The sequence below is a fragment of the Canis lupus genome, chromosome 24, assembly GCF_011100685.1.
Source record: "Canis lupus familiaris isolate Mischka breed German Shepherd chromosome 24, alternate assembly UU_Cfam_GSD_1.0, whole genome shotgun sequence".
NCBI classification, from domain to species: domain Eukaryota; kingdom Metazoa; phylum Chordata; class Mammalia; order Carnivora; family Canidae; genus Canis; species Canis lupus.
In genome coordinates this window covers 10,594,075-10,738,252 of record NC_049245.1, presented here as the reverse complement: position 1 = coordinate 10,738,252, position 144,178 = coordinate 10,594,075, and the positions used below count along the sequence as shown (strand labels likewise).

Here is a 144,178-nt window from a genome sequence, read left to right as displayed (position 1 = left end):
GTATCTGCTTCACCCACTGCCACACCTTGTCACGTGATCTTTGGAGAGTAATGACTTCTGTTTCACTTCCTTCTTCCATGTCCCATGCAAGTTCTTCCTTTGGTCATTTCTAACTGGGATCAAACTGAGGAGGGATTCTTGGACACATAGTTCCCGGAGTTAGCCAAATTGACAAATGTAGTCCAGCACTCTGACTATACAATAGATCCTTTTCCTCAAGCTATCTGGCATTTTTTTTTTTATTTCAATAAACACTTGCTCAGCACTCATTACTATTCTAAACATTAACATACCACAGAAAAATGGCTCCTTTTCTAACCTTTAAGGGAGATTATATTCTAGTTAACAGAGAGAGATGTGAATGAAAATAAAAATTCATTGAATTCAATGTGATAAATGCAGTATTCAGATATGAACAAAGTTATTTTAAAATACCAAGGAAGAGATTCTTTCTAAGGGAATCAAAGAAAGCTTTTCTTGGGTATGAAATAGTAGTTAATACAACCCTGTAATTCAGCTCCTATTAGAGAGAAATTAAAACATGTACAAAACCTTATATATACAAGCACCAAAAATAATAATACTAAACTGAAAATAATTCAAAGTCCATCCACTGGTGAATAGACACACACAATTTAATATATACATATAGTGGAATATTATGTAGCAATCAAAAAGAAAGGAACTACTGATAATGTCAATGGTTGAACTTCAAAAACATTTTACTAAGTGATAAATGCCAGAAATACTAAGAGCAGATTTACACTTGCCTGGTGCTTAGGCTGGGACCATGGATTGACGACATATAGGAATGAGAGAATTTGGGGATTGATAGAAGTATTCTACATAACTGTATTTTTACTAAAACCCATAGAACTATACACTTAAAAATGAATGAACTATCTGATTTGTGAGTTAAATCTCAATAAAACTGTTTGAAACATTGCTACTTTCTCATTTGATGGGCCATGGCAGTTAACCATAAGGTGATAAATACTTCCCAACACACTTTTGTATACAAATTCTTTGAAAGTCTGGTTTTATTAGTTGGAGACTCACTATATTAGGTGAGTATATTTATTTATTAACAAATAAATTCCAACATCTCAGCAAGTTGAAAAAAGAAACTTATTTCTTGTTGCTCTAAGTCCATAAAGGACGTTCCCAATTGGCATTCAGCTCTCCTTCAGATGTTTTTTGGGTCCCCATCCTTCCCATCTTGTGTTTTTTCTATTTCCAATGTAGATTCTAAGATGGTGCTGTTCATTGGCATCAAGCTAAGAGAAGATAAAGAGGGCTTGGAGGAACACATGCAGTGGTGGTAGTGGGAGTGGTGGTGGTGGTGGTGGTGGTGGTGGGGCTTATAGGCTAGACCTGGATGGGATAAGCTTTACTTTCACTCACTTTCCAATGGCTATGACCATCATACAGCCATGCCTAAAGGCAAGAAGTTTGGAAAAGCAGTCTAGCTGTGTGCCAGGACAAAGAGGAGGCAGGTTTGATGAAATGCTTGCTGAGTTCAACCACATCAGCCAGCCATGCTTCCCTTCTCATCTCTTTTCATTTTCCCATTTGAGGTTTGCAGCTGATATAGAGAGACATACAGGGCAGGCTCTAGAATGCTATCTCCAGTGACTGACTGATTTGAAACAGGGAGTCCTTCCTAATACTACCGTCCATGATCATGACAATGCTGACCAGACAATACTTTTTTGCTGCATCATTATGCACAGCCCTTATCTGTATCTGGAATTGGCAGCTAAAATTGAGGAGCAAGAGTGCACTGATATCTGAACTGCTCTGTATTATAAAATAGACTGTGGCAGAAATTATGAGCATCACCCCTCTATGACACTTCTTTTCTTTAGGGACTCAGGATTTAGTGCATTAGCCTATAACCCTAACAACAAAGGGAAATGAGTAAGCTTAGCCTTCAAAAGAACCTACTTCCAGTGATGGAGCAGGCTTGATGATGTCAGAACTGAGCAAGTCCTTGTCTGAGCAAAGAGATAGCTGCTATTTAGACAGCAGCTTGCTGCAACCATGTATGTTATCAATATTCCAGCTAATTAGAGTTTTCCACCCAGGGACCACTGGTAGAAGTCATAAAAAAAATGGTGCCCTCTTTGTTTACAGACCCTAACCTATTTCATGCTCAGCTCTACTAATTCTCTACCTCATAAAGAAATTATCTGAGGGTTTATTAAAGCTTTCAAGATCCTCATAAAATAGTCTTTGTATGGCAGGAAGAGGATATTGACGGATTGTCCATTATCAACTATGCGTAGGATCTTGAAAAAGAGCTGGATGCTTGTTGCATCTTCATGATGGAAGAGCAGAGGTGCTTAATTACACCAAAGCACTATTATCCCGGCAGCACTTCTGCTATCACCATAAACACTTGAAATCTTTAGGATGAACTGCTCTGACCTGATAATGGTAATTGAGTGAAAAGGAATATTTAAAACTGGCTCTGCTTGTACATTTGTATTTGTCTTAGGACCTCAAGAGTTCCTGCCTAAAACTTTCTGAGGCTCTCCCTCCACACTTAAAATAACTCACTTCCTCAGTGCTGTGTGATCCAGCTTTACCTACCTCCCCCATCTCACCTTCACTTGCCCCTCATTCACCACATCCCCACTTCCCTGGTTGTTTCTTTCTTTTTTTTTTTTCTTCTAAAAAAGAACACAAAAAACAAGGGGGCTGTGCCCTAGCGCATTCTATACGTGCTGTTCCTTTAACCTGGCATCTCTTACCCAGCAATTCACAAGTCTGGCTTCTCTTTATCTCTTGGCCTTCAGCTGAAATGTGGCCTCCTCAGGAAGGTTGTTCTTCACTATTCAGTATAACATTAGCCAAGCCCCCCACAACGTCATCCTGTCTTATTTCCTCTGTAACAGTTTATCATCACAATGCTTGCTTAATTTCTCTCCTTGCTTATTGTTTGTCTCTTCCAAAGGAATGTTAGTCCCGTAAGGACAGAGATCTCTTCCTGATTTCCTCACTATTATTTCCAGCACCCTAACCAGTGTTGGGTACATAGAAGTATGGGGGGGAAAGACATTTCTTCTCTTCCAAATAAAAATAAGGAAAGACTATTTATTCAGAATTTGTTATAGCGAGGGAGTCAGGCTCCATCATTTGTATTTGGCAGATACTCAAAGCCAAGCAGAAGAGTGGAAAAGCTTTATAATGGAAAAGAAAAGGAAAGCTTCAGGAATGCCCTCGTTGGCATGGGTAGCTGGAGGTGGGCTATTGAGAATCAGGGCATCCTGCTTGGATTGGTTAGCTGGCCATATTTGGCTTTCTCTACTTGGTCCTAAGTTGGAAGTAGGGGCAAAACTTAGAAAAGTTGGTGGTACCTGGGTTGCTCAATGGTTGACCATCTATCTGCTTTTAGCTCAGAGAGTGATCCCTGGGTCCTGGGATCACGAGTCCCACATCGGGCTCCCTGCAAGGAGCCTGCTTCTCCCTCTGCCTGTGTCTCTGCCTCTCTCTGTGCATCCCTCATGAATAGATAAATAAAATCATTAAAAAAATTAGAAAAGCTGTCAGTTATTGATCGTGTCCTGGCTGTTTAGGGCTGATTGCAACAGAGGTTGTGGTTTGGAGCTGGTTGCTCTGGGTTACGGGTCAGAGTTCTATTTTTATGTAAGGTCTAGTCATTGTCCCTTTGTATATTCCATCTCTCAGAAGCAATGTATATTTTTTACTTTGGGGTCTTTCCCAGCATCTTCTGTGGCCTTGGTTTTGCATCTAGCATTCATTTTCTTACTCATTTTCACACCTTCCTTCTTTCCCTCTCTTTTCTTTATTTTTAAAAAGATTTTATTTATTTATTTATTTATTTATTTATTTATTTATTTAGAGTGAGCAGGAGGAGGGTTAAGGAGAGAGGGGGAGAGAGAATATCAAGCACACTCTGCACTGAGTGCGGAGCCTGACACAGTGCTTGATCTCACGACACTGAGGACAGGACTTGAGCCAAAACCAAGAGTCAGATGCTCAACCAACTGAGCCACTCAGGCTCCCCTCCCTTTCTTTTCCAGAAAGGCCTCTACTGTCTCTATAGTCTCATCTCAATGTTAGACTGTTTATCTCAAATGGCTATCTAGTTTGGGTTCCAGCGACCACCCCATATTCACTCTTTCTGCCAGGATCCTCGCATTGTTCTGAGTGGGGAGTGTATCCAGGCACCAGCCTATCCCCAGACTGTATATTCCCAGTCCTTCCTGATCACAAATCTAGGGGTTTCTTTTCGACATCTACCCTCTTGTTTTGCTTTTCCATTTTATACCACCCTCTCTTGCCAAATTCTTACATCCATACTGTACACAGAACTGCTTTACTTTCTTTCTTTGTTGGGACTGCACCCGGCTTTGGGTCTTTTCCATACTATTGAATTTAGTCTCTCCTATAATGCAATCATTTGATTCCATCTCTTGTTTCCATCTTGGCAGATGTGACTGGGAATCTCCGGATCATGAGTAACTCACAGGGCCCATACGTTTCCTTTCCTGGTCCTCTCTTACCACCAAAAATAAAAGTGTCTCATCAGGGATAGAAATGGAAGTCGGCATACTTCCCACTAAATTTCTTTTAATTCTTGAGATTCTATGATTCTCCATCAGATGTTAGCACAGCAAGAGGCCTTTTTGTCACTCATCAAAGACTTCCTGACTCTGAGATCTTCCCTTTCACAGCTGAGTTGAAACAAACCTGAGTAAAAGAATCTCTATACTGTGAGAAGGCAAAAGGTTTAAAAAAGAAAGAGAAGAAAAGGAGAAAGTAAAAAAACAAAACAAAACAAACCCGTGTGAGGAGACTTAGAGTTCCTCACAGTACTGCCTACCTCCCAGGTTTCAATGACTTCTTTGCTGTGGTTGGCCAATTAGCTAGGCTTTACTTAGTCATAATTAGCTTAATGAAAGCGGTATAGATGCTCCCTATTTTCCTCTTTTGAGTCTGAGAACTTGAAGGACAAAAATGAAGTGTGACATCGTTTATTTATGGAGCCAAGTCAGGGCTGGCTCACCATGGGCACTTAAATGCTATTGATAAATAATGCACACAATGGAGCTCTGGTTTGAAATTGAATTAAACTTTGAGTTCAAACACGTTCTCCCTCTGGTTATATCTGCTTTGTATCTAGCAAAATGCATCAGTGAAGTTCGATGTAAGTGACCAGAGGAAAGGGAAACAAGCCCCAGAGAAATAAAATTTGTGCATTCTGACCTATTGAGAGTCTTTGCCCTAGAAACATAAGTTTTCACTTGATACAAGGTCTTTTGGCAGATGCAACATTTGTCTTCTTCCAGATGATTTGGAAATGCAAGGAAGGCTTCATAGAATGGGCTGATTATTGCATTCTAGGCACTATGTATGCAATTTTCTAGCTGGCAATTCAGATGGAGAGATATGTTAGATAGACCCTGAAGAACACATGGTAATCCCCACCCTCAATGAGTTTATAGTTTATTACATGTCCAGTTCCAAGGACCTTAAAAAAAAAAACTCTCATGGATTGCTTTTACTGTCTTATCTCTCACCACTCCCTAGCTTACCATATATGGCTTAACAATATCATCACGTATAAAATACTAATTCTTACCTCCCTGCCTTTGTTTATATTGTCATTTCTACCAGGCCTCTTTCTCTGAGTGACTCCTGCTCAGACTTTAGATTCAGCTTGGGTATAGCAAACCCCAGGAAGACATAGATTAAGTCAGGCACATCTCTTTATGTTTCTGTATCATTCTATGAATGGGACTGATGTGATCCTTAGCTCATTGTGCCGCATGAAAGAATTTCAATCTGAAATGGAACTAGAGAATGTTAAGATGGAAAATCTGATGTATGTGTCTTCAGAAAAACAAAGCTTCAGGACTGAGGGACTGATTTCTCATAAATGTCTGATTTACAGAAAACTGAGAATGTTGGAATTTTCTTCTCTTTTTTCTTAAGATTTTATTTGTTTGAGAGAGAGCACAGGTAGGGGCCAAGTGAGAGGGCGAGAGAAGCAGACTCATCACTGATCAAGGAGACTGATGCAGGTCTCGATGCCAGGACCTGGGATCATGACCTGAGCCAAAGGCAGATGCTTAACCAACTGGGCCATCCAGGCACCCCAATGTTAGAATTTTCTTAAGTGATAGGCAGTTGTTTAGGCATTACTTCATATCAGCCTGGGGAAATTTTCGCATATGGTTTCAAGACATGAGCCAGAAACGATCCAGGTTGGATTGGTTTCATAAAATAAGCTGAATTGAGCTTCATTTGTATGACTGGATGTATTTTATCTGTTTGGGGAGTTTTCAAAGTTGATCATTGATTTTTTTATTTTAAGAACTTTTAACTGAACTCCCCTTCTTTACATTCCCTACCCAGAAATACGGCCTATCCCAAACCTACAATGGACTCTCCTATAGCTGGTTGCAGTTTGCATGCCCCAAATTGCAATTCTGTACTCTTCCCAAATAAACTCATCTTTCTGACAATTTTGAGCTTGTCTTAGTTTATCTTGTTTTTTTTTTTGTTTTTGTTTTTGTTTTTGTTTTTTGAAGGGGTCAACATCCTCTAGCATTATTTGTTGTTTGTCTTCTTTGGTCTGTGAGATTCTCAGGACAGGACTTTGCATTTGTCATCTTTTGCCACCCAAACCTGGTACAGTACCTATAGTCATGGGAGACTTATTAAAACTTTGATGAATAATTGAATGGATTACTGTTTCTACTGGTTGCTTCTATTGGGGTCCACATGCCCACAAGGTATTTTACTTTAATGTCAGAATTATCTGGTCTAAAACTATATTCACTGTCAATTTGGTTACTCGTGGGAGTCCTTAGACATTGGTAGTGTTTGAGAAGACAATCAGAATTTTGCTTTTAGACAATCTTGTGGAATATAAAATCAACCTAGGTGAGGAAAGACTGGAATTGGAAGAATCAATGAGAGATGATAGGATTCTTATGTATTGTTGTGACTATAGGATTATAAAAATAAGAGAGAGTAGAATAAGAAAGTAGGTACATAAAATATATATAACATATGTAATAAATAATGTAAACATAAGTAGAAAATAAAAAGGTTAAATTATACTTTTTATTTTCTTCATCATTTATTTATATGTTCCGCTCATTTTCCTACAGATAGTTTGTTTCTTTCTCTATGTAAAGAATGAGTACTTTCAGTATATTAGGGACACACTCTCTCTCATATGTTTGTGAACATTGCCTAGGTCATCTGCCTTCTAATTTTGTTCCTGATTTTTAAATATACTTTCAGGTGTATAAAGTGGAGCACTTTGTGTTTAATATCCATCTTGCGTGAAACTTTAGGATGAGTTCATCAATGACACATGGTCTGAGTTAAAACTTTTGCTTTAACTCAAAAAAGGAGAAATCAGGATGAGCAAGAAAGGAGAAAGCTTGTAAAATGTCTATGATTGTTGGTTATAAGATAGGTATTTTCCCATATTAGGAAAAGATTGCTCTAGCAATAATTCACAAAAGTTTCCATCCTGAAGGAGGGCTAGATTTTGTTGTATTTTTTTCCCCAGTGTATGTTAAACTGATCATAGTATATATTTTACTTTTCTGAACTATTAATGTATTTTATCAGTAGATTTCCTAATGGCAATCATCCTTGTATCCTTGAGATAAAGTCTTCTTCACAAGGTGGGGGATTTTAAAAATATAACATTGAATTTAATTGCCTACTATTTTATTTGGATATTTTGCATCAATATTCATGGATGAAATGAGTTAATGGGTGTTCCCTAAGCTTGTATTATATGGCAACAATGTTTCTGTGGTCAGGTAAGCATAAGAAATGTATATTTTGTGTTAGAGATTCAAAACAAATAATACTTTAGGCAAGAGTTCTGTTTAATGTTTTTGTAACTTAGAGTTTTTCATTGTTGTTAGAAGATACATACTTTTTTTCCTGTAGGACTTTCCTTCAATCAGCAAGTATTAATAGAGCTAGGGCTACAATGACAGAAAGATAGACAAGGTCCTTGCCCCAAGTAACTTAGAATCAATTGTCTAGGGGACACAGACAAGTAAATAGGCAAATTAAGTCACATTTTGATAAATGCGATATGATAAAAATGATACAAGGAGGGAGACCAGGATGCTGTAGGAGCACAGAATTTCCCAAATACATATGGGGTGTGTGTGTGTGTGTGTGTGTGTGTGTGTCTTCAGGGAGTTAATATAGGATTCTCAAAAACATTGAAGCTAAAACTTATTAATATCCATGGTTCTAGTACAACCAGGAAACACATTTTTGAAATCTGTTGCCTCATAGTGTTGTCTATGTCAGGTTTTGATACAAAAGATGCTTCCACTTATTTATTAAAGAGGAAGGATCTGTGTGGCTTTTGATTTTTTATGCTAATATAAAAATAATTGTCTGTTTCCTTAAAGTATAAATATATTTGACTGGGTTTCTGTTCAATTCTGGCAATTGATATTTCTTTCTAGAAAATTATTAGTTTTCTGAAGACATCTTTTTTTTATTAGCATACTCATTACATAATGCTATCTTGTAATTTTTAGTATCACCCTATCTATTGTTACAATGTTCTTCTTATGCCAAATTCTACTTACTGGCATTTTTTTCTTGTTTATTAAGGATTATAGTAAATAGAATAACCATTATGTATTGACTACTTACAATCTGTTAGGCATAGGGTGGTAAGTGGATTTCACACAATTTATCTTACTATGAAAGAGGTATCATTATTGCCATTTTTGGGATAAAGTATCTGAGGATCAGCAAAGTTAAGAAATTTGTCTGATTCACACAGCTTTTTAAGTGATGGAGCCAGCATTTACACCTAGAAATGTGTGAACTTAGGAATGGTTCTACTGAATCTCAGATTTGTAAGCTTTCTCTATACTTTCCACTTCTGGAGGAGGTCATAGAAAGGACATGACTGCCAATTGACCCATTAGGTGGATCTGGGCAATTGGAGGCTCCTCGCTGTCCCCTCCTCTGTTCTTTTTTTTTTTTTTTTTTTTTAAAGATTTTATTTATTTATTCATGATAGTCACAGAGAGAGAGAGAGAGGCTCAGAGACACAGGCAGAGGGAGAAGCAGGCTCCGTGCACCGGGAGCCCGACGTGGGATTCGATCCCGGGTCTCCAGGATCGCGCCCTGGGCCAAAGGCAGGCGCCAAACCGCTGCGCCACCCAGGGATCCCCCCCTCCTCTGTTCTTGTACTGCATGCCCTGCTCACCATGCCATGGTGGGAGCCATTTTCAAGAACACAACTTTAAAAAAAATTTTTATTTATTTATTCATGAGAGACACACAGAGAGAAGCAGAGACATGGGCAGAGGGAGAAGCAAGCTCCTTGTGGGGAGTTCAATGGAGGACCCCATCCTAGGACCCTGGGATCATGACCTGAGCCAAAGGCAGATGCTCAACCACTTAGCCACCCAGGTACTCTCAAGGACACAGCTTTGAGAGTAGGAAGCTGTTGAGGACATTGAGGCTATAGAGTGACTGAACGCAGGTTAAGACCTCTGTATCACTTTGGGATTTTGGCGGGTGGGTAAGGACATCTACGTGTCCTGTAGCTTCTCAGGACGAGCCCTGAAAGTTAATTCCCTTGCTTTTTAAACTTGTCACCTACCCATTCGGGATCTGCTTCTTTCTTAGGTCTCTCCTTGCCTTCCATGTACTAGGGACAGTATGCAAATGAACACACACACACACACACACACACGCACAAATAACCTAGCTCTAGAATGTATCTATAAAATCTCTATTTCTTTTTCAAATCCATTAATTGCCTTTTTTAGTTCTATTATTTTTCTTTCTTCTTTAACTACTTTCATTTTTTATTAATTATTTCACTTACTTTACTCATCTGCTTTTAACATCAAAACCAAAAAAGAGTTTGGCTGTATAACTGTGCAACTTTGCCATATGCCATATATTTGCATATGAAATAGCCTCATGTTTACTATACCCTAAATGTTTTCTTGAAATGTTTATTTTCTTTGTGATACAATCATTATTTAGAAGCATATAGAGCATTATTAATTTTCAAATGATTGGATTTTTTTTGCCTTTAGCAATTTCTAGTTTTATTGAATAATCTTAAGAGAATGTGGTTTCTACTTTTTCTGTTCTTTTGAATGTGTTGAGCCTGAATTTCTGTTGTTTTTCATTTTTTAATTTAAATATTTGTTTTTTCATTTTTTTATTTAAATATTAGTCTTAGATATAGTCTTGGGTATGGTCAAATTTTTCACTTAAAAAATGTGGCTTTTTTTTTAATGTGGCTTTAATAGGGAAATTTAACATCTTTTTATTACTGATAAAAACCAAATACTTGGCCTAGATTCTTGTTGAACTTTCCCATTTTCTTTTGATTGTCCTTTTTCTTTCTTTCTTTCTTTCTTTCTTCTTTCTTTCTTTCTTTCTTTCTTTCTTTCTTTCTTTCTTTCTTCTTTCTTTCCTTTCTTTTCTTTTCTTTCTTTCTTTCTTTCTTTCTTTCTTTCTTTCTTTCTTTCTTTCTTTCTTTCTTTCTTTCTCTTTCTTTTCTTTCTTTCTTGATTTCATTTATTCATTTGAGGGAGAGAAAGAGAGAGCATGAGCCGATCCAGGGGTGGGGTTTAAGGGGTGGAGGGGTAGAGGGAGAGGGAGAAGCAGGCTCCACACTGAGCAGGGAGGCCAACATGGGGTTCAGTTCCAGGACCCTGAGACCATCACCTGAGCCCAAGGCAGATGCTGAACAAGCTGAGCCACCCAGGTGCCCTGATTGTCCTTTTTTCTATGTATGGACTATATTTTACTTATGCTTACTTTAAGTGGTTATTTCTAAAGTGTACTTGTGGATGACTTTAGGCTTATCATATTTCTTCTCGCCAAAAAGACTGACTCTTCTTTATCTCCATGTGGAGAAAGGAATATGATACCTGTCTCATTTTTCTCCCCTCCACCCAGCATATAGCCTTTGAAAATTGTTAAAGAATATTACTGAGTAATTTACCTTTTTGACTTAAAAAAAGGATTATTGCATTTGTTCTGATGCTCTGTTTTCTGTCCTAGGAGCAAGAATCTATGATTCTTTACTTGAGTCTGTTTTTGCTAAATGTCTTCATTTCTGCCCCCATATTTTTATTTCTATTTATTTTTCTTTTTCATTCTTTTTACCTTGATACATTAAAAGTGCTATTTTTTTTGCCATGACCATATTATTCTTCTTTATTGCTTTTCATTTTGCTTGTGTGAATTTTCTATTTCTGTTTCATTTGTTTTTAAATTTTATTTCAGCCAGTTTTCTTAAATGTTTTTATCTTCCTTTTTGTACTTATTTTCCTAGCCTTGGTTTATTGATACTTGCCTTTTTCTGTGGAAAGAAGTGAAGATATATACACTTTAAATTTTACTGTAAATTATAGAAAATTTGTTTCAGGTGTATACTTTTCTGGAACATTTTGTATCCTATATGTTAAAGGGGAAAAAAGCTTACATTGGTACTTTCAGATGAATTGCTCTTGAATGAAAAGTTCAAGTGTTTATTAATTAAAATGAGACTGTGTTTATGGCCTACCATCCCCCTCCCATAGACTATAGCCAAAGAATTATTTTCCTTCTTCAACTCACTTTTCCCCGCCTCCCCCTCTCAAGCCAACTTGCCTTACTGAAGGTCCTCATATTGACACCCTGCCTGACAAAGCTTATCCTTATGTAAGGAAACATTTCAGGACTCAACCATCTTGAAGCCTCCAGCTTCCCGTGCATTCTCAGTGCATGCTGGGAGCTGTAGTCTCCTAAGGATGCAAATAACCAAGAAGCTGGCAGGGCCAAAGGTGGAGGGAGGACCCTTGGGGTGGCACAAGAACTTATCTCTTAGCTGATAGGACATGGCTGCCTATCTTTCTCAGTGGTGCAGCTCTATCCAGGATATAGTGCAAAGAATAAGAGAAACTTCTATCTTTTTCTTGTTTTGAGTTTGTTCTGAGGACTAAGGAAGAATTATGTAGTCTGAGAATAAAGTCCCAACCTCCTGTCACTGTAGTTAGTAGAAATTCCTCTCCCACTGGCATCTCATCTTGTCTTAACTTTTGTTTGCACTGCTACTGTGGGTTTTTTTTGTCTTGCCCTTTAATTTGTCTGTATCCTTGGATATGCTTTTGAAGATAGAGAGCATGTGTGGTAGTCAGTTACTTTGCTACCACTGAACCTAGAATCATGTGGAGATATATATATATCCTAAGGCCAAACTTCATAGAGACAAAATTTTAGTTAAATGCGAATAGGAGCATTTGGTTGGGCCCCTCCTTGATTACATTTCAGCTATTATTCAGCACTGAGGAAGTCAAACCACTACTCTTTACCACCCTGTCAAAGAGCTATTCTTCCACTCTTCTCTTGTGGGCAGGTGTCATTCTGCTCTTAGTTTACTTATACTCATGAATGTCTGGGGATTTTGGTACCAGTCTTGGTGGACAGAAATAATTTCCTCGGCACTACAGAAAGGCAGTGCAGTGTGATGCTTGGGCAGGTAGATTCCAGAGTCAGTGTGGGTTCACATCCTGGCTTCTTCACATCCTGAATATATTTCTACTGTAGTGTTCTGGTCATTCTGTGTCTTGTTTTCCCAACTGTAAAATGGGGCCAATATATAAAGTACCTCCAATGTATGGCTATTGTGATGATTTAATATATTGTAAGTAATCAGTGTCATTAAATACTGACAGGAGTTAACTATCACATTGCAAGTATTCAATAAATGTTCCTGTTCTCATTAGGAGAACCAGACATTCTCCTTGAGTGTTTGAGAAATTATATACAACTTAAAAACCTTGAAACCTAATTAAATGGGTTTTGTTTGGAATACCTTCTCCAGGTATTGTTCTAATTTCTTTGCATACTTCTAGCAAAGTTGTTGCAAAAGGAACTTTAGGTCTCTCTTACCATTTGATATTTGTAGGGTTACATTTCCCTCAAGCTCAAGTAACAGTGAGGAGCTGTTTGACTTTCCCTTCTTCTTCTCCCTACCATGCTGTGGGAATAATGTTATTGACTATACAGTTTTCATAAAATTGCTCATTGTCATTCCCAAGACACCCACAGCAATGATCAACCCGGCATGAGTGTCGCATTGCCAAATACCCTGATGAGATATATGCAAAACTTTTATTTATTTTTTAAATATTTTATTTATTTATTCATGAGAGACACACAGAGAGAGAGGCAGAGACACAGGCAGAGGGAGAAGCAGGCTTCATGCAGGGAGCCCAACATGGGACTCAATCCCGGGTCTCCAGGATCAGGCCCTGGACTGAAGGCAGCGTTAAACCGCTGAGCCACCTGGGCTGCCCTATGCAAAACTTTTAAAATAACTCCCTTCCTCTTCTTCAACCAATGCTTACATTAGGCAAAGAAGAGCCTAGAGGTTGCTGAGGAGTGAGCAGAAGTTGGAAGCGGCTCTGATATCTTAAAGAGTTCACTGCCCTCTCCTCGAGTTTGTATTTCAAAACATGGCCATCCAACCGTGTGACACTATTATATACACAGCTGCTGGAGGTTGACGGGGGTGATGGGGGTGGTAACTCATTCTAGAGCTCTATGATGCAGGTCAATGAGAATGACTTGCCTGAGGGCCTTGAGAAAGAACAAACTGGTGTCCTGTTCTAGCTGTCATTTGGTGGCAAGCATGTTAGATATTATATTAAATGGACCTGATATTAGTATTTACCACATCACTTGGTTTTATTGGGACTGTTGTGGTTTCAGCACTGAAAATCTCACTCTCTGGGAACCCTCTCAGTTCCAAGAAAACCAGTGCAGTTGGTCACCTTACTTGGACCTAAGCTATAACATTGCATTTAGAATAAGCTATGTGATCTTGGCCAGGTCATATGGCCTCCTAAGCTGGATTCTCTTTTATAAGGTGGAATTAAAAATATCTGCCTTGCAACCTTGCAAGAATCACATGCAGTAGTGTCCACTAACATGTTTGGTATCTTGTGAGATCCTACGCCAATATCAGAAAATTAAGTCATTGAAGATATTGTTTCTTTGAGGCATAGGGTCTACCTGAGAATTCTGAGGTGGTTATACAAAGCTGAAAGCCTATGACCTGAAGACTTCTCCAAAGCAATGGTACACATGACTCCAAAGCCAATTGGAGAGTGTGGGGGGAAAATGAGGACTCACAAAGATCCTTGGCATGGGATCCTGATGAATTGATACTTGGTATTTGCAATGGCTCCACTTTATATTTGAGGTGGCTCTAGGCCTGGGTCCCTACTGAAATCTGTGCACATGGCCTAGACTAGTCTGGCTTTTCTATCAGAACCTGCTATCTTATAGGTAAAATGAAAGATAATTTTATGTGGAATCAATGATTTCTTAACTCCCTTTTGGCTGTAAAGCCACATCACATAACACCAGTGCGCTCCAGACATTAGCCACTGTGGGAGATGGAGGTGGTCTCCTGACCTCAATCACTCTTAGGCCCTTTGCAGTTATATTTTGTACCTCATCACCTATTTCCTTCCTTTTCTTCTGACACTCTCTAATTATCTCCTTTGTCATTTATTTGCTCCTGTTTCCCTCTTTGGAGATTGTAGTTCCTCATGAGGAAACTATTAGGTTCATGAGGTACGTAGAATTTCCCTGTCTTGTTGACTGCCAGCTACTGAAACCAGCATGGCAGATGCCTGGTCAGTATGTGTGAAATGAATGAGTGGACTGGACATCCATGGTTATCTTCTACTGATCACAAGCCACATCAGCTTGATATATTTTGTTATGTTAGCAATATTTTAGTTTCTTTAAAATCAATATTGTTGATAATGAGGAGAGCAAAAGATGTGAACTATACAGTTCTCCACTATCTTTAATGCAAGGGTGTTGCAGACTTGCAGATATGAGGCCCAGGGCTAAGATTCAAGCAAGAGATGGCTTATGGGAAATTTGAGGCAATCTGAAACACTCAGTGAACATTTAATTCATCTGTTACATAGCATACCCCTGAATTCTTTTTTTTTTCCATATCACAGGATGTTAATATAGTCTAAAGTAATTAATTCAGAGTATGAATATGGTGGAGTCTAGTTCTTCAGTGTCAGCAAATTGCCTGCTATGACTCTCCTTTCCTCTCCTCTATCCCAGTTCAGCCATGGGATATTGCCTGGCGTTGAAATGAGAGTAACAGGACAGCCACCGGCAGGGTAAGGCAGGGGAGACAGAGTATGTATAACTCACAGATTAGGCCTGCTCCCTCTTATGATTCACAGCAGATGTTATCTGCTAAACTCAAACAGCTGATCCTTGATTTAAAGATAATTTGTTTATTATTATACTAAGCAGAGCCCGTAAATCTCTATTATAGCCTGATGAGAACCAAGGAAAATACTGTATGCTGAAAGCACCAATAGCTTACATTTTCCTAGCTTCATTCTCCCCTGTAATCTGAACCACTGATAAGGAATATTGACATTTTTAGAGAGAATTATAAGTAAAGCAATAAACTATCCATGTTTTGGTGTGTGTTAAATGTGTCTTGAGTTATGGTTCCAAGTGGCAATCAGGCTCGACTTTGTTAATCTACCAAATGTTGTGTTTTGGTGACAGCTGAGTCTCATCTTGAAGGCCTGTGTTCTTTCAAGTTTCTTGAGAATATCCAAATCCACTGGGTTCACATTCTCAGAGAGGACACTGGTTGCACAAAGAACAGAGGTTGCCTAATGCCCCTATAAGCCCCATTACAGCTATTTGCACAGCTGTAATCATTATAAATAAATTACTTCATAAATTTCAACAAATGAAATCATGTTACTTTGTTTTGTCTGCTCTGTCTCTTCATTGTGCTGCTAAGTCGCCAGTGTGTCATTTATTTTGGCTCATTTTTGTGGAAATGAGATTTAAAGAGGAGCTTGATTGAAGCATCTGAGGACACTCTTCTCTCCTACCCCAAACTTTGTTTCCCGCCCCCCCCCCCATCAGAGGAAAAAAAGGAGCTGAAAATAAGAATAATTAATGGACTAACATAAGAATAAGTATGTGGTAAGTTCCTGGAGCACATTGCCTTACTTCTGGCAGGTATATTGAGGTATAATCTACATGTAGGAAAATTCACATTTTGTAGGAATAGAGTTCTTGTAGTTTCAACAAAGAAGTTGACTCTTGAACATGGATTTGAACTATGTGGTTCCACTTATATGCAGATTTGTTTTCACTAAATATATGTACAGTTCTGTAGATTTATTTATTCTTTCTGAATTTCGGTAACACTTTTCTCTTATTTTATTACAATATAGTTTTGTCTATCCCAGAATGTCATATAAATGGAATCATAGAGTACTTAGCCCTATGAGTTTGGCTTCATTTACTGAGCTTGATATTTTTTGAGATTTATCATTGTTTTAATCCTTCTTACCACTGAGTAGTATCACTGTTTTGCTTCCATTCGCAAGTGAGGGTCATTGGGTTAATTTCAGTTTTGTATTATGAATAAAGCTACTTTAAATATTCTTGTACATATCTTTTTGTGGACATGTTTTCCTAACTCTTGAGTAAATACTTGGGAATGATTGCTAGCTCATATGGCAAGTATATGTTTAACTTTATGAGAAATGCCAAGCTATTTCCAAAGTGTCTGTTCCATGTTCCATTCCCACCAGTGATGGATGAGAAATCCAGTTGCCTTGGCCTATTGTTTAGAACTTGATGTTGTCTGGATTGGAAGAATTAATATTGTGAAAATGTCAATGTTACCCAGGGCAATTTACACATTTAATGCAATCCCTATCAAAATACCATGGACTTTCTTTAGAGAGTTGGAACAAATTATTTTAAGATTTGTGTGGAATCAGAAAAGACCCCGAATAGCCAGGAGAATATTAAAAAAGAAAACCATAGCTGGGAGCATCACAATGCCAGATTTCAGGTTGTACTACAAAGCTGTGGTCATCAAGACAGTGTGGTACTGGCACAAAAACAGACACATAGATCAATGGAACAGAATAGAGAATCCAGAAGTGGACCCTCAACTTTATGGTCAACTAATATTCGACAAAGAAGGAAAGACTATCCACTGGAAAAAAAAGACAGTCTCTTCAATAAATGGTGCTGGGAAAATTGGACAGCCACATGCAGAAGAATGAAACTAGACGACTCTCTTTCACCATACACAAAGATACACTCAAAATGGATGAAAGATGTTAATGTGAGACAAGATTCCATCAAAATCCTAGAGGAGAACACAGGCAACACCCTTTTTGAACTTGGTCACAGTAACTTCTTGCAAGATTCATCCATGAAGGCAAGAGAAACAAAAGCAAAAATGAACTATTGGGACTTCATCAAGAAGCTTTTGCACAGCAAAAGAAACAGTCCACAAAACTAAAAGACAACCTAGAGAATGGGAGAAGATATTTGCAAATGACAGATCAGATAAAGGGCTAGTTTCCAAGATCTAGAAAGAACTTATTAAACTCAACACCAAAGAAACAAACAATCCAACCATGAAATGGGCAAAAGACATGAACAGAAATCTCACAGAGGAAGACCTAGACATGGCCAACAAGCACATGAGGAAATGCTCCGCATCACTGGCCATCAGGGAAATACAAATCAAAACCACAATGAGATCCCACCTCACACTAGTGAGAATGGGGAAAATTAGCAAAGCAGGAAACCGCAAATGTTGGAGAGGATGTGGAGAAAGGGGAACCCTCTTGCACTGTTGGTGGGAATGTGAACTGGTGCAGCCACTCTGGAAAACTGTGTGGAGGTTCCTCAAAGAGTTAAAAATAGACCTGCCCTACGACCCAGCAATTGCACTGCTGGGGATTTACCCCAAAGATTCAGATGCAATGAAACGCCGGGACACCTGCACCCCGATGTTTCTAGCAGCAATGTCCACAATAGCCACACTGTGGAAGGAGCCTCGGTGTCCATCGAAAGATGAATGGATAAAGAAGATGTGGTTTATGTATACAATGGAATATTCCTCAGCCATTAGAAACGACAAATACCCACCATTTGCTTCAACGTGGATGGAACTGGAGGGTATTATGCTGAGTGAAATAAGTCATTAGAAGGACAAACATTATATGGTCTCATTCATTTGGGGAATATAAAAATTAGTGAAAGGGAATAAAGGGGAAAGGAGAAAAAATGAGTGGGAAATATCAGAAAGGGAGACAGAACATGGAAGACTCCTAACTCTGGGAAACGAACTAGGGTTGGTGGAAGTGGAGGTGGGCAGGGGGATGGGGGTGACTGGGTGACAGGCACTGAGGTGGGCACTTGACGGGATGAGCACTGGGTGTTATTCTATATGTTGGCAAATTGAACACCAATAAAAAATAAATTTATAAAAAAAGAAAAAAAGAACTTGATGTTGTCAGGCTTCTTTTCTTAAAACCATTCGAATTAGTATGAAGTGGCACCTCCCTGTGGTTTTAATCTACATTTATGTGCCTATTGGCCATTTGTGTATCTTCTTTGGAGAAATGTCAATTCAGATACTTTGCCCACGTAAATTTAAACACAGAATTGCAATCTGATCTAGCAATTTCATTCCTATGTGTATATTCCAGAAAATTGAAGTCAAGGACTCAAGCAGATAATTGTACACCAATGTTCATAGTAACATTATTCACAATAGCCAAACGGTGGAGACAACCCAAATATCCACTGACGAATGGATAAACAAAATTCAGTATATAAATACAACAGGATATTATTTGGCCTTAGAAAGGAATGCAGTTCTGGTACATGCTACAACATAGATGAACCTTGAAAACATTATGCTAAATGAAACAAGCCAGACATGAGGATTAATATTGTATGATTCTCCTTAGATGAGGTACCTAGAAGAGGCTAACTCACAAAGATGGAAAATATAAGAAGTTATTAGAGATGGGGGAGAGGAGAGAATGAGAAGTTATTGTCTAATGAAAACAGGGTTTCTGTTTGGGGTGATGAAAAATCATGGAAATGGACAGTGGTAGGGATTGTACAACATTATGAATGTACTGATTACCACTGAATTGTTCACTTAAAATGATTAAAATGATAAATTTCATGTTATGTATTTTTTTTACTCTTATAAAAAAGGCATTCTTGGGGCACCTGGATGGCTCAGTGGTTGAGCATCTGCCTTCAGCTTAGGGCATGTTCCTGGGATGGAGTCCCGCATCGGGCTCCCTATGGGGAGTCTGCTTCTCCCTCTGCCTGTCTCTGCCTCTCTCTGTGTGTCTCTTGTGAATAAATAAATAAAATCCTTTTTATAAAGGCATTCTTTGCCCATTTTATAAATCGGCGTTGTCTTTTTTAAATTTTTGAGTTGAAGGAGTTCTTTATATATTCTAGATACCAAATCTTTAGCAGATATGTGATTTGCAAATATTTGCTACCATTCTGCAAGGTTATCTTTTGATGCACAAAAGTTTTTAATGTTGTTGAATTCCAATTTACCGCCTTTTTCCTTGGTTGGCTGTGCTTTGGGTTTCATATCTATAACCATGCCTCATCCAAGGTTATGAAGATTTATACTTAGGTTTTCTTCTAAGGAGTTTCAGTGCTTACATTTAGATTTATGATTCATTTTGAGCTGACTTTTGTTTATAGTGTAAAGTAGAAGTCCAAATTCATGTTTTGCATATGGCTATCCAGTTGTCTTAGCACCATTTGTTGGAAAGGCTATTCTTTTCCTATTGGATTTCCTTAGTACCCTGTTTAACTGTAATTGACCACAAGTGTATGGAATTATTTTTGGTCAAGTCTATTCTGTTGGCCGACTTGCATATCTGTAGACCAATATCACATAATCTTGATTACTGTAGCTTTGTTATAGATTTTGAAATCGAAAAGAGTGAATCCTCCAACTTTTCTTTTTCTATACAGTTTTAGCTGTTCTGGATCCATTGCATTTCCATATGACTGTTTGGAAGAGGTTGCCAATTTCTGTAAAAATGCCAGTTGGAATTTAGATATGAATGGATTGAATCTGTATTGAATATCTATACAGGGAGCATTTTAATCTTAACAGTTTCAGGTCTTCCAACTTCTAAACATGGATATATTTGGAGAACAAATCTTATACCTTACTGTTTAACTTTATTCCTAAGTGTTTTATTCTTTTGATGCTATTTTAAATGGAATTGCTTTCTAAATTTTATTTTTGAAGTGTTCCTTGGTAGTGTATAGAAATACAACTGATTATGAATATAGATCCTGCATCCTACAACTTATTAAATTTATTTATTAGCTATAATTATGTATTTGTTAATCACTTAGGGTTTTCTTTTTATACCTAAAGTCATGCCATCGACAAACAGAAATAATTTTATTTCTTCCCTTCCAATATCAATGCCTTTTGATTCTTTTTCTATTTTGATTGGCCAGGCTAGTACCTCTAGCACAATATGAAAGAAGTGGTGAGATTTTAGGGGAAAGCTTTCAATTCTGTCACCATTAAGTGTGATGTTGGATATAGATTTTTTGTAGATGTCTTTTATCAGGTTGAAAACGTTTCCCTCTATTCCTAGTGTACTGAATGTTTTTTATCATAAAAGTGTGTTGGACTTTGTCAGTCTTTTTCCTGTGTCTATTTTGTGTAGTTTTTAAATTTTTTATATATTTTTTATTTTGTGTAGGTTTTATTCTTTATTCTATTAATATGATTTATTGCATTGATTGTGTTTTTGTAAGTTGAACCAGTCTTACATTCCTGAGAGAAATCCCAGTTGGTCAGGATATATAATTCTTTTCATTTGCTGCTGCATTTTGCTTCTTAGTATTTTGTTGAGGATTTTTATGTCTATTGTTATGAGGAATATTGTTCTATGGTTGCCTTTTTGTGAGAAGTCTTTGTCCATTTTGGTATAAGGGTAATATTGGTTTCATGGAATGAGGTGGTAAGTGCTCCCTTCTATTTTTAGATAAGTTCATGATGGATTGATGTTAATTCTTATTCAAAAATTTGGTAGAATTTACCATTGAAGCAATCCGGTTTTGAGCTTTTTCTTTGTGGATTGTGTTTATTACAATTTCTAATTGTAAAGCAATTTCTTAACTTCTTATGGACCTATTCATATTTTTTATTTATTCTTGAGCCAGTTTTGGAAATTTGTGTCTTTCTAAGAATTTGTTCATTTTAATTGGTTATCTAATTTGTTGGCATACAATTGCCCTTAGTATTCTCTTATAATACTTTTTATTTCCGTAAGCGTGGTAGTAATGTTCCATCCTTCATTCCTGATTTTAGTCACTTGAATCTTTCCTCTTTTGTTCTTTTAAATATTTAACTAGACCTACACAGTCTAGCTAACTGTTGTTAATTTTGTTGACCTTTTAAAAGGACCAACTTTTGGTATCTCATTTTCTCTATTGTCTTTGTAATTTCTATTCCATTTATTTCTACTCATAATCTATATTATTTCCTTCTCTCTGCTTGTTTTAGATTTGGTTACTCTTTTTTTTTCTTCTAGCTTCTTAAGATACAAGGTTAGGTTGTTGATTGGAGATCATTCTTTTTAATGTAAGCATTTAAAATATAAACATTCCTTAGAGCAGTTTTGCGGCATCTCATAAGTTTTGGTATGTGGTGTTTTCATTTTCATCCATCTCAAAATATTTTCTAATTTCCTTTGAGGTTTCTCCTTTGGCACATTGTTTATTTAGGAGTGTGTTCTGTAATTTATGCATAATTGTGAATTTTCCAAATTTCCTTCTGCATTGATTTTAATTTATTTTCACTCTGGATGGATAATTTCAATCCTTTTAAATTTATTGAGACTTGGTCTATAGCCTAACATATGGTTTAGCCTGAAGAGTGTTTCATGTACGTTTCAGAAGAATATTTGTTCTGCTTTGTTCAGTGAAGTACTCTATAGATGTTTGTTAGGGCTAGTTGGTTTATGGTATTGCCCCAATCTCTGTTTCCTTGCTGATCTTCTGCATAGTTTTGATATCCATTATTGAAAGTAGCATATTGAAATATTCAACTATTATTATTGAACTATTATTCCTTCAACTCTGTCAGCTTTTACCTAATGTATTTTGGGACTCTGTTGTTAGATGCCCGTTATTGCTTCAAATATTTTTTTCTGCCTTTTTCTCTTCTTTCTTTCCGAGGCTTTCAGCATGCATGTGTTGATATACTCAACAATTTATACAGGTCTTGAGGCACTGCTCATTTCTCTATCTCTATTTTCCCTTCCTGTTTTTCAGGCTGAATCATCACCTTAGCTTATCTTCAAGTGCACTGATTCCCTTGAATGAATTTTTGAATTTTAATTCTTAGAGTTTTCAACTACATATTTTTTGTTTGGTGTTTCTGTAATTATTATCTCTTTATTAATATTCTTTAGTTAGTGAGCTTTCTCAGACTATATTTTTTTTTAGAAATGATTTCCTTCAACTCTTTCAACATATTCATAAAAACTGGTTTAAAATAACTGTCTAGTAGGCCCAAATTCTGGACTTCCTCAAAGAGTTTGTGTTGATTGCTTATTTTTATTGTGCATGAGCCATACTTTCTTCTTTCTTTACATATCTCATAATTTTTGAAGGGGACACTGGATTTTTAAATAACATGTAATAACTTTGGAAATTATATGAAATTATGCCTCCTTCCCAGTATTGTCATTTATGATTGTTGTAGTTATTCTTAGTTGGTTCAGTGACTTTTCTGAACCAATTCTGTAAAGGTTGTATTTTTTTGTTGTGTATGACCATTGAAAGATCTAAGCTAGCTTAGTGGTTAGCTAAATGTTTCAACATAGATTTCCCTAAATGCCTGGAACAAATAAGTCTCCTAGTCTTTGCTTAGTGGCATGCCTTCAACACCCATCCAGGCAATTAACTCTTTCTTAACTTTTGCTTCCTGCTTGTGCAAAGTCTCCAAATCAATCAGAGTGGGCACATAGCCTTATGTGTGCCTGTGACTTTCTACTTTCATAGAAATATGATGGAGCTTTCTAAATACCCCATAGACTTCTTCATCCTTATATTTTCTTCTGAAGCTTTTTTGTTAGTCTATTCTTTGCCCTAATTGTATCTATCATCTCAGACAGTCACAACTTTATGACTGTAGCTTATTATTGTTTTTAGTAAATGCTCCATAACGATGGCTTCATGCACATTTAGCTCCAACTTAGGTCAAATAAAAACAAACTTTTCTTTTTTCTTTTATTTTTTTTAAACAAGCTTTTCAGGTGGAATCTTCCAGGGACCCAAAGTACAAGCCAAATCATGACAAATTAATGGGAGTGAGGCTTTGAGAGAGCTTCAGCTTTGTTCTGTTCCTTCCACGTGGAATGACTATTATCTTCAAGAGTACTGCTAAGTCGGAGTGGGGAGTCATGAAGCTCATGTTTTTACTGAGATTCAAATATATTACCCAACCAAATACTCCCTATATTGTTGAAAGCCTTGGGTTAATTCCCAGACTTCTATAAAAGTTGATTCTGACAAATTTTGTGAGTTTTTTTCTTTTTTTGTAGTATGTTTTTATTCAAATACTTTTATTCAGGCATAATTGACACACAGGGTTATATGAATTTCAGGTGTACAATTAATGATTCAACAATTCTGTACATTACTCAGTGCCCATCAAGATAAATGTACTCTTAATCCCCTTCACCTGTTTCACCCATTCCCCTCCCATCTCCCTTCTGGTAACCTTCAGTTTAGTCTCAATAGTTAAGAGTCTGGTTTTTTATTTGTTTTTTTCTTTGTTTTGTTAAATTCCACATATGAGTGAAAACATACGGTGTTTGTCTTTCTGTGACTGACTTACTTCATTTAGCATTAAACCGTCTAGATCCATCCATGTTGCACATGGCAAGATTCCATTCTTTTTAAGGCCAAATAATATTCCATTCATTTATCTCTCATATCTTCTTTATACATTCATCCATTCATCTATGGATGGATACTCAGGTTGCTTCCATTTCTTGGATTATTGTAGATAATGCTGCAGTACACAGAGGAGTGCATATATCTTTCTGAGTTAGCTTTTGGATTTTTTTTTTTTTGGTACATTTTTCCAAAGAAGACATACAGATGGCCAACAGACACATCAAAAGATGCTTAACATCTTTTTCCATCATCAGCGAAAAGGAAATAAAAATATCAGTGAGATATCACCTCATACCTGTCAGAATGGCTAAAATAAAAAACACAAGAAATAACAAGTGTTGATGAGGATGTGGAGAAAAAGGAACCGTTGTGCACAGCTGGTGAGAATGCAAACTGGTATGGCCACTGTGGGAAACAGTATGGAGTTTCCTCAAAAAGTCAAAAATACAAATACCATATGATCCAGTAATTTTGGGAAATTTTAATTGCTTTTAAAGAGGGGTAAAATTTTAGTGGTCCTTATTCTGCCATTTTTGCTTACATCTAAAATTTTATATATATGGTGTTATTTTTATATGCTAGTGCCAAACTGTATGTAATGAGTATCCCTTCCTTAACTGTAGTCAAAGTTGGGATTTGCTTTTAATTTGAATACTAGGCAGTATAAATGGAGACACTCTTTTACCCATTAGTCAGGTAGAGAATTGGAAAAGCTATGAGGACAATAATTCATGGTTATTTTGTAGGTCCCTGGCCCCAGTCCTCTTGGAGGACATGAGCCTCCCCAAGTAATTTATGCTTTGTAATAAATACTTCTTTCTTTGATTGCTAGATTAAATTAAATTAGCTGAAGCTTATAGGCCTCGAAAATAAAGCTTCCTAATTCAACTTGATTATGATGCAACCATTTGAATTTAGGTACAAATGCAAAGTTGAGACCTAGGAATGTGATTGGACTTCATCGGTTGATTTTAGAAGATGGGAGGATTACTCTTACCTGGGCGAGGCACTGTACGAATGCCTGACCACTCTCCCTAAGACTGAGAGGTCCTTTGGCTCCTGAAAGAAAGACAGTCCCATGGTCATTTCTTTAGGAAGGACAAGCCTTATAGTCACTATACCTGCTGAGACCCTTTGGCTGAAGTTCCTTTCCACTTCCAAATCCTAAAGAAGAATTCCATTCTCTCCATCTTCTCACTTCTTCTTTAGATCCTTCTCGTTTAGTTCTCCATTCTCTCTACCATTGTGGTGAGAAACTGTAGCCCTTTATTTGACTCTGTGGTGAAGGGCCCTCCTTTTCTTCCATGTGAAGGGTCTAGGCAAGATGGGATGTAGTGTGGAAGCTTGTTTTTAATCATATTGCTAAATATGTATTTTTGTGTAAAGCCCTATCAATTTAGAGAAGGGAAAAAACCTGCTTCTGGCTCCACCTACACAGCTAGGATTTTATTCCTAAGTCAGACTATTTTAGCAAGGATGGGTTATTTAACAATGTTCAGCTAATACGTAAAAATCATGCAAGCATTGGAGGCTCTACTCTAGAGATAACAGGAGCTAAGCATAAAATACATGTGCTAATAGCTCAGCGTCTGACTTGGCCCACATTTATGAAATGATGACTCTTCGTATCTGGTAGGTCAAGTGATGGAGTTTAAACTCTGATTAACCCAGACATGGATAAATTACAATCATCTTGAATCCAGATGGCAAATGTGCTTATGACTTCTGGTACTTGACTGCACCACCATTCTTGTAAAGTTGTATACAGCTGTTAACTGAATATTGTTGTGTTACATCTGTGGGAGAGATGCAAAATATTGGGAATGTGAAGAATTTATTTGGAGTGTAAGGTCTTTGTATGCCGTTGCTCATATCTAGCCACAAAACACTATAACCGTGACATACTTGGTCCAGTAATTGTCCCCAAATTAAAAAAAAAATCATATCAGCGCATAATTTATATGAATTATTATTTCATGGTTGGTAACTTGCATTGCAGAATGCTCTGAATTAAGAGCTAGGTCAAAACATGTTAAAGGTAGTAGACTCAGCTCAGCTGGGCAGAGAACATACCATTCAATCATTTATTTACATACGAATGTTCATTAAAAGCCTACTGTGTGCCAATGACTCTTCCTGGTGCTGCAAGATAGAAGCAAGGATAGTGAACTTTGAAGAAAACAAAGCTCACCTTGACTTTGGATCAGATGCTGTTAGAGGAACCATCAATGCAAATTTGGTAAAAGCAGTTGCTGCCAGACAAAAACTGAACTGCTTTCTTTCGCATCAGAATTTTTATATATCACATAAAGCTGCTTTGCCCAATATGTTGGCCACTGGCCACATGCACTTTAAATTTAAGTGAGCTAAAGTTGAATACATTTTATTTTTATTGTTATTTATCTGTTTATCTATTTATTTTAAGTAGGCTCCATGCCCAGCATGGTACCCAGTGTGGGGCTTGAACTCACAACCCTGAGATCAAGACCTGAGCTGAGATCAAGAGTTGGATTGCTTACCAACTGAGCCACCCAGGCACCTCATAAAATTGAATACATTTTAAATTTCAGTTTCTCAGTCATCCTAACCTCCTTAACCTAAATACTTTTATATTTAAATATTAAAAAGTATTTAATAGTGATTAAAAAGTATTTAATAGTGATGTGTCCAGTGGTTACTGAAATGGACAGCACAAGTGTAAAACATCTCTATCATCACAGAAAATTCTGTTGAGCAGCTCTGATATAGATGTTGGAATGAAAAAAACCTGAGTGACTTCACTTAATGATTACTATCAGGTACAATTTATGAGTTCACACTATTTCCTACAACAGACACATTTATGAGGACAAGAAATTTTCTAAAGCAGGTTTTACAAGCTTTGAAGTTACAAAAAGACAGGCTTGGCAGTTAATTTAAGAGTTGTTACCTCATGTGTTCTCATTTTCTTTATGTTGAATGTTAGAAAAAAAATAGTATGAGCCAATGCAAAACTAATAATAAGGATTATGGCAGGAATTGCTGACTCTTCACCAAAATCCATTCTCCTCTTTTTTTTTTTTTTTTTTTTGCAAAAGTGTAGTGCTACTCTGCTGACCATCTACATTGCAGTGCCCACCCTCACCCCTCACATACATTTTGGTGTAGTGCCTTGGTTCTTACCAACGGAATTTAAAGAGAAGTGACATCACTTCTGAACAGAGCTCTTAAGTGGGCTGATGTACTTCCTTCATACTCTTTTTTTTTTTTACTTTGCTGCAAGCCAGCCTCTGTACTATAGATTACAACATGCAGAAAAGAACACCCCCTTAAGTAGGGCATGATGAAAAACATAAGAAGCAGCCTAAGTCATATATTGTGTAGAGTCAAGTGGCCCAGTAGTCTGAAAGTTCAACTGATATATAAGGATAAAAGGACTTCCATTTTACTTGACCAACTGCATTTTGAAGTCTGTTTGTCATAGCAGCTAGTATTACCCTAGCATACATAAGAGAAGGTATTAATTTTAATTTTGATCATATATATTTTTTCAGCCTTAGCTGCTAGAAACAACCACATTATCATGAAAAAAATTTATAGCACATTCACTGAAACACCTCTTTAATACATGATGAAATTGCTTCCTATCTTTATAAGGCCCTTGTTTTATGTTGGATTCCCTAGAATCAGAGCCTGTGATGGGGATTCTCTTACATTTACTGCATGAGGACTCTCCAGAGAAACATGTAAAGCAATGCAGGGAGCAAAATGAAGAAGGGGAAAAGCCAAGAAAAGATATGGATTCAGCTGGATACTAGCTTCGACTTGATTCTCTGGAAAGCTCTACAGTATAAATCTCACCATGAAGTTGTTTCTGCCTAAGGCACGGCACAGGGTTTGGAACCTCCATATTAGTCAGTCTTTCACTGGTAGACCCTCCCTGCCATTTTCAGGGGGATGGTCTCTTACAGAAGGAGGAAAATCCTGAGCAAGTGGGGAGCTGTGAACTGCTTCTAGTCAACACTCTCATAGTTGGGGCATGAGTGCACCAGCCTGTAAAGGCACCTGTCAGCCACCACTGGTGCTATAACAACTTACCTTTAAATATGTGAATGTATGATATATGGTACCCTGTTAGATGAGGCAGATGGGAAGGTTTTCTTCCCAAAGGGAAACCCGTATTTTTTATAACTCTAAATATGGTCCCTAGTTTGGCAGAGCAAATTTCTACATAGGGAGATGGACAGGCAAAAGTTAAGTTTTGGCATAAGTACAGAAGTTGGGACAGTGGTCTGCATATGAAGTTGTGGGAAAACAAGAGAAGAAAGAAACAACACTACTCAGGGGGGCCACAAAAATCCATCCCTGATGTGAACAGGTATACGACAGCAATAGTGTGTGGTGCTGCAGAAACTGAATTCTAGAGCCAGATGGCTTCTGCTTTAAACAAGTTTCTGTCACTAACATACTGTGTGACACTAAACAAGTAATTTGAGCTGTCTTTGCCTTAGTTTCTTTTTTCTGTAAAATAGGGATAATGATGGATACTAATAACTACAGGCTGTTGAGTGAATTAATACTCAAGTATACAAAGATCTTAGAATGCTGCCTAGAGCACAGTGAGTGGGATGGAAGGGTAGCTCTGTCAGGAAAGCTAGGTCTTGAAATGAGAAGCTAAGTGTGCCAGAGATTCTTCTGAAATACTGAGAGATTCTTCTGGCACAGAATAGGAGAGGTCAGTGGGTAAATAAGCCCTTGGCCTCTGGAAGCAGATATTCTAGGACTGAATCCCTACTCCACTACTGCATGACCTTGGGCAAATTATTTAAATTGTTTATGCCTTGGTTTCTTCATATTTAAATTTGGAATAATGGTAGCACTTTTCTCAGAGAAGTATAGTGAAAATTAAGTGAAATAATAGTTGTAATATTCTTAAACAGTACCTTAATTAAAAGTTGTTGTTCTTATTCTACAAGGAAAAGCAGGGGGACTTGCAGAGTTAATTGCTTGGGGCAGGTTCATTGCTTATATACAGTGGTTTATGAGATGACTGTGATATCATAAAGTCAAGTAAAAACTGAACTGGAGGGCAGCCTGGGTGGCTCAGTGGTTTAGCGCTGCCTTTGGCCCAGGGCATGATCCTAGAGACCTAGGATCGAGTCCCACGTCAGGCTCCCTGCACAGAGCCTGCTTCTCCCTCTGCCTGTGTGTCTGCTTCTCTCTCTCTCTCTGTGTGTCTCTCATGAATAAAATAAGTAAAACATTTAACAAAAAATAAAATAAAATAAATAAAGAAAGAAAGAAACTGAACTGGAAAATCCCACTGTACAAACTGAAGGTGCTTTGACTTGGTCCTGTGGGCACCATAAACCCAAATATGTTTTCTTAAGTTTCTTTCAGGGTAAGGAGGTGATACTAGTTAGCTACTGGTGCATAACAAGTGATCCCATAACTTAGTGTCTCAAGACAACAACTATTCATTTAATTTAGGGTTATATAGGTTGGCAATTTGGACTGGGATCAATTTGGACTGAGAGATTCTTCAGGTCTCAGGTAGATTTTGTGTCTTCAGGTCTCTTTGTGATTCTGTGTTTGTTTTCTGATCAGATAGTCAGCTATGGTTCAAGGGGTTGACCAGGTGTTGGTTTGGGGCACGTTGGTTCTCCTCCACAGGGTCTCTCCCTGACAGACCTTATTTTTATGTCAGAGTCAGGGTTCCAATAAACAGTGCACAATAGCTCTTGAGGCCTATACTCTCAACTGTGCAACATCACTTCTGATGAATTTTCTTGGCTAAAGTGAGTCATAAGGTAGAGCCCAGAGTCTGAGTAGTTGGGCTTACAAAGTTATAGGGAAATAAGCATAGATACAGGAAAGTCATTAATTGGGACCAACAGTGAAAACAATCTAGCATATTCTCCAATTAACACTTTTCTTTAATTCATGAGCATGAGTGAAGGCAGCACCTATAGCACTGCTATCTTTTTCAAAGTAATCGATGTTTGTAAGGTCCTGAGAAGGAATAGCTTTAAACATTCCAAAGAAGTGAGTCACCTTGGCCTTGCCATCTCTCCTTTTGTGCCCTAGCCTCTCTATTCTATACATTTCAAAAGTTGGTAGTTGTTGCTGGGAAGAGATCTGGTTGGGGAGACACCTGCATCATGAAGGGTAGAGGGACCTTACAATTCCACATATGATGTAGAAAGAGGCACATGATATTGAGGCAAAGAGAACCCATTATTGAAAAGAAAGGGACCTTTTAATATATAAAAGCAGAATTTTTTAATAATAAATTTATTTTTTATTGGTGTTCAATTTGCCAACATACAGAATAACACCCACTGCTCATCCCGTCAAGTGCCCCCCCTCAGTGCCCTTCACCCATTCACCCCCACCCCCTGCCCTCTTCCCCTTCCACCACCCCTAGTTCATTTCCCAGAGTTAGGAGTCTCTCATGTTCTGCCTCCCTTTCTGATATTTCCTACCCATTTCTTCTCCCTTCCCTTCTATTCCCTTTCACTATTATTTATATTCCCCAAATGAATGAGAACATACACTGTTTGTCCTTCTCCAATTGGCTTACTTCACTCAGCATAATACCCTCCAGTTCCATCCACGTTGAAGCAAATGGTGGGTATTTGTCATTTTTAATGGCTGAGTAATATTCGATTGTATACATAAACCACATCTTCTTTATCCATTCATCTTTCGATGGACAAGGGGCTCCTTCCACAGTGGCTATTGTGGACATTGTAAAAGCAGGTTTTTTTAAAAAAACATTTAGGCAGGACTTTCTACTCTACCTTTAACTCTTTATTCAGAAAGTTAGAGAATTAATAAAATCTCCCAATTTCCAGAACTAAAGAGATAAAGTAGACAATGTTGACTAAATGTCAGAAAGTACAAAGTTTTTTTTTTTTAAATATTTTTTTAATTTTTTATGATAATCACACAGAGAGAGAGAAAGGCAGAGAGAGAAGCAGGCTCCATGCACCGGGAGCCCGACGTGGGATTCGATCCCGGGTCTCCAGGATCTGCCCTGGGCCAAAGTCAGGTGACAAACCGCTGCGCCACCCAGGGATCCCACAAAGTTATAATATTTGAACTATGTATTAATCCACATATGTTTGATATAATTTATATGCATTGTTAATTTTCATATAACCTCTTGAGTAGATATAGGGCATATATATTTTATTGAGGACCGCTACCCTGTGAGAAAAGAATCATTGAAGATCACAGATTAATAAAAAATGTTAAATGGATATTGAAATGAACCAAAATTAAGTTTTGCACCCAGGTCATCCAAGCCTTGCCTGGGTCCCTTGCTTCACTCAACCCTTTGAATGACAATTTGCACTCTTGTTACATGGAGGTATTTCTATCACTGGATTGCTGCTTTTAGCACATTGCCCAGAGTTTACTATGCCTCCAGCAAGAAGTCATTTTTTCATTATTAAATCTTTAGAAATAATTTAGTTTAATTTTCTCTTTAAATGGAAGGTAAATGTAAAATCCACAGAAAAAAAGGTATATTACTTTTTTCCCAAATATCTAATTTTCATTTGTGCAGTGAATAGACTGGGCTATGTTTTTGTTTGGGTTGCCTAGAAGTTGGCCCTGAGATAGGATTTGAATGTAAGTAGTTTATTTAGGAGGGGAGCCCAGGGAACATTTGTGGGGAAGTGAGGCAGGGAAGGAAAGGCAGCTAATAGGAGGTGTATGATCATGCTGGTTACCATTGTGGGCATCAGGGGCTTCACAGATGTCTCACCTGTGAAGTGAGGGAGCTGGGGCATTTATACACTCACTGCCATCTAGTCTGTGGTTGAGGGCTGCTCCCAGTAGGTATCATTTGCCTGGCATGTCCAGCCAGGTTGTGTGGCAGAGCAGGCTCCTGCCACCAGAGAAGGTCTTCAGGTAAAGATATACAAGTGATGTGCATGGAAATGAGAAGTGCTGAGGGAATATAGATTGGGACTTAAAGTGTCTGTTCCAGAGTAGATCCTGTTTTTCAAACCTTTGTTTTTTTAACTAGCTTCTCAAATCATTTAATGGAATATAAAACAACATATAAAATTAATAAAAAAAGAGCAAGCAAACAAACAACAGAGCTACTTCTGCAGTGGTTAGTAGGTGCTTGGCTCCAGTGTTCTCTTTCCCTATGGCTCTGAAAACCAATCCAGAGCCACCTCTGATTGACATCTTTGCACTGAACTGCCTTCTGTTATTACCTTCTCTGCCTCCTCTCTTCCTTAAGACAAAACCAACACAACAAGATCTTTCCAATTGTACAGTGAGGCGATAATAGCAAAAAAAAAAAAAAAAAAAAAACCTCAAGGATGGAAAACACAACAAAATGTGCAGCTCATTGGATGGCTATTTAAAACCCCCAGAAACTACAGAGAATAGGGTAGCCATAGTAACACACCCAGGCATATCGTCCCCTGGGCATGACTGCAAGCTGGAGAAGGAGGGATGGGGGTGTGGAGCAGGGGCCTGATGGGCAGGGGGCTCTCCTGGCACAGATTCACCACTGAGACTGGAAAGGAACAGCCTTAACAGAAGCTGTGAATCTCCTGAACGAACATAGAGGTTTATCTATATTTTTGGCAACTTCCCTTTGGAATCAAAAGTTGGCTTCTTTAGGGATAACTTAAATGAAAGCATATTTTAAAAAATCTTTGATGAAACTCACACTATGGAAAAAAAACACCCCCCCCCCCCAAAAAAATCCAGAAGTCCAAATGGAAACTGTGGGCGGTAGTTATGATTATGCCTTTTGAAGCAGTTCCTCAGACACTGCTCTGGATTTGGGCTCTTATTGTGTGGATGGTCACATTAAATGACTGAAACTGCAAAGAAGCCCATGGGCTGTTGTCGTAAAAGTTATCGTTGCCTGTCCGGTGCCCCTCTGTTCACTCCCTCTACCAGCTGCTGTGAATAGTGAAAGTGAATGACTCACAGCCGCCTCCTGTTCAGAGAACCACCCTGGGCAACAGGCACTGCCTCTCCAGAAAATGCCTGGGAAGCCATGCCTTCCCTACAGCCCCAAATCAATGACTGATAGATCCTGGGGTATAAAATCTTGGCTCCTTGCCACCGTTTAGGACATAACTGTGCTACTCTTCAAGATTCCCTCTGGGATCAGCCTTAAGCCAGCCACCAGAAGAGACCATTTATTTCCTTGCCCAGCTTCTTCTGCTCTGTTTCCCTCATTTCCTTGAAGGTTTCTTCTGAGATCACTCCACAAATAGATCACTTGCAAGAACTCCAACTGAGGCTTTGCTTTTAGCGAATCTAACCTCAGACATATGCTAGTATTTGGAGGGAAAATGCATCCCTTGTAGCCCAAGGGGGTCCACCAAAGTCTGTAAGGGACTGACATCCATCCTCCACCCTCCAACCAGCATGAATCCCCTTTCGTTGGATCTACACATTGGATTTCCAGAAGATTTCTGGTGAATGAGAGCTCTTGGATACTGATGTCTGAAAGCTGTTGGACCAGAAGAGCTCTAAAAGTTGGGTCTAGCTCAACAGAGCTCTTTCTACTCCTCACTGAATGAGAGTGCTCTAGATTTACTGGGGCTTGAAAATGAAAGGGGGAGGACCATGTATTAAAAACAAAACAAAACAAAACAAAGCAAAACATGGTTGGCTAGAGGAGGCCTTGGGGATCACGAAGAAATTCTTCAGACCATTTCTCTAGGAGAAGAGACATTATCGTCCTTTAGCTTTTCAAAATCTGCCACTTTGTGGCTGCTTCCCTGAGAAACTCAGATCTGTGCTGCCAGAGTGGATGCTGTTGTTGCCTCACCTAGATCCTTTACTGAACTTGGGCAACTATCTTCTAGGTGGCTTTACTAATGAGAGCTATCTCAGCCGGAGATGCCTACGAGTTTATCCCTTAGTCTCCATAATACTATAGGTCAGAGGTAGCCTTGGCCAGCTGCTTCTAGGTGAGACCACTCTGGTGTAATTCACACTCCAGAGCTCCACTCAGGGTCACCTGAGCCCACGTTGTTGTCAGCCCCTTTGTCTGCTCCATCCTGCTTCCTGTTCTCCCTTATTGGGTTCTCTTGACAGCACTCCCTCAACAAATCATTGGCCAGACAACTCCTAGCTAAGGCTTTGTGGCTGGAGAATTTGACATACTAATAATTCAGATGGTTCAGGGCCACAGAGAATGAGATTTGGCCAGGGATTAAGCACCAGCTGATAAAATCAAGGTCCACAGAGAACAATTTGGAAGCCCTTGATTTAGAAAAGCTTGTGTTTTATTCCCTTTTCAGATTTCCTGAGATTTCCTTCAACGTGGGAAAATAGAGAAAGTAAGATTTGTGTTTGTTTTCTTATTCAAGGAATTGGAGGGGTTTTGTTTTGTTTTGTTTTCCACAGCGCTAGCCTCAGTGTTTATATCCGGGTGCTCAAATACCTGTTGAATGTATTTTAACAGATATTGCAAAATACCTTGTTGATGGACTTTTCTATTTCTGAGTGCATTTGGAATACAATAAAGACATAAGAAATGGTAGGCTTAAGGGACAAGATAGAAGATTAACCTACTTTTAGGTTTATTAACTCTGCTTCTTTTCAATGAAGTGGAATGAGTCTTATTAAATACTAATTATCTTCTCCATTCTTTTGCATTCTGATTGTTTTGTTCTTTTAGAGAGTATGCTTCTTATAGAGAAAATAACTTTTTTTTTTTTTTTCCAGAATCCCGTATTCAGATACCTATTGTATCTGGGCTCAAACTACAATTCTTATGGACTGCACTATTACTCAACTCTAAATGCCATTTAAAAAGCCAGTTTTGACATTTATTTAAACCATCTGAGGTCTCCAGTCCTCTGGGGAGACAGTGTCTGAGGCTGAATGTCTAATATGAATTTTGTAGCCTTTGAGGGTTTTATGGAGCAGGATGTGGTATCAGGATCTTTGAGACATTCAGTGGAATTAAATCTGGCAACATATTTGCTGGAATCTTTCTTTGTCAAGGACCAAGTATGCATATATCTTGATCAATATAGAGAGAAAGGAGAGAAATCTGGAGACATCCCCTTTAACTCCCCTCCCCAGAATCTGTAATTTCCTTTCCACCACTTCAGTTATAACACTTGACTGGTAGGGGAGTACAGAACTGGGACTGGAGTGAGGCATCTAACTGAAGCGCAAAATTTTAGTGGGTGTCAAAAAATTCAGTACATAATATTTTAATGCAGTATTTTTTGAAAAAAGATTTGTTTATTTATTTGAGAGGGAGAGAATGCAAGAGTGGAGGGAGGGAGAGAGGGAGAGAAAGAGAATCCTCAAGCAGACTCCCCACTGATGTCAGAGCCTGGCTCCAGGCTCAATCCCAGGACCCTGAGATCATGACCCAAGTCAAAATCAGGAATCAGAGGCTTAACCAACTGAGCCAGGTGCAGTGTTTTTTTGTTTTTTTGTTTGTTTGTTTGTTTTTTGTTTTTTTTTTTATCATGGCAAAATTTAGCATCTTAACCATTTTTAACTCTACAATTGATTAGTGTTAAGTTTATTCTCATTGCTGTGAAACAGATTTAAAATTTTTCTCATCTTGCAAATACGAAAATCTAAACCCACTGAAAAACAAGTCTCCTTTTTCCCCTATCCCTGGTCCTTAGTAACGAAAATTCTACTTTCTGTTTCAGTGAATTTAAATACTTTAGGGACCACAGATAATTAGAATCATGCAGTATTTGTACTTTTGTGACTAGCTTATTTCACTTAGCATAATGTCTTCACAGTCCATCCATGTTGTAGGATGTGACAGTATTTCCTTCTTTTTTTTTATAAGGCTAAATAATATTCTACTGCATGCATATACCACATGTTCTTTATCATTCATCCATTGATAGACATCTGGGTTGTTTCTACCTCTTGTCTATTGTGAACAGTGCTGCTATGAACATAAGTGAGCAAATATCTCTGTGAAAGCCTATTTCCAATTCTTTTGGATATATAACCAGAAGCGGGACTGCTGAATTATGCTGGATAATATGGTAATTCTATTTTTTATTTTTTGAGGAAACTTCATATTTTTGTCCACAGAGTTTTTATAGTTACACTAATAATGTGCAAGTGTTCTAATTTCTCCACATCCTTGACAACACTTATTATTTGTTTTATGTGTTTTTTTTTTGTTTTGTTTTTTGTTGTTTGTTTTGATTTTGGATAATAGCAGTCCTAATAGGAGTGAGGAGATATCACATGAAGGTTAGATTTGCATTTCCATTTGTCTATCATTTTTGGAGAGATGCCTATTTAAGTTCTTTGTCCATTTTATAAATCAGGTTATTTGATGTATTTTCTCATTGAGTTGTTAGAGTTCTTTTTATATTTTGTATGTTAATTCCTCATCTGATCTACAATTTGCAAATGTTTTCTGTCATGCTAGATGTTGCCTTTTCATTTTGTGTATTTTGATGCACAGAAGTTTTTAAGTTTGATGTAGTCCCACTTGTCTATTTTTGCTTTTATGTTGCCTATTATTTTGGTGTTATATCCAAGAAATCATGCCAAGTCTAATGTCATAAAGCTTTTCCCATGTGTTTTCTTCTAGGAGTTTCATCATTTTAGGTCTTATATTTAGGTTTTTAATCTCTTTTGAGCTCATTTGTATACATGTTGAAAGATAAGGATCTAACTTCATCTTACGCAGGTGGACAACTTGTTTCCCCACACCATTTGAAAAGAGCATCCTTTCTCCCTTGAGTGGTCTTGACACCTTGTGGAAGATCATTTGACTATATATATGAAGGTTTATTTCTGGACTGTCTATTGTATTCCATTAGTCAATGTGTCTTTACACCAATACCACATGATTTTGATTCCTGCAACTTTACAATATGTTTTGATATCAGGAAATGTGAGTTTCCCAATTTTGTTCTTCTTTTTCAAAATTGTTTTGGCTATTTGGTGTCCCTTCAAATTCCATATGAGTTTTAGGATGAGCATTTCAATTTTTGCAAAAAATGCCATTGAGATTGTGACAAGGATTGCATTGAATCTGTGGATCACTTTGGATAGTATGGACATCTTAACAATGTGAATCTTTGCAGTCTATGAACATAGGGTGTGTTTCCATTTATTTGTATCTTTTGTATTTGCTTTCATCAATGTTTTATAGTTTTCAGTATAGTATTCTTTGGTCAGGTGTGTTTTTATGTATTTTATAATAATAACCAAGGCTGTTGTAAATGGAATTGTTTTTCTTAATTTCTTAATTGATTGTTCATTGTTCATGAATGGAGACACAATTGATTTTTGTGGATCAAGTTTGCACCTACAATTTTGTGAATTCAACGATTAGTTTTAACAGTTTTCTTTTTGTATGTGGAGTCTTTAGGGTTTTCTTCGTATAAGACCATGTTGTCTGTGAACAGAGTAATTTTACTCCTTCCTATCTGATTTGGTTGACTTTTATTTCTTTTTCTTGTGCAATTGCTCTGGCTAGAACTTCCAATATTATGTTAAATAGAAGTGGCAAAAGTGGGCTTCCTTATCTTGTTCTTAATTTTAGATGGAAAGCTTTTGGTTTTCATCATTGAGTGTGATGCTAGCTGTGGGCCTTTATGTCCATTTATCTCCTCCCCATCTGAACCCTTGGAAACTATTTGTGTTAAGTTTTAAGAATTAGCATTTTCTTTTTTTTTTTTTTTAAGATTTTATTTATTTATTCATGAGAGACACAGAGACAGAGGCAGAGACACAGGCAGAGGGAGAAGCAGGCCCTATGCACGGAGTCTGACGTGGGACTCGATCCTGGGTCTCTAGGATCACTCTGGGCCCAAGGCGGTGCTAAACCGCTGAGCCACCCAGCTGCCCAAGAATTAGCATTTTCTTATAATCGTTTTTATTTCTGTGGCATTGGTTGTAATGTGCCTTCTTTCCTTTCTGATACTAGTTATTTGAGTCTTCTCTTCCTTTTTCTTAATCTAGTTAAGGGCTTGCCAATTTTCTCAATATTTAAAAAAAAGCAACTTTTACTTTCATTGATTTTTTTTTTCTGTTGTTTTTCTGTTTCCTATTTCATTAATCTCTGCTCTAATCTTTATTTTTTCCTTCCTTTCCCTAGATTTGGGTTAATTTGCCCTTTTCCTAGTTTCTTAAGTTGTAAAGTTACATTGTTGAGTTAAGATTTTTTTTTTCTTTTTTAATATGGGCATTTACTGCTATAAACTTCCTTCTAAGCACCACTTTTGCTGAATCCCATAAGTTTTGGTCTGTTGTGTTTTCATTTTTATTTACCTCAATATATTTTCTAATTTCTCTGTGACTTCTTCTTTGAGCCATTTGTTTTTTAAGAGTCTTGTTTAATTTCCACATATTCGTAGATTTTCCAGTTTTCCTTATACAGTTTGTTTCTGGTTTCATTACACTGAGATCAGAAAAGACACTTTGTATGATTTTAATCTTCTTGAATTTGTTTAGACTTTTTTTTAGCATACTACTAAATGTATGCTCCATGTACAATGGAGAATGGAAAATGTTCCATGTACACTTGAGAAAAATATATATATTCTGCTATTTTGGGGTTGAGTGTGCTGTGTGTGTCTGCCTGTTACAATTACTGTGTAGTGTTCACATTCTCTATTTCCTTATTGATTTTCTTTTTTTTTAAGATTTTATTTATTTATTCATAGACACAGAGAGAGGGGCAGAGACACAGGCAGAGGGAGAGGGAGAAGCAGGCTCCATGCAGGAAGCCGGATGTGGGACTCGATCCCCGGTCTCCAGGATCAAACCCCAGGCTGCAGGCGGCACCAAACTGCTGCGCCACCAGGGCTGCCCTCCTTATTGATTTTCTATCTCATTCTGTTCATTATTGAAAGTGGGATTATTGAAATCTCTTACTATTATTGTGTTTCTATTTTTCTATTTTTCCCTTCAATTTGGCCAAAGTTTGCTTCATATATTTAGGAGCTCTGAAGTTTGGTTCACAAATATTTATCATTGTTATCTTCTTGGGCAATTGACCTTTTATCATTACATAATATGATTTGTCTCTTGTAGTAATTTTTAATTTAAAGCCTATTTTATTAGAAGATCCACTCTTGTTCTGTTTTGGTTACCATTTGCATGGGCTATCTTTTTCCATCATTTCTCTTTCAGTCTATGTGTGTTCTTAAATCAAAAGTGAGTCTCTTTTATACTTCCTATAGTTGGGTCCTGTTTTTTAACCCATTCTGTCAACCTATATATTTTGATTAAGGAATTTAATCCACTTAAACTAGAAGTAATTCCTGCTGGGGAAGGACTTACTATTGTCATTTTATTAATTGTTTTCCGAATATCTTGTAAAGAATATCTTGTAAAAAAAAAAAATGGTGTTTTTTTTTTTGTCCCTATCTTCCTCTCTTTCTGCCTTTCTTTGTGTTTTCCTGATATTCTGTAGTGATATGCTTTGATTTCTTGACCATCTTATTTTATGTAAATTCTACAGATATTTATTTTTGTAGTTACCATTGCAATTACATAACATATCTTAGAGCATTCTGTTTTAAGCTGATAAGAACTTAATTTCACTAACATATAAAAATTCTAGTCCTTTACAGCCCTATTCCCCACTTTATGTTGCTGATAGCATAAATTACATCTTTATATATGGTATGCCTATAACACAGATTTATAGTTTTGAGATGCTTTTGTAACCTAAATTGTATGCACCAATAGTACAGGGTATTATATTTGTTTACATATTTACCTTTCCTGGAGAACCTTATATTTTAGTATGGCTTTGTGTTGCTTTGTAATTGAGTACTCACAGAGGTATTCATATATTGTATTAACTTGGTGTCTCGTGAAAGTGAAAGGGACTGCAACTTCCTGGTATGTCCTCCTGCTGATGTCTGAATCACCTTCATCTTTGCTCTGATCTACTTTCAGAAAGACTTCATCTTAATAAGAATGTAAGCTATTGTTCTCCTCTGCCTGGGGCCTTGCATTTACACCTTATTTTACTGTAAGAGTGAAAGAATGAACAATATATTTATTTTTAAATTTTAATTCCACTATAGTTAGCATATCCTGTTATATTAGTTTTAGGTATACAAAATAGTGATTCAACAATTCTATACATTAGTCAGTGCTCATCATAATAAGTGTACTCTTAATCCTCTTCACCTATTTCCTCCCATTAATCTCCCTTCTGGTAACCATCAGTTGTTATCTGTAGTTAAGAGTCTGGGGGATTTTTGGTGTTGTTGTTTTGTTTTTTGTTTTTTTTTTAGTCTCTTTTTTCTTTCTTTGTTTGTTTTGTTAAATTCCACATAGGAGTGAAATCATTTGTCTTTCTCTGACTGATTTATTTCACTTAGCATTATACTCTCTAGCTCTATCCATGTTGTTGCAAGTGGTAAGATTTCATTCTTTTTTATGACTGAATAACATTCCATTGTATATATGTATATACCACATCTTTATGCATTTATCTATGGATGGCTGTGTGGGAAAGAATGAACAATAATTTAAACATTAAAATCAATGCAGAAAATACTTAAAATTTTAAATAAAGACAGCATCAAAATGTTCATTTTATTTTTAAGGTAAAATTCTGAGACCACAGACAGGTTATAGAGAATGAATGTTCAATGCAAGGAGGGAAAGTTACGTGGGACTTAGTTGTCACTAATTGAGTCTCATGTTAAGCTGGTCCCAACTACTTGAAACCAGAACAGATGTAATCATGATGTTCAAAACAATTGTGATGGGGGCTAGAGTGCAAAGGTAGAGAGGGTAGAGAAAAAAGATGCATTTACTGAAATAACCCCAGGGGTATACTTTGTCTTGCTTAATATGTGCAGACAGCATATGGTTAGGAGATAAGCAAGAAGGAAGCACATCTTAGACAAAAGAGTCAGAGAATGGAGAATTTTTTTTTTTTTTTGTCTTTGTACTTTTTCACTCCAAAGGGAGAATGCAAATTTTGAAACCAAAAGCATCTTTTCTTTTGCAAAGAGCATCTACCATTTTGCAAGACAATTTGAAGACAGGTGGTTACTAAAGACGTAAAGAGTAAAATTTCAACTCTGTGTAAAAGCTATTGTGTGTTTAAATTGTCCCTAAATGGGGGGATAAGGCTAAATTTTCTGTCTTTAATCCTCCTTCAGCTGTTAGGCCTCTAGGCCTCCTCTCTCTTCAGATGTCTTTGTGTGTACCTGCATGGTATTCATATATTGTTGTTAACTTTGTGTCTCTGTGGGAGAGGAAGGGCCTGTAACATCCCAGCGTACCATCCTGCTGATGTCTGAATCACCTTCATCTTTGCTCAGATCTGCTCTCAGAAAGATACCGCCTTCTTAAGAATGGAAGCTTTTGCGCTCCTCTGCCCGAGGCCTTGCATTTAAACCTTATTTTGCTGTGGGAGTGAAAGGATGAAAAGCTTTTTTCTCTGAATAGTGGATTTCAGGCCTCTCTGAGGTGGTTGTGACTATTGAGCATCAGGGCAAGTGGGGGAGATCTCACTACACCTACTTTGCTTCTGCAAAAGCTGCCCTTGGGAGCATTGGTGAAGCAAAAAGGACTACTTACATGAGATAATATTTGATATTGAGATGATACTTCATAAACTGGCACAAGGAACCTTTATAGAGAAGAAATGTGGTCATTCACTACCACTTCTGAGGTTTGTTTTCAAAGCCTGAGGAAAACAAGCAATGGGTGTTTTCCAAGAGCTTCCTGGATAGTTCAATAGGAATGGAGGCACTCAAAACTGGCAGGCTCTTCAGCAGAGTAAATCATTTTCCCTAGAGTAAGATGGATGCCTCAAAAAATATTTTATGAACATATCCGTTCATTCCTTTATTCAACACATACTTACTGAGCTTGTAGTGTGTTATATGACATTGTTCTAGGCCCTTGGTTTCCAGAAGAAAACAAAGCTTTGTAGATAAAGCTGTGTCACCTGGGAATATGGAAGGAAAACATGTAGCTTTAGAATGTGTTCTTTAACTCAGATTGTAGAGAATATGAAAAATGTCTGAAAGGAACAAAGCTTAGTATATTAGGTTCTAAAAACTATTTTATCTGAGTGTATCAATTGGAAATTTTGCTTAACTGGCAATTGATTTTCCTAATAATTATGATTAAGTAACACAAGAATAAAAGTGCCCTCTAAGTCTTCAAAGAAAGTTAGATTTAACACAGAACCTGTGTTAGATGTATTTCTTAATTATTTGAAAATCTGTGCATCTCAATCAGGCAATGTGATTAACTAGAGAAGGTTATTCCTTGGCCTAGTGAGGTAATAGTGAGTTTACTGCAATATGATTTCTCAAAGCCAGTAAGTCTGTAAGAATATCTAAGAGGGAGGAAGAGGCAAATATATTTTAGCTATTCATGGATTGATATAAAAGCCAATTATATGGAAAACTGAGACTAAAAAAAAAAAAAATAGCAGACTGGTCTTATGCTATCCAGTACCAGGTTATGAAATTGCAGATAACAAAGACTCAGTGATCTGCTACCAAGGAATACCTCTACCTGGGTTTTATTTCTTCTGGTGAATTAACAGAGATAATTCTTAAAAGACCCTCAGCTTGGAAGAAGAGAGTTTGGAAGAAGAGAACAAACAGATTGACATTGCCCTAGGCTGTCCAGATAACCAAATGGAACATTGAGCTCATTGGGTGGCAAGCCAATCAATGTTTGTTTTTTAGGTCAAAGTCCTAAAAATTTGCTGTGAGAGATGGGCCAACTTGGGACATACCAACAGAAGGTATTGGGGTTTGAATGGCCATGGCAATGTGCACAATGCTTTTTTGTCTCATAATTGCAGCATATGGCTCATAAGTCTTGGAAAGATACTGTGTATTGTTTCACTGTGTAGAGAAAGAATTCCTAATGCCTGAGTCACTTGGACAGATTTCTTTATAAATAGGGTAAAAAGAACACTTGACAGGTAACAAGGAGTTTTAGGCCAAAGCACTTGGGGTAGAGGAATTAATAAACACAGGGAAGAAAACATTAGTGAAAGAAGTCACTGTTTTTTTTTTTTTTAAGATTTTATTTATTTATTCATAAGAGACACAGAGACACAGGCAGAGGAAGAAGCAGGCTCCATGCAGGGAGCCCGATGCGGGACTCAATCCAGGGTCTCCAGGATCCCAACCTGGGCTGAAGGCAGTGCTAAACCACTGAGCCACCCAGGCTGCCAGAAAGAAGACACTTTTATTTATTTATTTATTTTTTAATTTTTATTTATTTATGATAGTCACAGAGAGAGAGAGAGAGGCAGAGACATAGGCAGAAGGAGAGGGAGAAGCAGGCTCCATGCACCGGAAGCCCGATGTGGGATTCGATCCCGGGTCTCCAGGATCGTGCCCTGGGCCAAAGGCAGGCGCCAAACCGCTGCGCCACCCAGGGATCCCAAAGAAGACACTTTTAATCAGAACAGTAAAGAGGGCTGCAGCTCAGAACATCTAGAGTGGGAAAAGAAAAATGAAGGGGCAGGAGAGAAAGAGGAGCAGCCCACCTACCTCACAGTAGAAACATATAACTGATTTAAAAAAGAGAAAGAGAGAGTACACTCTTGGTGTCTGGTACAGCATCTAAGGAGCCTGGAAGTAATCACTCCATCCTAATAATTGGTAAAAATCTGATCAAATGGAAAATCAACAACAATTTTTGATCTATCAGAAAATTAAGATCACATGGCAAACCAGAGCCCCCCAAACTGGAGAGACAGATAGGTGGATACAGAGAATCACAACTTACCAGACTATTAACCCATGAGCAAAATCCTCTGTAAGAACCAGGGTTGGGGTAGAAAAACCAAAACTAGGGAAGCCTGGGTAGCTCAGCAGTTGAGCGTCTGCCCTTGGCTCAGGGCCTGATCCCAGAGTTCCGGGATCAAGACCCACATCGGGCTCCATGGAGCCTGTTTTTCCTCCCTCTGCCTATGTCTCGGCCTCTCTCTGTATCTCTCATGAATAAATAAATAAGCTCTTAAAAAATAAACCAAAACTATAATTGAATTGCTGGAGGCTAAGTGTGGGCAAGTCTGTGAGTTGAAAACTCCAGGGGGATCCAGTCATAGGGGGATGAATTTTATCTCCAGGAGCCTTACCAGGTTTTCACAATGAAGATGTGAGAAAAATCCCCTGTGCTTCTGACAAGGGGAGGGGAAAAGTAACTATTTTGAAATATGCCAGTGCATTCTGTTCTTTTTAACAAGGTCTGCTCTCATGAGAAACTATTTTTATCAGAAACTATTTTATCTTTGATGGAGCTAGCCTGGATTACACCGAGCATAGAGGATGGCTCTTCTGGAGGGTACCTGATTAGTGATTTTCATGGTTAATATTTTACTTCAGCATAGCTTAGCATTACCCTGGCCTATACATGTGCCATTTCTAATTGTTTGTATACAACAGTCCAGAGTTTTGTTTTTGGAAAGCCTGTGAAACTAAAAACAAGCTCAAAGGAAAGAGTACATGATCAGTCTGGTGTCTACATTGAACAAGAGGGAAGAGTGTCCTCCATGTATCTGCCGACTGTGAGATCCTGGCCTAGTGCTATCCTATATAACTTCTGGTAAGGATGGAAATGTTGTGTCTGCACTGTCCCATATGGTCGCTGCTAGCTACATGTACTATTCAGCACTTGAAAGGTGGCTAGTGCAATTAAGAAACTGAAGTTTAATTTTATGTAATCTTAATTAAACTATGTGTGGACAGCACAACTGTGGTCCATACTCTTTGCAAGCATATTCTGGACTTAGACTGGAAAAACCAAGAATTTCTGGAACCCGAAGAGGATGTTTCAGCAGTACTTCCACCCTTTAATATTTATTGTTTAAAATTAAATATTTATAACATGATTCTTGTGGGCATGGCCTAGCTCTTGGATTTCTTGAGACTGTAGGGTGAGGAAAATTTGATCAGTAATTTTATGCTTCAAAAGATAATTTAGCAAAAAAAATTAGTAAAAATGATGATTATTAAATATATATTCTATAATATTAAGACATAATCCCCTATACAAAATGTCTTGATTTGAAGTTTGACCTCAAAGCAAACACTAAGACGAACATTTGAGTGGAAGGGCCTTGTTTGATAGGTGAGCACAGTAGAGAAGCAGAGAAGTGAGAAAGGGAAGAGAGATAGCCAATAAAGAGTATTTTAATTAGTGAACCCTTTCTGTAGGCAACTGGAGCTAATCCTCTTGAGACCTTCTGGGAGACTGTACCAAGTATACTTTGTAATTGTTCACCAAGAGTTAAGGACACAGAAGTATTTATTAACCTACTCTCATTCCTGATTGAGGGTTGGTCCTGCAGAGGGTTGTGAGCATTCCAGTTTCCAATTCCTTTAGCTGGAGTTGCTCCTATCCCAGAAAAAGAAACTTAGTGAGAAGGAGAAAAAGAGGCTTGAGTGGGAAGTTCCCTGCATGGTCAAGTCTTCCTCCAGAGCTGCACTTGATCTCCAGGGTGAGCTAAGGGAATACCATCAGTGCACCAAAGTATCTGCTTAAATGTTCAAGAATATCATAAAACTCTTTCTTGGTCCTGTTGCAGAATCTGGTCTGCATTATGCATAGATATTTAACAGAACTGGAGCAAAATACAAGATGTAAAGCTTTGTTTTCCTAATTATTTCAAGGTCTCAATGTCCAGTTAGCCTCAAAGTTTCCTATTCTCTTCCTAAGAGAGATGCAGTGTCTTTAGGTTGCCCTGGGATTTCTTCAACCACCTCAGTTCCCCTGGCTTGCAGGGCATGGTGCCTCATTTACATCTGCTCTTCCTGAATGGCCTTGCTCAGTCTCCCTTGTCCCATCAAAATGCCTGCTTTCTGGATCTTGTTATTGTGGGATTCTGATCTTATTTTTAAAATATTTTATTTAAATTCAATTTGCCAACATATGGTGTAACACCAGTGCTCATCTCATCATGTGCCCTCCTTAATGCCAGTCATCCAGTTACCCCATTGCCCCACCTCCCCATCTGCAACCGTTTGTTTCCCAGAGTTAGGAGTCTCTCATGGTTTGTATTCCTCTCTAATTTTCCCCCACTCAAATTCCCTCCTTTCCCTTTTGGTCCCTTTCACTATTTCTTATATTCCACATATGAGTGAAACCATATGATAGTTATCTTTCTCCAATTGACTTATTTCACTCAGCATAATACCCTCCAGTTCCTTCCACGACGATAAATGGTAAGTATTCATCTTTTCTGATGGCTGAATAATATTCCATTGTGTGTATACATATACATATGTGTGTCTGTGTGTATATATATATATATATATATATACACACACACAATCTTCTTTATCCGTTCATCTGTCGAAAGACATCCATCTTAGATGTGAGAAAAGTCATGATACGACTAAAATCACCCATAGTCAATTAACCAATTATATGCTTAAAAAAGATGAACTTTAACTCAAATAATCCAAACATAGAAAGATTTGTAAATGGCATATTTCCTCCCTTGGGACAAGTTAGCAGAGACACTGATTGGGGGGGCCTGGAATAGACATTGTTTCTTTCCTACTCATTATCATCTCTCTCTCCCCTGTCTTCCATGTTAAGAGTCAAGATTTCTTCAGATAGAAGCAGAGATTAGCAGGATCTCAGGAAAGGCAGGTTCCTACCCGAGCTTCCAGAGACAAATCATGATTGGTCTAGATTTTCACTTGTTCAGTACTAGCCACTCATCTTAGAGCACTTGCCATGTGACAAGTCCAAATTGAGATGTGCCATAAGTGTAAAATACACACTGGATTTCAAATATTTAATTAAAAAATGTAAAATAGTTTATTATTTTATATTGATTATATTCTTAAACAATAATACTTTGGATGTATTGGATTAAATAAAATGTATTATTGATATTTCTTTAATCTCTTTTTACTTTTTAATATGGCTTTCAGGCAATTTAAAATTATATTTGTGACTTATATGATATTTTTGTAGAATAGTGTTGATCTAAATGAATTATGATTATCTCCCATGGACAGTAATTGGTCTAAGGGTGGCAATATGACCCAACTCTATCAGGATCTAAGAGTAAGTGTGTAGTGTGTAGTATGTAGATTCTGGGAAAGTGTTTGCTTTCCTGATATAAGGAATAGTCTTCATTAGCATGTCCTTTGCTTTTTTAATCTCTTTTCTTCCTCTTTTTTCTGGAACACAAGTAAGATGCCTGGTAGTCTGGCAGCTCTGTTGTGACTGTGAGGCAACAAATAAGCCACCATGTTTAAAGAATAAATGTAAATAATTCAGTGTGAAAGATATTAGATTTTGGATGACAATTGTGGATTATTTTAGACTGTGATTCTCCTGTCTTCTTTGTAAGATTCTTTATTTTATTTATTTATTCATGAGAGAGAGGCAGAAACAGAGGCAGAGGAAGAAGCAGATCTCTGCAGGGAGCCCGATGTGGGACTCGATCCTGGGACTCCAGAATCAGGCCCTGAGCCAAAGGCAGATGCTCAACTGCTGAGCCACCCAGGTGTCCATTCTTAGTAAGATTCTATTTGTTTAACTCTACACTTGAAGTTTCTGTTACATGCAGATAAATGTTCTCTGAAGGGTGGAGAGCCAGACTGACATTTTCTAGTTACACTCACCATCCTTCAGTTCCCAGTCTGGCTTTGAATGTGGATTTATTGAAGGCATTTGAAGGAGTTTTAATCTTATAAAATGGTCTTCATTTACCACTGGAGGGGCAGTTTACTGATTACCTCCACTCAAGTGTATGACTTTTCTTTCTAGGAACAATTAATTCCTTTTGTGTTTACTCCATGTGTGAAAAAAATCAAGGATGAGGATAGTCCTGAAACAATTTGTAATAGAAACTAACAGTTTACTATTCTGTCCAAATCTATATTTATAGGAGTAGTACATCCATCCCCCAGATGCTGCAAGCAGAAACTTTTAATAGCTTAGAGCTGCCCCTTTCTTCAGAGAACTTCCCTCAGCCCATGAGAGTGACCTCACACAGAAATGTCTAGGAGATTCTATGTCCTTCTCCTGGGGGTGGCCCACAGCTAAAGACTGAAAAGAGGGACAGAAGGATAGTTCTCTTGCCTCATGGAGGACCAACTCTGTGGTATTTATTATGTATGCTCCAGAACCCCTGTGAAATCATTCTGCTGTGGCTCTAGACTACAGGTAAGACCATATCATTGCTTGGTTCCTTCTCTTACCATTTTCTCTTTCCCTCATTCCCTTTTTCCAGACAGCCCTCACTCAATAAGCCACATGCACAAGAATCCATATCTCAAGCTCTTCTTCTAGGGAATGTTGACTTAAGACACATTTTAAAGGAAATTAGCACTCTGTTCTAGTTTCTTAATTTGTGGGGAAAAGTTACATGACTGATTAGTGACATCACATCAATTTTTAACAGTATCTCTGAATAGTTGGCAATTCTTTAAATGAATTGGTAAAACATGTGTTTTCTCCTGGAGAGTTCATAAAGCTAATCCTTATACAGGGAGCAGGAGGCTACTCATTGTGTGAAAATAAGACCTGTGCCAAATTCTGTAGACTCTTGAGTTGCACTGATCTCCCTTCCACTTAACATTCAGACCACTTGGAAATAGAATACTCAAACTAAATAAATATCTTTGCCCTAAGATTGATTTTACAGCTACTCCAATGAATAGAATTGAGGAACCATAGATGGGAAAGTGGTTTGGGATTGTCATAAAATTGATTTTAGGCTCGACAGGGGTATGAAGTAGCAGGAAAAGTTCTCTGTAATATCAACCAGGTGCCCAGAGGAAATTAATATGTAGATATTGAAAGCATAACCAGGCCCCTAAAACGGAGTCAGACAAGATTTCTGCTGGCAGAGTGACTGGGTAAGAGATTCTAATTAGGAAATGAGAAGAAAGGAAATGAATATACTCCCCTAAGGATCTGACTGAAGGGTAAAGTTTCCATTCATTTGCTTTGCGTATTGTAGTCAAAGTTGGTTTTGTTCCATCAGCTAGGGGAGAGCTACGGATATGAGTTGAGTTTAAATGTGTTTTGTGTGGCATTACCCATACTCTCGCTTCTTTATATTGTCTAAGTTCATGGGGCAATAGATATGTGGAGAAAATTGGTTACTGATGTTAAGTTCTTTTGAAAAATACAGGACACCTGGGTGGCTCAGCGGTTAAGCATGTCTGCCTTTGGCTCAGGGCATGATCCTGGAGTACTGGGATGAGTCTCGCATCGGGCTCCCTGCATGGAGCCTGCTTCTCCCTCTGCCTGTGTTTCTGCCTCTCTCTGCGTCTCTCATGAATAAATAAATAAAATCTTTTTATAAAGTTCTTTTGAAAAACAAATTGCATCTATCTGGAATAAGGCAACTTAATGGCTTTGGTCATTAATATTGTCAATATTAATCATTATAATATTGTCATTAATATAAAATGAATCTATATGTTATTTTGTGACTATGAAGGATGTATCATCCAGATTATTTCGCTGATTTATTTTTACACAGGCACCTCGTGACCATTTTTATTCATCCAGCAAATATTTTAAAGCTCCTGTAATACCCAAGACTCAGTGCTAGACTTTGGTGAAATCTTGTGATCTAATAAGGGAACAAATGTAAAAATAGAACTCCAAATCAGGATGCAAAAGGATGTGTGTTAAAAGATAAACATGAAATACTATGGGAGTTTAGGAGAGAAAAAAATCTTCAGCAACAGAGACCACTAGAGGAAAAGGTGGCAGGTACTTGAAATCACTATCAGCATCATGGTAGATATTATTAAATAATTCTGCATGTTAAGTAGAGACAAACAGGGCTATAATTTTATGAGTTAATCTCTTTATATACTAAAATCACTTTTTTAGTAATTTTAAGCACTAGAAACCCACAAACACTTGGAGAATCCCAGAGCTTTTATTCTAGAAAACTTTTGAGAATTTTAGAGAATGACTTACCAAATGGTAAGATTACCAAATCTTCAAAAATCTCTGGAGACAAAGTCCAAGGGAAGAATAATTTTGATGACATCCATCTATTAAAAGAATACCTTTTCCAGCATCTCTTGAAAATGAAGGATTTCATTTTGAGAAGTTAAGGTTTTCAGGGTCACAGGTTTTCAAAAGTCATTAAAAATGAAAGAGAGAAAGAGGAAAAAAATGTAAAATCACATCTCATCTCCAGATGATGAGATGTGAAGCATGGAGGAAGGCAGGGGAAGGGAGAGGGAGAGAAGAAGGGGGTGAGGAAGGAGAGAGAGAGGGAGAGAGAAGGACAGAGAGGGGAAGAGAGGGAGAGAGAGAGACAGATTTGCTAATAGGTACTACTAAAGTCAGGAAGAAGCCTGTCCAAGGTTCAGTCAAGCTGAAGGGAACATTAAGGACTTCTTGGTGAAGATAATCCTTTCGAGCTTCTATGTTCTTTATCTTTTCCACCTTAAGCATAGGAATTCACACTCAAGTTCAGGAGTCGGCCAGCTTTTTATTTAATAATATTTCTGGTGGAATTTTAAGCCTGCAATGAGTTACTACTTTAGACACTAAATAGGGCCCTAGTGACTATTTAAAATGCCTACTTCCTGACCATGGATGCCTAAAGAAAAAGTTTTGCATGAATCAAGAGATGGGCATTTAATATTTTTAGAGAAAATGGCATTAATCAAAACAGTGAGCTGAAGGAAAACAGATATGCATTCTAAATTTCTATAACATATTTTTATGTTTAGTTTTTATTGTATCTATTCATTTCTTTCTCAGAATAGCATATTTCTTGGAGCATACTTTTATTTGGATCTGGTGGTGCAGATGGTGGAGGGAAGTGTGAGTCCCTTGAGGTGCTGTGAAAATGAGAGTGTTGGGGCTGGAATATATAATGAAAAGGAAAGACCTATGTGGGAGGTAAAGGAAAAAAAAAAGAGGAGGAAAAATAATATTGATGATGAGATCTGCAGAGTGAAAGAGAATGATTCCTTAAAGAATAGGGTGGATATCGATGTCTATTTATATCTGTATCTACATAGTATATGTATATGTATATGTATATCAATCTCCATCTAAGCCTCCCTACCATCACTTTTTTTGGAAAAATCAGTACCCCTCCTTTTTTTGGATAACTCTTCTTTCCCTGGTTTCCCATCAGGTGTTTCCAGCAGAGAGGGGCAAATATATGACCTAAATCTCCTGGATGAGTTAGATGTACTACCAAAGATGAGAGTGATGGTTAAATGATATAAAGATAGGTAGGACTTGGGGGGTTGACCAGCTCGTCTGGTTTGCCCATGACTAATGATTTTCCCATGATTTTCAATGCTAAAACCAGGATGGCCCCAGAGAAAATGAGACGGTTGGTCACATTAGAATTTGAGGATTTCTGTAATTCACACCCAACACTATTCTTACCAGTAAAGACAGGTGACAATTGTGATCAGCTTCCAAATGAAGATCACCTAATGAGAGATTTGGTAGAGATTTTTGCCTTAACACCTCACCCCCAGACCAATTCAATAAAGTATGATTTGGGGTGCTAACTGAAGAATTATAATTTTACAAAATATGGAGGGAAAGTGTCCAATTGTCTCTATTAAATAAAGCTTCATGGAGGTTCTCCTATTTAGAAAAGGCTACATCACACACTAATTATGCCATATCCTTACCTCTCTATCTAAACTTTGCAGGTACATATAAAGAACTATTCAGGGGGATCCCTGGGTGGCTCAGCAGTTTAGCACCTGCCTTCAGCCCAGGGCATGATCCTGGAGTCCCGGGATGGAGTCCCATGTCCGGCTCCCTGCATGGAACCTGTTTCTCCCTCTGCCTATGTCTCTGCCTCTGTGTGTGTGTGTGTGTGTGTGTGTGTGTGTGTGTGTGTGTCGTGAATAAATAGATAAAATCTTTAAAAAAAAAAAGAACTATTCAGAAAGTATCACAGTAAATTGTAAAGAATTTGTAATTGTAAAGAAACAGCTTAAAGGGGTTAATTGTGTATACATTAATTGGTAATGTGTTGCATACCACCCAATTCTGTATTCAGACAGTAACCATTCTCTAAAGCCTAAGTCTTACTTTGAGTTCTCTCAAAAGCTGAGCCTGAGATGAAGATAGATTGTTTGGAAATGAATCCAGGAAGCACAGGTAGGGGCACAGGGAGCATGAAATGGAGAAGAGAGAAAAGCCAAAAGGAGTGTGTCGTGAGCTGGTTACTCCTGTAGTGAATGGGCTCAATCACACTGAGATTTTCAGGAAAAATGTAGACATTGCCCCAGACTTGTCCCACACTGGAATATTTATCCTGTGTCTCCTTCCAACTGCTGGTTGAAAGCTATGCTTTGGGATTTTGCACTTTGGCAGTCTTTCACAGCTGAGGTGCTGGAGGTCACTGCTCATCTTCTACACACCAGCAGGGAGGAATCAGGTGGGCTGAGGCGATGGGGTACAACAATGCAATAGAAACCTTGGCTTCAGCATCCTACATTGCTGTCTGTATATGTTCCCTCCATCACCCTAGAGAAATCGACTGTAAGCTGAGGAAGACCCTTAAAGATGGTGTAGGACCAATGGGCTTATTTAGTGATGACCAATAAAGGCTGAGACAGGTAAAGGAGTGATTCAGAACTGCACATGCATGCATTCTTGGTTGTGCAGGATTAGATGCCGAGATTCCTAAAGTTCATTCCAGGGCACACCTGTCCACACAGAATGAGTGAGTAAAATATGAGACCATTGTAAATGTGATTTTGATGAGAATATGAGGAGGAAGCAAAATTACTGTCCTTTTACACTTTCAAAATTTTTTGTCTTTAAAAATGTCTTTTTCCTTGTCTGCCTTTAAAAAAAATCAGCTTTATCCAGGTATAATTTGCACATAAAATTATAAAATATCTGAAGTGCATGTCTTAGTGATTTGGTATGCATATGCAATGTGAAAAGATCCCCTTCTCCACCTAGTTGTTTTTTTTATTTATTTATTCGTGAGTGACAGAGAGAGAGAGGCAGAGACACAGGCAGAAGGAGAAGCGGGCTCCCTGCAGAGAGCCCAGTGTGGGACTCAATCCCAGGACCCTGGGATCATGACCTGAGCCAAAGGCAGATGCTCAACCACTGAGCCACCTAGGTGCCCCTGCTCTATCACTTTTGAATTTTTCTTGACTTAATCTTAACAGAAGCATTTCATTGTAGAAAAATAAAGCAACATGTTATTTGGAACTCGAGATCATGCGTTTGGGTACTGGGAATTGTACCTGTTCACTAAGAAATTTCAGGCAAAGAAAGTCCTTAAATTTAGTTTCTTCACCTGTGGAATGAGGATAGCATTTTCTATCTCTCAAGGACTCTGCTGTGGTGCACATAAGATCCACTAGGTTAAGAACTGTGTGAGTCATAGCTACTAATGTCAGTAATCAATACTATTAAAAGTACTAGTAAAACATTTCCCAAGTGGGATTTTTTTTTTTTTTTTTGAAGGATCTATGAACCTGTGAGTCTGCATGCTTGTTTTCCTGGGCATAGACATAGCTCAGAAGAAGACCATGGATATGGACCATGGAGATGTGCAATAAAGGTAAAGGGCAGCAATTGGAAACCCACAAAAATTGACCACCAATGGAATGATATGTTGATTGACTGTTTTATTTATCCATTGGAATTCAGCGCATGGAAATTACATTAGCAAACGAATGCAGATTAACCCAGGGAAGGGCAATTGTGGTTTTTCATAAAGATGTCTGATACGGTATTTTGGATTAATGTTCACCGATTCAGAGTGCTCTGCAGAGCCCAGTGGTTTTGCCCTGGGTATATGTGTATACTTTTATGGTTGGCTGTACAGCAGACCCCAGAGAATAAGGAAGAACTCCTGTGGCTTTGCTGAAGGCTTTATTTTCTGGAACCCCTGATAATGGCTTTGATAATCAGCTTTGACATTGTGCTTGCAAGGAAATCAGCCCTGTTCTTGTTTGGCCCATCATTTTTCTTTTTTCTTTATTCTTTCTGGTTAAAAATGCTCTATCAAGTCTTATGCAAAAAACAAAAACAAAAACAAGCAAACAAAAAAAACCTTTGCTTCAGGGCAGACCGATTTCAAAGAAGGGAGATAAAAGACCAGAGTGAAACTCAGTTCCCTCAAACTCAGACATTCCAGGAGACCTTCCAGGTGATAATCCCTGAAGTCAAATTTCAAAACCTGTACCTTTTGTTCAGCAGTCTCTGGGCAACTCCATTAGTAAAAACCCCTTTTCCAGATTCTCTGTAGAGTTCATAGGAATGGTTCCTAAATATTAGCATATGTACAAGTCAAGAATATTGTGACAAAAATGCAGGTTTCTGGGAGGTAATGGTGGTATGGAGCCTGCATTCTGATTCCCTTCTGGAGAATCACCTGACTTTGAAGGATGCCTTCTTTTCTCATGGCAAAGGTCACCCTAGAAAAATCTTTGGAATTTTCCATCTTTGACTTGTCATTCTGTTCCTGTACTTGTATAATTATTTAATGTGTACATAGACAATCTGAACTTGATCATTTAGAGCTCTTGCTAAGAACTGAAAGACCAGCAATAAAGAGTCCATGCTATTGGTACATTCACCAGGATGGATGAATCTCACAGATAATTTGTTGAGTGAAAGGACACAGTCACATAAGAGCTCATGCTACATGATTCCATTTATATGAAGGTCAAGAGCCGTTTATATGAAGGTCATGAAATTAATTGATGGTGAAGGAAGGCTTAAGAGTGGCTGCCTCTGGCTGGGTGACTGAGTAAGCAGAAAGATTTAGGGGTCCCCAGAAAAAGAAAAAAATAATTTCAGGCCCCCAGCTATTTTCAGTGATCTTTGCCTTAGCACTCCACTAGCCCCAGCACACTTCCTGCAGAACTTCCTAGGAGGTGTCAGAATTACAAAGAAATGCAAAAACCTCCCTAGGTAAGGATTTTAAGGGAACAAAGGGAATGCAAATACTATCAGTCTCTACCAGGCCAGAAAATAGCCTAACCTTATCAGAGACAATAAATCAGTGGTAAAACTCCCAGTGCTGTTTCAAAGGTAAGCAAGGCCTTGCATTCATTCATTACCTGAGATAAGGAGCCCAAGATCCATCTAGTTTATCCTGGCTCTCAGCTCTTGGAGCACATCCATAACCCTCCCCCCTGTCTGAAAGTTACCTCTGCCTTCTTATAATGTTATGATAAAACTCCCCTTTCTGATTACTCATCATAAGCCCAAATAAAATAAACACACTCACCCCTGCTCAGAGAGTCCTGGCTTTGGAGTTTATGCCCATGATCTCCTCATTTGCTGCAAATAAAATTTCCTTAGTGTGACAACTCCATCTGGTGCAATCTCCAACTCACCAAGGAGTGGACTCACTTTAGTTTTGTTATAACTGTACACTGGGAAGGAGTTTAGGGAGCCTTATGGGGTGTTGGAAAATATATCTTGATATGGGTCATGATCATGTGGGCTGTATATATACACACAAAAAATCAAGGTACTGTATACTTAAGATTTCCACTTTATATAAGCTTTATAGTATATATAGCATTTTCCAATTGAATCACACACACACCGAGGGACCCTAGTTAGAGAAGACTAAGCAGCTAGGCCTTTTCATGCTACTTTGAAGGCCTTCCCTATTGAGTTGAATTAACAAATAGGCAGAACAGATTAGGTGACTAGCACCTTTTGTTCACCCACATCACCCACAGGCTGGCTGATTCCAAAATTATACTTTTATTGCAAAGTTCAAATCTTTCTCAAAGGGTGCCACATATCTGGAAAAAAGTAATCATGTATCATTAACATTTGATCATAAAATAAGAAGGGATTTTAGAATTCAGGTAGTTTAGTGGTTCTCAAATCTGCCTGTGTATCAGAATCACCTGGGAAGCTTCAAAATATAGATTTGTAGGTTGTATCTTAGACCTACTGAGTCAGAACCTCTGGTAGTAGGGTGCTCAGGGTATATGACATTTGTAATTGCAATTAGTCCAAATGATCTACCATGCGGGAATTTCTCTGTGTGTTATGATGATAGCAACCTTCAGATTTCCTTGTATATAGATTATGATGTTTCTAGAGATCCTTTCCATAGATCGTGTCATCTGACTAGGTAAAAATGGTATCTTTTTTTTTTTTTTCTTTTGCAGATGAGGAAATCAAAACTCAGTGAAATTAAGTGACTTCCCCTTCTCAGTAAGGATAGTCAGGTCTTCTATTCCAGACCTGTTTTTACTCTCTCACTATGAATGGAAAGCCCTGTCCAGCCTCTTGAAGATTTTCTTTTTTTCTTTAAAATAAACTTTTATTTTAGAACAATTTTAGATTTACAGAAAAATAGTGAAATTAGTATAAAGTTCCTGTATACTCCATACTCAGTTCCTCCTCCTGTTAACATTTAACATTAATATGATATATTTATCACACACAATTAATGAACCAATATTGATACTTTCTATTAACTAAAGACCATACTTTGTTCAGATTTCCTTAGCTTTTGCCTAATGTCACTTTTTTTTTTTTTTTTTTTTTTCTGTTCCAGGATAACACATACATGTCTCCTTAGGTTTCTCTTGGTTCTGAGAGGTTCTCAGATTTTCCTTGTTTTTGATGACCCTGATAGTTTTGAGGAGTACTGTTCAGGCATTTTGCAGAATGTCCTTCTGATGTTTTTATTATGGTAGGTTGAGGTAATATGCTTTGGGGAAGGAAGACCACAGAGGTTAAGTGCCATTCTCTCCACATCATTATCAAGGGTAGATGCTATCAGTATGAATTATCACTGTTGATGCTTACCTTGATTGCCTGGCTTGAAGTTTCTTCAGCGTAAAGTTATTCTTTTTCCCTCATTCCACACTCTGCTCTTTGGAAGAAAGTCACTATTTGCAGCCCACACTTAAGTAGTGGGGAGTTATACTCCCCTCCTTAAAGACAGAGTAAATGAATTATTTTAAGCTCTAGATTCTTTTTGTTACTGCCTATTTATTTATGTGATCACTTATTTACTTCAGTGTGGGTATTAATTTATTTATACACATGGATATTTATTTGATACTTTGGGTTATAGTCCAATGCTACCTTATTTATGCTGTTCAAATTTTTCCCACTTGGCCATTGCAAACTCTTTCAGTTGGCTCTTGTGTCTCTTTGACATACCGAGATGTGTGCATGTATGTGTATCTAAGAGAGAACACTTGCTTTTTTCTAGCACTACAAGATGCTTCAAGGCTCCTCTTGTTTATTTCCTGATTCAGTGTTAACATCAGCCATTTCTCTAAGGAGCCCTGATTCCTTTAGTATTAGAAATCAAGATCTGAGTGCTGAATGGACCAGTAAATGACTCCTGTGATATTCTAAGTTAGTTCAAACTCTCTAGCTATTTATTGTAACAAATCTACTTTAAAAAAAAATCTCCGTATCCATTGAGGGCCAACCTTTTTACAAAGTATGATAAAAATAAAATACTAAGAAAATGAAATAAGACACGTAAAACACTAATCCACATTTTTATTGACTAAACAAACCTAAAGTTGCATTTCAAAAAAATGCGTACACATTACAGAAAAATTGCTAACAATAGTTTTTAAATGATCACTCTCAAGTTTTATACTTCCCTTATCACAGACTGGTAACAAATAGTTTATTGATCAGCGCTGGTCTTTGGACAACACTGTTCGGTAGCTGTCCCTTGGTCCATCATTGGTTAACTCACTCTTTGGAACAGGTATTTCTTTCCCCCATCTTCTAGCCAACAGGTTCAAGTTCTGTTCTGGAGCAATAAGGCCCAAGGAAGGTCCTCTCTTACATTAAATACTCTTGATAATTTAAGAGAGTTTCATTGTCTCCCAAAGACCTAGTAAATCCTTCTCAGTTTTTTTCTACTATTGATTTTCCAAAAATGACTTTCCATTGTATTTGCCTTATTCAAGCCTGTTCATCTCAATGGACTTCACTTCATCTATATTTTCTTAAAACAGCATTACGAGTTGAACACAGAATCTCAGATGTGGAAGTCTATACCTTCTTTGCAAATGCTCTCAGCTGCTTTCCCCTTCACAGTTTGGAGACAACTCTCTGTCTTGGATTTACTATATCCTTTATCCCCTGTATATGTCAGTCACCTTAAGAAGCCCATGTCTCTGAGGTAATGCCTTATTTCTCACATGACTCTGTCCATCACCTTTTTTGATCTCATAGCCCACCCTCTCTATCTCTTAAAAACCTGCCATGGTGCCCCCAGGACTCACAGTCATGAGTAAAATACCCCATAATCTCACCCTCTCCTGGGACCATTCCCTTAACTTTTTGTTCTAAATGGAAACCTTATCACCTTGCTTCCCTTGCAACTCAATTGACGGTTGTTTCCTTTTTAACACTGTTGGTGCCACTGGGTTTGATGATGTATGGATGTTCTGTTTGCTCCTTATTGCCATTCTAAATCATCTCCCTAATTCTTCTCTAAATACTACCCCTCAGCTTGACTTTCATGTCATTACCATATTCCACCTGCTACTCCTTCCTTGATGTAATTATCTGTACACTTATCTGTTCACTGCCCATATTCCTTGAACATTTTAGCCCTTGGATAATTGTTAGGTTCTCTAGCATGAATTCATTGGTAGCTTAGTTCCTTGTTCTCTCTTGCCATGCTCTTGTCCTGCACCCTACCTCACTCACTGAGCCTTCATACTCTAGACATCGTCATTGCTAGTGTCTATTATCTCAGCGCTGACATGTCACACTACCGCTACCACCTCCTACCCTTCCATCTCACTCCTTCTAGTAGTTCCTAGTTCTGAGAACTCTAGACAGATACAACCACCTCCTCTCAGTCTGTCACCTAATATCCTCACTTTCGTCTTTATCCGGCTCAAATCCCAGGGCCAACCATTATATTACTCTCTTGCCTGTAAACACAATACCCTTATTGAAACACTTGCTTAACTAAGTCACAGCCTTTTGCCACACCTTTCTGCGATATGTAGCCATGCTGATTGGTTTCAAATTCATTCACAGTCATCAACCTTAAGTGTGTCTTGGTCTACACAGCACTCATATTTCCCCCACTCATGCATTCTTCCAGTCTCCTACAAGACCATTTCATACCCTCTCATATGTGTTCTGACCTTCCACACCTCTCTCCTCATCCTGATGCTCACATGATGGTCTTGCTTTCCATTTCATAAAGAAAATGGAAATGGAATATTCCTACAATCATAGGAATACTCATAGGAACACTCCTACAATCTCCCACCACCACTTGTGCTCACTTATCTGAATCTGTGCTCCTATATTTGGCTCCTATCCTATTAGCAAGCCTGAACTACCCATTCCCACTTGGTAAGGGCATCCCTCCATTTGTCCACTAGATTTTATCCTTTTCTTACCTTTTCAAGTCATCAATCCAATAATTCTTCTTTCCCTTTCCTAAATTTTTTTCCTTTCCTGGAGTCTTCACAACAGCATGGAAGCAGGTTGTTATTTTTCCTTTCTTAACTATACTTATATCTAGCCATTACCTTGCTTGTATCCTTCCCTTTACAGCAAAACTCAAAGGGCTATCAGTTGTCCAGTCTTCTATTTCCCTCCTTCCATTCTCCTTTGAACTCCAATAAAGTTTTACCCCATTACACTATTAAAACTGCTTTTATTGAGGTCACCAGTGACTTGCATTGAAAAATCTTGTCCTGAATTCATTCTAATTCTTCATTTCATTTGAGCTTTCAGTAGCAGATAATAAACTCCTCTTCTACTTGAAGTACCTTCTCTGTTTGATTTTCTGGGTACCATATTTGTCTGGTTTTCCTACTTGTAGGATCATTTTTTTAGTCTACTGTGCTTGTTCCTCCTCATCTTCCCAGTCTCTAAAGTTCAGGGTGTATTTATAGAGGCTAAGCCCTTGAAACTTTTTATTCTCACTCTTGGTTATTTCAACCAAACTGATGGATTTAAATATTTGTTTATTGATGCCTGCCAAATTTATATTGTCAATCTGGACTTCTTCTCTGAACTATAGATTCTTATAGCCACCTTCCTGATTGATATACCATCTTGACTTAAGCTACTGTCATCTTTTGCCTGTATTATTAACAATATCTCCTAATTAGTCTCCCTGCATGCTTCAATGCAGTGGCCACTCTTGTTGATCTACTGAAATTCCCAGTCAACTTATGTCCCTCCCCTGTTCAAGCCTTTCTCTGGCTTCTCTCCTTAGAGTGAGATCCAGTACTCAAGAGTGACCCACAAGGGCCTAGATAATCAGCTCTGTGTCATCTCTCTGATTGCATCTCCTACTGCTCAGTCTTACTCACTTTGCTTCATCCACACTGGGCTTTTTGCTGCTTGGCCTCCCAAGAGCCTTTGCCCTAGATATTCCTTCTCTCTGTCCTTCCTGAGATATGCATGACTTATTTTCTTTTGTCCTTTTCATCTTTTCTTAAATAGCCCCTCTCAATGAAGACTTCCCTATCCACCTTATTTAAAATTGTTACCCTCTCATTGCCAACATTTAGGTTCCCTTTCTTGTTTTCTTTTTCATCATTTTTTCTCCAGTATTTTTGTTTGGTTCATCTTTTGTTTTTCCACTAGAATGCAGGTTTTATGAGGGTAGGGTTTTGTGTGTGTATTGTTCATTGGTATATTGCCAGCACTTACAACAGTGCCTAGCAGGTAGCAGTAGTGCAATAACATTTATTAAGTGAATGAATGGCTAATTGAATGCAAGGGGAGTTGGGTCTTTACTTCCCATAATATGAACACTATATACTACAAATACAACCTAAATGTGGATCAGCTTCTCATTTGTTTAAGCAATCACATCCCACTCTTGATACATTTCATGTTTATGATCAACCACAATTCCCAGCTCTTTTTCATAAGAACTCCTGCCAAGCCAGGAGTTTCCTATTGTGCATTCATAGAATTATTTTTAAATTCCCACACATGGCCCTTTATAAACATCATCTTGTTATTTTTAAACTCAGCAGTCCTAGTCTGCCAAGAGATAATTCTGGATATTGATTTTGATACATCTTACATTAACATTCTCTTCTAGCTTTGATAAACTCTTTTATTTGACTTCATTTATATTCATTATAATGTCTAATAAGACAGGAGAAATTGAAGAGCCACAGGGCTACCAAAAGAGGAGTTGTAACATGCTGCATTTTTCCAGAAACCAGTGTACCATTACATGCGCGGGCTCTTCTTATATGTGACTGTGACACTCTTCCATGGAGAGATTGGGGTCTAAGTTCCCTTCCCTTGAGCCTGGACAGTTCTTGCAATTGCCTCAATGAATCAAGTATGGTAGAAGTAACTCTATGTGACTTCTTCTCAAGCTAACCTAGAGATGGTAATGCTGCTATTACCTGTTTTTTTCTTTCTTGAGACATCCTTGGGATCCTGAACTGACATATATGTTCAGTTACACTAAGGCCACCATTCTGGAGAAAACACATAAAAAGACCACAAAGAGATAGAGAATGAAATCTGAGAAGCTGCAGATATTTAGGACTCCAGTTGTTTAAGTCTTTCAGCCCTGTCACCAGACATGTGAATGAAAAAGGTTTGAAGATGACATTAGTCTCAGTTGCCATCTGACCACAACACTAAGATAGGTCACAAGACCCAAGGTCAGAACTGCCTAGCTGACCAGCCCCAATTTTTTTACCCATAGGAACCACAAGAGGTAATAAATGATGATCATGTTTTAGGCCATTAACTTTTAGAATCATCTGTTACACAGCAATAGGTGACTAACACCTACCATGTTGTTGAGTGTATGTGGTTAAAATCCTGTTCTGGGAGCAGTCTGTTCTATTGACTCAGGGCTTGGGTGTTACATATGAGAAGTACTCAAGGTCAGGAGAGATGCTAATAACTTCTGTGGGAAGTTTCAACTACTTATTGCTGAGTAGTAAATCTTCAAAATAGAGGACTGTTTGAAATAAACTAGAATGGCAAAAGTGATTTGAAACAGAATGATTTGACTAGAAAACAAACTTTGGAAGGTTGGGGCAAGAATAGAGATGGGCTCTGATTCACTATTTTACTTATACTGGCTGGCCATTCTTCTCATTTATTTGAGGGAAATTTGAAGAAACAATTGCTTTTGCACAGTTTTGAACTTCTGCTAATACAAACTCCATTTGTTCATTCAATCTCTCCATGCTCCTCTGCCCCCACTGTGGCCCTGCTCCTTACTTACTTCTTTTTTTTTTTTTAAAGATTTTATTTATTTATTCATGAGAGACACACACACACAGAGGCAGAGACATAGGCAGAGGGAGAATCAGGCTCTAAGCAGGAAGCCTAATGTGGAACTCTATCCTGGGACTCCGGGATCATGACCTGAGCCAAAGGTAGCCGCTCAACCACTGAGCCACCCAGGCATCCCTCCTCGCTTACTTCTGATTTGCAAATAAGAAGGCCACATACTACTCACTTTTTCTGGGGGGGGGGGGGGTGTTTAAATATTTATTCTTTTATTTTGTAGCACTTGACTGTGAATATTACAATGAAGGTATGTGACACTTAAATAAAGACTATTACTATAGCATTCTATGGGATATATTTTTGGATTAAAAGTTTCTTTTTAATAAATTTATTTTGTATTGGTGTTCAATTTGCCAACATACAGAATAACACCCAGTGCTCATCCCGTCAAGTGCCCACCTCAGTGCCCGTCACCCAGCCTCCCCAACCCCCCGCCCACCTCCCCTTCTACCACCCCGTAGTTCATTTCCCAGAGTTAGGAGTCTTTCATGTTCTGTCTCCCTTTCTGATATTTCCCACTCATTTTTTCTCCTTTCCCCTTTATTACCTTTCACTATTTTTATATTCCCCAAATGAACGAGACCATATAATGTTTGTCCTTCTCTGATTGACTTACTTCACTCAGCATAATACCCTCCAGTTCCATCCACATTGAAGCAAATGGTGGGTATTTGTCATTTCTAATGGCTGAGTAATATTCCATTGTACACATAGACCACATCTTCTTTATCCATTCATTTTTCGATGGACACCGAGGCTTCTTCCACAGTGTGGCTATTGTGGACATTGCTGCTATAAACATCGGGGTGCAGGTGTTTCATTGCATCTGAATCTTTGGGGTAAATCCCCAGTAGTACAATTGCTGGGTCGTAGGGCAGATGTATTTTTAACTCTTTGAGGAACTTCCACACAGTTTTCCAGGTGCAGGTGTTTCATTGCATCTGAATCTTTGGGGTAAATCCCCAGTAGTACAATTGCTGGGTCGTAGGGCAGATGTATTTTTAACTCTTTGAGGAACTTCCACACAGTTTTCCAGAGTGGCTACACCAGTTCACATTCCCACCAGCAGTGCAAGAGGGTTCCCCTTTCTCCACATCCTCTCCAACATTTGTGGTTTCCTGCTTTGCTAATTTTCCCCATTCTCACTGGTGTGAGGTGGTATCTCATTGTGGTTTTGATTTGTATTTCCCTGATGGCCAGTGATGTGGAGCATTTCCTCATGTGTTTGTTGGCCATGTCGATGTCTTCCTCTGTGAGATTTCTGTTCATGTCTTTTGCCCATTTCATGATCGGATTGTTTGTTTCTTTGCTGTTGAGTTTAATAAGTTCTTTCTAGATCTTGGAAACTATCCCTTTATCTGATCTGTCATTTGCAAGTATCTTCTCCCTATTCTGTAGGTTGTCTTTTAGTTTTGTTGACTGTATCCTTTGCTGTGCAAAAGCTTCTTATCTTGATGAAGTCCCAATAGTTCATTTTTGCTTTTGTTTCTCTTGCCTTCATGGATGAATCTTGCAAGAAGTTACTGTGGCCAAGTTCAAAAAGGGTGTTGCCTGTGTTCTCCTCTAGGATTTTTTCTCTAAAAGCTTTTGAGCTCGAAGGAAAAATGTTACTCTCGTATCTTTGTTCCAAATTTACATTCTCCTATTTGAGTGAGAAAAAAACCAAACCCAAACTATTTCATTTACTCTACCAGTATCCAATATATTGTACCCTTTGGATCTCCAACATTTTATATGGGGTTTTGATTGATTTCTTTTTGCCTTTTTTTGATTGTAGGCAGCCTGAGTGTAGTTAAAGGTATAAACTCTGTCTGAAGTTTTTCATTTAAAAAGATATTTCCTCCACCTCTATGCCTTTGCTTCTCTTGCTGTCATAACACCAATATTTTAAAATGATTTTGCTCATATTAATCACTTTCTCAACCTGAACTACTAATCTTTTAAGTGTGTCCTTTCCAAGAATAGACAATTTATTAATGTCTTCTTTCCCCAACACATCTCTTTGTAACCATTCTCTAAACTTATTTAATTACAGTGTTTGAAATTTTGCCTGTTAGACACTTATTTAAGGAGTGTGGCATATAGAATAAGGGAAAATAGCCATACTTGATTAAATTAACTCAAGATTATTTTTTAACAAGCTATGAGTGGTTGACTTTCTCTTGTGCTTCCTTTCCCTATGGAATCTATGTAAAAATGTATACAAAGATCAGTAGCCAAAAGAGAAACAGAGAACAATGTTGTTAATTTATCACATTCAAGTTTGAGACAGCTTCATCCTATATTCACATGATAGCTGTATTGGTTTTAATTCTGGGGCCCAAGCGGGTTGCTAATCAATTCTGCTCAGAATCTAAATAATGTTGTTGGGTATTTTGACATATATTTGCAATGAGGTGATTCTAATCCCTCCTTTCCTATCAATCACATGAGCAAGGATGGTGCTTACCTCTGGAAAGTAGGCCTGTAGCCTTTCATGGTAGCTTTTAGCGTGGTGACAGAGAGACAAGACAAGTAAAGTGAGCTTCCTGGTAGAAAATAGGAAGTAAAAGGAAATGAGTAGGACCTTAGACACTGCCTTTTATAGATATAATTCCCACATTTACAACACCTGATCCAACAAATATTTTATACTTTCATATATCTGATTATCAACTCCTCCTTCCATGAGAGTACTAAATAATTGAGTAGAGAGGGATCATAAACTCCTTTGTAGGTATCCCCCTAAGTGGAGAAAAGAAGAGAAGATTACCTTGATTAGGACAATATACCTACCAGAAGAATAGGACATACCATCTACCTTAGTTGGTTCTGGCTGCTGTAACAAATACCACAGACTGAGTGGCTTAAACAATCAAAATACCATGGACTTTATTCAAAGAGTTGGAACAAATCATCTTAGGATTTGTGTGAAATCAGAAAAGACCCCGAATAGCCAGGGGAATATTAAAAAAGAAAACCAGAGTCAGGGGCATCACAATGCCAGATTTCAGGTTGTACTACAAAGCTGTGGTCATCAAGATAGTGTGGTACTGGCACAAAAACAGACACATAGATCAATAGAACAGAATAGAGAATCCAGAAGTGGACCCTCAACTTTATGGTAATTAATATTCGACAAAGGAGGAAAGACTATTCACTGGAAAAAAGATAGTCTCTTCAATAAATGATCCTGGGAAAATTGGACATCCACATGCAGAAGAATGAAACTAGACCACTCTCTTGCACCATACACAAAGATACACTCAAAATGGATGAAGGATCTAAATGTGATTCAAGAATCCATCAAAATCCTAGAGGAGAACATAGGCAGCACCCTTTTTGAACTTGGCCACAGCAACTTCTTGCAAGATACATCCAAAAAGGCAAGGGAAACAAAAACAAAAATGAATTATTGGGACTTCATCAAGATAACAAGCTTCTGCACAGCAAAGAAACAGTCAACAAACTAAAAGACAACCTACAGAATGGGAGAAGATATTTGCAAATGACAGATCAGATAAAGGGCTAGTTTCCAAGATCTAGAAAGAACTTATTAAACTCAACAGCAAAGAAACAAACAATCCGATCATGAAATGGGCAAAGGACATAAACAGAAATCTCACAGAGGAAGACCTAGACATGGCCAACAAGCACATGAGGAAATGCTCCACATCACTGGCCATCAGGGAAATACAAATCAAAACCACAATGAGATACCACCTCACACCAGTGAGAATGGGGAAAATTAACAAGACAGGAAACAACAAATGTTGGAGAGGATGTGGAGAAGGGGGAACCCTCTTGCACTGTTGGTGGGAATGTGAACTGGTGTAGCCACTCTGGAAAACTGTGTGGAGGTTCCTCAAAGAGTTAAAAATACATCTGCCCTATGACCCAGCAATTGTACTGGGATACAAAGATACAGATGTAGTGAAACACCAGAACACCTGCACCCCGATGTTTCTAGCAGCAATGTCCACAATAGCCAAACTGTGGAAGGAGCCTCACTGTCCATTGAAAGATGAACAGATAAAGAAGATGTGGTTTATGTATACAATGGAATATTCCTCAGCCATTAGAAATGACAAATACCCACCATTTGCTTCAACGTGGATGGAACTGGAGGGTATTATGCTGAGTGAAGTAAGTCAATCAGAGAAGGACAAACATTATATGGTCTCATTCATTTGGGGAATATAAAAAATAGTGAAAGGGGAAAGGAGAGAAAATGAGTGAAAATATCAGTGAGGGTGACAAAACACTAGAATCACCTAACTCTGGGAAACGAACAAGGGGCAGTGGAAAGGGAGGTGGTGGGGTGTTTGGGTGACTGGGTGACGGGCACTGAGGGGGGCACTTGGTGGGATGAGCACTGGGTGTTATATGTTGGCAAATTCAACTCCAATAAAAAAAAAGGTAATAAACATTCATTTCTCACAGCTCTGGGGGGTGGAAGTCTGAGATCAGGGTGCCAGTATGGTTGAGTTCTTGGTGAGTGCATCTTCCTGGTTTCCTCACATGGTGGGAGATCAGAGAGGTGAGAGGAGGAGGGAGAGAGAGAAAGAAAGGAAGCTGTATAGTGTCTCTTAATATAAGGAAGGGCACTAATCCCATCCTGAATGTTCATGACCCTCATGACCACATCACCTTCCAAAGACCTCAGCAACAAATATCATCATCTCATTGGGAATTAGGGTTTCAAGATACAAATTTTAGGAGGACATAAACATATAGCCCTTCCTCTGTCCAGTCTTCCCTAGACATTTATTTATTTTTATTCAATTGAGTTTAGCAACTGGGTCAATAGTTGAGCTTGATCATGACTGATACTTCAGAACAATTACAACAAGCCAGGCCAACACTTAGTTTAAAATCATAACCATTTCTTAGGACAATTGACCTAAGTCTATTAGGTCAGTTGGGTGGTTCCACTGATCTTGGCTGACTGAGCTCTCTCATCCAATTATAGTCCTGCTGGTGGCTTATTCAGAGGCTGGATGGTCTAGGCTGGCCTCAGATGGAATACTATGTGTCTTTTCCATATGTATCTCAAGTCTCTCCAGCAGGCTAGCGTGGGTATGTTCTCATGATTGTTGCACAAAATCAAGGGCAAGAAAGCCTGCTTGTGTTACATTTTCTTTTGTTCCATTGGCCAAAGCAAGTCATATAATCAAGTCCAGAACCAGAGTGGGAAGGGAATACTCAATTACAGGACAAGGAGAACTCAGGGATCCTATTAATTGAGGCTATGACTTAAGAGATGCAGTGTATCAGGAGAGTCATGCAATCACCTTCTTGATTCTGATGTCACCCCCATAGAACTGTCTGTGATAATGGAAATGTTCTATAGCTATGATGTCCCATAAGATAGTCAACTAGCCATATGTAGCTATTTAAATTTGTTTAATACAAATGAAATAAAATTAGAAAATGAGTTCCTTAATCATAATAGCTGTACTTCTTATCTTAATAGCTAGCAGTATACTAATCATTGTTCCTAATATTTAACCGTGAATCAGTGAGTTGAGAAAATGTGCTATTGTACTTAGAAGTCCCTATAATAGGTCAAAATGGGCCATTAACTTGGTATATTAGAGGCATTGCTGTGCCCTATTGGGAACTGATTTAAATTGATTAGGTCAAACTCAGCCAGTTTATTCTTTGGGAGAACTTTCAGCAGCCTAACATAATGGAGAAGGTGATAAGTTTCCTCTCCACAGACCTACTAAAAAGTTGCAATGAAGCTGAATCTCAGATCTAGCTATCTCTGCCTCACTTACAGATATTTATTAGCAAGTAAAATTGAGAGTCCACACACTGTGCTCTGCAGGCTCAATAAAGACTCCATCTCTATTTTTAGGTGATTTAATAGTACCTTCCATAAATGTTGGAATATTGGAATATTCCATAAACTATTCACCCAAGACAAAGGCAGCAGGTTGCTGCTAAGCATACAATGGACTCCAACAACCGAGAATCCTCTTCATTATCTGCTGAATGCTGAATTGTTTATGCATCAAGTTTAGGGTACCATCCCTAACCAAGAAGAATCTAGGATACCTTGAATTTTATACCTAGTGCCTACAAGGGTCTGAATGGCTCTTGCATATTCCTAATTAACCTGAATACCCTGAGCACTATTAAAGTCACCAGTATAAACTCATTTCTAAAATCCATTGTGGCAATTAAAAAAAAACCTGCTAGACGCACTAAACAAACTTCATTTCTGACATAAATTATGCTAATTCACCAAACCTTAGATTTTGTTCTGAGATCAATATTGCTGCAGAATTTGGAATAATTGCCCTGAAAGTGTGGTCTTTGATGGAGTGCTAACACATTACCTTGGAGGATTTGGGGCGACTGAATATCCAGTGGTCTAGATTAAAATGAACACACACACATATATTTTCTATTTTTACTGAAGTATCACAAAATAAATGTGAGACCACATGGTTTAAGGTGAAAACTTGTACTCTCATATCGAGTTCTCAACTAAGATTATAACAGAATTTATGTTTTTCAAAAGGCTGGTTTATTTTTGTCTTGTTTAAAGTTTCACTAGCAATTTCTAGTTTTAAAACATCTGTGTTAGAAAATGTGGCAAATGTAATTTTTCTTAATTACAAGTTCCAAAGTTTTGTGGATGTTGTTTAATACCTGATCAGTTTTTATAAGGATATCAAGGAAACTTGGAAAAGAGGTGAATTTTTGCTTATAGATTGTGTATTGCAGTACTCCCCTACAAATTTTATTTTATATTATTTAAATTCTTTGGGATCCCTGGGTGGCGCAGCGGTTTGGCGCCTGCCTTTGGCCTAGGGCAGGATCCTGGAGACCCGGGATCGAATCCCACGTCGGGCTCCCGGTGCATGGAGCCTGCTTCTCCCTCTGCCTGTGTCTCTGCCTCTCTCTCTCTCTCTCTCTGTGACCATCATAAAATAAAAAAAAAAAAAAAAAAAAAAATTAAATTCTTTATGCATTTATTTACCTCTTGTGTCCTTTATCTACCAAAAATTTAAAAATCTTGTTTAAAATCTTCTCCATTGGTTGTAATTCTGTCCATTTCATCTTAAAGTTTTTAATTTATGCATTTGGTGAGCTGTTATTTTATGCATACCACTTTATGACTGCTAAATTTACATTGCAAGTATATATTTGAACAATAAAACATGACAGTTTAATTTGAATCATCTTTCATTCAGCAGGATGTAAACTTTTGGTAATTTATTATTAATATTATTCAGAAAGGGTACAGGGTTGATATAATTTCTGAAGACTTGCATGCTTAAGACCTTATTTTTCTTCCTTCTCACGAATAATGGCTTGACTGTGTATAAAATTACTGGTTCGTAAGCCTTGTCTGTTCTAGTCTTCCCTCCATTATCTGCTGGCACTTAATTTTTCTTCATTTTGAGGTAGCTTGTGTTTCTTTTTTTTTATAATAATAAATTTATTTTTATTGGTGTTCAATTTGCCAACATACAGAATAACACCCGGTGCTCATCCCGTCAAGTGCCCCCCTCAGTGCCCGTCACCCATTCACCCCCACCCCCCGCCCTCCTCCCCTTCCACTTCCCCTAGTTCGTTTCCCAGAGTTAGGAGTCTTCCATGTTCTGTCTCCCTTTCTGATATTTCCTACCCATTTCTTCTCCCTTCCCCTCTATTCCCTTTCACTATTATTTATATTCCCCAAATAAATGAGACCATATAATGTTTCTCCTTAGCTTGTGTTTCTTACCTTGTTTTGTTGGATTTTTTGTTTTTGTTATTGTATTCTACTCATTCAAAAATGCCTCCAGCAGGTGCCTAGTTGTGGGTTCCTTTCTTACAGTTTTTTTTTTTTGTCTGTTTTTGTTGAAAAATGTGAGCTTTTTTTTTTAATTTTTATTTATTTATGATAGTCAGAGAGAGAGAGAGAGAGAGAGAGAGGCAGAGACATAGGCAGAGGGAGAAGCAGGCTCCACGCACTGGGAGCCTGATGTGGGATTCGATCCCGGGTCTCCAGGATCGCGCCCTGGGCCAAAGGCAGGCTCCAAACCGCTGCGTCACCCAGGGATCCCCCAAATGTGAGCTTTTTTTAACCATACTTGAGTACTTTCTTGAACTCTTTTTCTTTTAAACTAGGTCTTTATTGCATTTGGCTCTGATGTTCCTTTGTTTTGTATCAGCAGATATGCCTATAACTCTTAAATTAGACTTTTATTCTCTAGCTCCATATACAGATTCCTACCACATTGTTTTCATCTTTTTAAATTCTGAGAAAAATCTCTCAATTCTGTCCTTCCCAGCATTTCAATTTTCAACAATGTTGGATCTGCTTTCTTACGTCTAATGAGAATTTTAACTTGATTTTCCAATGTCAGTGTCCTTAAAATCCTGCTCTGTCTCCACACTCACCTTGTCTTAACTCACTGCTTTGTACCTTACTCTGAAGTTCTATATTCATCTCCATATTTTGTTGCTGTTATTACGGCTTTCGGTTTCTATTTTATATAGACTAAGGCACAGCTTCTGTGTCAATAGAGATTCAATCATTCATTCAACATTTATTTGCTGAACACCTTTTTCATGCTCAGTAGCACCTTTATTAGTCACAGACATTAAATGAAATAATTACACAAATAATTATATACTGACAAAAATCACAGGGTGCCCTGAGAGTATGGAATAGAGGTCTACTTTAATCTAGAGGGTAGAGGAAGGACTCTTTGAGAAGGTAAAACCCAAATAAAGAGTAGCAGTGAGCTAGTTAAAAGAGAAATTAGGTGAGAGCCTTCCAGCTAAAGTGCGCAGCCAGGAAACAGGTAAAAAAATTCTGTTTCTTTCCATGGTGCAATTTTTCTGAGTTCTGGATAAAATCTCTTTTCTTTGATCTGCAGGATTTCTTAAAGATCATGTGTTGGCATATTCTGTTTGTTCTTGACTGAGGGAAATTTTTCTCTGGACCTTGATCAGGGCACAGAGCCTACAAATAGGCCTAAGTTCAGAATTCTGTCCATTTTGGTGGTGGTGGAAATCTTTTCTCATGGCAAAGTTCAATCATGAGCTAATGCTAATGTGTTTATCTCTGACTCCAGTTGTCCCATATAACATGATCTTTCTGGACTAGATGGTGTTTCCCACTCAAATTGCTTGACGTGGCTGTCTAACTGAAATGGGCTGCCAGCTTTGTTTGGGAGTTAGGTGCCAAGGCTCGATGAGTCAGGGTCAGCCTGGATGGAGACATTCTCCTTCTCTTTTTTCCCCAGCAAGTAGAGCTGCTCTGTGTCATGTAGCAAAGCAGGAACAACCCACTCTCAATGACGTTATAGACAGAAGACATTCCTTTCAAATTCTGGATCAAGGTCATTCAGCACTCTTTATTTTGGGGTCATCTGATCATTTTGTTTTGTTTTGGTTATTTTATCTTCTGTGTATTTATATGTATTTAGTGGTATGTAAGAAGTTGTGACAGATGCTATTTTAAAGTAGAAGCCTTTGGATATATTTTTAGTCTGCCAAATTTCTTGGAACTATTTGATTTTTAAAGCCAGAGATTCTTTTGGTGAGTTAAAACATTTTAGCAGAAAGAAAAAGCATGTATGAAGTTTAGATCAGCATTTTTATTAACTAGTACTTTTATTGTCTGATATGGACCTGTGGGGACTTGGGGTCATATAGAGAGATGGTAAAGAGAACACTGATCTGTGTGTGTGGAATCCCAGTCCTGACGTTAAATGTGACCTTCCTGGAGTCGCATTCCCTCTCTGCAAAAGGAGGTACTCAGAAAGTCAGTGTTTTCTGAGTTGTTCGGCAATGTTCTAGGGCTCCAATCCAAAGATACTGAATCTGAATTTTAACAAGACTCCAGGTTATTCCTGTACTTGTGAAAGTTTGAGAAGCTCTGATCCAGGAGGTGTCTGTGGTGCCATCGGGGCTCCTCTCGGAATGCAGGAGAAGGAAAGAGAAGAGATTTAGGAGAGACTGTTTTCTTCACTCTGCTCCCTTTAACTGGCCACAACCAGGGAAGCTCTGCTTCTTCCCTTTAAAGAAATTTAATTACCAGTGCCCAGGTATTTTCTTTTAGGAAAGATAGATCCTTCTGCAAATAAGAAAATTGTATGATTAGATGATCATCAACATTCTTTTAGCTTAAAAGTTTCACGCCTACACTTTCTTTCAAAGACAAGAGAAAGGCAAATTTATTATAGCTTTGGAGGAAAACAATTAATACAATATCAAGCATACAAACTTGATTTCTTGGAGCCCACATGGGATTAGTTTGAGATACGGCTGTCAGAAACACAGGAGAGGAGACCCTGCTTTTTGCAAGGGGGAAGAAATTGATCCTGTCACACCCCTTAGGCCCAGAGGACAGCCTCTTGCCTGGACACCTACAGAACTCAAGGTAGGAGCAGGATAGTTCCCCTAGTATTCCCAGCCTCCAAGCCAAGGTTTTGGAAATGTCAGATTTTGGCATAAGTCATAGAATGTCACAGGGTAAATTATTTCTGCAATGGCAGGGTGTATTTTTACTCCTTTAGCAAAATGTATTATTGATTCTTAACTGGCAAAAAAAAAAAAAATCAAGTATTCATTTATCATCTCCCCTTCCTCTCAGCAATGCCACAATAATACTGTATTACAATCATCCCAAACTCAGTGTCTTAAAAAATTAATCTTTTATGAATAATTCTCACAAATCTGTAGGTTGACTGGGAGAGTCACTGGCCTGAGTAGGACTTGCTCATTTTCTGAGGTGTATTGGCCCGTGTCCAACGGGGGCTGGCTGGTCTGAGGGGGGCCTCTACTGAGATGAGTCAGGTCTCCACCCCAAAGGTGACTTAAGTCTCTCACATCTCTCTGCTAGGCCAGCCTGTGTGTGCCTGTTATCACAGGAAATTGCAGAGGAGCAGGGAGGAAGTAGAAATGGGCAAGTGTTCTTCATGCTTCTGTCTTCCATTCGCTAACTTCCCATTGGCCTATACAAGTCATATGGCCAAGCTGAGAGAGAAAGAGAGACAGAGAGAAGAAAATTACAGGATAAAGGGTGTAGATGCACAGAGGTCATTAATTAAATTCTATTTAAATCAATTAAATGAAATATGAAGCTACCACACATGATCTTAAACAGGAATTTGGCAGGAATCCAACTGTAAGAAGTACAATTCTCACTTACAAAAGGAGCCCTGGAACAAAAATATGCTAGAAAGGTGGATCTCAGTGAACCACAGCAAGAAATGATAAGCACTAGCACAAAGAGGCTAGATTGATGACTTTTCAATATGCTAGTTACGTTATGATAGTATAGAGAAAAGCATAAGGCATTTGTTCTATTTTTTTCCTATTTCTGGTTTGGGAGATACTGTGTCCTTTCTCTTTTATTAATTCACCAAATAAAAGCTAAATATATTATACCCAAATTATTTATGGTTAATTCAGCTTTACTAAGTACCAGTGTGGCATTTATGTGTGACCAATTATCTCTGCCAACCCCTTCCTCCATGGTCTACTTAGGACCTCCTGTTGTGTTCTACCTTTCATGTAAACATTTGAGAAAGTCATGTGGTTAACAGTTACTGCAGGATGCAATTGTCTCCTGACTCTTTGACAGTGAGAAATAATCTGCATGACCTACCTGCCCCTTTGTCCCAGAGAAAGCTTTGCTGGAGATGTCCAGACCTGAGAGAGAAGAATCAGCCCAAAATCTGTGAGCCACGCTAAGTACAACAGTAATAACACAAATTAATTTGAGTCTTGTTTTCCCTCCTCTTGGAGCTGGGAGCATATTGGGTGGGAAGGTTAATACAGTGCAGTCTTATCTCCTCTGGGCAATTCTGCCAACTTGGAATAGTTTTGCGTTTCCTCCCTGGGAAGGAAATGTGCTCTGCCATAGTGATAAGGAGAATGGCAAAGAGGTCAATTCAGAGAGATTAGGATGCCTACCAACTGCTCCCCATGCTGCACAGGGTTATTATAAATCTGGGAAGTGAGGGGTTCAGTTAATTTTAGTTCTGAGTAACTCAGTCTCTATGGGGTTCTTTTCGGAGATGCAAATGACTCAACAGAACCTTGTTAAAAAGACTTTATTCTGTGCATCCAGGGAGAGAGCCCACATGTGATTTTTTCACAGGAGACAACTTAGTATCAATTGAGCCAAAAAGAAAATCAGACTTCCATAACTTTTCAAGAGTCTATTGTAGGGGAGGAAAAAGTTTTCCCTAACCCTCTTAGGATTCCTGACTAGGTCTGAAAATTAAACTGACAAAGACTGATTAGCAGAGGAGAAGCATACAAACTTACTTAATATAAATTTCACGTGACAAGGGAGGATTCTGAAGGAAATGAAGAGCCGAAGAAATAGTAAAACCAGAGCATTTTTATGTTAGGTTTGATGAAGAGTAGACAGTCACGTAGAATAGCATAGTAAACTGGGAGAGATTTAGCAAGGCTGGTTTGACCAGATTCTTCTCCGAGTTTCTTTGTCTGAGGCAATAAAGATGCTCCTTTCCTCCAGTTGTAGGTAGGGCACCCCTCCTATGAGGGTTTTAATGGCCAATTTTAGGACACAAGTTGGAAAAAGGTCAGAGTGGCCTTCCTGCTTCTGCTATTTTCTCAAACTCTTTCAGCTGAAATATTCAGTATGCCAAGGTGCCATATTTTGGGGTGGCATGACCTGAACCCAATTCACTATCATGCTCATCTCCCATGCCTTTGCTAAATTAGAATAATTTTGTTCCCTGACTTGGTGAAAACGAGCAAGAATTGGTACAACTCCCTCCTAACCATTAATTCGATGCTGTTATATTTTTCTTTCCTTCTTTTTTTTTTTTTTTTTTTTTACACTGGTGGCAAAGCAGAAATTCCCACAGGCCTTGAATGTTAATGAGGTGCCAAGGAGTGCTGACAGGAACAATGCATAGTGAGAAGAGTTCACATCTAACTTCTGAACAGACTTTCCTTGAAAAAATACCTTACTGTTCCATAAGAAATAAGGAAGAGGAAACCCTCGGATAGATCCTGATTATTGGCTTCTGTCTCTTGCTCTCATATGGCTCTCCATTTCCTGACCTCTTTTCTATTTTTTCTCCATAGCTCCAATTGCTGTCTACAGTCCTATATGAAAATGTCTTTCTCAGCTGCCATGATTAAACTCTACTTTAGTCAAGAAGTTCTTTAAGATATTCTGCAGGCACCCGTTGTAGGCCTCCTACAACGAATGAAATGTAATAAATAAGTAAATGAGTGAATAAATGAATGAATGGATGAGTGAGTAAATCAGTGGATGAATGCACAAATGAAGTGGGCTCCACTCTCTATAGCCAACTCCAACAGAATGAAAGGAATGAAGAAACTTCTGTTGTCCTCAGCATGATGGCATTCCAAAGTTAACTTGGGTTCAGACTTCCCATAGAATTACGGGAACCATGATCATGTCGTTCATGGGCTGGTAAGCTTTCAGATGATTGGCATCTCAGGGAAGCTCATAATTGCCTTTCCTCCACAGTCTCTCTGTACCACCCTCTCCACTGAGGGACAGAAGTCATTCTGGAGCAGTGATGTCCACTAGAAAAATAATGGGGGCTGTGTATGTAATTTTACATAAAAAAAGATTTTATTTATTTATTCATGAGAGACCGAGAGAGGCAGAGATATCGGCAGAGGAAGAAGCAGGCTCCCTTTGGGGAGCTTGATGCGGGATTCTATCCCAGGACCCTGCGGTCATAACCTGAGCCAAAGGCAGATGATCAACCACTGAGCCACCCAGGTGCCCCAATTTTATGTTTTCTAATAGCCACTTGTTAACAAAAGGAAGAATAAACTGTGCTATGGGTTGAAGTGTGTCTTCTCCAAAAAAGGCATCTTGGAATCCTAGCCGCAGTACCTCAGAATGTGACCTGATTTGGGGGCATTAGACATTAGAGTCTAGACCTTGGACATTAGAGTGGGCACTAATCCAATATGATAGTTGTCCTTATAAAAATCACAAATTTGGACACAGGTGTGGAAAGTAGATGATGTGAAGGGAACTCAGTGAGATGTCAGCCATCTGCAAGCCAACGAGGAAGGCCTAGGCAGATCTTTCTTCCTTCACAGCCCCCTGAAGGAACCAATCTAGCCAATACCTTGATAGTGGACTTCTAGCCTCCAGGACTGTGAAACACTGAATCTCCGTTGTTTAAACCACTCAGTGGTATATTGTTACCAGCAGCTGTAGCAAACTTACATGCAGTGAAAACATTTTTAAAAATTATATATTTTATTCAACCCCATATATCAAAAACATTTTTCCTAATTCAGTGTGTATTTGACAGAGCACCTCTCAGTTTGGATTCACCACACTTCAAGGGTTCAGTAACCATGTGTGGCTTGTGGATCCCATAGCGGACAGCATGGGTCTAAGATGAACTGAGTCCTGAGGGGAAGGATCCTGTTCCCCACTCCCCCAAGCTGAGTGAACACAGACCTACCACTCCAAGGAGCTATACAATTGGGAGGCAAATGGAATTTGGGGAGTTTAACTTGATGTCTGAAGATGGTAATTAAGAAAAAACAAAAAAGCTCTTCCATTTTTTTTTTTCCCCAGTAGTGTGGTTCTGCTTATAAACGGTGTATGTATTTTAAGTCTTGGCAATTCGGTGTGTTTCCTACTTGGGCAAATTGGCCAATTCAACATTATTACTTTAATCATACAAATGCAGACTTTATAAGTGATTTACCATAGAAACTGAGAAAAAACCCACCTCCCTCCAACTAAAAATATAACAGTCTCTATAAATATGCACAACCATATGACAAACAATTTCTGGGGCACAGTGCTACATTCTATTTCCTTTAAAGAAGTCAGTATGGTGGATCTTGAGCACCATTCGCAAGTGTGAATTCTCCATTTGCATGCCTACTTTGAACCTGCTGGGCAGTGTCTTCATCCTTGGGTCAACCCATCATCTGTCACTTTTTAATTTGTTTAAAGATGCCAGAAGAAAGGAGTGATGGGAGAACCCATTTCTGATATTTGTCATCTGCTTTCTTTCTATATCTTAAAAACAAACACTGACAAGTTAATATGGTTGATTATGTCAAATACTTTCTCCAAGAGAAAGAAACACTAGATGAGATGTGATATATGATTTGTAATAAGAAATATATGGTCTTTGTATCCATTTCTGGCTCAGAGCTCTTAAAACTCTTGGAATTTCCTAAATGAGGAGAACAATAAATGTGTCTTTTGTCATGTTAATAAGGTGATTTCTGGAAAATACCTAAAGATGGTGGCTGGTTATCAGTGGAGCCAACCCTGTGAATAGAGGGCTGGAACTTCCAGTCTCATCCCCTGACCTCTGGGGAAGGGAGAGAGGCTAGAGGTTGGAAACAATCACCCATGGTCAATGATTTAATCATCTTTTGTATAGAATGAAGCCTGTGTAAAAACCCAAAAGGAGAGGGTTTGGAGAGCTTCCAGGTTGGGGAACCAGAACACTGCCATATGCCCCTGAGCCAGGCCCCAACTGCACAAGGACAGAAGTTCCTTTGTTCAAGACCTTGCCCTTTGTATCTCTTCTTCCAGCTAGTGATTCCTAGCCTTTAATATGCTTTGAGTAAACTGATAGCCCTGTGAGTAAATAGGTTTCCTGAATGCTGTGAGCTTCTCTAGCATGTTAATCAAACCCAGAAGGGATTCCAACTAAATAGCCAGTTAGTCAGAAGTCCAGGAAACACCCTAGACTTGCAATTGGTATGTGAAGTTAGAGGAGGTGACAGTCTTGTGAGACAGAGCCCTTAACCTGTCAATCTGATGCTATCTCTGGGTAGTCAGAATTGAATTGAATGGGAGGACACACAGCTTGTGGAGAATCACAGGGTGGTGTGGGGACCCCTCCACCCTGTGCAGCCTCTCCCCCACTGGAATTGGTATCGCAATCAATATAGGGCAACTAGCAAAACTACTCATTAATAGCAAGGTTCTCCAGTTGTAGTCTAGTGGAGGAAAGACAGTTGAGTCCCGTCCCATGTGATTGTGAGAGGAATGTGAGCATTATAAGACTGTGTTGAGGAATGTCTGAGACAAGCCCTGATGGGGCCCCCTGGAGGGCTGGCTATATGCATTCCTCTGTCTACCTCCTTTTCCTCAGGCTTCCATCCATGCTCCTTTTTTCTTCGTACTCTGTATCTTCTCTTTGGCATGCTCTCACTCATTTCCAAGGCTTCACTTACCATGTGTACTGATTTCACCTGAAGATTCCTGAAACTTTCTCTGTTCCTGGACCAGCCTTTGACATTCTAGAAACTTCTATCCAGTTGCATAGTACACCTTCCCAAGCTTTTCCTCCTTCCTGCTTTCCTTTCTTAGTAATGGGGCCCATTTACTTCTGGGAAGCCAGGGATCATGAGGGACTCCCTCCTCTTTCTCATGCCCCACCTCTGTCAGCCACTGTGCCTTGTGCATGCCATTGCCTAAATACCACTTGAATCTGGTTCTCTCGAGTCGCCAGCTCCCCACCCCACCTCCACCCAGGCCATCCTCATTTTTCCCTAGGATCATGCAACAGCCTCATTATAGGCCATCTGCCCTGATTCTCACCCCTTCCAATTTGTTCTCTAAGCTTTAGACAGAGGGATTTTCCAAAGGGACAGATATGATTAGGTGCCTTACTATTTCCATCCTTTGCCAGTGCCTGACATCAGAGTGTAAACCCTATGGTCCTTCATGTTGTGGCCTCTCCCTAATTCTCTGGCAGCGCTGTCAGGTGCCTCTCGATGTCTGGTTCTATATCAGTGGTTGTTAAAGTGAGATGCTGGGTGAGCAACATCAGCATCCCCTAGAAACTTGTTAGGAATGCAGATTCTAGGGCCCACCTAACACCTACTGAACCAGAAGCTCTGGCTCAGCATCCTGTGTCACAAGATGGTTTGCTTCCAGGAGACTGTGATTGAACTCCAGTTTAAGAACTGCTATCAATATTAAGAACCACTAGTAGAGATCCTCAGTCATGTCAAATAGAAAACAAATCAGGACTTAGTAAGGGGAGACTTTATTCCAAAGGATTATTGCAATGTTGGGGGGCAAGGGGAGAAGGGCTATCGCAACGGGGAGAAGGTTCTGTCCATAAGATCTGCCAGCATCTCCAGGGTTAAGCAAAAAGGACCTTTATAGAGAAGAGTGAACAAAGCTAGGAAGAGCTGGGTATGGGGAAGTGGGATGAAAGGCAGGGACATGACAGGACGATAGAACTGGGGGTGTTTTACCTTGAAGATAATTATTCTCAGAACAGGAAATTTGGAGGGTCTGTGCCTGGCCTTGTCTAGGTAAACAAGGAGGTTATTTCGAGTTTTCTCTGAGTTTTATGGAGAAGGTGCTTCTTTGCAGTAGGCCATTCTGGAAGACAAAAGTGTGTGTTGGGGGGATTGCTTGCTGTTTTCCACGAGCTCATTCCAGCTGTGTCCACACTGAATGTTGCCCTTCACCCATGTTCTTCCTACCATCCAGAGCCCACCTGCCCGGTTCTCTGCACCTACTCTCTCCCTACCCTTCCACATTTATTGGGTCCTGGTGTCATCTTAACTGAATCTCCTCTCCTATGCTGGGCTCTACATATGCCATCTACATTCCAGGTCTCCAGTCCTAACTCAGTGCCTGTCACCTGGCTGGAGTCAATGTATAATAAACAAATGAAGGAAAGTAGAGAAGTTTCTGGGAAGATATGTTAATTTAAGAAGCTCTCTTAGTGTTTGATAATAATCCCTCAAGAACTCTTTTCCCCCCTTCTCTGCAGTTAGAAAGCAGTCAGAAGTGTCACATTCCCTCCTGAGAGCTCTGAAACCAATCCTAAAATGGCTGCCATTTTATTGACCTCACTGGAGCTCTCTTTTTCCAAGCTCAGCTACTTAGCTGTGGTTGTGTGTGTGTGTGTGTGTGTGTGTGTGTGTGTATTTTAACATTTCTATTGTGCTCTTCAGGGCAGGATAGAGGTGTTACAGCATTCTAATGTGTTACCAGGCTGCAGATAAGAATTTAACAGCCCGTGGGAGGGCCAATTAGAGTCAATTATAATGTAATTGAACTGCCTTGTATTCCTTGTCTGTATAGAACTTCTTTCTGCAAAGATTATGCTTCTCTTCACACTGTGTTGGGGCAAATCTCAGCTGCACAGATTCACAGGAAATGGTTCTGACCCTAGATCCTGGAGTAGAGTTTCATGGAGGCTGAAATGTTCTGGAAGATGAGGGACAGAGAAACTCAGCTCAGTTCTGTTATTTTGAAAAGGTAAGGAAAGAGCTGACTTTCCTAATTTTTCCCGTTTCTTTTTAAAGATAAGATTGCTGCTAAGTTCTTACATAGAATTAGGGCATAAATGAAATACTTCACAATCCGTGGGAAGTTAGGACATTCAACCAGTTGAAAGGAAGGACAAAGAGTGAGGGTTACGATCTCTACATTTTCTCCATTGTTGGGTGTTGGAAGTGGTGCCACTATGGGAGGATTGATGCTGTCCTACCCCACCAATATTCCCCTGGAGACTGGCCTTTGGACCATTGGAGAGGGGAGCCTCTGGTTATATGATTTCTCCTTTCTCACTGCACTCAGCCACCATCATATCTCAGCTTTGAGATGTAATGGATATGGATTCCCAAAGGCTCCAGTCCATGATTGGTTACGTAGTTTCCCTAGTGGCAGAGTCCTCCTATTGTCTCTCCCTCTTTCCCTACTCAACTCTTTCTGCTTCTTGCTCCTCTTTTCTGGTGTTATATATCCTAATAAAATAATGTAACATACACCTTCAGCCTCACCTTCAGCCTTCTGATATACCAGGGGTAACATTGATTACACTTGTGAAAACAGGGTAAACAAAGCAGGTTTTGATTGATTTGTATGTTTTCCCATTTTCTAGAAAACAGTTTAGTGGACTGAGAGCCCAGTCCATGGCAGAGGGCTTCCAAAGTGATAAAATTAAAGTTATGTGCTGGTCCCAGATATAATGCTATTTGTATACTCACCAGTTCCCTTGACTAGTAACAGGTCTGCTGCTTCCACGTCTCAAGAAGTAGCTTAAGTGAAAGACAGTCTCCCCTTTAAGGGCTTTGATTAATTAAAACTCACCTGATTAATTAAGGCCCATCCAGAAAACTTCTCTTTACTCAGAATCAACTATTGGCTTGCAACTTTAATGGCATCTGTAGAATCAGTTCAGCTTTGCAATATTCTGTTGGCTAGAAGAATGGTATGGATTCCACCCACACTCAAGGGGAGGAAATTATGCACAGACAGGGGTGCTAGAAGGTGGTGGTCATTAGGGATGATCCTAGGGTCTGTCCCTCACACTGAGGAAATCCAAGGCAGAGGCCTGAACACAACATCTAGATTAGGTCACAGTAAGACACTGGTAAAAATGATGTCCTAGTGGGTCAAAGACCTGGTGTTTTTTTCTGTTTCCTGGCTTACAAAAGATCTATGATTTTTGCATGAGCCCATCAGTAGAGAGAGAGAGAGACTCGGTAATGATGATTATTGATAAAAATTACTCAAAATTTAGATAAAAGGTGGGTGGCTTGCTTTTTCAGTGTCATACAGAGGTGCAGGCCCACCTAAGGATTAGGCAAACGCATGTTCTTTAACTCACAGTTTGCTACTGATTAGAGGTCCCAGAATCATTGAAGCTACATGCTATCATGCAGACTTTTTTTCAGTAAAAAAATGCAAATTACTTTCAATCAGTGGAATGGATCATCTCAAAGATTATGGCTTATCACCCTTTTGGACATTAACCATCTTTGTAGGTAGCCTATCCTAACCTGCCTATATTAACTTGGCTATGAAAACCTATCTTTCCAAATGTTCTTTGGACTGGTTTTAACACCTTACTATTTCTCTCAGTAATTAATGAGTCAAATAAATCTTTGACGTGTTCATCTTATATTTGCCTAAGCATTCTTGTGTCATTTTTTGAAAATCTAACAATGGGATGGAATTTTTCATCAAGCAGATAGGAGAATAGAGTTTGTTTAATTGTAACAAATAAAGAAAAGTGAATTTTTTAACCCAATATTGTGGGGTACAATTCACAGCCTTGGCAATCCTCTCAAATTACGAGAAGAAATTAATTTCCTTGCCACACTTTTTTTTGGGGGGGAAGGAGGAAATAAATCCACCCATAGCGACCTAACTTCTTTCTGTGCACTTATAAATGCCTGATCTGTGGTCTGCAGATTTGAGAGCATAGTACTTAACTACCAGATATGGTACTGATGGTAGCAGTGAGTCAAAGATCCATTGTGAGGGCAAAGCATACAGGTCAAAGCCCCCATCACAAATGCTCTGCTGAGAAGCATCTTGAATTGGGCACTCGGATATGATGGAATTCCAACAAAATCCTCCAGTTGCTCAAGTGTGATTTAGTCTAGTTCTTGATATATACAGTGTAATCCAATTAAATAGAAATTTAATCTAGTAAATTTATCTATAAATATATATGCCCTTTATTATGTATAGTTGATATTTTAGCCATTATATATAAATGCATAGACACATGCAGGTATGTGTGTATGTGTGTACATACATACATATATATGCATATGTTATGATAATTTTGACTTCATGCTACTTGCATCTTCACATTTACTTTATTTTTTTAAATTTATTTTTATTTATTTTTATTTTTTTATTTTTCACATTTCCTTTAGAACATAATGCTTGGATGAGATATGACACCACTGTACCTGTTGCCAAGCCTGGTGTTAGATGGCTACTTCCCAAATCCTTGGTCTGTGTGGCATAAGATGTTTCACATGCAAGTTATGGAAAGAAGTGTTGTTTCAGGCTGAGCCCTGCATAGGCTTCTTAGTAGATACTGTGGTGCCCCACACAGGAGACTGTCTGCTTACCTCAGGGCTTAGCTATTATTAGAGGTGTTGATCAGTTTCGAGCACAGAGCTGCCCCTAGGCTTCTTACCAAGAGAATAAGCTCAATCAACAGGACTGCTTTGCCCAGAAATGTGTGGAGATTTTGCCCCTTACCCTAAAGTGGGGACAGCCCAGAGCCAATAACTGACTGACATCAGGGCGCATAGCTGGTTCCCCATGCGTCAGTGGCAGATGGGTAACCCTGTGGTGGCATTTTCGCTCCAGACTCCTAGCAGGATCAGGCTGAGGCCAAATTCCAGCTGACATCACTTCTTTTCTCAACTCCAAACCTGACCCCATCCTGTATCCCATTCTGGTCTTCTGTGAGCACACCCCAAGAAAGTCACTTGCACAAGAATCCCCCTCTTGGGCTCTGCATTCAAGAAGCCCAACCTAAAACTTTCTGAGCCTCTTTTCCTACTATGAGTCATCACTGAATGTTGCCTCTGTACCAAAGACAGTGCAGCCTCTCAAATACACGCCCTAGGAGAGATGCCCAAAGAAAAAGGGAAACGATATATTCCACCTAACTGAATTTCTACCACTTTACGCCCTGAAACTATCTAATCAATAGAGGCTTGTGGAAAATAATTTTGTGACATCAATAAAATGGGGGAATTCCCTGGACTCCAAACCAGAGGACCTTATTTTTCAGCCAGGCTCTACATATAACTTGCTGTGTAGATGCAGCAAAGTCATTCAGGGGAGGTGCATTTTTATTACCAGTACAATCATCCAACTGCCCTGATCACTTTGCAGATTACCATAAGGGACCCATGGGTAACGAATGTGAAAACATTTTAGAAACTGTCAAATGGGTTTATTATTCCAGAGTCTCTTGTATGCAAGAGAAAATTGCAATTGAACTTAAGCAAAAAGGCAACTGTAAAAGCTCATCTCTCTAGGAAGTCCACAGTATGAGGCCTGTAATTAGATTTAGGAGCTCAGTCATCACTGGAATTTTGTCTTTCCTCTAACTTCTTGGCAATTCTTACTTCTTTTTAGCTTTGTTCTAAGAAAGGCTCTCTGCATGTGGAAAAAAGTTGACTTCACTTAGCATATCTCCATTCTTACAGCCTATCCAGGTCTTAGGGCATCCTCAGAGCTTATGCTCCAAGGGAAAAGAGGACAGTTTTCTGTATAACTCTGGTAAAAAATCATGGGGAGAGCTAAAGAAGCAGGCTTGGGCACATGCCCATCCCTGAGCCAATTACTGGGACCAATGGAAAGAAATACACAATTTAGACAGAAATGGGCTTTATGACTTTTTTTTGAGGGTCATGGAGTTCAGCTCCACCAGAGCCATATAGAACAAATAGGAATGCTGTGGAATGTGAAAGTGATAATTTTCCCAAAAGACAGAGATCAGATTGACAACCATATATACACTACAGTATTATGTAAGTTAGAAGGTATAATAATCATCAAGCAGAATATATTAAACTTTTATTGATATCTTAAGACCATTGATAACTAATCAACCTTTCTGGTATATTACTGTCATACTTCATATGGTGAGTAAGGTTGTTAATATATACACCAAATTGCCTCAGACTCTTAAAATATTGTTGAATGATTATGTCTGTATTTGTATGTAGTTTTTATTCTCTTCTTGCCTGTTATTGAAGTTTTAATACACTTGCTTCAAGTGCCTCTTCCATACAATCTACTATAGGTCAACAATTCAGAAAAGCATGTTAAAATAGAACTTTGTGTAAAATAAGAGCATGTCAGTTTTGAGAGAGATTCTCTTCTCTAAGAAAAGTCCATGGATATTGTGACATTTTATTTCATTGCTTAGAAACATCTTGTTCTTAGCTGCTCTGAACTGAGACTTCTGGTCTTAGGGACCAAACTGCCCTTTCTACCTAAAAATATTGTGAACAATAAGGAATCTAGTTTGGGTATCTAGAGTTTAGGGGTTCTTTTCCACTAGTATGGGATCAGGTGAATTAGGGCAAGTGCTGAATTCAGAATGAGAAGACTGATTATCTTTCTGGTTCTTCCACTTACTGGTTAATCAGATTAGTTCAGCACTTTTATTAAAGCACTTTTTAAATACAAGGCACAGGGATAGACATTACAGATATAATCAGTTTCCTGTTGCTAGATAATCGTTCACCCCAAAACTTAGTAGGTAAAAGCTGCTGTATTTTATTTCCTTGTGATTCTGTAATCTGGGCTTGGCTTGGTGGTTCTTCTGCTGGTCTCACTTAGAGTCTCTGGTGGCTGTGGTTGTTTAGAGGTTACCCTGGGGTTGTAGGATCTGGAGAACTCCAATCACAAATCTGGTTCATGCTCTTCTTCAGGTCTTCTTTTCATATAGTCTGATCATACAGTAGCCTAGCTCAAGCTTTATTACCACATGACAACTAGTTCAAAGAATGACAGTACCATAAAGCAGGAGCATATCTGCTTGCATCATGCTTGCTCATGTCTTACTGGCTAGTCACATGGCCAAGTCCATACCCCATGCTAGTGAAGAATGCACAACAGCAAAAGCACCAGGAGGTGAGTTTCATTGAATGCTGCTGAATTAACAGTCTGTCAGTGGTGGTTCTAACTCAAAGTGGAATCACTAGAACTCCAAACAACCCTTCAGGGTGAAGTAGAGAAGCCTCACTTAACAAAAATTCCAGTCACTAATATTGGGCATTAACAGTTAAGATTTCTACTGAGAAAAGTGTTCCACTGTGAAGAGTATATGTATTTTAAAGTCACTGGACTATATAAGCTCTTGAAAGTTAAACATTTTATGATTTTATGACTCCAGGAGTTCTTGAGCCACTGAGTTGAGCTGTCCTTGGATGATAGCACATACTCTTATCTATTCTCCTGGCTACCTGCCAAGATGGATGCAATGATGTCTCCACGTCGCTTAGAGGTCTTCAGCAGACACACTGAAGACATCCCCTGAATTTCAATTCCTTTTCTGCATCACATCCTGCATAGGAAATACCTCCTCCATTCAGAATACTAATATCCATAATTATGAGCACTTATGAATTTAAAGGCAGGTGTTAACATTAAATAAATCAGTAGTGTGAACATATATTCATTTGAAATGTGCTATCCTGTGTATGTGACTGTGGTATTACTGTTTCCCTGTCAATAGCACATGCTGTCTATTTTATTTCTAAAATTTCAGGTATTTAGCATATAATAACTTCAGCAGGTATTAATTATTGAACACTTATCATGTTCTGGGCACCATGCAAACACATTTCATCTCATCCCGTTAATCTTTACAAAACCCTTACAAAATTGGCATTATTATTATTCCCATTGAATGAACAAAGGAGGATCCTGAGGCTGGTAGATGATCTAAATCCATGCAGCTGAGCTAGTGACATAGCTGGGATATGAACCCAGAACCTTTAGGCCACAAAACCAGTTTTGCAGTCCTCTCATACTTCACCCATTATTTTTGTGATCAAGAACCTAACCTAAGATGCAGGGGTTTAGTGCATAGAAAGCAACACACCTGTCTGGACAGACCTGAACTCTTTAGCTATCGCCTACTACTTGGGCTCTCAACCTTGGCTGCATATTGAAATAAACCAGGGAGCTTTAAACAAATGCTAACACCTGGGTCTCACCTTCTTTATTCCTGATAGACATTGGCTTTGGTGAAACCTGAGCACTGGGCTCCTTGAAAGCTTCCCAGCTAGTTTTTACTATGCAGCCAAGATGGAGAACCACTAATTTAGAGGGATCACCTATATGTCCATGCCTCTGGAAGCCACTTGCAGGACCCTGACTGTTCCATGGCCTTGCAGATAATACTCCTGTATGTAATGTTCTTACTTTTTTAGTTCTTAAAAACTCCTAATCATACTTCAAAACCCAAACCCAGTAAACAAAAGGAAGTAACCGAGGGAAAGAAAAATCATGCAAACATTCAGACCAGCATTATATAAATGTCTGGGCTCGTGATTATTAACTGCCTCTTAGGGTTTCCTGGTACACTCCCCTCCATATCCTGACAGCTTACATCTGAAGAAGTCTCAATTTTTAATTCTTAGCCTCTACTGTCTGCCCCAGTCCTTCTGGGGCCTATTTTATTTTATTTTATTTTATTTTATTTTATTATTTATTTTTAAAGGTTTTATTTATTTATTCATGAGAGACACACACACACAGAGAGGCAGAGACACAGGCATAGGGAGAAGCAGGCTCCATGCAGGGAGCCTGACATGGGACTCGATCCCGGGTCTCCAGGATCATACCCTGGGCTGAAGGCAGCGCCAAACTGCTGGGCCATCGGGGCTGCCCAGGCCTCTCAATTTTAGAAGAGATGTTCCAATCTTACCAGTTCTTGGGTATCCACTTGCAGGTGATTGGGGAAGAAGGAATGATACTGCTGTTTCAGCCTCACCCTCTTTGATGATGGTCTAATCAGAGAGGAATTCAGTGAGAATGTGCCATGGGCTGCAGTGCTGGTAGCAGCAGTGAGATTCATGTGAGATTCAGTGAGATTCACCTTCCTGGGAGGGTGCAGTTTGTTGAGTTATTAGGATAAGGGCAGGGTACTTTCATCCTATATTCTAAAAACTATTTGGATTTTAGGGGACATGAAGAAAACCAAGAAAAAGCTGACAAATGGAAAACCACTGCAGGGAAAAATAATGTACATATATCAAGCATCAGACTCCAAAGAACTTAAACTCTCCCAAGTTCTACCTTATATATTAAAACCTATTATGACTTTTTTTAAGAATGAAAATAATTAATTAGCACTTAATGGTTATACTTGTTTCATCTCACCAAGTAAATTGCAAGCTTCTTGGGAACTATATTTCCCACTGTATAACGATGTTGGCATCATCCTCATCTTCCTCATAATTAACAGTTATATAGAACTTACCATTTGCTGGACATCTTCAAACAGTTAAACATGCATGATTATTTATATATTGTATGCTTTATAATAAGCCTATGAGGACAGTTATTGTAACTATCCCCATTTTACAGATCCGTAAACCAAGACATGGAAACACTAGTTGATTTCATTTACTGACGGGTACTCCACTAAGTTGGGGAGTGGAATCCCAAGGAATCTAGCTCTGAGGTCTAGGCTCTTAACCTGCACACTTGGCTATTTTCTGACATAGTTGAAAAAAGCAAAGACATTATAGCTGTTATCAGCATGTGATTTATGATTTCTTTGTATCTATTGCACTCAAGAATCATATGGCAGAGAAAGATCATTGCTAAGATTTCAAAAGACCATCTAGAGAAAGTATCTTCCTTAAACATACATATGTAACATGTAAATCTATAGATGAAGGTGAAGTATCAACGGTGTACGCTAAAATGTTGACAGAGGTCATTTGGGGTGGTGGGACTAGGGATGACTGTTGTTTCCTTATTTGTGCTGTTTTGAATTTTTAAAAATATTTGTGACATTTAATATTATAAATTTCTTTTTCTTTTTTTAGTGGGGAGGGGTAGAGGGAGACGGAGAGAGAGAATCTTAAGCAGGCTCCACACTCAGCAGAGAGTCCGATGCAGGACTTGATCTCACAACCCTGAGATCATGACCTGAACCAAAATTAAGAATTGGATACTTAACCTATGGAGCCACCTAGATATCCCAATATTACATATTCTATATTATGTGTTGCTATTTATATAATATAATGACTGTTTTATATAGTATACACAGTATGCATTGCTTTTGTTATGAGAGAGTACAGAGGTAGCTTACAAGAGTTCAGCCTAGTATGAACTTCCCTGTAAACCCCTTACGATGTCCTAATCCTAGAGAAGTCAGAAACCAAGCTTAGAGAGTTATGGAAAGAGGAGCTGGACAGGAAAATAAACTTCTGAATATCTCCCCTCCATTCTGGTAGGCCTAAGCAAAGACCTTTGACAGATACAAGAACCAGACATATTAATTCTTATATAAAGTATGGGAATTTTGATGATGTAACTGTGACCAGGTAAGTCATAGGGCCTGCTAGTTTGTTTATCCAGTGGCAAGGGAACAACTACTACAGAATAGGTGGGGGTGGGGGCAGGCAGGTGGAAACTATGGGACAAATTTAAGATATTTGGCATTTGCTTTAGGTTTAATAACACATGTTTTTTTTGTTGTTGTTGTTTGTTTGTTTTTTTAAAGCCTGCTAAAAGGGTTTTGGCTTCTTTTCAACAATTTCTGGATATGGGACTGATATATTTTTTTAAGATTTTATTTATTTATTCATGAGAGACAGAGAGAGAGACTGAGAGCCAGAGACACAGGCAGAGGGAGAAGCAGGCTCCTCACAGGGACTCAATCCCAGGACTTTGGGATCATGCCCTGAGCCGAAGGCAGGTGCTCAACTGCTGAGCCACCCAGGTGTCCCCGGGACTGATATTTGATCAGATTTTGGCATTATGCTGAGATAGGCCTTGATGAAACTTAGATTTACTTAGTTAATATGTGTAAAAACATGATAGGGAGGTGGAAAAACTGCTCAGCTTTGTTGCCACCAAGAAAGACTCTTGATATAGAGGGTAAGATTTGAATGTGGCCTTGAAAGATGAACGCACAGGTAGTATATCAGACTAGTTCGATGCAAGAACTTAAAAACGTTAGAAAAGCCTAGACTGAAATGCAATGTTTACTACTTATTAGCTGAGGGACCCAGGATAATCTTTTCCAATCTAAGTTGAAAAATGGGGATTTTTTTTTTTTTTTTAAGAGGGAGAGAGAGTGAGAGGGGAGGGGCAGAGGGAGAAGAAGAGAGAAAATCTTAAGCAGGTTCCATGCCCAGTGCAGAAGTGGGGCTCGATCTCACGGTCCTGAGGTCATGACCTGAGTCGAAATTAAAGGTTAGCCACTTAATCAACTGAGCCACCCAGGCTCCCTGGAATTATCATTTTTTTAAAATCACACATTCTATTGTACATGATTAAAACAGTAATTGGGTTACATATAATGACATAACATATATTATTATTGATTATGGTTTAAAATAATACCACAAGCATCTGTCTCAGAGTTTAGGAGTGTTAAGAGGTAATAACTCAAACTAATGTGCCAGGCATAGGGCCTGACTATTAGAATGTTCAGGAGGTGGCAGGAGCTGCTACCACCACCAGAAATTGGCCAGACCATAAAGCAGGGAGTGAGCAAGTAGAAGGACCAGCAGGTGGGGGATGTGCTGATACCGCACCAATCCTGCCACAGAGAATGAGACAGCCTCTTTGAGATGGTCTGGTAAGTGGAAATGGAAACCAATGAATAGAAATGGGAATGTCAGAACTGAGAGCAGAATTTTGGCATCTCCCTCTAAGTCCGCACAGCCTCCTCCTTGGTTTCATTTGCATCCCTCCATCTCTGGAATGATGCCCCTGACAGCACATTATCCAGCTTTCCAGAGCAGGTCAGAGCCAGCACAGGGAAATGGAATGGCCCTGCTAGCAAGTAATGATGGTCCCCACACAGCCTTTTACGTGGGAATTAATCTTTTATTAAGAGAGAAAATTAAACCCCGATGCTTCAGGGGCTCTTTGCTCCTGGTTACAAGAGCCCCGGGAAGCACTAGCTCTTCTCCAGGGCCTCAGCCAAGGGCAGTTTTCTTCTAACAATTCCTTTGGAAGCTGAGACTCTCTGAGGGCCAGTACTAGTTTTTGTTTGTTTGTTTTTGTTTTTCTGGTATATGAATGAAGAATTTGAGCACAAAATATACTGTTGGCTGCTTCGTAAATCCTCTCTTTCTATGCAGACTGCTGAGAGAAACTCAAAGTTTAGGTGATGCTGTAAAGCAGACAAGCAAGCTTGAAAAGGAATTTGGGAGCTGAGGTATGTATGTTTGTGCTCCTTTGAGAAATTGGAGCTGTGTGTGTAACTTGGGAGAGAAAGTGCACTTAGGCTTCGGTGGAGATGCTGGGGAAGGAGACGTTTTGATTTATGTGTCCAATATATGTGAGTTGAGGGCCTGCTGTGTGCAAAGTGCTATCTGGGGCCTGGATTCTGTCCTGGAAGCCCTCATAATCTTATGGTGGTGAGAAATCTCTCATATAAGAACCATGAACAGAGCCAGGATGTTTCTTGAGCTGGTCAAAGTGCTGAGTGAGAGGCAAGGACAGGCAGAAGGTGATGTCCAGGGTGTGATGATGGGGCAGGCTGGACACACACAGGTCTGTCCGAAAAGCTGGATGCAGACATAGCATGGAGAGAAACATGAGGAGGATAATTGAGGACGAAGGAGTAGCCCGTTGGCAAGACATAGTCCAGTGGGTTTTGTGGCTGCTGAGTACCATTCTCTAAGGGGTGGAGAACTAACTCATAAATGGGAGCAAGGCTTCTGGAACTCCTGAGGAAAAAACTTGGTGGAATTAAAAGTTATTCTAATGCCTTTTTGGAAATAGAACTCTGTGCACATGTAAAGTCAGGACTAGGTAGTGGTTGAGAGTGCTAGGTGGGGAGATTAATAGAGGCTCAAAGCCCAATACTGCCATTTCTTAGCTGGCTGATCCTGGGCATGTTTTTTCAATACTCTGTACTAAAAGACTAATAAATACCTTTCTTGCAGGAGGAGAGAATTCAGTGAGATAGTCCCTGTAAATACATTGTACATTACCTGGACACATGCAATAGTTCTGATACTGTATTATTATTACCTGGCTAGCTCCGCTGGCATCCTTAAGGTAAAGTATCAAAATCATAAACATGTAGCTAATTTATAGCATTAACAATTTTGCTCCTTCCTTAATTTGCAGTCCTGGTTTCCAGTTCATAAACCATACGTGTGAATTTTTGGAGAGATTTAGTAGCTGGAAAAGGAGAGAATTGGGAAGAAAAGAGTCCTGCGGGCCAAATAGACTGATCTTGTTGGGTTCTGAGGCCAAAAACTGTACACAAATGAAGAGGTTTAGAGGGAATGGATTTTTAGCACAACAGAAGGTAAAACTTCTCACTATCAAGGCTATTTTTTAGAAAGGAAGAAAAGGAGGTAAGATAGAAGGGGGGGAAGGATAAAGAGGGATGATAGAAAGAAGGAGGGAGAAGAAGATGGTGAAGGGAGGAAAGAAGAAGGGAAGTGGAAGAGGAAAGAGAAAGGAGGGAATGAGGAAAGGGAGTGGGGTAGGAGGTGGGGAGGGAAGGAAGGAGGGAGGGACAGAGGAAGGAAGGAGGAAATGGAGGAAAAGGCAAAGAAGGGAGGGAGTGAGGGAGGGAAGAAGAGGGGGAGGAGGGAAGGGAGGGAAGGAGGAAGGGAAAGAGGAAGTAAGGAAGAAAAAAAGGAAGGAGATAAGACAATCATGGCTTTGCAGGACAGTGAGAGTGGGACAAGTGACCCCATCTACCATTCCTCCCAGAAGTATCCAAGCCTAGAATAAACACCCACCAGATATTCCCGCATAGATGGGCACTTGACTGAGTGGCCTTTAAAGTTTTCTCCCAAGTCCATCTTTTTATGAAACTTTGGATTCGAATAATGTGGCTGCTAGAGAATTCAAATATGTAAAATGGACCTTTTGTTGTTTTTTGTTTCCTTGCAGCTATTCCTTCAAATCCCAGAGGGCAAAACTAAAATGTTTTCTGAAGTTGTTATATGCATAATATTTAAGGATTCACAGTTCCATGTCCAAGGCTGACAGATATACTGTTTCTTTCTCTCAAATTCTTCGAAACACATGACATTTCTGATCTGATCCCTCTGGAGTCCAGCCCTCACTGAACAGTCACAAATAGTTTCTTTATCAAAAATAGCAACCAAATGAAATTTTTCACTTATTACTGTAATATTAGGCATAAACACTCATTTTCTTAGTGAAATTAAAAAAAAATGCCCCTTGTCCTTGGGAATCTAGACCTGTCCAGCATGTGTGAACAATGTTATGCCTCTTTCTACACAGTTTGATTTTTCCCCATTTAAAGGAGCAACTTTATTTATTTATTTATTTATTTATTTATTTATTTATTTTTTTAAAGGAGCAACTTTAATTCCAACTTAGGTTTTAGGTCTTGCATGTCCTATTAATTTGACTATGGAAATTTATTATTATTACATTTGCAACACTTGTTACATTACTGCCTTTAATTGCACTTGCATTTGCCTACTTATTCCAGAATTCAAGGACAACAGGTATTCTTGATCCTCTGAGGTAGGTTTATTCAGAGAAGCACAGCTTAGATCTCTGTCTGGACTGGGCGGTTGAGCACCTGGCATGTTCTGCTATTGACCATGCAGATTTGGGAATGCTTATAAGCACTGGCATTTATTGTTATTTTATAGATATGGGATGGTATCTTATTTCTTCCTGGATTCTATGGCTAAGGTGTGTGTAAGCCACCACCTCCCTGGCTTTGTAGTAGCACTATGTTATGAATAGAAAGGCTTTCTGCATTGGCATGGTCTATTCTATTATCAATCAGCACATTTTCTCACAAGTATGTTTTCCTTTTCCTTAAAAATATATAGTCAGAAATAATAAATGTTGTATAACTTTATTTAGGGATATTTGTTCACATAGAAAGAAAGCCAAGGCATGCCACAAAGGAGCTTTCTGCACAAAAGGAAGGAGTGCCCGAGTTTGCTCTGAGTTATGAAAATTGATGAGGTGAAGAATTTCCACTAGATTTTTATTTAAGAGAAATACAAGGTGGCTAATTTCAAACAAATAAAAAAGAATGTGTTGCTTTATGAACCTTGCAAATGGGCAAATGACCTTTAATATGTGGAATGACTTTGCTATGCTAGTTGAAAGGCAGGATCAAAAGCACTGCTGGACCTTTCTGGAAGAACATGTTGGATGAAAGGCAGGATTTTGAGGAGGATGAACGGCAGGATTTAGCCAGGTACCAGTTTCATAAAACAAGGGTTGGGGTTTCACCAGAACAGAATGTGGATTGGAGAAGGCTTCAGACATCCCTAGGTTGGGTCTCCTTATTTTTAGAGAAAAAGAAATGAAGTCCCAGAGATGATAAAGTTTGTAAAGCTCATCGGCAGAGCATGAAAGAACCTTGGTCTCCTGACTTTGGCTTAGTGGCCCTCCTGCTCACTAGATAGAGGAGAAATTCTCTCAGATATGCTCAGGACCCCACAGATTCAACTTGAGTCTAGAGCAGCCTTCCTGAATGTGAGGGCTGATATTTGCTGGGGAGGAAATGCTGCTTCCTCTTGAGTTAACTCAGGCTGGAGGACCACCCTGGATGCATTCTGGAGAGCTCGCTCTCTGACCCTGATGCTGCAAGGGCTGGGTATACAATTGGTATCAAATGCATGGTTGTTGGATGGCTGCATGCTTGCTGTTCTTGTTACATGCTTCTGTCATAATGATCATAAGAAATCAGTAATTTTATTGCCTACTATGCCCATATTAATCTTCATAACACCTCATTTTCTTCAGGGTCAAGTTCAAACTCCCTTCCTTCTACTTGGCATAATATCATATACCTTAGCCTTTCATGTATCTCGGTTGGAGCAATATTTCAAGCCCAATATTCAAATCTTACTTCTAGTATGAAAGCTTTGGTTAGTCTAAACTTAGCTCTTTTTTTGTCTGAAGTCTCATTCTATAGAGCCTGTGGTCATGGTAGTCAGGATGTGCTGTGGAGTTCACAACTCCGGAAGCAATCCTCATGAGACAAGGAATAGGAATTGGTGGCACAATTCTGGGTGCATTCCGCAAAAAGTCACCAGTGAAATTGAACCCCATTTGCCCAAAGTGGTCATACAAGGGCTTTCTACTACAAGCAGCTCATAATCTATCTTGGAGTGAACCTTTTCTTCTTCCCTCCCTCACTTCCTAACCCTCTTTTGTGCTTCCTGGAGTTACTTTCCAGATATACTACCTGCACCCAAGTCCTTGTTTCACAGTTTGCATTTAAAGGAACCCAAAATAAGATACCACATATTGAAATACTTCAAAAACATGCAGTGCCCAGGTTAGAACTATGCACATCATATGTGCTAAAATTATACAGATTAAATAAATATGGATGAATGGAAAATATGCCCTATATCAAGATCTATTTTCTGTCTCCTATGAGGCTGTCAGATCATACTGAGCTTTGTATTCATGCTTAATAATAATACAGAAGCTTCAGAGTCACTGGTCATTCCCAGTATGATTCCTTTGTAGCCCTTTGGTGCCCTTCCTAGATCTCCTTGATAAAGGAGCTACTATGTTGGCTTTCACAGGGGCCACTGCTCTAGAGAATTGCCCTTGGTTAAGGAGATCATGTCTCTCCTCCAGAGGCAGTCAATGACGGGCTGATGTGGGGGTAACACAAGGCTAGTTTCCTTGCCTTAGATGGGGCTCTGTGGTGAAATTCGCCCTCCAGAGTTCCTTGTGGGATCAGGCTGGAGCTAGATACCATGTCAGCTCATACCACATTGTTCATCTGCTATCCCTGCCCATCTTCTTCCTTTAGTCCCCTTCACCAGAGAACTCTGCCTCAATACATCCCATGCATCTGAATTCCCATTTCTGTTTCTGCTTTCCATTGATCTTCCTTATCCTCCAGGGCTTTTCCTCCCAAGACCCCTGGACAACCTGATACTGAATTTCTCATGTAATGTGACAATTCATATATTCAATAAATTTTGGAAATTTCAGCTCTGCCACAAGGTATGACTGCCCATTATCATTGTTTTTAACCTCTCTCTATTAAATGTTTAAGAATGGTGTTTGGCAACTCTTTCAAGAAGTAACCTTCTTTGGTATAGACCTGTTCAGTACATGGAATGACTTGACCGTGGAATTTCTCTAGGACTCATAAATTCACTTTCTTGGGGAAAAAAGCATGACTTTTCTCTGTTTCTTGCCATAGAAATTTTACTTCAACATTATATAGAATGATATTTAATATAGCTCAGCTTATAACTTATAAGAGACCACTTTGAGGTTAAAATATTTTAGCTGCCCTGTTGCTTTTGCAATTGAAAGGAGCGGAGTAGCTAGAAAGATCAAAACCAACCTTTTAAATTCCCCAAGGCCTTGTTTAATGGAGTGTATACAATCAAATTTCAACAATCCATGGCTAGATTATCTATGGCAGTACTTCTCAGACTTTAATGTGCACATGAATCACCAGGAGATCTTGTTTAAATGTATATTCTGGTTCAGTAGGTCTAGTGTGATGCCTTCAATTCTATGTATGTGAAAATCTTTCATAGGATGGTGATACTAATTGTCCACAGACTGCACTTTAAGCAACAATGTCTTACATATTTTTTTTGCTCCTGTAGTGCTCCACCGCCCCCCACAACACCACCTAGTAACCATATAGATAATATAATCTAGAGATAAGATTGAAAGTCTGACATCGAAGCCCTACGTGACTATGTGCCTAAGCAAAATTGTCCCCCTGGCCTCTGGTGATAAGCTCTGACTCTAAAGACATATAATGATGTTGTACATGATCAGAAATGAGAAATGTTGATTTTGGTAAATTTTGTTTTAGGTGGGTTCAGGTTGAGGCTAGATTTCTCCTGAATACACATTCTTATCTAGCTTTCAGAAAGGGATGCCATCTTTAATGCTAACACAAGGAAAATAAACACAATCAATACTGGTATCATAAGCAGTCTGGTTAATAAAAAATACTGATTGCACCCTACCTAGCTTGCTCTTTGGGGCTACCACTCCACAGTGGAAATTCTACTCTTAGCTCCTATAATAGTTCCCCGAATTCCAGGCTTTATCTTAAACATGAAATACCGAAGTCAAAGCTTATTTTACTATATTTCCTGAATATATATTTCCTGAATATAGTCTAGGCCTGAAGCAGTTTATTTCTCCTAAATAGCTAGTCCATATTTCCAAGGCATAGCTGACATTCTGAGAAATATGCATCCTCAGAAAACATCCTCCTGTTTGTGTTTAAATAATATAGACCATTTTTATACCTTTACAAAATTCTCAGAAAAATGAATATGCAGAGTGTTCATAAAATTAGAACATCGCACACATAACATATTGTTTCCTCATGGGAGGTATTGAACAATAAAACTAGATGAAATTTTAAGACTTTCTAATTTCCCCAAAGACCAATATTTTATATTTTCTATATTTTTACTCTAAAATATTGAAGATTGTTGATGTCAGCAAGAATGGAAGGATCTTTAAAATTCTCTCTTCCATAAAATCTACAAAAATATTGGTAATAAGTAGTTAGAATCAACATGTTCATAACTTTAGAAATTAACAGAAGGCTTGCAGTTATATGGGAAGTGTTTTTCCAATAATAATGGTTGGATCACAGTAAAATAGTGAGCCTTATTTTTGGGTATTTTAACTTTCCCTGTTGCCATCTTCCCACCCTTAAGCTCTGTGGTAACTTGTTGCCTGGAAAACTTACAGCTCATGTTCATAGTTAAATACAGCAGCCTTGCAGCAACTAGAAGAGAAACAGGGTTGAAACTCCTATAAACTTAATTCCTATAGATTATCATTATATGATCTGTCTAGTGGTTCCCTGGAAGATGCCACTTGCAAGACAGTCTTTATTTGCCTTGACTTAGACCTCATATAATGCAAAAAAAAAAAACAAAACAAAAAAACAAAAAACAAAACAAAACAAAACCCAAAAACCAAAACCAAAAAAGCAAAAAAAAACCTTTTTTGCCTGGCAATGTTTGTCAAAAACAATTAGAGGTAAAGTGCCTACTTTGGTGTCTGTCTGAAGCAGTAGATAACAGCTGGAGAAAACCATGGGCTAACTGAAAAGCTGGGAAAAGAGATATCCACAGGGGTTTTGAAAAGCTCATACACATGATCACAAGGATTTAAAAGTTAGGTATATGTGTGGTGATATGTGTATGTTCAGGAGAGTCCAGAGAAAGCCTTTAGTTCTTACCTGTGGCCTACCTTGAGCCTCACTGTAAGCATAAAGTGAAGCATAAGGTAGAATTGTCAAATCCCTGTTTGAATACTGAGGGTATTCCCCAGTAGACACACTGAGCCCCTTAACAAAGTCTGGTAGACTTACTGGTTTTATTTTTTATTTTATTTTAATTAATTAATTAATTTAAGATTTTATATATTTATTCATGACAGACACACACAGAGAGAGGCAGAGACACAGGCAGAGGGAGAAGGCAGGCTCCATGCAGGGAACCCAACGTGGGCCTTGAACCCGGGTCTCCAGGATCACACCCCTGGCTGAAGGCGCCGTTAAACCACTGGGCCACCAGGGCTGCCCAACTTACTGGTTTTAAACGTTTAAGGAAATCTGTCCAATCATTAACTGACCATGATGCTAACTAGGCAGAGACTTCAGTGGTCACAAATGAAAAAGAATAGAGACTTAACAGAGTTAATTCAGGGAAGCCATTAGACTAACAAACCATTACTGCAACCATCAACCACCACTATGGCAACTACAACCACACACACATTGACACAAAACAAAACCTGGTAGTAATAGCAAAACACAGGAAGAGATGAAAGTCTAATTTTCAGAGTTGCCATATTATTTTAAATGTTCAATTTCAAATAAATTATGAGACCTACAAGAAAAAAACCTGGGAAAGTATGATGCATAAGTAGGAAAAAGAGCTGTCAGTAGAGACTGTGAGGAAGTTCATGTGTTGGACTTACTAGACAAAGACTTGAAATCAGTTATTTTAATTATAGTCAAAGAACATATACTCTTTTGGAGTCCATAAGGATGATGTCTCACCTAGTAGAGAATATCAATAAAGAGGCAGAAATTGGGATCCCTGGGTGGCGCAGCGGTTTGGCGCCTGCCTTTGGCCCAGGGCGCGATCCTGGAGACCCAGGATCGAATCCCACGTCGGGCTCCCGGTGCATGGAGCCTGCTTCTCCCTCTGCCTGAGTCTCTGCCTCTCTCTCTCTCTCTATGACTATCATAAATAAATAAAAGTTAAAAAAAAAAAGAAACATTTAAGAGGCAGAAATTAACTAAGAGGAACAAGTAGAAATTCTAGAACTGAAAAATATAATTACTGAAATTTAAAATTTTTTTTAAAGATTTATTTATTGGGATGTCTGGGTGGATCAGTGGTTGAGCATCTGCCTTTGGCTCAGAGCATGATCGCAGGGTCCTGGGATTGAGTCCCATGTTGGGCTCCCTGCAGGGAGCCTACTTCTCCCTCTGCTTGTGTCTCTGCTTCTCTCTCTGTGTCTCCCACGAAAAAATAAATAAAATCTTTTAAAAAAGTAAAAAAAAAAATTAAAAGATTTATTTATTTACTTATTTATTCGTAAGAATATTGTATATATAATGTAATATAATTATGTATATATAATGTATTTTGGTTTACAGCTCTTTTTTCTCCTATCTGATTCAAAGGATACCTGCTTCCATCAACAACCATAAGTCTGTGTTGATGAACACATGGTACCTAAAGGTGTAGTTTATATGATAGTCATGACACAGAAGATCAAGTGGAGAACCAAGCAATACAAGAGCAAAGTTTTGGCATACTATTGAAATTAAATTTGTGTGAAAGCAACTAGATTGTTATAAATTGTTAATTATAATCCCCAGGGCAACCACTCAGAAAATAATCCCCAAAAATATAGTAAAGGAAAGGAAAATGGAATTAAAATGATAAAGTAGGGATCCCTGGGTGGCGCAGAGGTTTAGCGCCTGCGTTTGGCCCAGGGCGCGATCCTGGAGACCCGGGATCGAATCCCACATCGGGCTCCCGGTGCATGGAGCCTGCTTCTCCCTCTGCCTGTGTCTCTGCCTCTCTCTCCCTCTCTCTGTGTGTGACTATCATAAATAAATAAAAATTTAAAAAAAAATGATAAAGTAGAAAATATCAATTTAACACAAGGTAGCATTAATGGGTGAATAGAACAAAAAGATATATGACACATAGAAAACAAAAAGCAAAATGCAGCAAATATAAACCTTACCCTGTAATTACAACAAACAAAAATGGATAAACACTCAAATTAAGAAGCATAATGTCCTGAAAAAAGAAAACCTGATCCAACTATATGCTGTCTAAAAGAGATACACTTTAGATTCAAAGGCACAAATAGATTGGAAATAAAATGATATAAAAAGACATACCATGCAAAGAGTAAGCATCTTTTATATGTAAAAGATATGTGTATTGGCTATAATATTGGACAAAACAGACTAGGGACAAATAAGGATATTTTATAATGATAAGATCTATACCTCTAAAAGATATAAAAATTTTAAAAAAAATAAAAGATATAAAAATTCTAAGCATATATGCACAGAAAAACAAAGTCCTAAAATATGTGAAGCAAAAAAAGTGATAGAACTGAGGACAGTACACAATTCAGCAGTAATAATTGGAAACATCAATACTCCACTTTCAATAATGGATAAAACAAGTAAACAGAAGATCAGCAAAGACACAGAAGACTTGAACAACACTATGCACTAATTAGACCTAACATAGATATGTGGAACACTCCACCCAACAAGAGTTTAACACACATTTTCTCAAGTGCATATGGTACATTCTTGAGGATACACATGTGTTCTAGGCAATAGAACAAATCTCAATAAAAATAAAAGGACTGAAATCACATGTAGGTTGTTACCTGACAACAATTAAAGGTTGTTACCTTTAATAAAATTAAAGATCAAAAACAAAAGGAATTTGGAAAATTCACAATTATATGTAAATTAAAGAATACATTTTTAAATAACCAATGGGACATAGAGTAAATCTCCAGGAAAATGAGAAAATACCTTGAAATGAATGAGAACAGAACCACAACATACCAAAATTTACATGATGCACTGAAAGCAGAACTTAAAGGAAATTTATATCTATAAACACCTTTGTTTAAAAAAAACAAAAATCTCAAATTGACCTAATCTTCAATCTTAGAAAACTAGAAAAAGAAGAGCAAAACTCAAAATGAGCAGAAGAAAAGAAATAATAAACATTAGAGAGAACACTAATGAAACAGAGAACAGAAAAACAGAGAAAATCAAAGAAATCAAGTTTATCTTTGAAAAGTTCAATACAATTGACATACCTTTAGATAGATTGGCCATGAGAAAAAAATAGAAGACTCAAATTACTAAAATCATAAATGAAAGCGATGACATTATTACTAACTTTAGAAAAATAAAGACCCTGAGAAAACACCATGAAAATTATATGCCAATAAAATAATCTAGAGGAAATTGACAACTTTCTAGAAGGACCTAAGTTAGGAAACTGACTCAAGAATAAATAACAAAATCTGAATAGACCTATAATAAGTAGAGTTGCAGTTAGTAATAAAAAAAACTACTCACAAAGAGAAAAACAGTATCAAATAGCTTCACTGGTGAATCAACCAGATGTTTAAAAGAGAATTAGCAAAAATAATATAAAAACTCCTGCAAAATATAGAAAAGGAGATAACACTTACTTCCCAATGCTCGAAAAGACATTATATAAAAAAAAAACACAGCTATAGACCAATACCCCTTATGAATACAGATTCAAAAATCCCCCCCAAAATACTAGCAAACTGAATGCAACAGCATATAAAAAGAATTATACACCACGACTAAACAAAATTTATTCCAGCAATGCAAGATACCTTCATTATGTAAAAATCAATTAGTATAATGCACCACATTAATAGAATAAAGGATACAAACCACATGGTCATATTAATAAGACAGAAAAATAATTTGACACAATCCAACAGACTTTCATGATAACATTCAACATAAAATATAAGATATTATGATAAAGGGTATCTATAAAATCCCCACAGATAACATTATAATTAATGATAAAAGTCTGAAACTTTCTTTCCCCCCTAACATCAGGAACACGACAAGGGCATGTGCTTTTGTCATTTCTACTTAACATAATACTGAAGTTTCTAGCTTGTCCAATTAGGCAAGAAAAAGAAATACAAGGCATATAGAATGTGTAGGATTAAGTAAAACTACATTCATAGATGACATAATCTTTTTATAGAAAATACTGAGATCTACAAAAATCCATTAGTGCTAATAAGCAATTTAGCAAAATTCCAGGATACAAGATCAATATTCAAAGATCAATTGTATTTGTATACACCCACAATGAATGACCTGGAAATTAAATTATGAAAACAATTCCATATATAATAGCACCATTAAGAAAGAAATACTTAGGAATAAGCTTAACCAAAGAAACTCATACACTGAAAACTTAAAAACATCATTGAAGGAAATTAAAGAATACTTACATAAATGGAAAGATGTTTCAAGGTCACAGATAGGAAGATTTCAATGTCAAGACGGTAATATATCCTAAAATCATATGGCAATTCAAGGGACAAAGAATGCTCAAAACTCTCCTGAAAAAAGAATGAAGTTGGAGGACTCGAACTTTCCAATTAAAAATTTAATACAAAATACAATACTTAAGATGTGAGTTGTGGCATAAAGATAGACATAGAGATAAATGGAATAGAACTAAGAGTCTACAAATAAACCCATATATTTATGGTCAACTGATTTTTGTTAAAGGTGCCAAAGCAATTAAAAAACTGATGTTTTCAAAAAATGGTGCTCATATGACTGGACCTTTACACCATATGCCAAACTTAAGTCAAAATGTGTCAAAGACCTTAAATAAGAACTAAGATTTTTAAAACCCTTAAAGGACAATATAAGTGCAAATCTTCATGACCTTGGATTAGGCAATAGTTTCTTAAATATGACACTTTAAAACCACAAGCAACCAAAGAAAAGGTGGGTGAATTAGACTACATTAAAACAAGCAAGCAAGCAAACAAGAAACCTGTGCTTGATAGAATATGATCAATAAAGTGACAAGATATCCCACAGGATGGGAGAAAGTATTAAGAAATAATCTATTAAGGGTCTGGTGTCTGGAATATATCAAGAACAATAGTAAGAAGCCCAGTATGGGCAAAAGATTTCTTCTCCAAAGAAGATATATAGATGGTCTCTAAGCATATGAAAGATTTTCAACATCACTAGTTTTTAGGGATATGCAAATGAAGACTACAATGAAATACCATTTCACAGCAAAAAGATGTCTACAATAAAAAACACAGACAAGAACAAGTGTTGGCAAGGATGTGGAGAAATTAGAGTCATCACTCATTGCTGCTGGGAATCTAAAGTGGTGTAGCTGCTACGGAAAACAGTTTGGCAGTTCCTCAAATGGTACATGTCGAGTTACCATATGGCCCAGCCATTCCATTCCTGGGTACATGCAGAAGAGAATTAATGACATCAATTCACACAAATACTAGTAAATGAATGTTCATAGCAGTTTTACTCATAATAGCCAAAAAGCAGATGCAACCTAAATATCCATCAACAAATTAATAGATTAACAACTATAGTATATCTACACAATGGAATGTTATTAAACTATATAAAGGAATAAGGAACTGATACATGCTATAAAATGGATGAACCTTGAAAACATGATAAGTGAAAGGAACCGGACACAAAAGGCTATATACTGAATGACTCCATTTATAAGAAATATCTGGAATGGGGAAATCCATAGAAGACAGAAGATGAATCAGTGGCGACCAGGAGCTGTGGGAAGGAAAAAAAGATGGTGATTGTTGCTGGGCATGGGGTTTCTTTGTGGGGAGATGAAAATGTTCTGGAAGTGAGGTGATGGTTGTACAATCTTATCAATGTGCTTGAGACCACTGAGTTGTATTTAAAAGGGTCATAATTTTTTGTATGCGAGTCATGTTTCAATTTTTAAAGAATCAATGTGAGTTCACAGAAAAGGAGATACATGAAACTTATTGTGAATATAAAGAATATTGCAAACCCTGATATAATTGATTTTGGAGTCGTTTCTTACCATTCTGTTACTCTGATACCAACTATTGGCATAAATATTTGAAGCTGATGGTGAAAAACATTTATACAGTAGTGAGGCTGCATTTTTCAAAAACAAGATGAATAGAGAATTTGCATGCCCAAAGCTAAGAATTCGGGAGGAAGAAGTGAAACCTGGGAAATAGATACATACAGACAGGAATAATATCATTTTGAATGAGTTCAGCACTGTTGCTTATGGTAAGAAAAAGTTTGAAATAACAGTGAGAGAAAAGAAAGAAGAAAGGAAATTTGCAGGAAATTTAGATTTTAATTTGAGAAAACTTCTATGGTCATTCTCATTATTTCTTAATAGTGTGTGTAAATTCTGTCTCCATAGCAGTAGCCTCTCCAGTGAGTCATGACTGTATCATCCATTAGGGCTTCTCAAACTCTAGTGTACGTTTGAATCACCTGGGACCTTGTTAAATGTAGATGCTTGTTTGGTAGGTCTTGGGTAGAACTTGAGATTCTGCCTTTCTGAAGAACTCACTGCTGATAATGCTAATTGACCACAGGTTATCACCCTTCAAGTAGCAAGATTTTAACATAACTTTTTTGTTCTTCTCAGTACTGTGCTTAATAAAGGCCACCCAATGGATAGATGTTGAATAAATAGATGACTTTCTATGCTGTGATAAATGTCTTTCCTATTTATATTTTCCTAGGCACACATAAAGATTAGGGAAATTGTAGCACATCATAACATGAGGAAAATATTGTGGATTCCATCAGATATTTCTTTCCTGTATAATCTCAGAGCACATGCTGCTGCCAGATTTTTGCGCGTAAGCAATATGAACTGCAGTCAGCTGTGAAAGTTTACCTCCCTCATACATGGAAATTACTTCAATAAATGTTACTTGCATAAGTGAGATTGAATGTAAACACATAGATGCCTAAGCCTCTTGCTTATCTCCATCTCCGTACGGGTAACCATAGCTGAAAAAGTTGGAGCATCTCATCATGGGCCTTTTGACCTACAGGCAAGCACAGCATAGAATCCACTGTCCTTCTTCACACCATGAATTGCTTCATGGAAACTTCTCTCACAGAGGAAGTACAGAACCTAATGAAGTCTGTTATCTCCTTCGCTATTTCCTCTTAGGTTAGAAGAAAATGACACTCTATGTTACTCCAGATTTAAAATAGTTTTTGCCAAATAGAATTTCCCAGGCCCATAAGCAAACAAGGCAGGCAGGACCAACCTGTTTACTTGAGAGTTAGCCTCTTGAGGACAGGGTCTTAAGCCATTAGTTATCAAAGCAATCATTCCATAGCATTTATTGAACATCTACTATGTGCTTCAGCACTGTCATGGTTTCTTTAATCATCACAATACCTGAAGAAACATAAAATTCTTGAGAAGAAGGACTTTGGCCTGTTTAACATAGTACATCTAATAGCTGGAATGACGCTTGATACATAGCAGGTATGCAGTAAACATTAGTTGATTGATCAAATGACCTATGAATTAGATAATGTTCTTTTAAATATTTTTAAATTTAAATTAAATTTAATTAACATATAGTGTATCATTAGTTTCAGAGGTAGACTTTAGTGATTCATCAGTTACATATAATGCTCAGTTATCATTCCATTAATGCCCATCACCCAGTTATTCCATCCCCCCACCAACCTCCAATCCAGCAACCCTCAGTTTGTTTCCTATAGGAGTCTGTATGGTTTGTCTCCCTCTCTGCTTCTATTTTTCCCTCTCTTCCCCTATGTTCATATGTTCTGTTTCTTAAATTCCATATATGAATGAAATCATTTGATATTTGTGTTTCCCTGACTGACTTATTTTGCTTAGCATAATATCCATCCACATTGTTGCAAATGGTAAGATTTCATTCTTTTTGATGGCTGAGTAGTGCAGTGTGTGTGCGTGTGTATGTGTGTGTGTATGTGTGTGTGACATCTTCTTTATTCATTCATCTGTTGATGGACATCTGGGCCCTTTCCATATTTTGGCTATTATGAACATTGCTGCTATAAACATTAGGGTGCATGTGTCCCGTTGAATCACTATGTTTATATCCTTTCAGTAAACATCTAGTAGCACAATTGCTGGCTCCTAGGGTAGCTGTATTTTTACCTTTTTGAGGAATTTCTATATTGTTTTCTAGGGTGGCTACACCAGTTTGTATTCCCACCAACAGTGTAAGAGAGTTGCCTTTTTTTCTTATTCCTCACCAACATATGTTGTTTCCTGAGTATTTAATTTTAGCCATTCTGGCAGGTGTGAGGTAATATCTCATTGTGGTTTTGATTTGTATTTCTCTGATGCTTAGCATTCTTTCATGTCTGTTGACCATTTGTATATCTTCTTTGGAGAAATGTCTGTTCAGGTTCTCTACCCATTTCTTGACTGGATTTTTTGTATTTTGGTGTGTTGAGTTTGGTGTGTTTTGTATTTTGGTGTGTGAGATAAGTTCTTTATAGATTTTGGATACTAGCCCTTTATCTGGTAAGACATTTACAAATATCTTCTCCCATTCTGTAGGTTGCCTTTTAGTTTTGTTGACTATTTCCTTTGGCTGTACAAAAGCTTTTTATCTTGATGAAGTCCCAATAGTTCATTTTTGCTTTTGTTTCCCTTGCCTTTGAAGACATATCTAGCGAGAAGTTGCTGTGGCCATTGTCAAGGAGGTTGCTGCTTGTGTCCTCCTCTAGGATTTTGGAGATGGATTCCTGTTTCACATTTATGTCTTTCATCCATTTTGAGCTTAGTTCTGTATATGGTGTAAGAAAGTTGTTCAGTTTCATTCTTTTGAATGTGGCTGTCCAATTTTCCCCAACATCACTTGTTGAGAGACTTTTTTCCATTGGATATTCTTTCCTGCTTTGTCAAAGATTGGTTGACCATAGAGTTGAGGGCCCATTTCTGGGTTCTCTATTCTGTTACATTGATCTATGTATCTGTTTTTGTGCCATTACCACACTGCCTTGATGATCACCATTTGTAATACAGCTTGAAGTCTGCAATTGTGATACCTCCAGCTTTGGTTTTCTTTTTCAACATTCCTTTGGCTCTTCAGAGTCTTCTCTGGTTCCATACAAATTTTAGGATTCTTTGTTCCAGCTCTGTGAAAAATGTTGTTGGATTTTGACAAGGATTACATTGAATGTGTACATTGCTTTTGGTAGTATAGACATTTTAACAATATTTTTTCTTCCAATCCATGAGCATGGAATGTTTTTCCCTTTCTTTATGTCTTCCTCAATTTCTTTCATAAATATTCTATAGTTTTCATAGTATATATCCTTTACCTCTTTGGTTAGATTTATTCCTAGGTATCTTACAGTTTTTGGTATAAATAGTAAATGGGATCACTTTCATGCTTTCTCTTTCTTCTGCCTCCTTGTTAGTGTATAGAAATGCAGCTGACTTCTGTGCACTGGTTTTATATCCTGCCACTTTGCTTAATTCCTGTATCAGTTCTAGCAATTTTCGGGTGGAGTCTTTTAAGGCTTTCAACCTAGAGTATCATGTCATTTGTGAAGAGTGAAAGATAGTGTTCTAATTTTATAGGAAAAGAGCCCCAAAAGTTCAGAGAAAAATATAACTTCCCTTAAATCACACAGCTAGTGGATGATGGGGCAGAATTCAAAAGGTGGTCCACGAGCCTCTGAAATATACATGGCATCAGTCACGCTCTTCCTTTATCTTCTACCTTTCAAAACGCATGGCTCTTTCATCTCCCAGGGGTTTGCTCAAGTATTGTGTGCCTTGCTTTTTTCCTTCTTATTCTGACAAGAAGTCAAGTCTTCTCTTTTGACACAAACTCCATATTAGTATAAATTCAGCTAAAGAGAACCAGGTCTAAGTTTTTGTAAACATAGGTCATTCACAAAGTGTAGTAACTAATTACCAGTAACACAATGGTGTGTCTTGGAATTCTGTCCGAGAACCACTATACTCGGAGTTGTTAGATTTAGCAAAAAGAAATATAAAATGCCCAGTTTGAGCTTGAATTTCAAGTGAACATCAAATATTATAATATTAATATGATGCATTATTTGGTATACACATACTATTGTTTGTTTTTCTGAAATTCAAGTTTAACTAGGCCTACTGTGTTTTATCTGGAATCCTAACTACACTAGATCACACCCCTGCCCAACATAGTAACAGAAGCCAAAAAGTACTGGTTGAGTGGATAAATAAATTGATTAATAGAAGAGTAGAAAAATAAATGAACAAATGATCATTCAGAACCTCTAATTTTCTATTTTGGGCATCATTTAGACAAAAATTAGCCTGTATCCTATTTGCTATCAGCTTCAACATCATCATATGTCCTTGGAGGCAGGGCTTATCATTGGGGCCAGGAGAGTCATATGGCTTGGACTGCACAGTCATCAGAAAGGGCTCTCGTTTTAGGCTTTCAGTCATATCTTTAAATTGCATTATTCATGGAAATGGGAATGGAAAAAAAAATGTTTATCAAACAACTTTAAAATTGTATTTCATTGAATAGACCACACTGCAAGCCCCATATTAGTTTGGTACTGTCATTGCAATAATCTACTACATACTTAGGGACTTACAACAGTGCAGATTTATTAGCTTACAGTTCTGGATGTCAGAGTCTGAAAAATGGGTCATAGAAGGCTAAAATCAGGGTGTTGGCAGGGCTGTATCCATTCTGGGAGCTCTAGGGGAGAATCCATCTTGTTTTTTCCAGCTTCAAGGGGCCACCTGCATTCCTTGGTGCCTGGCCCCCTTCAGCAATGGCATTACTCCAGCGTCTGCTTCTCACCTCACTTCTGTGATTCCTACCCTCTTGCCTCCCTTTCATAAGGACTCTTGTGATTACAAGAGTCAGATAATCCAGGATAATCTCCCCATTTATGGAACCTTAATCATATTTTCAAAAATCTCAGTTATCAGTAAGGTAACATATTCACAGGTTCTGGGGATTTTGATGCAGACAACTCTAGGACCATTATTTGGCCTATAACATGTACTGTAGTTAGTGTGTAATGATATTGCCCAGTGCTCTCTACAAATGCTAAATGTAATCCTTTAAAGTATACCAATATTTTTATAGTTTCTTCTGTTATTTTTTCATGTTTTAATATCCCTGGAGCCTCTTCTGATTTCTGAGAGTTTCTACTTGAAGCAATGTGATTTCTTATCTCAATAAAGGAAGCATTGCACAGTTTGGTACACTAGACTGGTGGTTCTCAATCTTGGTTCACATTAGAGTAAACTGAGCATTTTTTAAAAAAATCCCAATGCAAGGCTGCATACTAAAGAAATTAAATCAGGATATCTGGGGGAAGGTATCCAGGCTTCAGTATTTTTAAAAGCACCCCTGTGTAATTCTAATGTGTGTCCAAAACTGAGAATCACTTCACTCTATTTAGCCTTGACTGCTAAGCTAACTTGTTTTCTTCCTTTACTTTTTCCTTGTTTTAAAATTTATTTTTATTTATTATTTTCTTCTTATTGAAGTATAGTTAATGTACAATATTACATTAATATTGAGTGTACAACATAGTGATTTGACAATTCTAGATGTTATGCTGGGCCCATCACAAGTGTAGCTAGTGGGCTGTCACCATACAAGGCTGTCACAATACTATTGATTATATTCCCTGTGCTGTATCTTTTATCCTCATGACTTACTCATTTTGTAGTGGGAAACCTGTACCTCCCACTCCCCTTTACCCATTTTTGCTCCCTATTCCTTAGTCTAGTCTGCTTTTCTTGCTATCTGCAAATTTGTCTCTCTCCCTTATTGGACCATGTTATTTTGATTGTATCATACTCAATAAGGAAAGACATAGAGGGGATCCCTGGGTGGCGCAGCGGTTTGGCGCCTGCCTTTGGCCCAGGGCGCGATCCTGGAGACCCGGGATCGAATCCCACATCAGGCTCCCAGTGCATGGAGCTTGCTTCTCCCTCTGCCTGTGTCTCTGCCTCTCTCTCTCTCTCTGTGACTATCATAAATAAATAAAAATTAAAAAAAAAAAAAGGAAAGACATAGAGATGCTCTCAAAATAATCAATATGGTGTGGCTTAGTGTGGACAGTGCTGTGCTAGGAATGAAAAAATGGACTACTTTTCCCCAAGAAGCAACTTCTTTACCTCTCTGACTTTCAGCTTCCTTATCTGTAGAATGGGGGGTTTGGAATAAAATTTCTAAAGTCTTTTCTAATTTATAAACCTGACAATTCTAAATATAGAAAGGAAAACAAGATCTTATGGAAGGTGTTCTGAATCCCAAAGCTGAAGATTAGATCTGATTTAATTTAAGGCAAACAGTTTTATTCTATGCATCACTGTTTGCCTTGGTTTGTTTTCCCCAGAAGCAGAATATGAGACAAGTATTGGAGTATGAGTGATTTAGTTAGGAGGCAACCCCAGGAAGCACCAGGATAGCAAGGCAGATGATTCAGGTTATTCTCTGTATTTCAGTGTCAGTGTGGGTAACTGGAGCTCCATCCCACTGGGAACGCTGGAGATGGTGTAGAACATGAGGCTCAGAGTTATCACACCAGAAGGTAGAGGTTAAGGTAAGGGGAGGTGCTGCATACTGATTTTTAATATTTGTCAGTCTTTGGTTGATGGCTGCTCCTGGGGACTATTAATTCTCTAGTCATTTCAGCCTGCTGTGTGTAGAGGGAGAGAAATGCAGTGGCAAGAGAAGCCCTTGGGCAAATAGATGCAAATGGTGACATTTGGATGTCAGGTCAATGTGCACCACAGGGTTAGGACCAATGGGGATATGGACAGATGCTAATGTGGCTCTTTTAAAAAAATAGCAACAAATTCTTGTTCTTTATATATTAATTAATGTATTTGAGGAATAAATAAATTAACATTTCTGAAGCACTTTGAGGACCGTCCCCACCCTTTAGGAAAGCTGCTGTAGGCAGACAGACTATGGCAACAAATGTATTCTCCCTGTATAAAAAGGTTTTCTTGGTGATGAGCATTGGGTGTTATATGCAACTGATGAATTATTGAACTCTACATCTGAAATTAATGATGTATTATATGTTGGCTAATTGAATTTAAATAAAAATTAATAAAAGACTCTCTTAGATATTTTTAGACAGCAGATGAAAATTTTCAGTTTGTTTCAGCACCATTTAGTGAGATTCTGTTTCAGGCCACTAAATGACATTTTTTGTTTCAGGCCACTAAATGACATTTTTTCTTCAAATATCAGAAGGTTAAGGAGCTAGATTTTCAATATTAAAAGTAAATGAAAATATATTACTTGGCAGGTATGACAAATCCCTATGTAGGTGTTAAGGAGAAAAGGTGTTGCTCGTATGCTATGTGTCTTGTGTTTTAGCCCAAAGGGAGAAAGATGTCCTTTCCATATCTATGCCAGATCCTGCAGACATATACTAGAAACACACAGATTTACTTTCTCTCCACTGAGTTAAAAATGTTACCACTAGTGTTCAGGTTCATCATAGCTATGTTCTTCTAAAACCATCAACTCCTTCCATGTCTTCTTGTAGGGCACAGAACAAGATAGTTTGACCATCTCTCAGCCTAACCATTCCAGAATGTTCATGGCACTGGATGATTTTTTTTTTAAGTTGGATAAATAGCATAGATTTATCTCCAAGTTTGAAATCTTACTCAAAATTTCTTCTTTATAGTAAAAGAATGGTAAACGTTTTGCCTTTAGATCCATAACCCTTAGCTCTCTCAATATCTTTTTTAGAATCTTCACTATGACACTGATGGAACCACAGAGTCCATGAGCCAGATGCAACCTAGTGCAAAGTCTGGGGGATGGAGAAAGTGTGGTGAATGGAGCTTGTTCCCTCAACATTAATGAATCCATAGTTTTAGACTGTCTCCAAAATAGGAGCATATATTCACATCCATCAAGACCACCTAATCTCATCTGAGCTGCCAGAATGACAAACGCTGCATGAATGACCCCAGACTAGACCAACAGAAGACCATTCACTTCAACCTACCTCAAACTGCTTATCCACGGAATTATGAGTAAACAAAATGGTTGTTTTGAATCACTGGGTTTGTTATACAAAAAATAGATTAGTAATATAATTTGTTAAACAGAAATTAATGAGTGTTTAATATGGGAAGCCTTGGACATCTCAAAAATATTTGAAAGGCAATTTAGCTCTAGTTTAAATCTCTCAAGTTTTTGTTATGAACCCTTTATCAATGTAGGTCCATTGTTGTCAGATATGTATTCTGAATTTTTTCTGCCACTCCTTTGTTTATGCAGACATTAAGCATGGGGATGCCTTTTCTTGTTTCTTAGCCTGCCCATAGCAAGCAGCTGTTCAAAATCAACCTCCTTGTGGACGCCTGGGTGGCTCAGAGGTTGAGCGTCTGCCTTAGGCTCAGGGCGTGACCCCGGGGCCAGGGATTGAGCGCCAAATCAGGCTCCCTGCATGGAGCCTGCTTCTCCCTCTGCCTGTGTCTCTGCCTCTCTCTCTCTCTCTGTCTCTCCCTGTGTGTCTCTCATGAATAAATAAATAAAATCTTAAAAAAAAGATTTTAAAAAACAAAAAACAAAATCAACCTCCTTCACAATGTTTACCCTGATCAGTCTGATTTTTTCATCCACTAAACTTATACAATCATGAATAGATTCTACATATTTCATGCTTAGTCAATCAATTCAAAAGTCTTAACCTCTAGTCTAGACTCTAAGTCAATCAATTCAGAAGTCTTAACCTCTAGTCTAGACTCTAAGCTTCTTGCAGGAGAGATGATACCTGCACCTAGTATTGTATCTTTCACATGATTCAATATGGGTGAAGCTCTACCCAAAAACGTAGGTATCCCAATGATCTACTATCTACTGTTGGTTAAGTTAATACATGGTAGGAGGGAAAGAGCCAAGGAAACAATGAAACATTCTTAGTCCCTGGATATTTTCCTTTTGGCTATGCATCTGTGTTCACTACTTTTTATGACCATTAGCTTTATAGATTCCAAATGATTTTATTAGTGGTGGAGAAATATCAAGGGAGTATTATCATTAGAATCAGTGTGAAGTATTGTTGCTGTGCTGAATGTAGTTGCAAGAGTTATAGTAGAGTTTGAAAAGGAGATGGCAGGGGTGCTGCCCCAGCATAATGAAGTGAATAAGGGCAAAAGACCTTCAATACATTTGTCGTACTGAATTCCACTGAATTAGCCTCATCTCCACTTTCTTATTTTTCTTCCTTTCTTCCTTACTACAGCATACTTGGGGAGCAGATTGAAACTCTGATCCTCATTATAGTCAGTAAGATCAACCCTACATAGAAGGATTTCTTTTCACTTTAGTGATACTATCTTTTGAACTTCAAGAAGGTCAGATTTCAGGGATATTACATTTCTGGTGAATGAGCCTTTATGGTCAGTGATAATTTTAAAACCCACTCCCTAGTGGAGAATCACTGGCAGCTAGTACTGGGACTCAACGGGGTCTCTAAGAAGATCTAAGTAACACAAGCATAAAAATGCAAGTGAAATGTCAGTCTACACTTTCCTCTATGGAATATAAGGCAAAATCTAGAAACATTCACAAGGCTGACCTAGCAGAGAATCTGAAAGCAAAGACAATTTCTTTGGACAATTAATCCAGAGGTTGAAATGGATGCCTCTTGGAATAAGAACTAAAGGATCTTCTTTCACACTTTCTCCATTTCAAGTTTAAGGATTCAAAGGTGGTGACTGGCTAAGAGTCAAAGCTTTATTGCCAAACTAGTCTAAATCAAGATGTCATAACTAGCTGTGTGATTATGAATAGGTTACTTAGCTTTTATTAGTATTTATCTTATAATTTATTTTTTATCTGTAAACTTAGCCCATATATGCTATAACCTATAGATTGCTTTACACTTTCATGATAAATAAGAGTCATGCAAAAAATGTTAATTTTTATTATGCAATGTGGCTAACTTGGTCTTACATTGGTTAAGAAAATCCTTTTGCATTAGCAGCTTAGGTCAGAACTCCAGAAGTTGACTTTAGACAAAGCTGTATTTAGAAGTGATTTGTTATGAAATTGCTCCCAGAAAAGACCAGTAAAGGAGTGAGGGAAGCTTAATAGGGAACACAAAGAAACTAAATGAGGATGGGGAAATCTCACATGAATTCCCAGCTTAGCCCGACTCCAAGAGGAGCTTCATAATTTGTCCTACCTATGATGAGGGAATTGGGATTTCACAGTTCAGCACCAAGCAGTCATCAGTAAAGGTTCTCTCTGGCAAATATAGACTCTTAGCTCTTCTGGCTATAGTGTGCAGGCAAAATGGTTTGAGTAGTTTAAGAATGTTTATCCAATAAGAGGCACATGGGTGCTTCTTTATTAGAAGCAAAACACACAGAATGAGGGTGAAGAATGATGGAAAAGTGCTGAATAGTCTCAGGAAAGAAGATGAATTTATTTACATGGTATATATCCTTTTTACCATGTACTAGTTGTATTTTAAAAACTTAATGAGAGATGACAAGGCTCTACTTTCAAATGAATATATTACACTGGTCAATGTGAAATATTTCCGACTCAACTTTGCTTCCATGTGAATGCACCCATATGGATGAATACATTTTGAATTATCTGACCTTTTCTGTTCAGATTTTCAGAACAGTACTAACCAACACATGACAGAATCACTTTCATTTCTAACTCTTCATTTTAATTCTAATTGACTTTAGAATAGAACCACCCAGAAGAAGACACTTGGGTACCCAATGATCCAGAGTATAAGCATGTAGCCAAGAGTTTCTGTGACTCCTCAGGGGAGTTGCAGGGAAAGAATGAAGCATATGTCCTCTTTCAAGGCTCTGCTCTGGCTAGGTGTGTGATACCTGAGCAACTTGCTCAGTTTCTTCAATAATAGTGACAATCATTATTGGAAACAACCTACCACATGTCATGTTCTTACCTTGCACTAGGAATTTTGCTAAGTGCTTTACACATGTAGAATTTAGGATTCAAGTAAAGCAATGATATAGATATGATTATGATTTTATGAATGAGGAGGTGAGCCTTACTGATTGGTACTGAAATAGGGAAGCTCAGCTCATTTTCTCTGAAGGTAACACAAACTCTGGAGTGCAATTTATACTCCAGAGCTTCCTTTGGGATCAGCTGAAGTTGGGAATTTACCTGAACACTCTCCATCATCATTTGGCTTCTTCCTTTTTGACCAGCTTCCCTCATTCCTTCATCAGTCTTTTCTGATAGCAATTCCTTAAAAAATCATTGCATTGGAGTAGTTTGGTGGCTCAGTCAGTTGGATATCTAACTCTCGGTTTCAGCTCAGGTCATGATCTCAGGGTCATGGGATTGAGCCCTGTGTCAGGCTCTATGCTGAGTGCAGAGTCCACTTGATATTCTCTCCCTCTGCCTCTCCCCACCCTCACTCATGATCACTCTCTCACTATTTCTCAAATAAATAAATAAATAAATATTTTTTTAAAAAATTGCTTGCAAATCAATTCTTATTCAGGGGTATCTTGCCTAAGACACTAGTCTAAAGGATTGTGTGTGTGTTTTTTTTAACCAATTATAATACTAAAAAAGGTCAATGATACTACTTGCTTAACCTTGCCACAAGTGTGATGAGGATGACAACTCACATTTGAACTCAGATTTGGCTCCTTCTCAAACTCATGTTCTGAACACTATCTTTTAATTTCTCCCAGTAAACTAAGGAGGTCACGCCAACTAAAGTATAACTTAACAGATAACTTTACAGTATCATGACTCTGATAATGTCCATCCCACCCCCACCCCCTTCAATGTAAGAAGATCTAGTTCTTCTCAGATATCCAAGATATTGAAACTCTCTGAATATCTCTTATAAGAATCTGTAGGATCTGGGGGTAGTGACAGGAGGGAACAAACCTCCCTCCCCTATTAGTTCATTTCTGTAGTCTGAGAAGATTTGTTTTTCTCATTTTTTGTTTCTCCATGTAGGGAAATGCTTTAGACATTCTGTCACAGTGAAGGGAAGGGAGAAATACGAATTTAAGGAAGGGATGGAAGGAGAATAATTGAGTCCTATTTGGAAAATGCAGAATCTTTTATGATAAAGCCCTTGGTTCTCTGGATTCTGGGCTTTGTGTGTGGGCAGTGTAGAGCTTTTCTGGCTAGTCCTTTTAGTCATTCCACCCATCCAACCTGCTCTGCCAAATATTTCCAGATGAATAACTCTCACCCAACTTAAAACCAGTACTAACTGTGGCACTAAAGCTGTTTTTATTTCCTCCAAATCCCCACTTTAATGCCTGCTTTCCAATCTGTTACACAGCAACCTTATTACTTAACCACAAAAAGGATCTGAGTTCTCCTCATTAGTGGACTGAAGACACATGTAAGGGGTCTATCAGGGATTACCTCCTAGTATTGACAAAGAAATTACAGGTTGGCTCGTTAAAGATCACATTTCTGAGAGAAGCTGAGGCTGCAGTCAGGTTAAGTATGAAGTCTTGGTGGGGTTTAGCATAAGTGGTTGTACAGAAGTTATTCCTATAAGCTTCAATCATTAGACAAATATCAGTACATTATTATTTATCTTTAAGTCATTTATTTATTTATTTATTTATTTAATTTTTATTTATTTATGATAGTCACACACACACAGAGAGAGAGAGAGAGAGAGGCAGAGACATAGGCAGAGGGAGAAGCAGGCTCCATGCACCGGGAGCCCGAAGTGGGATTCGATCCCGTGTCTCCAAGATCGCGCCCTGGGCCAAAGGCAGGCACTAAACAGCTGCGCCACCCAGGGATCCCTATCTTTAAGTCATTTATAAAATAAACATAATATATGCACAAGATATATAATAAATGTACTTAGCCAGAATTACCTGGAAACAGAACGTGAGGCAAGGATTGAGTGCCGAAGCTTTATTTGGGAGATTCAGACCCAGGGCATTGTGGGTGGAGGAGACAAAAGAAAGTGCAGGGATAGGTAGAAAACAAGATAATAGGGATACTTTACTAGTCACTGCTTCATGATAATCTGTGAATAGATACAGTATGTTGCCTGACAGGTGTGTTTGCTCAGAGCCACATGATGTCTCTGGACAGGAGTTATAAAGATTCTGCTCATAGAACAGTCCATAACAGATTAAGGTGTGGACATTTATTTATTTGCTCCTTCCTGTGTCCTATCTTCCGCTGGTCAAAGGTGGCCCCATAGAGCACTGGCTTTTCTACACATGCAATTTGTTCATCCAACTGATTTAGCAGCTCCTCAGGATGACAGGTCCCACGCCTCACAGTGTAGCATTTTACATTAGTCCAGATGTCATGAGACAAACCAACATTTCAGCTGTGAAGAGGGCCTGACATTCTTATGGAAAGCAACTTGCAGTCAGGCTACTAAGGCCAAGCAGAATTGGTCATTTGTGTGCTAAGACCAGAGAAAGTTACAATGAATCTAGAAGAGGTTGGCATGAAGGAATGTGAAGATACAAATAAAATGTGCAAGATAAAATACTATGTCATGAATAACTAGGAATTATATTATGCTTATAATGGTTTAACAATAGATATATTTTATAGAGAAATTTTCTGTGTGTGTGGTGTTGTGCTAAGACTGTCACATGAGCAGGTTCATTTGGCTTTATGGACAATTGACTGGAAAATGGCCACTGTCTCCTATTCCTCTTTACCATACCCTTTGCAAAATGATGTCATAGCAATGCTAATCCAGGGAAGGAATCTATTTCCTTCCCCCTTGAGTTTGAGTTTAAATATGTGACTATTGCTTGGGCCAATAAAATGCAGTGGAAGTGATTGTATAACAACTCCAAGCCTTAGGAGGCCATGTGCACTGTTGCCCTCTCTCTTTGATCTCTGCCACCAGGAGAACAAATGTGGGGTACAGTTGGATAATGAGAGATCACATAGAGCACAGATGAGCCACCCCACCTATGGTCATCCTTGACTAGCCAGACTTGACTGACCAACCAATTCATCAAAGGTGCATAAGCAAGCCAGCCCAAATCAGGCAAACCCAAGGTAGATCTTCAGAGCCTCCTAGCCAACCCATAGATTCTTAAGCAAAAATACATGTTATTGTTAAGTCACTGAGGTTTTGTGCATATTTTTTTATGCAGCATTATTGTGGCTATAGGTTACAGTCCAAAGCTTACCAACAATCCTACAAGGTAGACATGATTTTTTGTTGTTGTTTTAACAGATATGAAAACAGGAGACATTAAACGACTTGGTCAAGATTATATGCTAAACATTCGATTGGAACTCAGGAATGTCTAACTCCATGGTTTTAATTGCTATACTTTACTGCTTTGTTTCTTTTTTTCTAGATCCTTGATCATTATTTCTCCTGACTAATGACTGTGAATACTTTGACCATATTGTCATCTTCCTTAAGATGATATACCTCCTCATAATTTTTTTGTGAGGGGTCTGGGATTTTGTAATCAAGTGAATATTAGATATACAAAATCTTAAGTGGGGAGAGAATATCAGAAAGTATGACATAGGAAAGACATCAAAGGAAAGGCAAGTTAAGTTACAAATCTTACCCTAAGAGAGAGGATGATGTAGACAGTGATCCCATCATGGGATAGCTGGTCCTCTAGGTAACTTGAGTCTGTAGCATGTGTAGATCTTTGAGGTTCAGGATTTTGCATCTCCTTGCTAGAGTTAAATAATAAAAATTCAATTACAAAGATCTGATTGGCTTTATTGAATGATTCACATATCAGGCAGCATCCCATCTAGCAAATAGAAAGGAGTTCCAAAGAACTACAGAAGAGGAAAGGCTTTTAAAGGCAGAGAGAGAGAGAGAGAGAGAGAGGAAACTGGTAGTTAGTAAAGAAAGCTCTGTTTTTGGCAAGGGAATGGAAGGGATCTATCGGGGATTACCTCCTAGTATTGACAAAGCAACTCCAGGTTGGCTGGTAAAAGATCGCATTTCTGGGAGAAGCTGAGGCTGCAGTCAGGTTAAGTATTAAGTCTTGGGGTTTAGCATAAATGGTTCCATTTTGGGCCTGCTGTCTCTGTCTCCTTTTTAACACTAGGAAAACAGATATCCTTAATTTGCTTTGTCTGTTCTCTGAAAAGTGTTACCATAAATGGGTTAGACTCATGTTTATGTGGTTTATGGAGTCAGTCTCATGCATTCATCTAAAGCCATACCACAGACTGCCTGCTGCCAGGGTGAGGACCTGGTATCTATATTCAATCAAGGGCCTCTGCCATATTTATCCAGCTGGTTTTGAAAACAAAGGAAACTACATGCAAGGGTGAGGTCAGTCATCAAGCCTGGGCCTCCTGAGGCGCCAGGCTTTAGATAACTGTCCAGTCAGCGTGGCGGGGAGACACGGGCCTCATTCCCATTAGTGTTAATAGAGCCAATCCTATGAATCCACCACATATCAATGTGTATTCTCTCATGTTTTGATATCTTAATGCATGAAATTACATCTCTAGGGAAAGGCTTGCCTCCTCTTAAGTGCTCCCAATTCCCATTAATGATAATGGAAAAGAGACACCCTCCCCCACTGTTGCTCAGAAATGTAGGCAAAATATGGAAGATGATTAGGTTTCAGGAGTGTCACAGGAGACTCAAAGAAGCTGCGGAGAGGGTCTAAAGTGATTCTTCTTTGCAGGCATCTTTAAGCAGTTTTATTACACATAGACACTTTTCTCAGAACTGTCAACAGATAATTGGCTACAGTCTCCTCTCCAGGAGGAAGTTGCTGATGCCTAAACAAGTTTGGAAATACCCTTTGGGATGTGGGGTGTATGTTTGAAGAAAGGGAATGGACAGGGTGCTGGGAGAGCTTCGAATATTCCCATGAGAATGTCAGTGTGGGTAAGCAGGAAGGCAGTCTGGGGGCTTCTTCCTTTTCTCAGGCTAAAGGCTGCTCTGTGCTAGAGAAATGAAATGTGAGCAAGGAAAGCGCCCATCACTTCTTGCCTGTACTTTCTTTTGGATATGCTTTTCTGTATTTTAGGAAAAGCAAGATAAGCAATTCTAGCCATACTCTGCCTTTTTCTCTTTGTAGAAAGGGCACTGACACAGGTTCTTCTACAGTCTGAGGTTACTAAAGAGGTATAATTGTACAACTTAGAGATAAGAGTACGTGATCAGATTACAAATTAACATGAAAATTGGCCCACACTTATTTACTCTCAGTAAGTTTTTTTAACTTAAATTCAATTACCCAACATATAGTACATCATTAGTTTCAGTTGTAGTTTTCAATGATTCATCAGTTGCATATAATGCCCAGTGCTCATTCCATCAAGAGTTCTCCTTAATGCCCCTCACCCAGTTACACCATCCCTCTACCCATCTCCTCTCCAGCAGCCCTCAGTTTGTTTCTCAGAGTTAAGACTCTCCTATGGTTAGTCTCCCTTTCTGATTTTTTTCTCCTTCATTTTTCTCTTCCTTCTCTTATGGTCCTCTGCACTATTTCTTATATTCTACATATGAATGAAGCCATATGATAATCATTTTCTCACCTTGACTTCCCTCAGCATAATACCCTTCAGTTCTATCCACATTGATGTAAATGGTAGGTATTCATCCTTTCTGATGGCTGAGTTATATTCCATTGAATATATGTAGCACATCTTTATCCATTTATCTGTCAAAGGACATCTCAGCTCCTTCCACAATTTGACTATTATAGACATTGTCTTAGCAAGTTTGGCTGCTGCTTTTCCTGGTGAACTAGCAAGTGTCCTTTTGGCAACTTCCTGTAACTTAAGGAAATGGCTTGTTTGGAATCAGCCACACATGTAAGCAGCACAGTATTGTCACCTGCTGGTGGAATGGGAAAAAGTGTTAGGAGAGGCACTTAAGTAATTTCAATCTAGAGACCACAGTGTCTGAAATTCTATCACATTCATTCTTCTATAAACTCTCACTTTAAAAAAAAATGTAGAGCAAAAGATTGCTGGAAGAGATAATATATTCTGCAGCTAATACCCATAAGGGAATAATTTCATCAGAAACCACCCAGACATGATTCATAGGGAGCTAAGAATGCTTCAAGGGAGAAGATAAAGCAAAGAAAAGAGAAGAAACAGAGGGGAACATGGAGTGAGATGAGGATGAGGCTGCATCCTCACAGAGACTTTGAGAGGACAGAAAGGGTAAATGTGTTTGTTGTTGAGCTGGGTGCACATTATAGAAGACATTTCTTCTGTAGCTGTTTCTTGCCCTTCCTCAAGTAAGCGTTACAGAACTACTCTGAGACCTAGATGGAAGCAATGGACCCTCTTGTCACCCAACATTGGGTGACACACACACACACATACATACACCCAAGCCAACATGTTTTCATGGAATTTTGAGTGTTCAGAGATCCCCTGACGTCCATCCTTGGGCCCCAAGTTCAGGGAAAAAGCCAAACTAGAAAATTAAAGGTCAGAACTCTAGTATGATGAGGACATTAGATTGTGAACAATAGTGGTCTGGGTTCTCTCATTTCTAACAATCCCATGTAGAAGGTGACTTTTTGGTAACAATGAGACTGTAAACAGACCTTCTGAGACTAGACTACTAGAAATACTCATATATTCTGATGCAAGTTGCAGCGCTGCCAGCTGTGTGGATAAGGATGAGTTTTAAGTCAACAAACCTAAAGAGTCACACAGAATCATTTTGGGAAGTATCCCAACACCTTTTCTACCCCTGTCTTAAATAAAAACTCACATTAGGGATCCCTGGATGGCTCAGTGGTTTAGCGCCTGCCTTTGGCCCAGGGCATGGTCCTGGAGTCCTAGGTTCGAGTTCCACATCAGGCTCTCTGCATGGAGCCTGCTTCTCTCTCTGCCTGTGTCTCTGCCTCTCTCTGTATCTTTCATGAAAGTAAATACAATCTTTTTAAAAAACCCTCACATTACACTCACTCAAGTGATCTTCCATGAGTTGTTATATCAGAATCACTTAAATAGGGAGGAATCAATAGGTCTTTAACAACATTCTTTTATTGATATACCAACTACTCCTCTATGCTTACCTGCCTCTCAATTGCTCTGGTTTCTTTTCTTTTCTTTTTTTTTTTATGATAGAGAGAGAGAGAGAGAGAGAGAGAGAGGCAGAGACACAGGTAGAGGGAGAAGCAGGTTCCATGCACCGGGAGCCTGACGCGGGATTCGATCCCGGGTCTCCAGGATCGCGCCCTGGGCCAAAAGCAGGCGCCAAACCACTGCGCCACCCAGGGATCCCTTGCTCTGGTCTCTTAAAAGAAAAGCACCATATTGAAATAATACCCACTGCCCCCATATCATTCTTTCTTCCAACATTTTTTTACCAGCAAATGACAGACCTCAATATTGTACCTTTAGGAGCAGAAATAGGAGATGACTCTACTTTTAAAGCTTTGAAAGGGAAAATATACAATGATTAGATCCTTCATTTCATGGTCCCTCAGATATAAGAAAAATCTCTGCCATGTGAGAATAAAATGGTTATTTTTAATGGTTTGTTAACTATTACATGTTAGGTGGAACTTCTTCAAAAGTGAGCAAATGCTGATTCCTCTATCAAATACAGGCATTCTTGAGTTTGCAAGACACAGATGACTGTGACCTCAGTTACTACCAAAGGAACTGGTCTGATTTTAACTCTATGTTTCTTTAAAAAACAAAAACCAAAAAAAAAAAAAAAAAAAAAAAGTAATTCCCTAGTAAAGTGGGTAGATTAAAGAGAATAGCATCTTAACCTGTTTATTTTTTTTAAATTTTGCAAGTCATTATTTATTTTATTTTTTTTTTTTTTTATTTTTTTTATTTTTTAAAGGTTTTTTTAGTTATACACTCAGGAGAGAGACACAGAGGGAGAGAGAGGCAGAGACACAGGCAGAGGGAGAAGCAGGCTCCATGCAGGGAGCCCGATGTGGGACTCGATCCCGGGTCTCCAGGATCATGCCCCGGGCTGCAGGCGGCGCTAAACCGCTGCGCCACCGGGGCTGCCCTGCAAGTCATTATTTAATTCTAGATCAAGGCAAGTACTAAATTATTAGGATATTTGTTCTAAAGCTAGATGAATCATATTCTAGAAAATCAGAGCATAGTTGCTGGTGGCATCCACAGGTCCACTTTAAAGTCCCATTTCAGCCTGACTGTTTGCTCTAAATGATAGAGGATACAACTGAGATAAGGATCCTGTCCACAAATTCATTACTCTTAACTGTGCTCACAGAGGATTGTGTGTGACAACCCACTTTGTAAATGACCACTGCAGAGCTCTGATTATTCTTGTGGCAGTGATAGGTAGAATGAGAGGCTTTTGACTTCACCCAACTTGTGAAAGAATTGGTCACCATTGAACGCTTTCTCTAAATGTTTCCCAATTCAATATGGACTCTTTACTGAGGATTCTTCATCATGTGCTACTGAGAGGTAGGGACCTCCAGCAGGTCATACTTAGTTACCTGGCATAGATCAATCTCATGTATCCTCTTCTGAACATCACTCCAAACTCCTGATTGCTAAACATAAACACCAGCTAGTGCCCTCAGGCAAGGGATTTTCAGATGCAATTCTGGAAGATGGGCTGGCCAGGAAAACAAAGCACCTGTCTTCTTAAAATTCAAGGCACTTTCATAAGAAAAATATCCATTCGGGGTGATAACTGATAAGAAAACTAAATTCACAACAGTTTCTCTATAAGTCACTCCTTACTTAGTTGGCTTCAGATATGGGAAAATGACAGATGATGCATAATAAACCATAGGATATGTATGGCCTGTAGAGGCAGGTTATGAACATCTAGATGTGGGTTATAAGCATCTAATGGCTATAGCACAATGTGATCTGTTATCTTCCATTAAATCTCCCTCAGGCACCACTTGTCAACAGTGGTCAAGTATGCGGGAAAAAGTGGCAATTGAAGATCTATAGTTGTATACACCTGGCATTAATAATTGCAGGTAGAACCAGCCTTAAAAAAGAGTTCTTAAGAGATTGTAGCCAACACAAGTAAAGCTTGCAATACTAGACAGGCTGCCATATGTCCACATTTGTATAATGAATTTGCTTCTGTAAATCACACTATTCTTTGATAATAAGAACCTGATGCCTTGTAGTCCCCTACATGTTTTGTGTCTACACTCATATCCAATACCGTGGGCCAGTGGTAAGAAGCAGAATATATGTTCAAGCTAATGAGCTTGCAATGGCTTCTTGTCAACAACACCATATCCTGATATTCTTTCCACTGTATTTGCTTTAGGTGATGTTTGGCATCACAGGCTGGTGGGTCACAGAGAAGACATTAAGCAATCATTGCCAAGATACAGACTAAATGACATTTCAGAAAGTCACAGGAAAATTTATGGAAACTTGTAAATTCACCTAGTTCAGGACCAAGAATGCAACAGAAATACCCAAGCTGGTGAGTTGTCAGCTGTCTCAGTTGCTGTGATGTGACTCTGAACACTCTTCCTTCTAACTTTCTCTGTTAAACTAGAAAGGAGAAGCTAGATTAGAATTGTGTCTAAAGTAAGAACATTTAGGTTCTAAATGAGATTGTGAGGGATTTACCTATGAGTAAAACCCATGCTGGAGCTCGGAGGGTCACTTTATGCTGCTCATGCACTCCTGGGCTGGGCTCTATTTTGTCCGGTCTTAACTATTCTAACCTAAATCAATGCTACTGTCTTATAGAGCCTTGTAGATACGGGTGAACATTGATTAGTCAGCACAGGTAGGTTAAACTGTGATAACAAACAGCTCTGGAATTTTAGTGAGGAAATATAGCATAGGCTATCTTTCTTACTTAGGCAGTGCCCTCTGAGTGTCCAGGAAATCCTTTGGGACAGCTGTTCTTCATACAATAACTTGGTGGTCCAGGTCCATATTAGTTGCAGCATCAGGAGCAAACAGCCTCCTTGTTCAACAGGCAGGGGAAGAGGCACTGGAGAAATGTGAGTGGGTCTTTCACATCTTCATACATGGCTCAGTCCATTGCCCAGAACCAAACAGCACTGCCCCGCAGCAACAGGGTAGGGATACTTAATCTTCCTCTGTTCTTAGAACCAGATCTGGGCTAGCACTAGACGTCTCTGTAATGACACTTATAACTCCAAAGTAACATTTTAACTCAAGCTAGAAAAATATCTAGCTTTCAGCTTTTAAGTCTTCTTCCTCATACTATAACCCCTTGGGTGCTACATTGCCATGAAGGAAGAAAGAAAAGGCACTGCATTTCCTTTTGTTTGTGATAAACAGGAGGGCACAAGGGCTAGTGTTTCCAGGTCATGATTTATTGGTTCAGCCGGATCTACTGCAATGCTGCAGTCTTCCAGGACACTCAGCAACACAGCAGATCTTTTAAATAATCTCAACCGGCTCCCATGCTGAATAGGAGCAAAGGGAAAAAGTATCATCCCAGCTAACTCTGGTTGAAATGGAAATCTGCTCAAACTGAAAATAGAAACTCTCATGGGGGTAGTCTTTAAAAAAGAACCGCAGGGCCCAGTAGCTCTGGGTGACATATGTTGAGTCATTTAAATTTCGTTTCTTTCCACACAGTCAAAAAGTGAACGGGTTTGAAGCTGTAAAAAATAACACAGAAAATAGAACTTTAAGTCCAAAAGACAGTTCAGGAATTTCTCTCAGACCAGGGCAGCCAAGGTATTTGTCAGTTCAGACCAATTTCCTTTATCCCCTCTCTTGCTCCTAGAATATGATTTTCTAAAACTCTATTAAATGCCAATCCTATAATATCCCACACTATTATTGTCACCCGTCTCTCCTGACTCATCTGGTTATCCTCTCTGGAAATGCGTATCTAACATTTTCTATCTATTCTTTCTATCTATAGGACATTCAAGGTCCTCTTTCAAAGCTCTCAACTCCCCAAGGCTTTCTCGGCGTGTGCTTCATGCTGTGCAATTATCACCTTATAAAAAAATGTCCTTTTCCCTAGGAGCTCCTATGTGGTTGAGAACTTAATCACACACTGGCTTATTCAGTAGATGTTGCAGATGCGTTAGTCCTGTCTTCCCAGAGAGGTGAATTGGTCCTTGACATACCATTTTTCTTTGAGACTCATCAACACCAAGTCGATGCTGTAGTTTCATGCCTAATAAGCTATTTGTTGGTTGACTGAATAATCATACCTTACTTATTCAGATTGGGGTCACATGAAGCAGGTGCATTATACATGAATATGCTCTCTGGCCATCCTTCATGGTATGGTCTCATCCATCTACTTCCAAATGACTACTGGGGCTGAGTCCACATTGGAGCCCAAGGGTAAGCCATGCCTTGTGCTATTCCTGCTCCTATTTGTGTTGGGAACCCCTGCCTTGCTGTGCTGGGACATTGGAGAGTTCTAGGGATTAGATTGACCATTCTCACTTTTTAACTCCTTCCTAAAATATAGTTATATTTTCATGCTCCTTTGTCATGTGATTTTTCCCTCTCAATAGAAGGCAGAGTATGAATCCCTATCCTTGTTCACTATGAGTTCATATAACTTGCTCTGGCTAATGGTGATTAGCAGATGTATCATGTGTAGAGGACTTAAATATGCTCTATAGTTACTTTAGCCTCTTGTGCTCTATGGTTTGTTTTACGAAGGATTCATCTTTGGCATTTATCTAGTTTGAAAATTATGAAAACACATGGAGCAGAGGTGAACGTGATCTGAAGCTGAATAAGCCCAGCCCACCAGAACAGGTGAGCCCAAGCAAGAGTAGCCAAACCACAGCTGATCTTTAGAGAAAAATAAGAAAAGTAGGCATTTATTGTTATAAGCCACTGAGATTTGGTGAGTCATTATACAGCATCACCACATTAAAATTCTAACAGGGGAGGAGGCTGGGTAGTAAGGTATCCAAGATATGGAGCCCCCAAAGATAAACTGATAGTAAAGGAGTAGCTCCTGACTTTGGTGAAGGAATAAGACACTGGAAAAAAGCGGAATGTTCTTGCTGGAAAGACACCGAATAAAAGAACAGAATAATGTCTCATGAATGACCAGGTGAGTGGCTACCCTATGGCATTGACACTCCTAGTGATAGTCTTCCTTATTTGCAGACATTCTCCTTGCTGTCACAGTGGCAACCTGCTGTCCTTGAGCTGCAAGATCCCAATATAGTCTGAGGATAAATAGTGTAGAGTAATGGTTCAGAGAGTGAGTTTTGGAGCTCAGCTACCTGGACTTCATTCCTGGCTCTACTGCTTTACGGACTTTGCAGGTTATTTGGCTTCTTTGTGTCTCAGTTTCCCTATCTGGAAGATGGGCCTAGTAATAGAGTGAATGTACCTCATGAAATCATGTGAGGATGAAATGTCTTAATATGTAAAAAGTACTTAGAAGAGGATCAGGAACTTAATAAGTATTGGCTACTATTATCATTATTGTTATGATAATTCCACCAAAATTGAGAGCACAGAACCCCATTGCACTCTGCTGAGTGTCCTATGGGGAAATCAGATGAATGCATGAAGACGTGGCTACCACACTAAGTGAACATTTAATTCCAAATGGGAGATGATACTATATAGGTGCCTACTGTTCTGTACAGTAATTACTATTCATCCAGTGCTCCACGGGAGGGCGGGGCCACATGTTTTGAGACCACACTTATTGGGAGCTCGTTTGGTCCAATACTGAGATGAAGATGGGGAATAAAAGATGAATTCATGATAGAGATATGACCAAAGGGCTATGAGAATGTGGGAGGGAGAACAATTGCACATGTGTGGGGAAGATGGAAGATCTCCACAAAATATATGGGACAGATTGGATCAAAGAATGCTCTCACAGAGAAAAACAGTTAAGGATGAGGGAATGCCAGTCAGAAGACGCTTCTGTAGAGAATTGAAAAATGGCGACTCTACAGACTTAGGGAACTGATGAACTGGGGTACTAATTGGTGTGTGTGTGTGTGTGTGTGTGTGCGCACATGCATGTGTGTTTGTGGGGCAGATGAAGAAATTGCACCTGAGAGAAGTTTGGAGTTAGATGAGAACCCAGGGTCTTTCTGACCCTAAGCTTCATATTCTATTACACCACATTTTGTCACAGATATTAGTAGAAAGTAGAAAGGAATGCCAATTTGGGGTCCTATTTGGAGGGTCTTGAAGGTCAAGAAGATGAATTTGATTTGTAATTGGTAGTTAACAAGGGACCTTAAAACGGGGAGGGGACACCACTCTGTGCTTATATCAGGCATATCATTTAATATGGGGTGGGCCAAGTGGTCCCAGGGGGAGCATTTGAGATCTGGGAAGTCATGTTAGAAACATCAGTAGTAGTATGGGGACTAGGTCATCGATGGTGTGCTGGAGTCAAGGTAGAAGGGATGGACTCTATTTTGTTCAGTTGGCAAGGAATCAACTGAATAAGATAATGGTATAAGGACATTCTTTAAATAACCACAGTCACTTGTGAATTCCAGGACATTTATATCATTATTTTCCTTCTAGTGCAGGATCCAGTTCAGGATCACACATTTCATTTAATTGTCATGTCTCTTTAATTTTCTTTCATCTGGAACTGTTCCTCAGCCTTTCTTTTCAGTTATGACACTGACAATTTTGAATAATACAACCACCTCCTTTTAATGTAATAGTCCACTTTTAGGGATTTCTGAAGGTTCTTCATCCTTAGATTGAGGTTGTGCATTCTCAGCTGGAATACTGCATGGAGGATATTGGACCCTTGTCAAGATATCACATTTGGATGCATACTATGTCCATTTGCCCCTCATTAGTCATGTTGATTTTGATCAACCAAAGTATTGTCTGAGTTTTTCCCCATTGAGGTTTGTTCAATTCCCTTATAGTATAGTTAATACACTTCCTTTGCAACTAAAAAAAAGTTTGTGAAAGATACTTAAGACCATGCACCTATCTTGCTTATCATCAAAATTTCTCCATGAATTTAGCATCCTTTGATAATTCTTGCCAGATCTTATCTTTGCTATGATGGTTGCAAAACAATGATTTTTCAGGGGTGCCTGCATGGCTCAGTTGGTTGAGCATCTGACTCTTGATTTTGGCTCAGGTCATCATCTCATGGGTCATGAGATTGAACCCCACATTGAACTCCCTGCTCAGTGGGAAGTCTCCTGAAAATTCTCTCCCTCTGCTTCTACCCCCTCTCATGCACATGCATTTTCTCTCTTTCTGAAATAAATAAATAAATCTTTTAAAAAATAATGATTTTCTAACTATAGTTCAACTATTGTATCTATCAGCCAGCAATTAGCATTCTTTTTTAAATAAGAGCCATCTTTTCCTCCTGTTTATTTATTAGTTTGTCTAGCTGTTTGTTGGTACTCAAAGATTACCTTCCTTAAATATTTTGGTGCTCAAATTGTTCTAGATTTGGCCATCAAGAGCTCCTTCAGACTAGTTCCTGTGTCCTTGTGACATAATCCCATTTTTTTTCCTTTGAATACTTTTTAAAACTTTCTCATTTAACCAGCAACCCTTGAACAGACTATTTTCTGTGGTCATGTTCCAGAAACTCACAAGCTCATGAAGTAATTAAATCAAATTAATGCCTTCATTGATTCTTTGTTCGAAGCAACTAAGCAATGACCCCCAACTTTTCCTGAAAATCATTCATTCTTGCTTATCAACCACACAGAGCTCATCTAAAAGTTCTTCTTACAGATGGTCCGGTTAATTCAGAATTTTAGCACCAAAGCCTGGGCACTTATTCAGTGCTCAGTCTACTTCGGCTCAGATGTTTCCTGTAACTTGAGATCAATGGATGGTTAAGCTAAAATGTTACCAGGCAACAAAGATCATGACTCACAAATTCAGGCAAGTATATTCAGACGAGTATATTCTGATTCATGACACTCTGTGAGGAAGACAGAAGCTGGGGTTAAAAATGGAAGAAGTTTCAGAGAGCTCAACATTCTCTTGGCATTATTCTTGCTATCTCAAAGACTTTGATCCCAGATGTCCCCATTAGAGATATGAGTTGGAACATATTCTCTTCCAGCTCAGTGGGGAAGATGAAGGGCAATTAAAAAATAATGAATTACCAAAATATCCTTTATTTGTAATACCCTACAATATATATGGTTATCCAAGGTGAATACCCAAACTTGTTGGTAATGGGCAGTGATGGTACCCCAGCTAGGTTCCTTATATTAGGATGGTACATCCATGCCCAGTGGCTGTTAATGTTGGCAACTAAAAGCTCACACTACCTCTGTTCTCTAGAGAATTGCCCTAAATTCATGGGAGCCTTCAAGCCCAGGTAGTTAGGCTGATCTCTTTGGCCCCAGGACACCCTGAAGCCTGGATTCAGGAGTACAAAAAGTTAATCCCGTTTGCCTCAAATTGGTACCAACTCTGTGATGCAGTTCATGTTCAAGAGATTCTCATGGGACCAAGGCTGAGGCTGGACACCAGAAGAGCCCACAGTCTTATTTAACGAGTTACCTATCCCACTTTCCTCCTTCCCTCCCTTACAAATTTCTTCCAAGAGCACTCCCAATAAATCACGTGTCTTGGGACCCAAATTCTTGTCTCAGTCTCTGCTTCTATTGAATTCAACCCTAAAGAACTCAACCAAAATTAATATGGAAAATGTCTTAAAGTTATAAATAATCTCATATGTGATTTTCAGAGTAGACAGAAATACATATTTTTACATGAATCATTTGACAAAAAAGAAAAAAATATTTAAAACCATCTCATAATATCCTAGTACTAATACTTTTTTAACAGTATCACCATCTTCCAGTGACATTGATTGGAAATCTGAAAAATATCCCCTGACTTGCCTCCAAACACCCGCTTTTGCAGGTTCTTGAACACTTCCAGTCAAGAACCTCATGACCCCTCTCTGACACATTCTCCTCACTGATCTTTTTGCTTCCATTCTTTCCCTTCTCTATTCCCCACAATATTCTCCATGCAGGACATTTTCCCTATCAGGCAAGGCCCACAGTAGTCTAAATTGGTCTACCCATCTTCTTTGCAGGCCCACTGACCTGTCTGGCCAGTTGCTCTCTGTATATTCAAATAATCATTGCAAGGATATTTCATATATTCTTACCATTCTTGCTTTTGAACTTGCTTTTCCTCCTCTCAGAATTTGTCTCCCCACATCTGGGCTTCTTGAAATGCTATCTATAAAAATGCAGTTTAAATCCTTCTTCCTCACCAAAGCCTTCTAAGATTCCCTAAATCAAAACCAGCTTTTCTTTATCCCATATTCCCTCAGGCCGTGGTTTGTTCTCTCTGGGAAGGCATTTCCCATATGCCTGTATGCTTGTCTTCATTACCAGTGAATGCATCTAACTTCTCCACTGTACTACAAGGTGCTTGAGGAAGATGACTACTTTTTCCTCTTCTCACATCTCTTCAGTCTGCCCTCCTTCTGATCTTTTTAACTCATCCTGCTTGCCTCCATTCTGCATGATGCATAAAAGACAGCTGCAGAAAACTGTCTGCTCTAGATAATTAATGCCCCAATCATTCTTCATGGACACATCACACCTTGCTGATTGAATTCAGGGTTATGTGTCCCACTCTTGCTTTTTTTCTGTTTCTTGCCCCTTCTAATTTAATAGCATTACCACTTGTCCTTTTGAACTTTTGTATTTGGGTTTTAGTTTGGCTCTGGATTCAACCCATTTCAATATTCCTTGTAGCCTTGGGTAAGAGTTACTTTTCCCAAGGCACATACCTATTGAGGATTCAATAAATATGTGTACTTTGGACCTCATGGACCTACTCTACCCTGTTTGCTTTCCATAAGCTCTCAGTTTATCAACTAGGAGTCATGAAGTACCAAGGAGCTGGTCCATGGGTAGGTTTTATGACCAATAAGTGGGAGGTCTTCCCTTGCTATGTGGATTCTGGCTCACCCAAATTCAAGCCATCAGCTCTTACGATTATTTGGTAGATTCAAGTCCTATTTCATACCTTTAACTTTCTTTTCCTCCAGGCTCAGGACACAGACAAGTTCTCTTGGAACTCTCCAAGAATCATGGTGGCCATGATTAGGATTTCAAAAATATCAGCAAGAGAGATTTGGGCAAGGGGTGGGGTGTCCTAGTTTTCCTTGGAGTCAGTGGACTTAGTTGTACCTAGACAGGCTTTCGCTGATACAAAATGTCCACACAATTGTCTGCTCCTACTTTAGTAGCTTTTAACACCATTTTCCATACTGTCTGAACTGACCCCTAAATGGATCTAAGTGAAGGTTGTTATCAGTTGCAAAGCACTATGAAAATATTAGTTGCAGCTGTTTTAGCAGTTGGTATTTCAAGGGAGGAAAAAGAGTTCGTTCTGACTGTTCTCTTCTTAAAATCAAGAAGCTCTGAACTTTGACACTTAATTGTTCTCATAATTACAGCAAGAGAGAGGGAGAATTAAAGCTAAAATTCAAGCAATTACATGTCAAGGGCAAAAATGGCAATTATGTTAAAAAGCATGGTCCATTTTCATTTTAGTTAAGATGGCTGTTAAGAAAAAAATCTGAGATGCAGGAGGTTGGGGGCAGGGCCTATATATGAAGATCTTGACCTCACTGCCCTGTGAATGTGTTTTTAATTCTTTCTGCTCCACATAAATGTCTTAGATAAAGGTATTATGTGTGAGACATGATATATTTTTGCACCTTTACAGAAAGACAAGATTTATTCTTAATAAATGTTTCTAGATTTTTGACGTTTGATCTATTATATAGTCATATCTTACATACAGTTATCAGAAACCTAAAGATGTCTCCTCATTATCCAAATGCCAAGACTACATCTAGTTAGAACCAAATTAGATGACAGAATTATAACTGATGGAATCTTAGTAACATTTTGTAATAAAAAATAGAGAAAACACATTCTCTTGAAAGGGACTTGCCTCTTCCCCTTCTATTGTGATAATGTTCTGCTGGTTGATTTGCTCATTTATTCAACCATATGTTAATGCACCTTGGAAATTTTCTTTAAAAAAAAAAACTTTTATTGTGAAATAACAGATTCACAGGAAATTGCCAAGAAAAGTACACCAAGTTTCTGTGCACTCTTCACCTAGCCTTGCCCAACATTTGTATCTTGCATAACTATGTGATGTATCAAAATCTGAAGATTAATGTTGGTGCAATTCACAAAGCTTATTCAGATTTCATCATTTCTGCTTGGATGTGGGTGTGTGCACATGAAGATGTGTGTTTAGCTCTATGCAGTTTTCTCCCTAGTATAGCTCTGTGTAACCACTACCATAATGAAAATACAGAAAAAACTTTTATCTCCATATGACTCCCTCATGTTATTTATCCTTTAAAAAAGAGGATATTTTAAATAATAAAAATAATTTATTTATTTATTTATTTATTTATTTATTTATTTATTTATTTATTTATTTTAGAAGGAGGGAGTATAGGGAGAGAGGCAGGGAGAGAGAGTTTAAGCAGGATCCTCACTAAACATGGAATCTAATGCAGGGCTTGATCCCAGGACCCTGAGATCACAACCTGAGCTAAAACCAGGTCAGACATTCAATCAACTGTACCACCCAAGTGCCCCTTATGTATCCTTTTATAGCCATACCCACCCCATACCCCATCCCTATCAACCACTAACCTGCTCTCCATTGCTCTAATAATGGTATTTCAGGAATGTTACATGAATCGAATCGTGAAGTATATATCCTTTTGAGATTGGCTATTTTCATTCAGCATAATTTACTTGAGGTTTATCCAAGTCTTTTCCATGTATCAATAATTTTTGCCTTTTTATTATTGAATGGTATGGTTAGTATGAATGTAACACAGTTTGTTTACCCATCCACCCACTGAAGGATGTTGTAAGACATATTTATTTAAGAATTGATTTGTATGGGGATGCCTTGGTGGCTCAGCAGTTGAGCATCTACCTTTGGCTAAGGTTGTGATCCCGGGGTTCCTGGGATTGAATCCTTCATTGGGCTTCCCATAGGAAACCTATTCCTCCCTCTGTCTATGTCTTTGCCTCTCTCTGTGTCTCTCATGAATAAATAAATAAAAATTAAAAAAATTATGTGTATGTATGTTAGCTGAGTGGCTTACTAGCATTAAGCATGAAGAGATTAAGTTTAGATCTAGCTGATTATGGATTACGGTTTGATTTCCAGGAGTCCTGGTTTTGAATAGAGAGAATCAGGATAAGACAGTCTTCTGAGTTACTTCATGCTCAAAAATATGATCATGACTTCTTGTGGATGTTGTGGATGCTGCTTAGAAGAGCAAAATCAAGGTTGCCTGAGTGGCTCAGTCAGTTAAGCATCTGCCTTCAGCTCAGGTCATGATCTCAGGGCCTTGGGATCAACCCCTGCATTGGGCTCCCTGCTTAACGGGGAGTCTGCTTCTCCGTTTCCCTCTGCCCCTCACTCCTACTGTGTGCTTGCTTCTCTCTCTCAAATAGACTTTTTTTTTTTTTTTTTTTAAAGAGTGAACTCGGGATTTGAGGCACTAAATTTAAACTTCAGGCCCCCAATTTGCAGAATGGCCATAGATTAGCTATACACTTTCCCAACTTTTTCATGCATATGAATCACCTAGAGATCCTATGGAAATGCAGATTCTAATTCAGAAGGTCTGGGTGAGCCTGAGATCCAACTGTTAAATTATTAAAATTTAGTAAGCTCTTGGGTGATACTGACATTGCTGGTGCATGCACCTCACTTTGATCAGCAGTGGACAAGATAATACCTGAGATTCACTTATAACTTATTTTTTAAAAAGATTTATTTATTTGAGAGAGAGAGAGAGAGAGAGAGCACGCAAGTGAGCATGGGGAAAGAGGCAGAGGGAGAGAATATCCAATTAGATGCCTGCTGAGTGTGCAGCCTGACACGGGGCTCAATCTCTTGACCCATGAGATCAGGACCTGAGCCAAAACCAAGAGTCTACTGAGTCACCCAGGCACCCCTCCCTTATAACTTAAAATATTTTCCTTGCTTCCTTTAGACAAATTTATAGGTTGAGGAGTGAAAATGCTGGGAATGAAGCCTAAATGGCTGGAATTCAGTTACGTAAGATGTGCCATTGAGAAAATTAGGGCCAGCATGCCAGCCAGTTGGTTCCACAGTGGCTCACCTGATATTGTCAAAAGGGAGGTGCATACAACTCCTTTAGAACCACAGCTTTGGCCCTGAAAGCAGCCAAGGCCAAGAGCACACTTGATGGGACTTAGTGAGTCCCTGAGGTAACCAGCTCTTACATGCTCTTATTCTCCTCATGTTGAGTGTCTGACAACACCTCATTCATGTAGTATTAACAAAGAATTTTCTTCTCATTTCATTTTACCTTCATGCATGAAGGGAATAGACTTATTCTAGGTCATTTTAATAGAGCATAATTAGGCCCAGTGGGTTGGAGATTTGAGTTCAAAATAATGATAATTTTGATGATTGTGCTGTCAAAGTTATAGGCTGGCTTGTGAAGTGATGAACTCCCTGCCATGACAGGCGTGAAGCAAAAAGCAAGATGATGGTTTATTGGGTCTATAAAAAGACTGTGTGGGAGGATGGCCTAGAACAGGGGTCAGGCAATTTTTTTTTTTTTTCTGTAAATGGCCAGGTAATAAGTATTTTAGGCTTTTGGGCCAAGTGGTCTCTGTCTCAACTACTCAACTCTGTTGTAACCCCCAAGCAGCCACAGATAATATGTAAATGAATAAGCATCCCTTCGTTCTAATAAAACATTATTGATGGACACTGAAATTTGAATTTCATACAGTTTTCATGTGTCATGGAATATTGTTCATTATTTTATTTTATTTCCCTACCATTTATTTAAAAATGTGAAAATCAGCCTCAGCTCACAAGCTGTACAAAAACGTGGTTGTAGGCTACTCTTGGTTCATGGCCTTTATTTGCCAACCTCTGGCCTAAATGAACCTCAAAAGTAAGGAATCAGGGATGTGAGGATTCTGGCCTTGCTTAGAATACTCTGAAAGGTGGCATCCTCTAGCAGAGAAAAAAGGATTTGTCTTCCATGTAAATTCTTGCTCTCCACAAGTAAATGTATTTCAGAGAGGTGAATATTTGATTGAATTTCACCCTGCTATAAATATTTGCTCCTTCTTGAGGGAATTGGGATCTTTTCTCACAAACTTTGCCTTTTCTCTGACTCCAAATGGTAGATTTAGTTCACAGCCCAGAGCCCTACCTCAGATGGTTTCACCATTATAAGTTGGTGAGGATTCTTTCTTTAATCTGGTTTCATCTAGAGAGCAAGATGCATATATGGACAGCAATGCTTAAGAATAATCTTGGGTTTTGGTAAGATTTTCTGAAGATGATGTTTGGGCTGTTTTGAGTTACTGCAACTGGCGGTTAATATGCAACTCAGTTTTTGGGTGAGCAACTTGCAACAAGAACCCTGCTGTGCATTCTGCTTCAGACATCATCTACCCCTTCCCATCTGATACTGCAATATTTCCTGGATGGACAATGAAATGACTCTTCCTGACTGAAGGCCATCTCTTGTCTTGACCTTTCCATTGCCTTATCTCATTAGTGAATTTTCTTGGGTCAGTCTAAGGGGGCAGAAAATTGTTTGGTACCTGATTACAGAAGAAATGGAGAGGTGGCTGGGTAGCTCAGTTGAGCATCCAATTCTTGATTTTAGCTCAGGTCATGATCTCAAGGTTGTGAGATTAGGGCCCTGTGTTGGACTCTGCACTCAGTGTGGAGTCTGCTTGTCCCTCTCCCTCTGCTTCCCCCAATAAATAAATAAATAAATACATACATATATATACATACATACATACATACATACATACATACTTAAAAAAAAAGAAGCAATGGAAAAGGCACAGAGAAGTACATGGCTGAACCAGAATGGACATGCACATGTACACAGTCCTCAAACTCTGTTGATCCTTTGACTCTATGCATAATCTCTATTCCCTTCAGAAATCTATGCATATTTTGTGGATTTAAATGGTTGCATTTCCGGGTATGACACTTCATTCCAAGACTATGAAATGGATTGAGTGTAAAATACTAATCAGAAAGAAAGGAAAAAAAAAAAAAAAACAGACCTGGCTTCAGAGAGAACTAATAACCCATTGATAGAAATAATGTGTTAGATGAATAATACACCAAATGTAGTACTAATAGAAATAGAGTACATTTACGTATAATATGCAGGGAAGGTTTTATTCAGAATTTTTAAGATCCTTTAAGGTCAATTTAACCACCTGACCTGACAGACAGTTGAAATGAACTTAGAAAGCATCTGATGGACTATAGCGGTCATTCAAGGCTTGGGAATAAATTTTATAAGAAAACTAAAGTATTTACTTGCTCAAGTAATTTCAGTGAAATCAGAAAAAGAAAAGAAGTTAAAGATGAAGGGTTTTAATATCATTAGTTTACAAATATACAAAATAAATTTAAAAAGCACATGAACTATATAATTTGTAGAAAAACAAAATGGTTGAAAAAATGGAGAAGATGGAAAAAAACCTCCAAATTACAGTGAGAAGTCACATTTTTGCATTACATTAGTAAAGATTAAAAGATAACATGATTTAGGGCAGCTGAGTGAAGCTTCTGACTCTTGGTTCCAACTTTGGTCATGATCTCAGGGTGGTGAGATCGAGAACCTTGCATTGGGCTCTGCACTCACTTGTGGAGTCTGCTTGCCCCCTTCGCCCCATGTGCATGCGGGGATTCTGACATGGGATTGATCCCTGGACCCTATGATCATGACCTGAACCTAAGGCAGGTGTTTAACCACTGAGCCACCAAGCATCCCTAAATAAAATCTTTTAAAAAACAACACGATTTGCTAAGACCACAGTGAGGAAAAACACCTAGCAAAATGGCTAAAATTAAAAATACTTAGTTTAAAAAATGCTGGCAAGGATGAGGAGAAACTGGATTACTCACATTGTTGATGAGCATGTAAAATGGTACAGCCATTCTGGACAACTGTTTGGCAGGTGCTCATAAAAATAAATGTATAACTACTCTATAACTCAGAAATTGCTCTCTTGGGGGGCATTTATGCCAGACAAATGAAAATGCATGTTTACACAAAAACATAACCACAAATGTTTTTTAGTAGTTTTATTCATGATAGCCCCAAACTGGAAGCAACCAGAATTTCCTTCCATTAAGCAAGTGAATGGCTAAACAAACTATGGTACATTGTTACCATGAATTATTATGAGCAATACAAAAGAACAAACTAGTGATACATGCAACAAACTGGATGCCTCCAAAGAATTATGTTCATTGAAAAGAGGCAAGTCTAAAAGGTTACACACTGTATGATTTCATTTATATAACATTCTTGAAATGGCAAAGTTATAAAAATGGAAAACAGTTTAGTGGTACCTGGAAATAAGGAGGAGGCAGGGACAAGAAGAAAGTGTGTGTGTCTATAAAAGGGCATCATGAGGAATCCTCCTTCTGGTAATGGAAACATTCTGTATTTTGACTATATGTCAATGTAATGTCCTCTTTGTGACATTGTGCTAGAGTTTTGCAAGATGTTATCATGGAAGTAAATTGGGCAAAATGTACATGGAATTTCTCTGTATTATTTCTTGTAACTGCTTGGGAATCTATAACTATCTCAAAATTAAAAGTTTAAGAAAAAATATGATTCTGAGAGTTAAAAGAGATATAAAGAAGTTTCTTACTGCTTAAATATTAGGAGTGGTACCATTATCATAGATGAGTATTTCTGGAAATATTTTAGTGACACAAAAGCCGCAAATTTTTCCCGTCTTGGCAGTTCTTCTTTAAGAATGCATTTTGGAGAGATAATTGAACACTCCTATAAAGATTTATGTATACAAATATTCAATGTTGCATTATTTACAAGAGGAAAATATTTCAGACACAATATCTTATAATTAAGGCATATTTAAAGATTTGTGCTATGTATATACTATAGGCTCTAATGCAGAAACCAAACTCATCTTTCTGGAAGAGAGATAGGCAGTAGAACCCACGTGGTTAAGCACATGGGCTCTGACGCTATAATTCAAGGATGAGGTTGCAACAGCTCTGCCTGCAGGTTGTGAGATCTTGGATTAGTTACTTAAAATCTCTGTGCTACATTTATCCCTTTGTAAATTACAGATAATGAGGTTGTTGCAAGGCTCACTAGAGCTAAAAATGTAAAGGCTGGTGCTCCATAAATATCAACTGATATGTCCCACATTTTTGGGTCATTTTTGAAAATGTCCTAGAATAAGCATTCATTATTTTTCTATGTTCAAAAAAAATGAGAAGGAAATGGATATTGTGAAATAAAAGACAGGCAATAAAATATTAATACTGGTTATTGATTATATTAAATGGTGAAGGATCTTATTTTTCCGCATGATTTCCCAGATGGTTTGTGATGTGGGTTAAGTGCCCCTATAAATTAAACTTTTATTAATCAGGGACCACAGGATGTTCTATTCATCTAGTCTATGCACCTCTTAAAATTTCTTAACGATAACCTTAACGATTCTTATTGTTCACTGGCCCCTGCTGACCTTACAGCCTTCATCCCTTGGCCACGCTGTTCTCTGGCTCCCCACTCAATCCCTATTGCCCCGTTTTCTTCCATGCTGTCTTTTATTTATTTTTTTTAAGGTTTTATCCATTTATTCATCACACACACACACACACACACACACACACACACACAGAGGCAGAGACACAGGCAGAGGGAGAAGCAGGCTCCCTGCAGGAAGCCTGACGAGGGACTCGATTCCGGGTCTCCAGGATCAGGCCCTGGGCTGAAGGTGGCGCTAAACCGCTGAGCCACCCGGGCTGCCCAACCCACCCACCCCCACCCCACCCCCCTCCCTGTCTAACTTTTAAGCCTCATTTCTTTCACAAAACCTTCCTGCCAGTACCTCCCACCACGGCCTGACTCTTCTTAAAATTCCTTCTCTGTTCTGTATCATCCTAAACGACTTAGCACTTTATGGTTGTCATGTAGAATGCTATTTTATGGGATTGTGTTTTTTTGCACAGTGCTGGAAATGGATACTTCGTGTATTCTTAACAGAAATTTAAGCCTTTGTGGTCAAGGGCTGTTTTTATATTTCTTTTGTGCTATGCACAGAATCATTGTTGAATAAAAGAGGGTCAAGGGTATCCTGGCTGTATGGGCTTAGCCTTCAGTAGTGATAAGTGAAGTAGAGTTCATCCTAAACTTAGTTATTTGGGCAAATATCTTCTAAATGACAGGAAATAGACTTTTTTTTTTTTTTTTTCCAGAACATCATGTATCAGAAGATAACATTAAGGGAGATATCTTCAGATCTGAATTGTGAGACTTGAAAAATCCTGAGTAAGAGTAGCTGGGAAATCTGGAGGTACTAAGTAACACTGTATCTATCTATACCTGGGGGTTGAAGGGCAGCCCTACCAGGGAAGAAAGTGAAGTAAAATCTTCTCTTACAAAGCAAAACATTGTAAAACAATGAGATGGCTTGTTTATATGTTATTTTATATAATCCTAATACATAAACAAATACAAGTAACATTTTGTTTCATATACTTTCAAATTTCAACTTTTAACTTTTCCAACATCAATGATATTAATGTTCTGATCAAAGTAAATGATGAGTAAAATAGAGTAATGTTTACTCTTTATAAAGTAAAGAGCTAAAATAGAGATTATAGATGCCAGTTACAACTTCATATCCACTCTCTGATTTCTCTACATTGTTTTAAGCTGGAAAATCATGAAAAATTTGACTCAGTAAATTTAACAATTATAAATCATCACAAAATTATGGGTTCTGTTAGTTCGTTTTTAAAGAGGTTGCTTTGCAATCTCGAGATATTCTTTTTTTTTAAAAAAGGTTTTATTTATTTATTCATGAGAGACACGGAGAGAGAGGCAGAGACACAGGCAGAGGGAGAAGCAGGCTCCACACAGGGAGCCCGATGTGGGACTCGATCCCAGGACCCTGGGATCACGCCCTGAGTCAAAGGCAGATGCTCAACTGCTGAGCCACTCAGGCATCCCGCAATCTCGAGATATTCTTAATTCAACTTGAAGACTTGAGAAAAAACTAAGATATTTTGGTTAATGCATGAAATCCCTGCAATATTCAGTAACCATTTATACCATGCTCTCTGTAGCTCCTTTGTATTTTGAGAAGTTCAAAAATTCAGAAGGATGCAGAATAATTTAACAAAGACCTTCATACCCTCCACTAAGAATGAAAAAAAAATATTAGTATTTTGTTCTCCTTGCTTCAGATTTATTTTTATATTTATAGATGTGACATTTCAGATATTTGAGCCAATTCCAAAGGCAGCCACTGTCAGGGAATTTTCATTTCCTCCAGCCATCTATACTGTATTTTTAGTAAGTACATATCTATATATAATATCAGTCTATAGATTTCGCTATATATTTCTTAAGCTTTAGCAAGTATCAGAATCTACTTAAGGACTTGTTAAAACAGATTGATAGGCCTCACCCACAAGGGATACTGATTCAGTAGGTATGAGTTTGGATCCAAGAATTTACATTTCTATTTTTAAGTAATCTTCACATCCAATGTGGGGCTTGAACTCACAACCCTGAGATCAAGAGTCACATGCTCCACTGACTGAGCCAGTGAGGTGCCTTAAGAATTTACATTTCTAACATGTTCCCAGGAAATGCTGATGCTGCTAGTGTAAACACTCGATTTTTAGGATAATTTATATATATTATTTTTTATTTTTAAAAATTATTTTTCAATTTATATTATTTTTAGAAAGCACTCCATAAGTGATCATGTATTACTTGTTTTAATTCAATATCGTGTTCCCATGGTCTGTCCATGTGAAACATATCTATATGTATTTTATCAACTGTTCTAGAACAGTTCTATGTCCCTTTCTCTATTGTTAGTTATTCTTGTTTTCCCCAATTTTTGCTATATAAACAAGGCAACACTGAGCACTTTTCTACATGTCTACTAGTGTAAATATACCATAAAGCAAAAACAATTAAATATTAGTGATATGTGCTTTCACATTTTCTAAATACTGTTCAGTGAATCTTCCACGTAGTTCTAGTTTATAAAGGTTCCCAATTTTCACTCTCCTCACTAACCCTCAGTTATGTCATACTTTTGTCTTTTGCACAATTGATTAAAGTTACTGACGGTTCATTAATGTTTTAATTTGCACTTCATAACTTTCAATGAGGTGGAACATCTTTTCATGTTTATTGGTTATTCATATTTATACTTCTACAAATTGCATATTCAAATATTTTGCCTCTTTCTATTTTGCATGTAATCATTTTACTACTGATTTTAAATGAGTTTCTCTTTTATCCTCTTTAGTCATTCTTAGAGATGTGAATATTTTATCCTCCTAAATACCAGTAGGAAAGAAACAGTAATTTTTAAAAATGGCAAAAGGGTAGAATATATGTCATAAAAAAAAACATACATGAATGGCTAATAAGAACATGAAAAGGTATTCATCATCACTTGTTATCAGGAAAATTCAAAATAAAACACAGTGAGCTATCACTATAAACCTATGGGGATCCCTAAAATTAAAAAGATCACCAATAGCAAGTGTTGGAACAGATTAAGAATCACAGAAATTCTAATAGATTGCTAATCAAGAATGTAAATTGGTAAAACTATGTTGGAACAATCATTTGACAGTGTTTTAAATTGAGGTATAATTGACAGCATATGTTAGTTTCAGGTATGTATACTGGAAAATAATGAGCACAGTAAATCCAGTTAACATCCATTACCAGACATAGTTACAAATTTTTTTTTTTTCTCATGGTGAGAACTTTCAGATACACTCTCCTAGGTACTTCCAAACTTGCATACAGTATTATTAACTATGGTATTTGGCAGTTTTTTTTAAAAAATATTTTATTTATTTATTCATGAGAGACACAGGGAGGCAGAGACATAGGCAGAGGGAGAAGCAGGGTCCCTGAGAGGAGCCTGATATGGGACTTGATCCCGGGATCCAGGATCATGACCTGAGCCGAAGGCAGATACTCAACCACTGAGCCACTCAAGTGCGCCTGGCAGTTTTTTAATAAGGTTAAATATGCACCTATTCTATGACCCAGCAATCCCACACCTAGGTATGTGCCCAAGAAAAATGATAACATGTATCTACCTAAGCCATATATGCACATATTCGTGACAGTGTGATTAATAATAACTTCAAACTGGAAACAACTCAAATGTCCATCAGTGGGAGATGGATAAATAAATTGTAGTTTATTCATATAATGAAATATACTCAATAATAGAAAGAATGATTTACTGACAGATACTTTTCTGAATCTCAAAAACATTGTGCTGAATAAAGGAAGCCAGGCACAAAGGAACACACTATGATTCCTTTTATTTTTTTTTATTTTTTTTTTTTTATTTTTTATTTATTTATTTATGATAGTCACAGAGAGAGAGAGAGAGAGAGAGGCAGAGACACAGGCAGAGGGAGAAGCAGGCTCCATGCACCGGGAGCCCGACGTGGGATTCAATCCTGGGTCTCCAGGATCGCGCCCTGGGCCAAAGGCAGGCGCCAAACTGCTGTGCCACCCAGGGATCCCACTATGATTCCTTTTATTAAAAGTTCAGGAGTCATCAGGATCGTGGCTGCACTGGTAGATATATGGTGGGTATTGATTAAGAAGGGACCTGAGGAAATGTTCAGGGATGCTAAAATATGGAAATATCTTGACCTGGTGGTGGTTATGAGACTGCATATGTAGGTAAAATTCCTGTAACTGTACACTGAGAAGCTGTGTATTTTGCTATATGTGCTATAATATTGCTATAATATTCCTTGCTAAAACAAATTTTTAAAGAATAAAATGTCTAAAGATCTCATTTTATTAGAATGTCAAGAAGAGAATTTCTTTGTAAGGGGAAATGAGTGGTAACTTGGTTTCCTATAATAGAGAAATATGTGTCTGATAATATGTGCTGGTATTTTGAAGATAACCACTATAGGAATTAGGAAGTATGCTGCAATGTCCAAAGAAACAAGAATTAAGCGTTGAGAGAGCAAAATTTTTTTTAAAAATGTAAAGAAAAGTGAACAGGATAAAATGAACTCTTAATTGTTAACTTAAAAGAGAACAGGTTGAATTTTCCTATGAAAAACAGAGAGGATCAAATTCATTTACAAAAGAGAGTCTTACATTATTGGCAGTCTATAAAAATGGAGGCAGAAACTTTACCAGAAAATTAAGAGATGAAGTGGTGAAAGAGGACAGAAAGAGATAGGGTGCCAAGTGTAAAAGGTATGATTTATGAAGAAGGTGCTGATTTTACACTTATATCTACTAAAACAACAAAGAAAATTACACACATATACATATACATGTATATATATGTCCTATGTAAGTTATTGCCTTTCAATTTTTATATATTTTCATATATTTAAAAAATAGATGTACACAATTTTTGAATACATGAGAATGTGTAAAAATGGAAAAGCAGTCAGTCGTTTACATTGAATGAGATTATAAGCTTATTTTGTGTCTTTTTTCATAGAATTTCTGACTGTGTTTAATGGTTTTATTTATGGTAAATGAAGCTGAAATAATTATTTTTAGGCTGAGATTATTTTGCATAA

At 38.4% G+C, this 144,178-nt stretch overlaps 2 long non-coding RNA genes across 2 annotated transcripts; one reads left to right on the top strand and one right to left on the bottom strand.

Moving 5' to 3' along the window:
- Nucleotides 1–34,044: 34,044 nt before the first annotated feature.
- LOC111092189 lies at nt 34,045–114,980 on the top strand. Its single transcript, XR_005377562.1, has 5 exons — nt 34,045–34,157; nt 53,242–53,338; nt 90,625–90,701; nt 91,435–91,549; nt 111,371–114,980. It is a non-coding gene; the product is annotated as an uncharacterized LOC111092189 (long non-coding RNA).
- On the bottom strand, nt 70,685–73,771 carry LOC111092190. Its single transcript, XR_005377563.1, has 3 exons — nt 73,649–73,771; nt 72,868–73,014; nt 70,685–72,112 (listed from the first exon to the last, which is right to left on the bottom strand). It is a non-coding gene; the product is annotated as an uncharacterized LOC111092190 (long non-coding RNA).
- Nucleotides 114,981–144,178: the final 29,198 nt, after the last annotated feature.